Below are 144,179 nucleotides of genomic sequence, written 5' to 3'. Positions count from 1 at the left end.
AAAGTGATTTCTAGAACACCGAATTATTTTAAATCACAGTTAGCACCTTATAGCTACCCTGGCCACTAGTCAAGATTGATTATTCCTCAAAATGAGTCATTGATAGATAAGACATATCATGAAATTCAATTAATGTAGGCTATCAAAGGTATTGTTTCAACAAGAATAGCCCGCGACTTGGCAATGTACTGTGGAAGTTTCACTGCGATTTCATATTTTGGTTGTTACAACCGAAGCTAAAATGGAACTTCACAAACCGTAGCTAGGCAGACATGTTGATTTCTAAGTTGACCTCATTTGAACTGACCAAACTCATGAACTTATATCACCTTGAGGTGACCTGGGTTCAATAAATATCATCTTCTCTGTGAGAAAAACTATAAAAAAGAGTGTCATGGCAACTCCTTCGTTTGTTTGAAGCTGTTGGCCTCGGTTTGGTTCCAGCAGATGTGCAAAAAATTGCGCCACTGTTGTGCAAACAAGTCATCGTGAATATGAACGTTGGCTTCCTTGCCTTCCCGTCCTCTTCATCCAAATCGTCAACCACAAAAACTGTTTTACATTTCCAGATCTGTCTGATAATTTTTTTTATGAAAATTTCTTTTCCTTATTGGTCATTTTGCATAATGTTAATTTTGTTTCTCTTGCAACTGAAAAAAGTAACTTAACTGAATTAATCTGATATATCGAGCTTTACATGCCAGAAAACGGCGGCATGGCCTTTATGACGTTATACAAGACGCAACAGAAAAAAGTTATTTCACAAATACTTTTAATGGCGTCATAATAACTTTCAATGTTGGTGTTATCGATTACTGAAATAAATTACTGAAATTTCCTTTTAAATTTTATAAATCTAAATTAGTATAAACTACATTTTCTGCCTATGTTTAACAAACTAAATTTGTGTCATGCTAAGGTGAAAATCTTATTTCAGCAAAGTAATAGATTTCATAGAATATTTTTATTGACAGCTTTAAAATTGGACTTGAAAGGTCGCCATAAATGCTTACTCGTTAGCCGAAGTTGAACGTCTGTGTTTTTAAGGTTGCTAGAAACAAACCGTGCAAAGTGGCAAGTTAAACCAACGAGGTTAAAGACACCGACGCAAGTTATAGCTAACGCAGTTTGCGTAAAAATCTTGTTCGTTTTTTTGCCTCTGAAAGTCCTACCCAGACAAATTTGATGGATCGAAATAGTTTGATGCATAATTCAAGTCAAATAGAGCGATAAACAAGTCAGCAGAACCGTATTCAGTTGCCACACCCAAAGACATACAATGTTGACCAAAGAGTAGCTAGGCAAATTCCCCTCTAAATACACCGTACGATGTTTCCCGTTTTGTGATCTACAGTATTATGTTGTTCGACTGAAATGAACCGTGCTGGATTGAAGGTCAAAACAAAAACACAAGTCGCACCCAACAACGAGACAAGTCCGCGAAACGTCGTTTACATTGTATTCCATGTCATTTGCGCATCATAGTATTTTTTTAATAAGAGTGCAGTTTAAAAGTACTTAAGACCAAACTTTCCAAATTAAGTTTCTAAATTTGAAACAAAACTTAGTTACTTTTAAAACGAAAAATTTTGCGTACGGTATCTTTAATTTGTGACATTCCCAAGTGGACTTCGACACTTTTGTCGTGCTGAAATTTGGCAACAACATTTAGGTGACTGCAAAAAACGCTTTTTCTAACGCTAACTCCATTTAGCAAAATGTGACTTAGGCACTTTTAAAAGCACATTCCTGATAATTTCCAACAAAGATTAATTACGAGTTATTTCACTTACAACACAGCTGCTGTCATGTATTACATGCAAATTTCTTGCTCTTCTATTCGTTTGTACTTTTAAATCTTGAAGGTTATTTCAAAAGTACATAACGTAATTTAAGATGAAATCATTTGATAACTCAAATAAATTATTGCCAGCAATAGAATCAACTGATGAGTGCGGAAGTAGACCATGTACATCATGCAGTGGCGTAGCCAAAGGGGGGAGGGGGGGGGGGGTTTGGGGGTTACAACCCCCCCCTTTGGCACGCGTGTGACGTCACGATATTGAGAATGATGCTTTTAGTCAAAAAAAAATTGCCTAATTTTAAACAAAATTGCAAAAGAGCGAGTTTTGCCAATACCAAACATCCAAACATCTCAGCCAGGAATTAGCAACAAGAAAACATAGAGACTTAGCTTTATTTCCGAAAAATGCCGAAGAAAACATGATCTTATCCTTTTGCTATGCCACCGGACAGCACTATTTTACAAGAATATTCATAACCACATTTTTGTTGAAAATGCTCTCAGAATGCACCAAATTCAAAGTAATTTTTCAAAATTTTCTGGGGGAGGCCCCCCAGACCCCCCGCCGCTGGGTCGTCAAAACCCCCCCTTTCAAATTTCCTGGCTACGCTACTGACATCATGCTACTGCATATAATGAGTAACATTACACATAATGAAAATAGTGTAATTCATAAAAGTATTTATAATTGTACTGCACGTTAAGATGTCATATATGCTTTATAAAGCAGAATTATTGTTTAACGGTATTTTGTTTTACGTCTAAGGATTAAAGTTTCAATAGTATATTTTTAATACGAAAACTTAATCAACTAAATAGCCTAAAAGGATGTCACCAAAAATAAATAACACGATATAATAAGAAAAGACAGCAACTAAATATAGCTATTGTTTAATTTACGCATGAGTTTGCAAAATTATCACTCAAAAGATCAATATTTAGCCCATTCGGTTGGAAATTTAAAAGTTATTCTTAATAGTCTTCAGCAATTAAGTTAAGTTTGCCTTAGATTAGAAACAAAGGAACAAAAGTCTTGATTTTCAAAATAGTTTCTCTGCACAAGAAACACAAGGAGAACAGTACAATATTTGCCCAAGCAACTTGTCAAAAACTACAGGAGTGGTAGGCCTTATGCCAACCATGAAGTGGTAGATTATTTACCTACCAATTCTTGCAAATACTAGTCTAAGTGACAAGTCGTACAGAATTTGTAGGCTATAAATGTGTACGAACATAATAGTAATAACGTTCATGTTGTCCGCTCACTATCTCGTCTCATGACCACACTCCCGCATAATTATGACAGATTGCTACCACCTTTTGTGTTTGTTCGTCAGTTGTTGCTTGTACGCAGGTCAGTGCAGTTTTATTGAATTTCAGTCATTTATTATTAACATTTCACGAATAACTGTTTTGTTTAGATGAATTAAGATATTTTCCTGAAGAGGGCAGAAAGTTTTGCCGAAAACGTTCATGTTGTCCGCTCACTATCTCGTCTCATGACCACACTCCCGCATAATTATGACAGATTGCTACCACCTTTTGTGTTTGTTCGTCAGTTGTTGCTTGTACGCAGGTCAGTGCAGTTTTATTGAATTTCAGTCATTTATTATTAACATTTCACGAATAACTGTTTTGTTTAGATGAATTAAGATATTTTCCTGAAGAGGGCAGAAAGTTTTGCCGAAAACGTTCATGTTGTCCGCTCACTATCTCGTCTCATGACCACACTCCCGCATAATAGTAATCCCAATTTGAAAATACATCAATAAAGGAGCGAATAATTTCTTCCCCTATAAAGTTGCAAGAAGAAGATGTAAAATCAGTGTCTGTGAATATACAGTAGATACTAATAACAGCTCGGTTACTCTTGGTGTCGATTCGTATTGTCAAGCAGGTTAATGCAGACGCACCTCTATAATATGCAAGGTGCATGAAACATTTTGTGTTGCATAAAATAACACACCCCACGTCGTTTTTTGGTCATGAAAAATAATTGTTAAAATTTAGTACGTTCAATATCTATAGACACTCGGAGCAAAAACAGGTCACATGCAAAGGCAAATACTTTGTTTGTTCAAGAATGGGAGTGCCTTAACATTATTGTTATTTATTTTGTGGTGAAATATTTGCCTTCGCTTGGTCAATGCAAATGAAAAAACAAAACTGACCTAAACGAACAAGCTGACCGAAGCACAAAACAAAAACGAAATAATGTCAAGAGAAATCAATTCAAACTCAATGTTGTTTTGCCGTCAATGTTCAAACAATGACTTTGAATAATGTTTTAAATCGGTCGACAATTAATATGATGACGTGACATAAAACGTATATTCTATTTCCAACAATGGGTTTAAAATGAAGCATTATTTTGTAATTTAGAATTTGTCTGACGTCATTCCATACGTTTGAACAATGCAGACGACAAATGTAAAGCGTTTAAAATAGATTTTTACAATATTTCCGGATATACTTTCACAAATACGTTGAAAAGCCTTTTTTTTTTATAAAATATTACTTGTTATTGGCGAAGCTTGAAAAGCTTTTCACGGAAAAAACTTTTTCGATTTTCATAGCGTGTTACCGCAGTGCCGACTCTTGAATTGAATAAATCATGTCGATTTCGAGCACGCTAAAGTATTCGCGTTTTGTCGCTTCTACCCTATTTTAGATCTTTGTCATGTTATGGCAAGCATTGTTGTTCGGTTTGAAGGTAGGAATTAAAAATAATGCAATTGAAGCACTGTTTCTTTTAACGTTGTCCAATGACCACGTGATTTCAAACAGTTCATACTTCTGATTTATCTGTTATGTTTAAACCTAACCAACTTACTTAATCCATTTCGCATTGATTTTACATCTACAAGCGTTGATTGAATGAATGTAAGCTGACGGATTTTGCTAATGGGAAGCAAATCTTGCAAACGCAAATTGATTGCTGTTACTTTTAAAAAATGTAAAAAACGAACAATCTCAAGCAGCCCAAACAGATTTTGTTAATTTTCTACTTCTGGCCCTACCACTTTAAGTGACGTCCAAGTGTTTACAATAAATATTACCATAACGCGGCCGGGTGTGGTAGCCTAAACTAATATATTTCACAAAACACTCTACCCTTTATTTCAAGTGTTACACATCGAAAACTATTGTTTGTACAGTATTTGTTTTTATTGTTCATAATTTAATAACGTAGTACTCTACTCTATTGAATACACAAATGTGAAGGGCCGTTGAGAAGGTGTTTTGGGCCAGGGACCACTCCGATCTTCGGGCCTCTAATCAAGACACTTTTAACAAAGCGTTCTATATCCAAAGAATACAACGGGATTTCTTCAAGCTCTCGGACCTCTTGGAACGCTTTGGGCCCCAAAAATCATCTCGAGCCTGGGTCCAAAAGTACCCTTGGACTCCCCCTGTCAACGTTACTGCAGATGTGTATTGTTTTGTTCATTAATTTGGAAAAGGTTGAAAATTTGATGAACAGCATAAGCTTTCCAAACAGAAAATAACCGATGTACGTTATGGCTTCTGTTATTACAAATACTTTTATGAAGTAGGCTATGTTAACCTAGCGCAACGGTGGACAAACTGCGGCTAGCCGACATATTTTTGCCGACGTCTTCTGTAGAAATAGAACTGATTGAAATGCAAGAAGTTGATGTCTCTCTACAATTGAATTTTGTAGAAAAGTTCCAGAGGGTAAAAGACCAGTATACGTCATTTCTGTATTTAGCAGGACATATTGTTGTGAATCGTTATTTTCTTAATTTCAGTTACGACACATCGTTCTCATTGTCAGAAATCCGTAAACAAATAAAACCTAATATGCCTACTGTGTTTGTTGTTTCTGTTACGTTATTCCATGTAAAGCTTGCATTATTTACATATTTTACTGATACTGCACATTTTGCGGAACGCGGGTGTTTGTAGTTTTCGGCTAGTGACTCTTTTATTAAACAAGTTTGCCCACCCCTGAACTAGTATCACACACAACCGTATTTGTTGATCTTCAGAGACAAAATGCCAACAGGAGATTGATTCGTTTTTAAGGTTTGAGGTTTCTAAAAATGCAGCAGCAGCAGCAGCAGCAACAGCAGCAGCAGCAGCAGCAGCAGCAGCAGCAGCAGCAGCAGCAGCAGCAGCAGCAGCAGCAGCAGCAGCAGCAGCAGCAGCAGCAGCAGCAGCAGCAGCAGCAGCAGCAGCAGCAGCAGCAGCAAAACACAGTGCTCGTTGAGTTGAAGAAAGGCTTTTGTTTTGTGTGCTAGACATTACGTAATGCAAAATTCTAGCCAACGTTTTTCTGGCAAGACGTCAGAGATTTTCTGACAACGCCCACTCTATGGCCCAATCAAAAGAGGAAAATCGGTTATATTTTCATTAATTCAACGACTGCAGACGTAAAAAGAACCAATTTTGATAGCCGAGAGCGAGCAAACCTGTTGAAAAGAAAGAAACAATGAAACAAACAATGATCGTACATCACGTGGAGATTTTGACGCGTCGAGAAAATGGTCAAACTCCACAATGACGTCATATCAAAAATCGTTGGAAATTTAGTGAATTAAAAATTTTGCGTTTTTCTTTAGAAAGCGGCTGCAATGATTGACAATATCTGATTCGGAATTTATGCCAGGATAGAAAAAAACTCTCTAAATAAACATACAAGTTTAGTTTGAGTTGTTTTTCTTGCCGGAAATTTTGTTGGTTTTCCTTTGTACATCATACTCAACTTGGAAATTAAAAAAAGAAATTCTTTATCTGTCAGCAAGCACGATCTTGTCGCAGAAATATGAGAATATCTGTTTTTGTAACTGTGCCTGAGAAGCAATGGTAGGGTCATTTGCAAATGCCAACGGATCGAAAAACTAATTGCGGAACTTCTATGGTGACTACAGTGGTGATTTCCCTTGAAGTTTTGAAGGGAAAGTTAGCTTAAAACACTCGGAGGTGTGTGTGCTTGCTATTAGTTAAAGTGCCATCGGCCAATCAGTTATCAGTATGATGATTAACATGAAATAAAATCTATTTTTGTTTTGAAACAAAGAAAATAAAGCTTTGTAACAAACTACTAAAAACGTTTTCTGATTTTGTTTTCTTGTTTTGCACGGAAAGAAACTTCGATTATGGAGGGCTTTTTTTAAACAGAAGCAAGTCATTGGGCTTTTTCAGTGCCAATTTAAAACGTCAGTTCATTAAATACACCACCTCCATTCGCCACTCCTTCCGGTGCTGCGATGGAGAGACTTTTTCCGTTTGGAAAGACACACCAAAGCGTTATGGAGTACCAACACATCTAACGTACAAAATAGAAAAATCGACACCTTTGCAGATAACGTTTGATTCAACTAAGTAAATACTCACAATCTACAGTATGATGTTAGTAAAGACAAAAGGAAGATCAAAACGTAATTAACCCGGAAGAAAGTATGGATTTCTAAAGGCGATAAATAGGTTAATTAGTTGTTTAAAAGACATGGCGATGTTTTGATTTAAAATCGACGATAATACATTTTACTTTCATTGGAAAATATCAATGTATCTCATAAATTATAACAATTATGTAAAGTTTGTAAACTGGTGAGATGTCGAAACATCATGGTAAGCTTGATATGCCCAAATAACTAGACATTTTTGCCAATTTTTTTGCCGACGTTTTTCTTCAGTGGGGAGCGACCGCCCCCCTGCCCCCACATCTCCTACGGCTATATGTGTATGAAATTGCAATAAAGATGATACAGATAAAAACGTTTTTCTGCAACCATTCGGTTCGAAACAAAATGTTCAATAAAGAAATGGTGGAGTAAGAAGGGCAGACAAGTGTCCGCCCTGTTAGCTCGGTGGTTAAGCGCCCGACTCAAGACCAAACAGCGCATCTGTCAGGAATAACCTATCAAAAGCTTAGTCAGTCCGAGGATAAAGATTCAAAACCAAACTTAGTCAAATGTGCTTTTCTTGAAGTGAGGCGAGTTCATTTTTATAGGAAACACAATGTCATTGTGCGCAAACTCTCAAAATGTTACAACACATTATACACATGCAATCTCAACATAAGTTAATTTTACTATTGACATTCCTGTGCCTCAAATCAAAACACTTCCAAAAAAATGTACTATATCCAAAGAATATACGGTGTGAATCCTGCTATCGGTGGCTTCTTTATGTTCACGAGCCCCTTGGAAAGTTTACGGGTCCTTAAAATATCCTGCGTGCAAAAGTACCCTCTGGACCCCCTTGCCAACCTACTAACGTCTCTTAAGTGGTGGCTTGGCCTTTCTCAAATATTTGCCCACTTGAACTGTCCGTGGCGAGAACTAAGGAAAGTATGTTTCGCACAATAAAGGATTGATGGCCATTGGCCATGCGAGTGGTGGTAGGCCATACAAACAATGCAATAAAAGCTTGGAAGTTGAGTTGCTTTATTATCCATTCATGAACCAGCTCAGTGGCTAAGTAGTTTCGCCTTTGGCTCTGGTGCTGGTAGATTTGAGATCGATTCCAGCTCGGGTCAAACCAAAGACTTTAAAAACGGTACCGACTGTGTTCTTTCTTGCATAACGCAGTGGGAATAAGTCGAGTAATAATGTGATGAAATCGTAAACCTGACAGAGAAGTTAAAATGAGCCCTGTCGCTTAAAGACCCTAGCTAGCTGTTGTAGAGCGAAAATAAATAAAACCATAACATTATTATTATCCATTCACGCAATCCATAACCTACATCTTTTTAACCTCAACCTAGATCGCATATTGCAGGTAAAATTAATTTATCAGCTACACGTTAAAACTGACTGTAAAATCATTTAATATAAAAAAGTGTCATTTTCTGTTGTTGCGTGTTTATGTAAATATGCAAATTGAGGAACATAGCCCAGTTGGTTGAATTTAGCAAAAATGTCTGAAACGCCTGATGTTAAATTTCACATTTTAAAGAAAATATCGCGAATACTTTGAGGAATTATAAGCCGCCTAGGAGACTACTCAACATCGTGTTTGTTCATCCACTGGTGTTCAAGGAACCAAAAATGTGTTGAGCAACCATATGGGACTGTCCCGGCTAACTTCTATTGCAGCATATGTTTCAGATAGAAAAAGCTAACTCAAATACCTTTTGGGGTTTCCCCTATATATTTAGCTGTTGTTCCCTCAAAGTGTTTCCAAACAATTTTGGCATTTTTCTTGTATTTGTACCGGAAGTCATTTTCGCTCTCGACTGAAAGGAATTTAATGGGTTAAATTAAAAGTGATAAATTTCTGCTGTCATGCGGTAATGGATCTAGTCTAGAGTAGAGGTTTTGGAAAGCCATTAGAGTTTCGTCAAAACAAATCTATGGGATAGAGTGGCTACTGGCTAGCGAAAAAATCAAATGGACAAAGGCAAATAGCCTACAAGCGATTCTGGCCATTTGAGGGACTTTTCAGTAGACTGCGATTGACTGCTGGACCACTACTCTTACAGATGCAAAACTTCTTTTTTTTTTTTAACCGTAAAAACTACAGTCGTGGCAAGTTACTGGCTCGCCAAAAAGGCCACGTTGGCAAAACCGTATGCTGCAAATTGGTCTGTTCACTGCAAACCAATTTTAGAATCATAGTAGCAGAAAGTTAACGAATACTCATAGCTGACATAGGCCTACGTAAACATACAAATGGTGCAATTTTATTCTGTTGGTTTAAAATTGTGAGAGTGTCAACCTGACAAAAACGCCCCTGACTCAGCATCTTGAATGAGTAGCTTTTATCGAGTACGTCGACCTTCCGTCAATCCACATATCTAGGTTACACATATTGTTAGGTAGGCTGCCGTTATCGTTTGGTGTTTAGGAACCACAAATGGGAAAATGTCACATGGAGGTATACACCTTCATGGTCATTTCAGTGTACCTACTGCACTGAGGAGACCGGAAGTTCGAAACGGTGTACACTGTCTGCAGTTATCTCGGTTACATGATATTTTCATACTAGTGAATTGGTACACTCTTTTGATCACAAAGTCTCATTGAACTTTTGTAAGACTAATTGGAAATGTCGCAAAAGTAAATAACGCAAGCTGCTTTATCAGTTAATGAAAGAATAATGATAAGAAAACAAAAACGAAAGCTTAAGGTCAGGTGTTAAATTTTTCACATTATCCTGTTTAGCATACGACAACACAACCTTCGCATCATGCAACCATCTTTTGTCTTTCAAGTGCCAAACCTTTTAAATCCACATTGAAAAAGATGTCATTTAATTAATTACTTTGATGTTGGTTGGACTCGGAGATCGATTGATCCCGTGCGCTTCATGCATTGAGTCAACGGATGATTAACATGAGACAGGATTCAGAACGTCAACTTTCAGTTTGAACCGCTCCACACATAAATCCAGAAAAGTCTAGATTTGAAAGCGGAGATTTAATTAAATATAAAACGGAAATAAAAATATTGAGCTTGATGTGACTTTTATAAAACAAACAACTTATCCTTTTTTATTGTTTTTGAAAAACTATCTGCTTTGAAACGCATTTCGTTGGTAGCCACATAACAATAAAACACTGAATACAGTAGGCCTAATAGTTTTTTCTGTTTTTGAAAAAGTTCTACATTTCATTGGTTGCCCCTGAACGCAATGCATCACTCCTTGTCGTACTTTGTGATCAAAATTGCTCTGAACAATGAGCAATGTTTCTGGTGATATTAGAAACAAAAACTACGGTATGTAGAAACGTGGATGTGAATGCATTGCTAGACACATTGCTAGACACATTGCTAGACACAAAAACGCCCCTGACTCAGCATCTTGAATGAGTAGCTTTTATCGAGTACGTCGACCTTCCGTCAATCCACATATCTAGGTTACACATATTGTTAGGTAGGCTGCCGTTATCGTTTGGTGTTTAGGAACCACAAATGGGAAAATGTCACATGGAGGTATACACCTTCATGGTCATTCCAGTGTACCTACTGCACTGAGGAGACCGGAAGTTCGAAACGGTGTACACTGTCTGCAGTTATCTCGGTTACATGATATTTTCATACTAGTGAATTGGTACAATCTCTTGTGATCACTTATCAAAGTATATATCAAGTAAATTATCAAAGTATATACACGATCTTGTAACTTTGTCCACGAATGGACTTCGGCTTTGACAAAATTTTTATTAAACAATTTCGGTAAAAAACAAGATACTAGCCTATTTTCTTTCATACATAGACTATCCGCATACACCGTAGCCTACGTAGCTAGATACAAAGGGCTAAAGCAAACATCCTAAATGTGTAATTGTAACAACGTTGTCCATAAAATTACAATATAAATAAACACTTTTGAATCCACTAATGCAAGCCTATCAACATGTTCAACGATAAGCCAAAGAAGTCTCCCTTTGCATTTCTTACTCGATCCCATGGCTTGGTTTTTGCACTTTGTCTTGGTTTTACGTCTTGTCTCCTAGAACAGTGCTCCGCAACCTTTATTCACTCACGGCACACTTAAAAACTCTTTAAAACTCTGCGGCACAATTCGGCCGACACATTTTCAAAATGTAAAAAAAAATGTTTCAATGAGCACAGTCGCTGTAGGCTATGTTCGGCGCAATATTTGAAAGAATAACTCGAAGTTCACCATCAATTTCTTGCAGGATCTTTTATTGTTTTTGATCAATACCAAAGTAGAAAAACTTTGTTCACACAAATAAGTGGTGCAAAACTAGAGCAGAATTTTAATAGCAGCCTGCGAAATTTGCTTGTATTCTTCTTCAATAGAAATCCAAAACTCATCAAGTGGAACATCGCTGAATTTTAATATCAAAGTTCTGTCATTTCGTACTTCAAGAAAATTTTCTCTAACAGGCAAAGTCAAGTCTTGCGTTGGTATTTCAACATTAGCCGCAAAAGGATTTCGGATCCAATCGTATTGTTCCGTGTTAATTGTGAAAAAGTAATGGTCATATTTCTCATGTAACAAAGTTAAGTGCTCTTTGACCAAATCAAACATCAATTTTTTATCAATACTATTTAGGTTGCTTTTGGGAAACATTTTCAGTGATCCTCTTCACTCGTTTTTCCAGAAAACTATTTTCTCTTTAAATCTTATATTGTCAGAACATGTCAGTATGTTTCACCTTTGCCTTTCATTTTGATATTGAGTTCATTCGAGAGTTCATATATGTCGGTCATACATGCAAGTTTGGCAATTTAATGATTATCTGCAAGATGTTTATACAAATCATGGTTGTTCTGATTTAATAAGAATTCATTTATTACAGGCCTTAGCTCGAAAAGTCTTGCGAGGTCTTTTCCCCAAGAAAGCCAACGCACAGAAGTGTAAAATAGCTGTGATTGATGTTCTGATCCAATTTCTTCGCATAGCAATGAAAAAATGCTTGAATTCAAAGCTCTTGCTTTTATGAAGTTAACAATTTGGATACAGCAGTCGTTCATTGTTTCTGTCAGCTCCGTTGGCAAATTTTTGATCATCAAGGCTTCCCTGTGTAAGCAGCACTGCGTAAGTTGAATTGCTGGATTTTGACGTTTTACCCATGCAGCAAAACCTTTTCCTTCGCCCACAATTGCTGAAGCACCATCTGTGCAAACGTTGATCCAGTTATTCCAATGGATACCATGGGTTATGAAAAACTCGTTGGTCTCTCTAAAAATTTCCTGGCCAGTCGTTCGTTCTGAAAGTTCTTTGCAAAATAAATACTCGTTTGTTATGGAGTCGCCATTGACAAAACGTACTACACTTAACAGCTATGCTTTTAATATTATGAAAATTTTTATTAAACACTGCTGACTGACAATTCCAAATGACCTAGCCTGACTTCTAAAAATACACTAACCACGTTAACCTGCCTTTTTTTAAACTAGGGCAGCCCACCCACTGCGAAAACTTCAAATGTGAGGCAAAAACATCATAAATGCACTGTGGGAAGTCTAACTAGAGTTTGAGTTGTCTTGCAGTGGTAAAGCGCGAATTTTTAAAACATAAAAACTCCTTTCTTTTCAAAAAGTATTTTCTGATGATAGTTATCTCGCGGCACACCTAGCATCGCCTCGCGGCACAGTGGTGTGCCGCGGCACACCGGTTGCGGAGCACTGTCTAGAAAGGTAGACTGAGAGTTAGTGGTGAGCCTTTGGCAATCGCAATGATGCGTAAATAATGTATCTATGATGTTGAAATGCAAGTTAATGTATCTGGGGATGTTGGAAAGCAATTTGATTGTCCTTTTCAGTTTTGAAAAAGTTGCTATAATCTCAAAAGAAACTAAATATGTGTTCAGTTTCTTGGATTTTTGTTTTATTAAGATCCACTTGAGATAAAATTGACTAAACAAGTAAAGCTTTCTTGTTCTTGATCTTTCACAGTATTGGAGCTTTTCTGACATCCTCGACTGGATGTCACATAGGTTAAAATATGTAGCACAGTACCATTCTAATTCTTTTAGTTTATTTATTTATTTTAGTTGGCTACTTTAGCACATTGAATGGATTTGTAATACGATTTATGGTAGTAGCGTAATCTGTTAGGTAAGTAACCATATTTTTGGGCGTTCTCTTTTTTCAACAAGCTTCCACTGCATACTTTGTTTGCAAAATCTCATCATTTTATTTTAGTAGGATCGGAAAAGCCATTGCCCAAACGAATTGGGTGTTTGAAACTTGCTGAAAAAAGTGAATGCCCAAAACTCCACTGCTGATGAAAGATTATGTAGTCCGCTTCCAGCCTTGTACAGCAACAAGAAAATGGACGAATAAGGTTGAAACTCCCAAGGTCTTGTACAAAAGAAAAAGAAAAAAATGTTTCAAGGGATATGAGCAACTGTTAAATTTACAGTACATCTCATTGTCTGTGGGAACTCATAAATTGAAAAGAATAGCTGATAGTAGGCTATGCCGTAAAGTAAGCTGACGATGCGGCGTAATCGTGAAAGGAATGTTTACAATTTTCTAAAGCAAATCATAAATTAACGCCTGATTAACTCATCATGTGAGAATGACAGCATGTGATTAATTTGGAAAGCATCAAAATATTTGAACTTTCAGTTGGCACAGACAAACAATGGAAAAATATTGAAACTTGTGACAAGAATTCGTGGTGCTATGGAAACGTAAGCGATAGCGTGACTTGCAAAAGCACTCAACCCAAACAAACATTTGGAAAAAGTAGGCTACAATGCATTGCCGCGTGACATCACGCTTTTGTATCAAGGCCATTACAATGTTGCAGAACGCTTTGTTGAGTTATTGCTCAGTTCTCACACGAGGTCACATATCTTAACTTGCACAATTTGTGTGAAATGTGGTAGCTAGGGCATATCACCTATCGATGGGAAAATGGCGCCATTTTCCGTTCATTGAGACAAACGGTCAAACTGTTGCTGAAATTGCAATAGCCTATTGTCAATGAACAAACGATTTATTGACTGAATGTGGTTGTTTAGTCGGAGTCTCGAGCTGTGTAGTGTGGATCACAGGGTAGGCCCACTTGCAATTCATCAATTTCTTGCTACGTTGCGAAAAAGGACAAATGTCTTATAGATTAATTATGATGACGCGCAAACTCTGATCTGGGTAACAGTTAAATAGTTCTTTGTATAAGACATGCAACGGTAGGCCCATTTTATTGATAATAATATCCAAAAAACGCAGTTTTCACCGAGTTTTGAATCAAAATAGATATTAAAGCTTTCAATGCTAAAAATTTAATTTTAAACTTGCTACGAAGTTGTCAAATTTAATACGTAAACAATCGCGGACCTAAAAAGATTTGTAGGCATCATAGTTATTATTAAAAACAAACATTATACAGTAAAACAAAATAAAGCCATACAAAACGTGAGGTCAAAAGGCGTAATTCTGTAAGAGGTGTGTGGTTTGCTGCTAAAAAAAAAAATGTTCAAAAAGTTTGCTTTTTTTGCTTTGCCTTGTTGCAACATTGTTTGCAGCTGCTTGGTAATTTTTGTTATTCTGAGTGGTTACCAATGATCGAAAATCGGTTTCTACATCACACGTAGGTTATTTCTCTTCGGTACTATGTCCTAGTAACCTGCTTAAACAGCCCCGACTGTAAGGGTAGATTTTAGCTCTCGGAAATGAGAAGAGTTTCTCCCAAGGCTGCTACATTTGAGATCCATGCTTAAAACAAAAGTGACGTCACCAACTCCACGGAGTATCGAAAACTATTATTTTTTAACTCTAGAATTTTAAAAAACTATGAGCGATAATTTAATCAAAACATGAATTAAGGAATTTCTATAGGTTAATTAAACAACAAGTAACAAGTTCATTTGAAAACAAAATCTTCCTGCTTTCAATGTCTCACTTATCGTATGGCTTTAGCACGTGTTTCTTCGTGTAAGATCTAAGATATTTGCGTAAGAAATAAAACAGAAAAAATAAACTTTTCATGCCATAAAATATGGAAGACTTCCGTTCTATTCCACAGCATGTGCTCTGTGACTTATTTCCTTGCATATATGCCATCAATTATACACCGCAAAAAAAAAACTTATCTGTAAACAACGGGCACGTGTAAAAACAAAAAGAAATCAGAAGCTTGAAGCATTATTTAATTTAAGGTGCTTTGACAAGAAAAAGTATGCCAAGAAAACTTTCTCATAACTTTCAAAAATTTGAATGTAAAAAGTAACAACAGTTGCACGACCTTGCATTAGAAACTCTTTTTCGCCACCTTGAGGTACAACGTATATTGAAAAAAGACCGCACGGCTCAAGACTATGACTGTGTCAACTTCGAAAAATGGACAACAAAATAAAAATAATATTACACGTGTTAATGCGTTTTTCTGATGATGTTATTACAATGCTGTGTTATTGTAGGCGACTACGCATCTTGTTTTGGTCTTAACCACGTTTTGACCTTCGCTTTTCGTTGCTTCTGCTATTTTTTGACTATTGCTATGTCATGGCAAGTAGCCTACTGTTTACGTTTTAGTGGCTAAAAACAAAATCAAACTGAATTATTTGATTGCCACGGTTGAGTGAAGATCACTTTTCGTATTACCTCTAAATACGAAGCCTTGACGCCTCCCAAGCAGAAAACATAATTATTAATATGTTTGACGAGATCAACTGGCATAAGCTAAGTGACATTTTTCAGCAACTAAAAAATGAAACAACGATTTAACACGATTTCGATTAAGTTCAATACTATGAAATAATTTTTCCTTTTACAAACTGCATCTTGCTTTTTAACGAATGCAGCATACCGCTGCTCTGATTGCTTGTCATTTGAAATTGAGAAACCTTCGTTTCGTTTGCGTCATACAACTTTCCGTCAAAATATCCGACAGGATAAAAGGTGGTACGAAGTTTGGCCTCTTTGTTCTTTCTTTTTTCCCACTTTCTCATATCAACTGTGAAAGCAAAACTGATCTATAGCCTACTGTATATAGTAGTAGTTTTGGCACTTGACTATTAAATTTCAAAGTTTATTTCTGATCATAGAAAGTAAGATTATGAAGTCGAAAGCTCAAACCCTCTCAGTTTACAAATTACTGACCACTCCTCTACTCAGTGCCGGTCTTTGGGGTGTGCAAACCGTGCGATTGCACAGGGCCCGCAATTTACTTAGAAAATGCAGTAATTTTGTCATTTCCAATGAAAAAATTCAACAAGTGAATTCAACAAAGGAATTAGCAAAAAGAAAACAGAGACTCAACGGGTGCAACTGATTTCATCCCCTGAACATTTCGTACCCTGAAAAGATCTAGAAAAAAAAACAACAGAGCCGAAGTCGCTGATTGGAGTTGCTGCAAACATTTCAAAATTTCTCTCGATCTTTTCAGGGGACGAAATAGGTCGAAATTTGATTTTGTTACTTCGATTTCAGGGTACGAAATCAGGATACGAAATAGGTTGCATCCAGACTCAACATAGAGACATGGCTTTATTTCCGAAAAATGCCAAAGAAAGCATGATCTTATCCTTTTGCTATGCTAGCGGACAGCACCATTTTACAGTAATATTCATACCCAAATTTTGTTGAACATGCTCTCAGAATGCCCCAAATTCAAAGTAATTTTTCAAATTGTTTTGGGGGAGGCCCCCCCAGACCCCTCGCCGCTGGGTGTCGCCTTCGGCGATCACACTGTTAAGCTTGGCTCACCGACCGTCAAACCACCCACCTCCCCTTTCAAAATACCTAGTTACGCTACTGAATTGGATCATTGTCATTGGGGCCCGCAAAGCATATTTCGCATAGGGCCCGAAATACCCTAAGACCGGCACTGCTCTACTGCACTGTCAACACAGCTCTACGGGGGAATTTTATTGGACATAGAAATAAACCAAAAAGTTTTTTTAATGCGGTTTTAATATGCCATTGAATTGAAGAAAAAGGCACTGACATTGAAAACCTCATGACGTAATGCTACTCCAAACCTTATCACGGAGGAAGAAAAATTCAAAATGAAGGCCATTTTATAAATCTTATTGAAACCTTCGAGATTGTATAGTACTGAGTGAAAAAAGAAATTCCCTTGCGCCAACCTGTTTTACATTGCAGGAAGTCAATCACTTTTTCCCGATAAACTTCTAAGGCAATAATACAACAAAAAGTAAAAATGAATAACAACTGGTGAAATCAAGCTAAATACAAAAATCGTATTACAAAAAACAACTTATGAATAAACTACAAAAACAAAAGTATAGGCTTGGGTAAAGCACCTTTAAATGCAAGTATGTCGACCAAACAAACCGTTTTGGCCCTTTAGCTTAAAAAAGTTATTCAGCAAAACAAAATACAGTACGATGAGCTTATGGGCATTCGGCCATGAATGATAACGATGTAAAAAGAAGGCATAATACAATTCGCATAATTTCACATCATTATGCTGTTTGGCAAACATTACAGTAACACCCTTTCATTTCACATTCATCAGATGAACGGTGCAACTACTGCTAGAAAAGATACTGAATCCTGATCAACTTTTCAGTATTCATTAATACAGATACAGTACAAATACAAATAAAAACGTTGAACCCTTTTATCGTACAACCTGAAAACACTCTTGTCAGCTGCAGAAAAATATCTTAAATTTGTTATTTGGAAAAAGGGATCGCATGTCAATATTAAAAGCAACAGGTCAGCAGTTGGCATACCTACGCCAAGATTTGACAAATCTTGAAATGGAGAGTACTTGTAAGTTTTGTTTTTGAAAACAAAGAGGGTAGTTTTTATTCGGTTAACCATAAAAAAGTCTCCAAGTGAAAGTACTCTTTTAATAAATAGAGTATGTTTAAATAGAAATAAGTGTGGTTCTGATTATTTTAAAATTATGAATAAAACGTGGCACTGCTTGCGCAATAATTTTAAAATTGGGGGAAAATATCATCATCGAAAGAAAGCCGAATGAGGGCTCTAGTAAGTCAAAGTCTGGTACATATTAAAAGGGGCAATGAAGCACAACATATGAAATTTGCGTATGACTTAAACATGGAGTGTGTGTGTGTGCTTGTTGACGGCCAGATAAAAAACAAAAAACTGCCCTTTTAAATGCGTTTTAAACTGCGAAAATGTAGGCTCACACTTGTATTTTTCGCTATGATATTGACTTTCATCAGACGACCGTAAAATTATCTTAAAACAAATTGACGTTGCCAAGCCTTTAAATGTTGATAGAAAATTGACGCAATTTCGATGTTTGAAGTCACAGCGTTTTGTGCTTCTAGTTTCGCGCAAACAAATCCTAGTTTCGTAGCAGATGGTGAATTTGACTGTTCATTAGCTACCATGCAAACAGTTCAATGACATAACCTAATAAACATATTATACCTCTTTACAATGGAACAGTAAGGTTCTATAGACCTAAGCTAATTCAAATCACATATGATTGGCGGTAAATATCAAACGGCAGGTGATTGAGAGCGGCAGTGTACGAGAATGCATCTATCGGGAAAAGTAATGGTGGGCAGTGGTAAGTGGAAAACAGAAAGTTCACAGTTTTCGCTTCTGTTTGGTACAACGTTACATCAAGCAACGCTTTACTTCAAAACGTTTTACGTCAACGTCAGGCCACGTCGCATTCATGTAAAAGACAAACGTGTTTTGGCAGTAACTTGAAATAGCACAAACAAAAATATAAAAAACGAAAAACACAGCCATAAAACTAGACTCAAAATCACAGAAAAAGTATGAAAATGACGATTGGCTCTTAGCGGATGATTGCTATTCAGACTGATTGGTTAAACCCAACAAAAAAGTGGTAACATGTGGGCCAGGGTGGTAAATGGACATCACGTTCGTTGGCCAACAAACATCAAGTCAGCAAAAGACGATATCACATCGTTTCAACATCTAACGTTGAACGAAGTGAAAAAGTAAACTTCTACTGTCCGGGCAGTTGCGTTCCAAGTTGACCATCATAACGTATCAGTTATTGAAACTAAAACATACAGTATTGACATCAGAATCCTCTCTTTTCCGTAAGCTCTAGTAACAACACAATCCTTTTTTTATACAGAAATTTGACTCACATTTGTGTGCTTATAGAGCTTCAGAAAAGTTTAAAAGGTTAAACGTTCACATTATCTTTGAGTCTTTGCAAAAACATTACTAACACAGCATAAAAGTTCTAAAAAAATGAAATGCAAGCTAAAGATATAAACAAGAGTCGTAATAACTACATCTTTGACCTCCAAATCACATGGCATTATCGCATTGTCATATAGCTTTGAATGCATGTCAATTTGTCAAGCAATGTGATTTGGGGGGTCCTGAACAAAATCTCTGGCCATTATAACTCGTCTCTGGGCAAGTGGGCGGACCACTGAACAACGCCAAAAAACGACACGTCGCTAATCATGTCCGTTTTTGTCTTTGGATACGTTGTGGATATGTACACGTTGTCCAGAGCTTCTAATTTGTGGACACCTGCAAATAAAAACGAGTTCGATACAGAATATCAGAAAAAGAAACAAAAGGATTTGCCGCTGGTTACTATAGAGCAGTAGTCCACAAACCACAAACCGACCACGATTTTAAAATAAATGGAGAAATAGCAAAAAATTCAACGAAAAAAATAAGCTGTATCTTGCGCCGTGGCATACGAATACGAGAATTTGAGTAGGCCATGTTTGCACTAAGCTCGTGAAAAAAATATCTCTGAAGTGTGTCTATCATGTTATTTACATAAATGCCTGGTGAACAGCCTTATTCAATTTTCTGAATTCTGTCTATATTGTTGAAATTGTAGTGTGGTTTTGCTTTGGCATAAGTGCATTTCATATGTCAAATCATATCACTTTCAAAACTTTGATTGCGAGTGCAATTGCTTTGCAGCCATTGTACCCGCTACAAAATGCCGTGTAGTAGCAATAGCATATAAAGCTTTTTAAAGGCAATATGGTACGCAAGGCAAGCGAAGTTGCTGTTTTCAAATTGCTTCAAGCCTGTCTACATTGAAACGATGCAAAAACAGGTAACTTTTGCTAAAGGTGTACTGCCTTTCTAGTTTGAAAACGTCAGTCGATATGAATGTTTTATCGCATTTGTGGAATACACAAAGAGTAGCATTATCTCAAGTTTCATCTTTAAATAAGCAAAAAGCATGCAATTTTGTTTAATTTCTTTACGTTCCTAAATATTATTCATGGTATTGTTTACTAATTTGCAGTTGTATTTTTAAGACGTTTTTGTGTTTGGAAGTTACACGAAAATGCTCAGAGGGAGGCTACTCTTTTAAAGATCAGTTCAGGAGGAAAAGTTGTAATAGTCAAAACCACAAGCTACACTGCTATCACAAGCTTATTTTCAAGTTTGTGATAGCCTAGCTTTGGCCTCAGCAGAAAAAGCAAAGAATGTTACAAACATTCAGTAAATGAATATCAAATTGATCATAATAAATAATCATTTATCAATGAACACAAGCCATTAGTTATATCAATGATCAAGAAAAATGAACACTTTAAAGTGTAATAAAAGCTATACTAAAAGATCTAATCCTTATGGTAGCGTTATTGATATAAATTGTTTGGCCCAAAAAGCAGAGGATGATATTGCAATGATATTAATAGTACAGTACCAACCTGAAGTGAAGCATGTGCTTCTTGTGGAGACGCGTTTACACCGAAGAAAAGTGTTGCCATTTATTTTCACCTCGTGGCTTAGAACTGCTGGGTTAGAATCCACGGTGAGCAACTGAAAAATAATATTGTAAATCAGAGATATAATGTTCATCGACATATTTTGCTTTTCTGTAATAAAACAGCTGAAAGTTTTTGTGACAATTAATAAAGCACATTTTTAATAGAAGTAGGCAAATATTAAACATTTTGCTGTGAAATGTTTCTTTTGTCGAAGAGTGGTTTCCTTTTGTCGTAGCTTATTTTCAGTGATTGAAGATGTGAAAAACATGTGAAAATAAATGTATACTAAAGCTGTTCTTCTACGTTTTATCGAAAAATGGTTAAAACATGATTTTTGTGTGTTTAGTGCCTGATAACAAAAGAAATTCATCATGATCATTTTAAATGCTACGGTATTATCATCATGATTATCACCTACTTGAGAATATATGTAATACACTCCGCTGGATTGCACCTGGACTGTTCCATTATGACGAAAATATCGGAAGTTTTGTGTTGAGCTCCAAGATGCTTTTATCCAATGCACCAGCACACCATCTGGAAATGAATATTATTACAAGGTCTTCTGATGTACTGTAATTATCACGGACAGAATGAAGCAAATAGATCATCCTTGTTCGGGCAAACTCAGCCTTGTGCTGAAAACTATTGTGTCATTAAAATGGGTTCTTTTGCATTACTTCTATGTCTAAAAGCAACTTTATTCACGGTGTATTTGCAACGTCCGATTAATGTAGAAATTGTAGAGCTACACACGTGTCTTGTTAAAATTGCCTTCCTAAGACCACTTTCTGGTTATGGCCCTTCCCCTTGACAAAGTCAGTCGTGCTGACTGACAAAACGTCGGAAATAAAGCTGGTTATTATTTCCAACATCTTGTGGTTGCCTATAGTCTGCAGTCATCGGAAGAACGCAAGAAATATTTTGTAATCTCATCATGGTAGATTGCTTTAAAACAATACAATATAAAGTGACCAATGAGAAAAGAATGTTATATTTGAGTTGCTTTCTAGCGCGCCTTGAAGTCGAAATGTGAATTAATAGAAAATTTTGCTACTCCATAAAGATCTTCAAGTGTCATTGACTTCATATATTTATTGCCATATCTTGAGATTATGTCTTCATTTTTTGGCAAAGTCGCTAAGCCTAAACAAATCCAGAGGGCAAGTGTTTTTTTAATATCAATTTAATGTCACTAAACCTCAAAGCGATGCCAAAAGAGTGTGGTCGCTTGGTGTACAGGCTCTTGTGATCATTGGACTGAAACCACCTAAGTGTGGCTGTTGAAACTTGGAGTAAAAGTCATTCATCCAATAAAAACATGGCCTAATTTTCTAAGGTTGCTTCGGATGCATAGAAACGTGCACGTGACATTCAGATAAATTACATTGAACTGACGTACAAAAATGTTTAATCACCTTTCAAGCAATCAACACCAATTTCAAGACGAAGGCTATTCTGATAAATTTAATTGAAAGGGACTTCTGCTTTATCACACAGATAAAACATGAAAACAATTTTGAATGCGTTTAGATAAGTGCGGACAAAAGAGTATATACTGATAAAAATGCTGGTATGCTTTCAGAATATGCTGTAAATTATACATCCCGGGCTGAGACATTGACCCAAAACAATTACAAGTTTTACCAAAACACACTGACATCAAGGACTTGCAATTGTAATAAAAAGGTAAAGGTGAGTCCCATACTTGACCCAAGCATTGGGAGAGGAGAAGATAAGGTTATCATTAGGCCTATACTAAGACTTCGGCACTAACGAGAGTAGGGTGGCCAGTTCCTTTCACTCGGCCACATGGCTCGGCCTTTCTCTAATCAAAAACGATAACAAAAATGACTCCGTCAAATTTAAACGTTTAATTAACTTGATTCTTGCAAGTTAAATCGCATCATCATCATTGTTATCGTCATCACCATGTGCCGTTTTCGAGCCAAAGGTTGTCTGTAATTGTTTCCACAAGTCGTTAACTTCTGCTGTTCTTGTTTTTCTGATACTCTCCAAGTTCGTTTCCTTCTTCTCCTGCAACTCTTCATCCTCTTAAAATAAGTCCGCAAATTTCATCTTTCGTTTGCTAAATCATTTGCCAGTTTCTCTTGCACTCCAATTTTTTGTCCAATTTGTTTAGTCGTAGTGTAGTTTTTGCATGACATTGTTAGTATTGGTTTTGTATTCTCGCTTTCCCTAATTTGTCAGAAGTTCTGCTGGCATTTCATCTTCTCCACTTGATTTTTATCAGAGAGGCTTGCGATTACATCTCTAATTTTATCTTCCATAAATTTTGTGGTTTCACTTCTTTGCTTGGAATATTTCCATACATTCGTAGTCATATGATTTCTACACATATTCTTGCCATCTGTTGTTGACTTATGTTAATTTTTATTAGGTCAACAGCTAAAGATTTAGCGATTTAATAAGTTAAGCTTTGGAATGCTTTCTGGTGATAAATGAAGAAAAGTAATTGATTTTCCAGACAGCTGAAGATCCAAAATTAATCGTTTTAACCAAGCCAGAAAAAAATACTTCAAATTTATGAGCAGATTAAGAGCCTGTGCTAATTTTAGTCAGCTTTGGTATCAGATGACACCAATATCAAATTTAACTCCAAAATCGACAGCTAACACATCGATTTACACATCCGCAAATGTCAAAGCATTGTCGAAATGATGAATTTCTGCAAGATTGGAAACCTCAACCCAACCGTCTGCAGACCTTTAGTCGTTTGTCTGTAGACGTTAAATCAATGTAAAAAAGGATGATTTACAAGCACGGGTTGAGCTGTTCTGCAAATAAAGCGGCAATTTACAAAACAGCGATTTGGCACAAAAAAAACTCAGGAAACCCATTCAGCTAAGAAACAAGGCGCAGCAGGCCTTTGTCTACAAAAACAACACCACATACGACAATGAAGTTATCGCTAATCGTTCAATACAATTCAGTAAGGATTGTTGTGATATCGTTTCATATGTGATTAACGTTTTCTAAAAAGTGATTTTGCTATTGTGCTTCAATTGACTTGTGAGGAGAAGTTGTTTAACTCAGGAGCAAAATGGTTGGAACGTCTGGTTAATCTAATCAAAAAATGGAAAGCTCAAATGTGGATACTAAACTCATGTTCAGCAAGCGTTTCAAAAACAAAAACTGTCTTCATCTAAACTAATATAACCATTTAACATGATATGCAAAAATAAACTAAAAATTGCAAACGTTTTCGGCTATAGAACATGCTATTCAAGCATCTGAATAACTAATATACACAGTATAAAACAAAAAATACACAAAGAATGAACTAAATATCGCAACGGCAAAAAGGCAATCACATAAATGTTTTAATTACACGAAGAAAAACACATCACTTAAATTTGTTGAGCAGATATGAGGCAGCTCGGCAAACAACATTGTACCGAGGAAATCAATCAATCGATGAAATTACTGTGGGCTTTTGTCATTATTAAATCAATTTTTCTTTATTAATGCTTACCAAAATACCCAAATAATTTTAGAATCATTGTTGTTATCACTTCTTTTATGATGAAGATCAGTGCAAGTTTGTTGTCACAAGAGATTTTCAATGTTTACACTTTATTGTTTTTATATTCTTAGTTCATCCATAAAATTTGACAACAGTGTTCAAAACATTGTACCTTTCCAACCTTAATTTGATATATTTGACTACTTAAAACTTTCAAGGTAAAGAATGACCACTCTACTTGTGAAAAGGCTTTAAAGTGTGTTATTCTGATGAATTCGGTTTAAAACACATTTAAGTTAATCAGTTTGCCCCTAGGCTGTGAAAACTGAACCACTAATAGCAATGCTCCCCACTCCCCAGATCATTAAAATATGTCACATTTTAAAATTATTACTACGTTAATTATAATTCAATTAAATGTAAACTTTGTCCGTTTAAAGTTCTTGTCAACGAGACAAGTGAGCAAATAAATGGACAGATAACAATGTTTACAGAACAACATAAGATTGATTCAAAACATGGAACTGTCTTCTGCCTTGTCCAAGTAGACTTGAGCACAATAGGAGATTGTGATACTTTCTATTGGATATCTAGTAAGATGTTCCGACTAATAGCGTTTTTCTTCCAAGCAAATCAATCTTTCTCTACATTGATTCAACACACGTAGACCCTAAACTAAATCATTGCAAAAAGGATTGATTTGCTTGGTTGATTGAAGCGGTGATGGGAGAAAATCTGACAGCACATGCTTGTATGCCATCAATACAAAAGATTAGTGAACTGTAAAACGTAAAAACCACATAAAGAATGTAGCTTTCAGCAGACCTCGAAGAGTTACGTAGAGTAGACATTCGGACAACGACCAACAAGAAGACCGATCGTCGCCAATGGCGCTGCCGCTGCCGCATTCTGCCGCTGCGCCAGGCATTGACAAAGAGGATCGTTGTAGACCAAAATAGTCATTGGCAAAAACGGTGGTTTTATGGTGAACGTGCTTTGCATTGCCAGACAGCAAAATCCATCATTTTTACATTGATTCAACGTCTGCAGACAGATTCTTCGGCAACAAAATTGTCTTACATTTTTTCAACCAATACCACAGTGCAGTATAGCCTATAGGCTACACTGTAATTGTAGTGTTTTTTAACAGCTATTGCTTAGCGTCGCTTCTTCTCTGTACAATAAGGTGTTACAATGTGACAATATGCAACTCAAAGGATACTAAGCATTACTAAAGTTTATTGTGCGTGTGATGACAAATCTGATATTGTGGACTGCAAGTCCGCATACACTGGCCTTTAGGCTACAGGAAAATGCTTGTTTGTACGTGTGATGTAGAAATCTGTTGGTTTGACATAGAAAAACCTCGAAGTCACCTTGGTGCCCTATTGGCGAGGACCCGTGATGTTTACTTTGTCTCCCCGTAGGTCTTTCAAATCAGCATAATACCTTGCCCAGTGTGACTTCAAAAATAGATAACACAAGAAACAATTTTCGGCAGCACGTATCGCCAACAAGATGCTTTGAGAAAAACATTAAACTACCTTACCTTTTGGCAAAGAAATACGAATGCTATTTTTTCCACCCAAGTACAGTAATCCTACCCAAGTACAGTAATCCTGACCAAAATCCTGACTTAGAAAGGTACGCAGTAGCTAACAGTAACATTGTTACATAACTTTAAGTTACTGCCACGGTTGTTTCTGCTAATTGAGGTTGAACTTTTTATGGTTGACCAGTGGGGATTTTCTTTTTCAATTGAACTTGTTAAAGAAAGGTTTGTTTTTGACAAACACAGCAATAAACTGGTTGATGTTTTTAAAAGATAAGTTATTACAGATTAAAGCGTAGCATTTTTCACTTTTGCCTAATGGTTGATCTATAAATGGTAGCATCCATGTCTAGCTACAGACGTTGAATCAATGCAAAAAGAGCTGATATTTTGCTGGGTGTTTCACCTTGCTTGTTGAAGTTGCGTTTTGTGTCAAAGCACACAAACGTAACATTGAATTTCAACAAAAGAATCATAAAACACCTGAAATGTTACCTTTGTTAGAAGATACATCTGACGATCCATCACCATGTAAATGAATAACTGAGGAAGTAAACTGAAACATAAAGCAAACAGGTTGAACGCTTATTTTAAACGTTATTTAAACGTCCTGTTGAACTTTATCAACGGAAAAATGAAAAAAAATACTTTTGAAGCAAAACGGCCGTTAAAGATTCTATTTGCTTAATTTGATTTTACGGGATCAGTTTTATGATCCAAGGCTCAAGAAGGCAAGCAAAGGCTTACGTCCTTGGATGGTTTCAACGTCGCTGAACGTAAAGACGTAATATGAAAAAAACATTTATTGGAAAGTTTAAGGAGTCTTCAAGGCACTCGTAAAATAGAATCAAGACTGCTCAAGACAAAGCAAAAAAATTCCCAGTTGATGGCGAGGTGTTATAGCATATTTAATGCTTTTCACCTGGCCTGCAAACAAACTCCCCTTATGCAAAGGTTTTTTAACGATTTTCAATCAGAGATTAACGTTTTATCGGGTTAAAAAAAGGCATAGTCAAGAACCCAATAGCCAGAATCTTTTTTTACGACAGTTGGTATAAAAATACAGGATCCTGGTGATAAAGGTCATTTTGACACCAACCCTTCGTCGCTAGTATTTAAAAACATTCCATTTAGCAAAAGCGATGTCGCTAGACATGAAGACGATGTAAATAAAGTAACTTTCGCCAACTAGTTTGGCTTGGTTAATAAAGCTGGGTGATTGTAAAACATGATCTGTCCTTTTGCCGGCATATGATATAGTTAACTATCAAACAAAGGATTTTCGAAAGGTTCTTCCAAAGACGAAACGCAAATTGATTTACTTCATGATCAATATTGAAAAGATATGCTGTACAAATAAAAAAGATGACGTCAATTATTCACATATGTTGTTTTTCAACTGTGTACAATTTTGTAACAAAGCATTAAAAGTATGAAAAATAAAAGCACTTCCATTGATTAACGCACCCCAGACAGCCAAATCCGTCTGCAGACGTTGAATCAATGTAAAAATGACAGATTTTTCTGTCTGGAACTCTACTAAATTTTCCATATTCTTTCACTTACCCCTGCTCCTGGAGGCCCAGCAGTGCCTTGTAACCCTTCCGGGCCAGGAGGTCCTTGTTGCCCCATCGGCCCTGTAGGACCAGTGATCGTCAATCCAGGAGGTCCTATGGGACCAGGTGGTCCAGGTGGCCCAACCGGCCCAGATGTCCCATCTCTCCCATCCCTTCCATCTCGTCCATGAGACAGAGGTAAGTCTAAAATAAACGAATTATTGCAATGTAAGTATACAACAGGACCCGGTGATGAAAATAGAAATGTGAGTCGGTCACCAGTGAGCTTTACAGTACATAAAAATATTGGTTACGTGAACTGATTTTATGGTTGGACTACAACTTTACAAAGATACATCAAATTTTTTACCTCCAGCACCAGTTTCGGAAGTAATTTACTTCGCCATGAGAATGGGACGATCAAGCAAGTCTTTTCAAAAGTTGTTTAACTTTTGCAACTGAAATCTTCAAGTATTTCATGTACAACAATGATAATCTTTGTCATAATTCATTATTTTGTTTGTGGTCTATTCACTGGTTGCATGAATGGAACGACCGCCTCAGAGTGGATAAAAGGGGTTTTAAACCCCCAATTCAAAGCGACATCAAACACAAACTCTGCCGACCTACTTTCACATGTCTGACTTAACTTCTCTAGCAACAAATTTTAAAGATTAAATTATTATGCTTTTTCCTAAAATCAAATCATTTACGGACTCTTGTAAAACTTCCAGACGACCTCTTGGGAGATTGTGGCCACCAAGTTAAAAATTACTGCATCAAGTGATACACTACATCTGAGAACTGTACAAGAGCGTAGATCTCAGAGAAGATACATTAAAAAACTATACTCACATGCACCAAACTGAGACCCATCTTGAGTTCTTTCAGGAGTTTCAAGATTCCTCCCTTGGCTTGGGGTCCTGTATGGTCCTTTAGAATTGGAAATAGATTGTTTCGTTCTAGAAGATTCTGGTCTGGAGTTTGTCTGAAAGACAGTGTCGTTTGTTTAGTGTAAGTGGAAAAGTTAGATCATGAGTTGGGTCCTAGTTCATGCCACGTTAAAGCTTATAAACAGAAGATTTTTGCACAGTGAAAAAAAGATGACAAAAGAAGCAAGCAGCAATGTGGAAAATCATTACTGGTTAAGAATACTGTATGTAATCAAACGGCATTTGATAGGATTTTGGAAACTTTTTTCCAATGACTGACAAAACTTCTTTGGAATCATAATCCTGGTAGTTTCGCATACTTGTAGAGGCTTTGAACTGCTCACGCAGACTAGATCACGCAAGCCATGTCCGCTTGTAGCTAAAGTGTTGTTGTTTGTAACTAACCACGTGAGTTGAACCATCTTTCCGCTTTTTGTTCACAATCTGCATTTTATCGGATGAGATTCCAGGGCTATTGCGTTAAGCTGTTTAAGTTTCACCAACAATAAGTACAACTGAATGATGGCATTTCTTTGAAAAATATTTACAAAATAAAAAAAATTCTCTTGTTTCAAATTAAAATCTGCGTTTTTAAACTGGCACAGGAAATCAACAAGACTAGGTATTTTTGTCTGTGGCCAATTTTAGAACAAAACGTTAAGCACAGTGGCAGTAATTTATTGAAAAGAAGAACGCCATTCATTTTGTAGAAAATAGGTTTCTGAGAAAAGGAATTACCGAGCGCTTTGACAACGATGTAAAACTAAATCATGTTAGTTTGTTGACTTAGTGGTTTAGAAGCAAAACAAGTTTTACAACCTGTCAGGTTAATATGCCTGCTGACCAAATGATTACAATATCCATATCGTTTCAACGTTTTAACCTAAAAACAATGCAAACAGATAGAAAATCAATCATTTTTTACATTGATTCAACGTCTACATTGATTCAAAATCTGCAGACATTCAATGTAAAAAGCGGTTGATTTGCTGTCTGGAGAGATTTGGGAGAATGCAGAGAAAGCATATAACGTTCATCTTTTTTACATTATCTTAACATCCACCAGCGTTAAATCGATGTACACATGATAGATTTTTTTTCAGCAATGAAGGTAGAAATTCAATGAATTCAAAAAACGCAAGCCAGGTTTAGCATTCCACAAGTATTTATAACTTTATTCTTTCCTTTGTTATCTGCTCAATTAAAAACTGGCATAAAAACGTTGTAAATATCTAGGATAAAGTTTTTTCTATTGTACTTTGATTTAACGTTAAAGTACGTTATTGCCAGCCAACGTTTATTTTCTCACTACTGGCAAAGCAGAAACACAGGGAAATTCTTTCATTGGGTAAACATCACTGATCTTGTGTCTGATCTAGGCTATGTCGAAAGGTTTTGGGTTTTAAACTCACCGAATCACGTTATTGCGTATTGATGACATGTTAACATGATCAAAGATAGACATGACTATTGGCTTTCTGCCCGCTTGTCTTAGAAAATTAGAACTAGGCCATCACAACCAGACTTCAAGCAACACATATTCAAAACCTTGAAGAAATATGTTATGAATATGCGCATTCTTTTCATGCAAGGACTTACTTTTTTCTAAACTTTAGTTGTGTAAAATTCGCCTATAGTGACACCTGAAGGGACCTTACTGTAACTGGATTCTACATGAATTTACAGGTTGCTTCAAGTCATCATTCAAACTCACCTGCGAGTAGCGATGTTTCATGGGTTGAATCAGATCTGAGTATGAAGTCGTTAATTGCCCTGACCGATGTGTATTATTCATTTCGTTTTGCAATAACTGAAACATGTGACGAAAATACACAATATTAAGGTTAATATTCACACGAAGATTAAATTGAAATTTAATTCGATAGGAAACGTTGTGCAAGAAAAGGTTTACAGAAAAAACAACCAAAAATGGGAAAAAAAATACTTACCAAAACATTCTGCTTTAGTTCACACATTTCTGAGGTCAATTTTACAAAATTTATTATTCCCGCAATTGTTACCAATAGTAACAACACAGTGGTGGCAATTGCCCAAACGTAAATGAAGGAAGATTGGTGAAAAAACTTTCTTCTTTTGGAACCACAATGTCTTAAACTTTTTCCTTTGCACTGACAAGCAACATTGTTTCTTGAATAATTGTGTCCATCTTGTTTTTCAACTTGTGTAACTACTGAGTGCACATCTACACAGTTGCCATTATCAGCGTAGTTCACGCTAATCGTCTCACAATCCAGGTTAGAGGTAGCCATTCTTCATAAAAATTTCTCCTAAATCAAATATCTTCAGAGCAATTTCAAATTATGAACTCCTCCCCTAAGTTTCTTTGATTCTTCACAACAAAAATGCATCATACGTCCAATAAAAACAAAAAACAACGTCAATAACACAACATCAAAACTGCCGATTATAAAATTTTCCTTGCCTTCTTCTGGTGACTGCCTGCTGGGCTACTACAAAATGTTGAAAATGACACTCTTGTGGAGCATAGGCTTGAATCATCAGAAAAAATGCAAGAAAAATTTTATTAGGCAGACTGGTTCTGTGTTCAATCCTGTGTCAAACCTTTCGATATCTTCTGTATATTTTTCGAAATTGATCCAACGTCTACAAATGTTGGGTCAACGTAAGAATGACGGATTTTGCTGTGTGAGAATGTACACAAAAAGTTGCTCAATTTTGCTTGCATATAACTCAACGGTTAAAAGACCAAAAAACGAATATTTTTCTAAAAGCGATATATAATTTTTTTATAAATTTCGACAGTCCATTACTGAGTGCAGCCAAATCGAAAAACAATCATGCGAATTAGCCGAAAAGAAAATTGCTGTTAACTACCGCCTTGTAGCAACATCTCTTTCAGACACGCGAGTGGCTAGTAGTCAGGCACCTGAATTATCAACTTAGCGACATGTCAGTCAAATCGAAATCTTTATCTTGGTTTGTGAATTGAGCTTTGCTGCTATGCGAACACATTATTTCAACATATGATCCCGGATTTAAAGATCGCGTTACCTGTTTTTGTCTGCACTTTTAAATCTTGTTTCAACTTCAAGAAACGTTTGTTTGTGGCAAAGGTTTGCCGAAATTTTGACGGCAGTTTACAGAAAGTAAGTAATTGCTTGAATCGTTTCTAGCACTGCTTGAAATGAGGCAAAACAAAAAGATGCAAGCGTGACGCCTTTTAGAAAATTGAGATAATATCGAAGTTGTTGCAGCCCAGCAAGCTATAACTTTCCATTGCCGTACGTTATCTGAGCATTTCCATTTTGGACCTGAAATTTTTTTTTACATCTTTGCTACGAAGTGAGCTATAGTTCATGCTCTGCAAAATCATTTTCTTTGACTAAGATTTTATCATGAAAACGTTGGGACAAAATAAACATCTCGACAACCATTCGCTCTAACCATCATCACGAGTTTTGCTTTTGAAGAACAAATCGTTCTTTTCTTGAAACGTTGTTGATAATTTGCTGCAGCCACGCTATAAGTTCTTGAGCGTATGTTTATCAATTAAAGTTAACATCGTGAGCTTTCAACGCGTTATTTCTATCATTATTTTTTAACAACTCAATTAAATTATCTATTGAACGATCTATGAAGCTCTATTTTCCCTTATTATTTAGGTGACTGAGAGATGTCGGTAAGGTTTAGCTATTGCTCGCTAGTCACTAACAGACTGCAATATTCAACCAGTAAACCAGTACTTTTTTTATATTGGTTCAACGTCTGCAGACGTTAAATCAATGAAAGAACTGGGCTGATTTCTTATCAGAATGCAACCATCCTCTGGGTCTGAACATGCTTAGTAAACGTTGCGTTTTTGTTGATCGTATAAATAATAACCAATAAAAAGAAGATTAACAACCTTAACCTGCTATTAAGATAACCCATCTAGCAATGACTCACGTCTTCTGAGTTTGCCTCAGGCTTAGCTGGAATATCGTCTAACTTTTCGCGCGACATGTTTACTTCGAGGTCACGTGACATCAACTGGCGCGTTTTTCCTCAATTGCCCTCTCGCTGGATAAGAACCTCTATTCTCCTTAATCTCGATTTCTTAATTGAAAGCAGGCCTTCTAAGATCTATTTTGTCCTGTAGTAGCTTAAGCTGCTGGAAAATCAAAAGTATGACCCATCAACACGCTTTTTTATTGTAGCATGTGTTTCTTCTTCTTTTCACAATATGTGAGAATTTGGCTCGGCCGTTGTTTACCAAAGCTTATGCACAGCAATACGGAAATATCAAGCAAAGGTCTATACATTTTGCTGACAAGTCAGATTTCAAGAGCATGTTTGCTCAAACTGTTTTCAAAAATATCAAAACAAAACTTACGATAAGTCGGGCTGTCAATAGAAATGTAGATTTAAAATGGAACAAAACTTTAAGAATTTTTGAAACTGATTGTAACACTTTGGTCTTTCAGCCATGCATACGGGCTACCAGCTACCTAATAAAAAGATGTGTTTGTGCGCAGGTTAAAGCCTATGTTTCCAGCTAGATTTTTATCGAAACTTTTTTCTTAAATAGTAGGCTAACAAATTTAAACCTGCTATACCTGTCAAATCACTCACTCAGTAGAAGAAAAACGCGTAGGCTATGGAGTTTTACATTGTCCTGTATATTATCTTTATCTGGTCTTGTTGTTTTTAAATAGTAGTACGGTATCGATATAAATTTCTCAACTCCACAGCTACTGATTTTCATGTTGCCGTACTTTGGTAGACATTTTTTTTCGAATTGATTACAATTCATATTCTAATAAGCAATAAAACTTTTTTGTTAAAGTCTCTTTTACCAACTTCGCTTCTTTTTTCCTCAAATTTGTGGTGAAATTGTCCAGTAGAGATACATAAATCCGATTCGCCACTTGCCTTTATTATTTAATTCTGAGATTATAGAATATACGTGAAAATTTGAATCTACGTGGCATAGACATGGTCTAAAAAGCGCCTTCACTTGAGTGTCTAACTTCTATTCCGTTGTCTTCACGAATTCATGAACAACTGAACCAATTGCAGAGTGGTTTTGCAAAATGCCTGCAGCAATCAGTGGATACCACCTTTCTTCTGAGAAATGACTTCGGAAAGTTGTCATCTGGAAATTGTTTTTGTTCGACCCACGACTTGGAAAAGCAACAAATCACGTCAAAAAAACAATATGAGACGTTAAAACGATGCAAAAAATGAAACGGTGTGTAAGGAACAGTAAAATGAAACATCTGCGGTTTGACCTGTATCCAGAGGCGGAGGCAGCCTAAGTGCGTTGCTTCAACGTAGCCTGATGTTACAACGTATAGTAAAACTGTAACTTCTGCCTGCTGGGTCACACCATACCACGACCACAATGGCTGGAGCTCCCCAGCCAGCTGAGTTATCTTTTTACAGCGTTAGCCCTTGAAACGACGTAAAAACGGAAACTTTTGCTGCTGGCTTTGCACAGCGGTGACAAACGTCAGCAAAAAGCCCATTCGTAACATTTGTCATGCAAGTGTCGGATTTTTGGGATTCGGGAGATCGCCTTCTCGGTTTTAGAGTCAGAACAATAAAGTAAAAAATGTATTAAAGGGTCCAGTTGTTTCCTGTTCCATTAGATGAGGAAAACACAACACAGAATCACACTTAGTAAACAATGCAAACTGCATTGCCGAAGACTAATCCTTTTCTTTGCTTTTACACAGCGCTTAATGAGTTCTGTTCGAGCATGTGGAAGCGAAAATGTATGGATTTCGCAATGGAACTCTTCAAAAAGACAGTTAATCCTACACAAAAACAGAGAATATGGGTGGAAAGAAATATATCTGTTTCGAAGAGATTTGATTTTGAACAAATTTTCTATGAGCAACGTTGAATCGCTGTAAAAAGGACTGATTTTGTTCAGATGAGGTTGTAACATCTTGAACGGAAACAAGATACATTTCCCCAAAAGACAAGAAACTGTTCAGATATCGCGTGACGCCCTCGGGGAAAGAGCGTTGTCAAAGCCGATACGAGCCTGCTACACCATGGCCACCTATATAGCCTACACAGACCTTGCCCAAAGTGAAAAACTGTAACTTAATAATGGCTGGAGGACCAATAAAGTTTTAATTTTAAACTTTAGGCTAAATGTACTTTATATTTCTTTGAAATGATATTTTTGATAAAAATTGTCGAAGTGTGATTACTGAAAAACTCCTTCTGATTTCACTTTTAAAAAATAACAATATTTTCCGTTACCAGAAGCTTTTCGGATATCCAACACCAGTGCCAAAATCTAGTACAACATTTTTATGATGAACAATAAACATAGCACAAACATCTCACGAAATATACACAAAGGCCACATTTATCAAAGTCTGCGGAACTGTACTACTCAGACCGCTATCAAGCTTAACAGATCGGCCTCCAGCCAAATTTAAAGCTAAAACTTTGGCATGAACTGTGTGTAGACCGATATGCCTAAAGTTGTTGCGATCGTGCCTATATATTTTTACTTGTTGTCCAAGGCTCCAAGCACAATATGAAGTTCGCGTTTAGTCGCTTCTAGCTTTTTCAAGACTTTTGTTAAGTTTGGCATATATTGATTTTCATTGCGGTGGTTAGCAATAAAAACAAACTGGACTGGCCTCTACATTGACCACAAAAGTTGTATTTGGATTCACATGACGAGTCAAGACGGCGTCTCTAATAGACGACTGGTTTATGACAGCGCATCCAACGAAAGACTAAAATGATGCCGTTTGTGCTTTTTTGTGTGTAAACTGTAGAGCAATGAGGATTAGTAAAAGGTAATTGCGCCGTCATGTAGTTAATCGGGTACAAAATTGAAAGACTCAATCATTTGAGGATATTATAAAGCAGAGATTCTTAACCAGGGGTGATCGCACCATTATGAGATGCGAGATCTCTTCCCAGGAAGAACTTGGATTATCAAGATTTGTTCTAAAAAGAAGTAACATGCTGTAACTTTGTGTGGGGTTTGAATCCACATTCTGAATTGTAGGCGATGGTTACTTTTCATTCATTTTAGAGGAGATGCTAGAACAACGGGTTGGTGACTTTGAGGTAGTGCCAAACAAAAAAAGTTTGAATCACTGTTGTATCGATAAATTGTCATTAACTCTTCTCAATTGAAGCTTCCCCTATGAGTTTATGACATAAATGTGGCTACCAAGCTTTTTTATTTGGCACAGGTTCTTTTTGTAACAAAATGTACACCAAACAAGCATAAAAAAATTTCCAGTGTGACAAGCAACGTACGGTGTGCATTAATGAGAACATCCAAATAAACGTTACGACAATTAAAAGCCGAACTGGATTAAAAAGAAAGACAAAGGGCATGGACCGATCACACCGGGCATATTTAGATATTGCTTTTCAGGCCAAGGGGGTAACGATCCGCAATTAGGCAAAAGCTATCCTTCGGGTGTTGGATTATGAGCAAGAGAGTATTTAGATCCCTAATGATAAAACTTAAGATTTTCAAACCACGACTGTTAACATTTCAACTACAAAGATTTGAAACAAATTTTCAGCAACATGTTTAGGCTATTCTGGTGCATCATTTACTTTTCACAAAATCACAAGAATATAAAGAATATAAAGTTTTGTCACCTCTGATATTTGCTATTGTGGTTGACGTTGTAACTGAAGGAGTGAGGGAGGGCTTATTGAGTGAAATTTTGTATGCAGACGACCTGGTCTTGACAAGTAATAGTATGGAGGGACTGGAGAGAAAGTTTGAGAAATGGAAAGAAGCATTTGAAACCAAGGGTATGAAGGTGAATCTTGAAAAAACAAAAGTGATGGTGAGTGGAGCAGAAGGAACAGTTGTTGAGAACAAAGTAGATCCCTGTGGAATATGTGGCAAGAGAGTGATGAGAAATTCAATGCAATGCAAGGAATGTGGAAAGTGGGTACATGCAAGATGTGCTAATGTCAAGAGAGCTGCAACAAGATTGGCGAAGTGTTTTGTTTGTGGGAAATGCAGTAAAGGAAGGAATGAAGTGGAAGGCCATGATGATGAGTTCTGCCATGGCATCGAAACAGTGACAGACTTCTGTTATCTGGGTGATCGGATAAATGGAAGTGGTGGATGTGAAGCAGCGGTGACAACAAGGGCAAGATTGGGCTGGGCAAAGTTCAGGGAATGTGGGGAAATGTTGCATGGTAGAAAATTTTCACTAAGGATGAAAGGAAAAGTATATCGGAGCTGTGTGCGGCCTGCAATGCTATATGGTAGCGAGACATGGGTATTGAGAGAGAGTGAACTGGCAATCCTGAGAAGAACGGAAAGGTCAATGGTGAGAGCAATGTGTGGGGTGACAACGAGAAGGGAAAAAAGGACTGAAGAATTGTTGGATATGCTAGAGATGAGAGAGACCATAGACCAACTGGCAAGGGCAAATGGAGTAAGATGGTATGGACATGTGATAAGGAGGGAGGAAGGAAGTTTTCTTAGAAAGGCACTAGATCTAAAGGTGGATGGGAAGAGGAAACGCGGTCGTCCAAGGAGAACGTGGAAACAACAAGTGAAGGATGAATTTAAAAAAGTTGGACTGAAGGAGGAAGATGCAAGGGACAGGGTGAAATGGAGAAAAGGGGTTAAAACAATTGCTGCGCGGAAACAATCGGCCACCCCCACTAGTGGGGAACAAACCGACGATGGATTATGATGATGATAAAACAATCAACATACAAAAAAAGCATTCTAACGCCTGCTTTTGAAGATATTGTCTCAGGACATATTTAAAAACACTCTATTCGCCATGCTGTCAGAAATTACGAGACCGCTTGAATTTTTTTAGTTTATTCGACATTCATAATTTTTTTTTTGTATTTGGTATGTTGCAAATCCCAGTGTAGTGTATTTCACAGTTTGCTCATTTGTTTTGGAAAGCACCAAATAAAAAAACTACTGTGAAAGTAAAATACAGTAGAAAAAGCAAGTGGTCTCATAATTTCTTACATTGTACTTGCTGACGAATTATTTGAACAAGAAACCATTACAAATCTAACAAGTGTCATTTGTATAAGACTGTCTGTTTACTTTTACTTTGTACGTCCAGATTCTCTTGTGCATGGTGCACACTGTGCAATGCACAAGAAAATATGTTAACTAATACCAGCTACCTTTCCTACCTACATTAAACGCAAGAATCCAGATCCTGCAACAAGACTGCATAATATCAGGGCTGTGGAGAAGGAGGGATTTTAGCGTGTCCGGAGTCGTTAAAAAGTTTCGACTGCGACTTGATACAAAACGTAAAAACAATAATTTTTTTGTTTCCAATCATTTTTCAAAGTATTATTTCTTGTTCGCTATGTTGCGCTCTAAAATTTTGCCAGAAAATAGAAGTGTTTGTTCTTGCCAGCTTTTGTGAGTCACCGTTTCAATTCCGATCACAACTAAAGTGAAACTAAATTTTAAAAATACGAAAAAAGACAAGACAACACTGAAGCCGGAGTGGTATATATTTCGCCCGACTCTACAGCTTTGCATGATACTCACAGCCTAGGAAGAGATAGTGGTGATGCTGCCGGGGCTGTGGAGTCTGGAAAAAAATATACGACTCCGACTCAGGACACGCCAAAACCCCTCCGACTCCACAGCCCTGAATTCTTCTATACAACTCACAAGCAATTCCAATGTCCAGGGATTTACCAGAAAGATATCTAGAATATGCGAGTCTTGCGTAAAGCTTGGCATCTTCCTAGTTTAAACACAGGATCACCGGTGAATCTATGAGCTTTAATTTATAAAAAATATGTCTTCTAATAACTGAGAATCTTCTGGATCAAAGGTAGTGGTGATATCGTTATCCGTATCTTTTGATCTGCCAAAAGGAGACAAAGAATTCTGTTCCGGATGTAAGGGATACATTGTCTCAGAGCAAGAAGAGGAGGACACTAGATCGCTGAGAATAGTGATGTTGTTCATTTTATGATGCGTGGGTGGACGGGAATTTGTGAAGGTGGATGACAATAATTCCTCTTCCACCAGAGTGTTGTTTTTCGTCTTTCTGCTCCCGAGAATTACGTAACTACCGGCGGATGAATCTTCTTCGCGGTGTCTTGGGCTCTCTTTTACCGGGGGTTGCCGAAATGAATTCCAGTCTGACACATCAAGATTGTGAATACTCTGTTCGTAACAAACATCACAAACACGTGGTCGTCTTCGATTTGTATTTGACGGGACATCAAAGCTTGGATTCTCGGGAAAGTAGCTCGATGAGCCCCTTCTTTGTGAAAGCGGCGACGCCATGACAGCATCAGGTTCCTTTGTGTTGAAAGTATTTGGACTGCGACCAACAAGGCTTTGAAAACTGGAATCATTTGGTCTCTTCTGATTGTTTTCAACCGCAAAGGATTCTTGCACCCTTTAATAAACAAGGTCAAATGACGACGAGTTGTGACTAGCAGAAAACAGTTTTAAAGCAAGAACACATTCGTGTTTGTTGTGATGGCTCAATTGATTGAGCGAATTTTTGAACGAAGGATTGCCAAATCAAGTAGCGCTGGTTCGACTCTCGGGGTGTGCGCTTGAGCATCCTATTTCGAAAACAAACCTCCATTCAGCGGCACTTGGTAGATGAAATCACCCACAGACAACCACAAGCGGAAACTTTACCTTGTCAATCTGTGACCGGGCATGCGCTAGTGGTTCAAATCCTCTACGAGTATGCGAAACTGCCAGAATTAAGCTTTCAAATAAGCTTTTCGAAGTCCGAGAATAAAGAATCTCACAATCCACCAATGATCAAAAAACGAATTTCACATCCAATAGGTTTATTCCAAATATCGTCTTTGAACGTAGATTTAACTGGTGACTTCAAGGTGGTGTGGCAATAATAACGTTTATTTTTCTACCGTTGTCACAAATAATAGTAAACTACCTACCCCTCCAATTGTGTAAAGTCTTCCGGCCAAGTTGGGGCGCAATCGAATCGTGATTGATCAGGCAGGAAAGACTTTGATGGCATAAAAAGGTCTTTTCGGGGACCATTGGGGATGGCACTCACGTCTGTAAATCGTTTAGATGAAGTACACCGATTTCGAGATTTTTCGTAACTTAATAGTGAAGAAGTTATTTTGATGAAAAAAATGATAATATTCCCAGGCAGCGAATCAGGCGTTTTTTACATTGATTCAACGTCCACAGACGTTACATCAAAGCACAAAACGACTGATTTGCTGCCTAGAATTGTTGACAACACAGGTTTACTTTCATCTCCATGCGATTACGCACGCCACCTGTTGACCAAGTCATTTCATAAACATTACCAGCGGATGAAGATAACGCAGCGCTCATTTAAAAAAAAGCATCCTAGAAAAAATGGACGGGGTCTGACCAAAAAGCACAGTCCCTCAGTCTTGTGGGCATTTATAGTTAAAAACCCACAACAAACAGCCAAATCTAATACATACCAGGGGAATAGGCGCTTGGGTAGCGAGGATCGTTGGATCGACCCGGGGAACTCCCCAATTGCGATACGTATCTTGAACCGTCGGTAGTTGCAGATGGGAAGTTGTTGCTGCGTTCCAAATCACGTTTTCTCATATTGTATTCATCATGTCTTCTCTATGGAATGATATAAAATTCAAGTTAAACTTTCACACGCGTCAATGTGCATCCGAATCGGTAGAAGGGAGTTCGATGTCAGGTCGGGTTATGCCAAAAACTTTTTAAAAATGATATTGAATGTCATTCCTGCTTGACAGTTGGCGATAGAACAGATTCAAAGTAATATTTTACTCGGCTGCGTCTCTGCACGGTTGAGCCTGCGCTGTCTGCATTGTAATGCTTTGAAAGAAAGCATGTGTGCGATGGAAATAGCGCTATACCAAAAGACATGATTATAATTCATATTAAAAAAGCGGCAATGGGGCGTAGGAATAGCAAGGGGTGAAAACTGCAAGTAATGCTACAACGTGAAATCTATCACACTGTAGCGTGAGGTCATTATCTAATCCTTATGACTTAAATAGTAAAAGGAAACATACGACTATAACCTAACCCGAACTGTAACGTCATCACTAACTCAAACCCTCCATTTTCTTCCTTTTTATATGACAAGGACGCGTATGGACGTAAATTTCACGCCATAACACATATAGACAAATTGAAATGCCAACTTCACTAATCGACTGGAAAGAATGAAGCTACAGAGGAAATGTATTGCGCAAATATGTCTCGCCCTTACTAATTACCATCAGTGATTTAAAACATCAGTCAATGCTGTGTAATAACTAATATTCTACTAAGCAAATCAATAAAGTATCTTTTCTACTGTGCAGTTAGAACTTTTTCGGGCGTAATTTCCAAAACCAAGTTACAATTGAAAAGCTTTAATGATTTTCTTTCGCATTTGTATGAAAAACAAACACATACTTTTAGTTCTTTTTGGCGAAATTTTAGTATGTTTTCTTGCTCCACAAGAAGCTTTTGTAGTTGGGCTTGCTGACATTCAAGTTCCTTCTTCTGCTTAAGCAGCATCTCTCGTCGTCCCAAGGGACTTAAGCTTCTCCGTCGTTGCTTGACTGCTGCAGCAGTTTTGCCTGGAATTTGGTCATAAAATCACGTGAAAACAGTTTCAGATAGAAATGTTGTTCTTTGCAGCAATAAACTAAAACAAAGTAAATTTCGATAAAAACTTCAAAAGATATATGCATTATGCAAATCTAGCAACCAAAATATTCCTACTTGTTTGTTGTTGCTAAACCTTAAACTAATTTGCTTTGGTTCATATACAGTGCTACAGCAATTGAAGATCTAACTTTGAAAATTACAATATTGAGGTAGTTAAAACATGTACAGTATTTTAATGGTCAAAACAGTTTTCATATAAAATATATTTCAACAATAACCCTTTTCGGTATTGTTCAATGCGTTGCCTGCAACAACTTTGCAAAACGTTAATTTTCTTTTTCTCAAAGCACTTTCCTTTGCGATTGAAGTAGTTTTAAAACTCAATACTTTAAACCAAAAACATAATTACTGCACCTTTCTCCTTCTGGCCTCTTATGTACTCCTCGGATGTTGAATCGGAGGTGCTGAATCTTCGTATGTCTTCGTCATCACAAGTGGCATCTGCGGTGTCCGATGATGCACCAAGAGGATCAATGTGTCTGAATTTTGGAGGATCGTTCGAAAAGTAGGCCTTTTTTCGGGGAGTCTTTTCCCGTCCGACAACAACAAAATGAGGGGGGAGGTTGCTCTGTTGGGGGCTTTGCAAAAGTTTCCGATTCTCCTGAATAGGCCAAAGATTTTTGTTTTGGAGCTAGAATGCTCCACATAAAACCAAGTCCCGGTGAAGCACATTCTTATCGCACTATGCATGCATCATTGCACTTGCTATTCAAGAATTGAGCAGACGTTTAGCATTCGTCTCATAAATCTAAGTAAAGTTAAACCATAATCGCAAAACATGAAATTAATTCAGGCATCCAATGGATAGACGCATGTAAGGTATCGTTATGGTACATAATTTAGCTCCAGAAAATAGAGTGCCACGACATGCTAAGAACTGATCAAGGCCGTAAACGTAGACCACGTTTGGCCATTCTGTTTTTGTACGAACTAAACTAAGCTGGTTTTAGGGGTCGCAAAATATGACTCCGGGGCAAAATTTAAGCAAACCAGTGGCAATGCAAGACAAGTTTATGCAATAAACTTACCTTAACACGCCTGAAGCTCTGACCTAAAGATACATTATTCTTGGCATTTGGTGGAGAGTTTCCGTTACTCCTATGAGATTGCATTCCTTCTTCAATTTCACGCACAGTTATATTGTCATCTAAGGTGGCGGATGCTGGATATCGTGGGCTCGATTTCATTCGCACTCCGCTGAACAATGTTAGCACAACGTGAACTGTGACAATCTGTTACTATTGCCACCCAGTCGTAATTTACCCAAGCAATTGTTGCCACAAGCGGCGCTAATACCACATTTATGCACGACATGAAAGCCGCATTGAAAAACGTAACGTTCTACTGTAGAATATTCAGTGCTACTATGTCATGTATGTCAAGATCTGGAGTGTTACAACTTGTAATCTATATTTCAGTTGCGGCCCTAACCCTGCAGATCGTGTAGGACCCGTAGGCTATTTCACGAGCACTGAATGTTGCGCATAGTACCTGCCACCTAAACACCGCGCAAACTGGGATACTTCACTTACACAGAATTCGGCCTGCTGAGGGGAGATTCCAAAAGTAGTCGGGATATATCCCGTGCCACCTCCTTCTGTTCGTCTGCTATTTTCTTCTGGTAGAAAACCAAGAGCTTCTGGCATTCATTGAACTGGGAAAGGATGTTTTTTTGCTCCGCTTCTATTCGGTTTTTGTCCGTCTTCAACTCATGCAACTGAAAGAGAGTTAGAAGTTTTGAAAATTTTATTTCAAGATAACCAGATAGAGAACAGAATAAAGTTATAGCTATGCATTCTAATTTCTTTCAAACTGCTCGATATTTTATGCTGTGGTGTCAGCTGTCAGGTTATGAAGTAGCCAAGGCAATACTATATCTATTGTTGAATATGCGGCAAGTAACCACATAGTGGATTTTGGGCAAGTGTTATTGCGCTTGAAAATCGCTACATCTGAAAGAGTGTCTTTCCTGTCTTTCTGTATCACGCGTTGCATAGCGCACTACCAGTCTACCAACCTAAACCAAAGTAAACTTGGCAAATGTGGCATGTGATCAATTTGTTAATGGCAAACAAACTCTTTCGAAAACCCATCTACTGTATGTGTATTGTGTAAAACCTAAAGTTTGGCATAGAGTGTACGGTAGTGTTGTTTACACTACAACAAAAGGTAGTAATTACGTCTGAATTGCCTCATTGTCTTGCAGTCATATTTATCGGCTGTGTGGCCAAGTGGTGAGAACGTACGTCGGTTCAACACCGCTCCAGAGCACACGGCTGTGTCTCGACAAGACAATGACATGCCAAAACAATGGGAGCAGCTGACTCGGATTGTGTGTCCCCAGTCCCATCGCTGCTTCCAGTTGAAGGTTTTCTTGCATTGCATCTGTGATCGCAGTACTATACTGTACATTGTCGCATACGACACAAAACAAATCATGATTTTTATTACTGTGTGTGGAACTGGTCTCCATAAATTTGTTCTAAACACATTTTATAAACAGTTAGTAAGTAACTACGTCATCTTACTTGTGAATCAAATCGCTTTCTTTCATTGTTAAGCAAGTTTTCGATTGCTTCTTTGTCTTGACCGGTCTTTGCAAGCTCGCGTACCAAGTTGGCTACTCTTGTTTTGTCTTCCGGACACAGATCTTTCAGGGATGCTCGATGGGTCTTGGACGATGTGGACACATCTGAAGTTACAAACAAAAAAGTGGGAACATTTATTCAATCTGAATAGTAGCTTAAATTACACAGGTTAAAAATCAAAAATTAAACTTAAAGTTTTTTACAATATAACTGTGCGTGAAATTGAAGAAGGAATGCAATCTCATAGGAGTAACGGAAACTCTCCACCAAATGAACAGGTTGTGTTAACCTGTTTTAGCCACCTTGATAAAGTCAGTCGTGCTGACTGACGAAACGTCGGAAATACAAAAGCTAGTTATCATCTTTAACATCAGGAGGTAACCTAGTAAATAGTCACCAGAAGAACGCAAATTACTTTTATTATCTTAAAGTTTTTGTTGGTTTTTTTATTTTGAGCTCTGAATTTTTACTCGGATTGAAATAAACCTATTTTTAAACAAACCATACAAAATGCAAAAACTGACCTCATAGTTGAGTGGACATTTTAAAAGCTAGCGGTACATATACTATGCTCATCTTCAGTACTAAGCTACAATTCAATTTAAAATAGGTACTAGGTAGGCTAAGTAATGTAATGTTTAACAACAGACTGCTGCACTAAACTAAGATGCATCTAGCAGATACTGGTAACCTCTTACTTTTAGAAGAGTCAGCAGCGTCCTTTGATTTGGATGTTGAAACTTTATCTTCTGGTCTTTGGACATCCTTAGGAAGATAATGAGTTGTAAAAAGATAATTAAAAATTAGGAATTAATAAACAATATTAATTAATAATAAGGAAGATAATTAAAAAGAATGAGTTTGTAAACTACTTTATCATTTCTTGCAACCACAGGTGTATTCTTTCGGGACTATTCTCATAACTTTCCCAAGGGAAATATTCAGATTTTGTATAATTTTCAAGTAATTTTGTGGTCAAGGTGGTGAACTACATGTTGAGTAAAAATAAATAGCAAATTGTTTTCCACTGCACCCATACGGTCCCATAGTGTATTGTTCAATGTTCATTGCATTGCTACTATTTTAGGACTTTGGTGATATGCTACAAAGTATAAAATAAGTTTGTGTAATGTTTAATTGTGTAAATTTTACTTGTTATAGTTTTATTTTGTATTAAAGTTTAAGTTGTATTTGTATTAAAGCCACCTTTTGGGCCCAGCATTGAGCAGCTCCTGTTGGTAGAGCTTGACCGATACCACCTTTTCAGGCCGATGCCGACATTTATGAAATTTTTAGGCTGATACTGATATATTTCAACCGATATATAATATATCTCAACTACGAAAAATTTGTTACCAACAAAGTTATTAAGCAACAAACCAGTCCAAGAAAGTTTACGGACTGGTTACTGTAATGGAAAAATCATTCTCAACAGTACACTAATCACAAAAAAACACCAAATAAAAAAGATTCAACCAAACGCAATACTGTTTTGAGTTCAACTCAATAATCAAAGTTCCAGTTTCAAATTGTAGTTCAAAAAACATAGTTTCTCACCATTTATGCCAAGAAGAGAACATCTTTTGTAATCGTAAATCAATCCAACACGGCAGAAGTTTCTGCTAGGATTCGCACAAAGACTGGAGTCACCGCCACTAGCCCGATAAACAGAAGCACAACCAGACAGCACCAATTAAATAGGCAGCTAGAAGAGCGCCCTTCCTTCCACGTGCACAAAACAAGACATTCAAAAGCATACCCACGTGCTGCATGCAAAAATCGATTGTGTGCAGCCGCTTGCACTTGCACGTAATTAAAACCGAGAGAGTTCAAATGCGTGTTTGAGCAATTTGTGTTTCTTCTAATCTAAAGGCATGTATGACTGGTTTTGAGTGTGCTTTTGCTGGCCGATAGATCGAAAAATAGCCGATACAATATATCGGCTACTTCTGATATCGGCCAAGCTCCACCTGTTGGTAATCTCACTTCTAGAGAGTTTGATACATCAAAAACTTTTTTAAATGAAAGAAAAACTCTTAAGTTGAACAAAAAGGTTTTTACAATTTGGGTACTCCTACAATGTCATAAATATGTTTATACGGCTATACGCAGTACAGTTTGGCCGGAAAAATTAGCTTTTGTGATGTGATAGATTATGGTCACATCAGACTGCTTACATAAAAGGCATGTATTTTTCACTTATTACTGAGTAGCCTAGCACGTAGTCACTAATGAGCATTGAATTTCCTAACTGGCCCTAGTTTTAAAAGCGTTGCCCAGTGCCTACCTACCCCTGTGCTAAATCATCTGTCAGTCTTTCAAAGATTTTTGCCAACAGTCTCAAAAGTATAACTTTTAGACAATTATGTAAGTGACTGGATGGTATGATATTTGATATTCCATTAAACTACGTTAACCATCTCTCAAAGTTTATTTACATGTTAGAAGAGACAATTAACGACAATGTTAATTTTCCAACAATGACCATCAAAATAACATTCATACTTCAAAACATTGATAATAAATCAATGATAAAGTAGCAAAATTTTGCAGCCTCTGGTTTAGCCTTAAGCACATTACCCAGACAGCAAGATCCATCATGTTTACATTGATTTAACACCTGCAGACATTGAATCAATGTAAATATGACAGATTTTGCTGACTGGGTAGTGATAAAGACATTCAAAAGATGATCAAAAATTAGTTTATTTGTTCCTATTGCAATCATGTTACTGTGCTAGTGTGCCTTGGCAGGACACTTAAAAGAATGCCAGAAATGCAAATCTTTTAAAATCAGTGGAAAAACAATAAAGCAATGATGTTTAGCTATGTAAAATATAACAATAATACTTTTTACCAAATCATATAGCCTAGGCCTACCTCTTTTAAAGACATCTTTCGTCTGCTATTCTTGACTATTTTCAAGCCTGAATTAATATTCTTCTTTTGCAAATCAACACCAGGGACATATGACATAAACTCACTGTGTTCACCTTCTGACCAGTAAATCCCATGTGAGACCGACATTGAGTTGACAACAAAGTCTTGTTTCAATAATTAATTACACATGTTTATTAGATCAGTTTACAAATTTATACAACAAAATTTGCAGACTGTGCATATTTGTACATTTCTGTTAAATATAAGAATATCTAATGACAGCAAGTGTTCAAATATTACATGGTACAAAACAGAGGTTTTTAAATTAAGGACACCCCCTTGGCTGATGTGAAAGGTTTACAGGAAAACGGGGCAACAAAAATGAAAACACTTTTTGGTTGATGAATGGAATTTTACTCATATCACATTTGCAGATTGCTAATTTGGATTATTGCCTTTACCAGTTAAATGCACTACCGTACTTGACTGCATGGCAAGGGAGAATGTCTGCATGAAATTTGGAAGGCCATGAGTTTAATATTGCTTTAGAGGATATACGGTTGTGTTTCTGTAAAGACATGTAATGACATGCCAAAATAATGGGGAGCAGCTGACTCGAAAACTAAAATGTCCCTTTGCTGCTTCCAGTTGTCTGTTGTGCTGCATCGTTGTTGCAATGGAAGCAAAATAAAACATGACTTTTATAAAATAGGCTATGTGATGAAATAGTTTTTCTGTATAAAAAGTTTTGCTAGCCACAAATCAAACTAATTAAAGGCAGTCTGAAAGTATAATTGGACCAATTATGAAAGCACAAGAGAAAAAAAAACTTTTTGCGTCAATAGTACCGTACAATAGTAGGTTACGTACATGCAATTAAAAATAGCACTTCAACAAATCAGAAACTTCATTCTTCCAATCTAAGCGGCACTGCGTCAAGAGCCTCTACAAGTATGCGAAACTACTAGAAATACGGTAGCCTATGAAAACATACGAATAAAATAACACCATAAGAAACTAGATTCCACAACACACAGGAAGCAGTGAAAGACTAGCCTATAACAGTCATTGAATTTGAATAACAATAAAGAAACTTTGAAATATTTCGTTAATATTCTTTTGTGTTTTGTCTCTTGCTGCTGAAAAGGTAGTGTTTACCTGTTTCAAACTCCTTGATAAAGTTGACACTCATGCTGAAGGACTTAAACTGTCGGAAATAAAAGTTAGGTATCATTCTTAATATCAGGTGGTAGCCTAGTAAAGTCACCAAAAGAAGGCAAGTTATTTTATAATAAAGCAACTTGTTGTTAGGCTACGTATTGCTTAAAAATGCTATCTGGCAGATTCTAACCTCTCTTCAGAATCAAATTATTATAGTAGGCTACTAGATTTATTAAGAATTAGATTAGAGCAGTAGGCTAAATAATTAAAATAATCTCACAAAGCTATTTTTTTTAAATTTGATGTACCGTACCATTAAGGTTTTCATATAAATTTTAATAATGCAGTGAATGCATAGCCATAGAGCACAACATCGATAGCCTACAGACATGCCCAATGAGATACGGTATTGTAATGCTTGTTAAAGTTCTGTTGCTACAATTCTTCTAGACTGCTTTATGCAAAAGGTCACAGGAAATTGCAAATTTCTCATGAATTTGAAATTAAACCCTGGCCTACATGGGTAGAAGTAGATTAGTGTAGTTACCCTACCTACTGTAAAGTAAGGATGAGTAGCTACATCAGCTGATGCAAAATCGTTTTCAGTCTGTGTAGAATTTAGCTTATTCTTTCCATGAATCTGGATCAATTTCTAGTTTTAGTATGGTATGCGTCTGAAGTTTTGTACTTCACATTCACCAAACGAAATAATCTTCTCACAAATAGCATCAGACTTGAACCTGGGTCCAAAATCGAAAAGTTCAAAATACCCGCGCAACGGACCGCAGATGGATGAATTTTGTATGAATCTAAAACGATGGATGACCTTGTATGAATTTAAAAAAGCACAACCTTTTTTCCGTTGATCACCTTGAGTGGCAATTGCTATTTTTTTTTCTTTTATATTCAACACCAGAAAAACGAGTATTTTTCACAACTTTTAGCATATAATCCAATAAAATAGAATTATCATTAAATATATTTTTTGAAAAAAACAACTTCTTATGGAAGCCTTATCGTCACGCATGATGCACCCAGCGTGCATAGTGACATTCAGTGGACGCATTCAACCATTAGTTCAAAAAGATTCTTACCAAAGCTGCCAGAGTTGAGCTAAAGTTGCTAAACCAATCAGAAAATAGATTTTTATTTTTAAAAGCTTGAACATTAATGTTGTCAAGACTTTAACTAAAATAGAAATAGATAATTAAAGTGCATTACATTTTAAAATCAAACGCAAAAGAAAAACCACATGTTTGAGACTTATTTTGGTTACTGGTTCAAAAGTCAAACATGAGTGTAAAGTTATGCCGTGTGGCAACAGTTGTTCTGAAGCTGCAATTCCTCCAAAAAAAAGTCCATAGTATTAATAATAATAATAACATGTGAGATGTCGCAAAGCAGAGTCCATATTCATCTTTCAATTATATACCGTACAGTAAACAAACTAATGAAGACGATAACTATATTGAAGTTAACAGTTGGTATCAATAGTGATTGTTTTTTTACAAACTGACAAAACCAAATTTATGCAAGAGGCAGTCAGTGCTTGAAATCAAGTTGTTTCAGTAGCCTAATACTATGCTGTGTCATCATTTTATTTTTCGTCATTAATGCGTCCGGAATGAAAAACACTACTAACTACAATAGTGGATATGGGCCTACCAGCACGTCAATGAACGGAAAAGGTGGCAAAACCCTGTCAAAGAAACATGTGCTTTCTTGATAAGACATTGGCAGTAATAATAACAACTTAGCATAATTGTGTGCTTACATAATGTAGTAGATTATGCAGGATATTAGAAGTCATAATAAGCCATTTTGATAGGACTGATACAGGAAAGGGGATACTTACTAGATGCAACAATTGCAAGGCATATTTCCAGTTGCTATTGAGAGTAGACGTAATGTTAGATCTAATCACAAATTTTATCATACCGTACATCTATAGATTGTCATGGCATCTTTGTAGGCTATCATCTTAACTTGTACTTAGGCATACCCTGCAACTAAGTCATACTAGTGTGGTGTCTTCTCTGGAAAAATAAATTTTTTGATTAATTAAATCTTTATTAGACTGAGAAAGCTTCTTTGAGGGCTTAGTGCTGGCGATTTTGCATACTTGTAGAGGCTTTCAGCTATTGACACAGGCTCGATTATCTAGATTAACAGAGTAAAGTATCCAATGATTGAATAATTGTTGTTTTTGAATTATTTCAGCTAAATAAAGAACATGCATTGAAATGCATTGCTCAAGCACACACCCCGAGAGTTGAACCTGCGCGCTTCATAGTTAGGATGAGTCAAAAGTCTGAGTGTCTAATTGTATTAAAAGAATTAAAAGATACGCATTGACTACAATCCTAAAAATTCTGCGAAAAAGTTCATGGTGTGTGCAGTAAGCAACAGATCTTAGCCTAAGTTGTTGAATGTTGAAAGCAAAAAGTTTACTGTTAATTTTTTTAATTTGCATCAGGTGAAAAATAACAATAAACTTAACAATTTTTTAGGCATCAATTGTAAGATATTAGGTTTGTTTACACAACATTATCTATATATATAATATGCTTAAGCATGAGCTTTTGCTTACATTATGGATCAGTATGGTATCTTGTGGTGAGGGAAAGATTTTTAGTATGTTGATTTTGATAACAGTTGTGTTATCAATGTGCTGTTACTTAAATAAACACAATATGCAATGTCAAAAAGCTGCTGTTACATTACTTGTACCATACGGTAGTACTTGATGTGTACTTTTCATCACTCATTTGCTTGTATTTTTGTCATCCAATTGTATTTTTTACTTAGAAGACAATGCTGTAAACTTATTTGATCAAAGTATCTGTGTCATGAGAGTGTTATATTTTAAACTATTTTGTTACAGGCCAACAAAAAACACTGAAAATCAGAAAAATACAGCACAATGAAGAAGAATTTTTCAGCACAGCAGAATGCAGTCAATACGTGTATCATGTTAAATCAGTTAATTCACCTGCTTATGTAAGTTGAAGTTTAACTAGATTTATAATTACTAGCATAACTCCTAGTTTATTTTTTTCTAAGAAAATATTTGTGTTATAGCTCATAATATATTCATGTATATGAGAGTTGTTTTGATTTTTTAAAATATGTGCATGTGCTGTAAAGATAGATTGCATGTATTTTTAATGAATGTAACATATTTGTGTTTAACTGTGTGTTGTAATGACATTTCGCAACAGGTTTTTGGTTCAACTTGCGTACATGTCTACCTTTCCTCTGGTGAGTTTGACATAAAATTTCAAAAAGACTTGGAAAGCTTTGGTGATGATGCACCTTCATGGTACCAAGTCTTGTCTGTGAGTTGGGGTTTTTCATGATTTTTGTTGTTCAAAATTTGAAGCATTTTTTCCAACTTTAACTTTGCATAGTTATTAGTTAGTAGTATATGACATTTTTACACCAGCACTTTATGACAAGATGCAGTTCAAATAGAGCTATTCTAATCTAAAACTGGTAACAATTTTATGCAAGGTATGTATATATATAAATTTGTTTGATTAGGTATTCTATTTGAATAAGAACCTTTTGATGATCTCAGACAAGGTGAAACCACCTTTAGAGTGCATTTGATGTATTTAAAAACAGTGGTTCTTAACCCTTTGCCTCGTTGGCACTGGGCTAAAATGACCAACCAGTTTCTGCATCCCGCCAGAATAGTTATAACAATCCAAAATGTACATATCAAGTCAAAGTTATTGCTTCTCAGTTCTCACCTCATTAATGAACTAATCCTGATGATTGAGCATCCTAGTACAACCTTGAAACACCCCTTGCATCCCTGGTTAAGATTTCTTAATTAAGAAAGTGGTGGACTAAGTAATGCTTAGAAATTTTCACAACACCTACAGTTGCATGCTAAATGACATTAAAATCTACTAATATTATTGTTTGTCACAAATATTACTAATAATTAATAAGTTTTCCAAAACAACTGTAAGGTTTACTTTTAGTTTGTTACTTTTTCAGAGTTTCAGTCGATGGCTGTCAAGGAAATCAAATAATGCATCAGGGTACAGTCAAACATATTGTTTCTCTCCTTACAACGAGATGTATTTCATTGTGAGGCCACATAGCAATCAGGGTGGCCGCTTGCGAATCACTGCAACTCATATGGGTTTGTGTTAAATAGAGTTTGTTTGATCAATGGATTTCCATTTTAATGAGGTAGCAATGTGGCATATAGATTCCATTACTATAGTATTCAGTAGCTAAAAGGAAATTATTTTTTTGTGCTAGTGTGACACGTTTGATAATTCTTAATTGACATTGTTTTTACGGAACTACACATTGCGGGATGTCTTGCTGATACACCGAAAATGTTATGATTTCATTTGAGGTTTTCTACAACAGTTTTGCATAATAATGATTTAAACAATAAATGCTAATACCACTAAAACTGTTAATGCCTTGAGCAAGAAAGCCAAGCAGAGCGATTTTCATTAAATTCAGTTACTATGCACTAACGGAATGGCCCGTTTTGGCTAGTCCGATTCGGCTACAGTTTTGAATTGTATTTTATTCCACAATATCGTTTCTTTTGCATTCCGACAAAGAAAAATAAATTGAAATGAAATTTAGTGCAAAATGTTTGAACTATTAAATTGAAATGTTTGCTCACATAAAATCGACATGTATCCTACGTCACTGTCTGTATGCAAACTTACAATATATTAGAATCCTCAACTATTACAAAATTCTAACTCCAACGACGCCTTCTGTTTATTTTGAGAATGTTGTATTTTATTCCACTATATCGTTTCTTTTATAGTTAAAATTATCGAAGCTTTAGATGAGTGGGGTTTAGACCTAACCACTGAGATCTTAAATCAGATTTATGACACCGGAAACATCCCTAGTGATATGGTACGTTCCATATTCATAACTTTACCAAAAAAAAAAAACTGGAGCAACAGAATGCTCACTCCACAGAACAATTAGCCTTGTGAATCATATAACAAAGATCTTACTCCGAATCATGATGATGAGATTGAGACCAAAACTAAAACCGGAAATTTCAACAGCACAGTTTGGATTTGTTCCAGACAAAGGGACCACAAAAGGATTTTTTACATTAAAAATGATAACAGAGAGATGTATGTCTGATTCTTTGTTTATTTGGAGAATTTTGTATTTTATTCCACAATATCGTTTTTTCTTTGCATTCTTGTATTTTATCCAGTGTTTACCTTTGAGTGCCTTCCCAGACGGCAAAATCCGTCATTTTTACATTGATTCAACGTCTGCAGACTATTTGGGAACTGTCTTTTTTTCGTTGACACGTTTTCGCTTAGACTTTATCTCATTAACTTCTATTGCAGGGGTCACCAACTGGCGGCCCGCGGGACGCATGCGGCCCACCACGCTGTAATGTGCGGCCCGCGGAAGGTATCAGCATACAAGTAGGCTATAACCAAAAAAACTTTTCTTGAGGAATTAAAGAGCATGAAGGCAAAAAATACTTTCCCGGAAGCATATTTTTGCTTGCATACGATTCCGCCGACCGACCAATCCATAGCATCTTTTCACATATAAACTAGGTGGGCAATTGCCCACCTAGTCCGTTTGCTTGCCCCCCTAGCCCTTTCTTTGCCCCTCTAGTTTTAAAATAGGTGGGCAATTTTTAAGACTTAATTTTTGTTTAAGTTAGATTCAAGTTAAAGAATGAACAGCGAAATGGAAAGCTTCAGCATACATTTAGGCTAGAACTCATGAGCCTACCTTTGACCTTACTTATAATATCCTTATAATGTTCCATTCAAGCAGATTAATTATCAATTTGTGTTGTGAATAGGCTACCTCAAATTTTATGTGAGATTCTAAATGTCTGAATTACCGAAGTTTTTTTCCTGATTTTCATCAAAATAAAATACCAGCTTTTTAGAATTATCTAATTCTGCAAAGATTCAACTCATTATATTCTTAGCAGTTGTGTTTCATATACCGTAAGCTATTATCATAGTTGTTTCTTTTTACTTTAGTACAAGAGACCTCTGCAACTAAAGGTTGCTAGATTAAATTTTATTACATTATTGTTTATAAAATATTGTGGGGGGGATGAATATAGGTATCAATTATGGGTCTCAGAAGTTTAGTCAAGGTATAATATGCCTTTTTACTCACAATTTGCCTGAGAAATCTACATTTTTAGGCATATATACATTTTTTACGCTCGGGAAAAAAAATGCATTTTTCCCATCATTTATGCGCGAAAAGTGCCCTTTTCAACATAACTCTCACGCTAAAAGTGCCTTTTTTTGAAAATTTGCCCACCTAGTCCCAATTTGTGAAAAGATGCTATGGACCAATCAGATTGTAGTTCTAGGTGGGGATCGCTTAAAGTTATTCCAATGCGATGTCCACTGTCCAGCCACACTGTCCTAGTGGTTGATTAAAACGTATATTTTCGAATTTGTCTATGAGCATAGGGTTGCTTATTTTAAGTAATTTGTAAATGTCATGTAAACATAGTGTGCGTTTCACCGTTAATATTGTGTTTCATGAGTATTGAGCAAATCCCTTTATGCAAGTTTTTGTTGGCAAAATAGGTCGGTGTGCCAACTGAATTTATAATAAATTGGCAAAATATTATATATAAACTTAAAGACTTTTTTTGGTTGTAATACGAAAATATTTAGCTTTGTAGGATTGCAAAATGTTGTTAATCAACAATTCTTGCCATGCTGATAAGCACCGCAAGTGACAGTTGTCTAATAAGGACGGTTTTAGAGAGAACACTGTTCATGAGTTACCGAAAGAAACGTTTTTTTCGGTGATTATCACAAGCATTTGTTTCATGGTGCCTGGTTTCTTTCTCCCTGTTATTGGAGCCTACTTTTCGCTGATATGCTTGCAGGTCACTATTGTTGGCTGTATTGCGATGTGTCAAACATTTCCTTGTTTACTGAACCTGTTAATTGCAAGATATCTTTTGTGAAGCGAAGTGACAACACCACTCTTGCTTGGCGATAAATATTCTGATGAAACTGCTATAGCCTCGTTACAATTGCGCAAAACAAGTGGCCTCGTTTATTAGATATTGTTAAAGAAAGTCAAGAGTGTTGTTAAAGGAGCTTGGTCTGGCAGTAGCGTTGTTCGACTAATTTTGTTGCTGCGGTAATCTAAGATAAATATTAACAACATGTCACGCTGGATACTGGGTACGAAATGCGTTCTTTCTAGCATAAGAGTCAACCTACCTAAAATTTTATTAGTGCGGCCCGCCACAGCTCTCTTTAGTGCTAAAGTGGCCCGCATGTAAAAAAGGTTGGTGACCCCTGCTCTATTGTTAATCATGAAAAATGTTGTTTTGATGTAAAACACATATTTTGAACGAACCCAGACAACAAAATTCGTCTGCAGACGTTGAATCAATGTAAACATGACGGATTTTGCCGTCTGGGAAGACACTCAAAAGGTAAACACTGGATAAAATGCAAGAATGCAAAAGAAACGATATTGTGGAATAAAATACAAAATTCTCTAAATAAACATACAAATCTCTGCTTTCATTTTTAGTGTAAAAATTCCTTTTGGGGTCCCTTTGTCTGGAACAAATCCAAACTGTGCTGTTGAAATTTCCGATTTTAGTTTTGGTCTCAATCTCATCATCATGATTCGGAGTAAGATCTTTGTTATATGATTCACAAGGCTAATTGTTCTGTGGAGTGAGCATTCTGTTGCTCCAGTTTTCTTTGGTAAAGCTATGAATATGGAACGTACCATATCACTAGGGATGTTTCCGGTGTCATAAATCTGATTTAAGATCTCAGTGGTTAGGTCTAAACCCCACTCATCTAAAGCTTCGATAATTTCAACTATAAAAGAAACGATATAGTGGAATAAAATACAACATTCTCAAAATAAACAGAAGGCGTCGTTGGAGTTAGAATTTTGTAATAGTTGAGGATTCTAACATATTCTAAGTTTGCATACAGACGGTGACGTAGGATACATGTCGATTTTATGTGAGCAAACATTTCAATTTAATAGTTCAAACATTTTGCGCTAAATTTCATTTCAATTTATTTTTCTTTGTCGGAATGCAAAAGAAACGATATTGTGGAATAAAATACAAAATTTTCAAAACTGTAGCCGAATAGAGAACTAGCCGAATCGGACTACCCAAATACTAGCAGACACCCATTCACTAAAAACCTTAACAGCCTGTTTCACTTTATTAGGATCATCAGAAGAAACTTATTCAAATAGAGTCTATTAAATGAATACATTTAAATACGATTCTATATGAATAAGTTCCCTCTGATGATCCTAATAATGCGAAACAAGATGTTAATGTTTTTAGAGAGTAGTATCTGAATTTGATGGATAGTAATAATAATTTAATTTTTTTTGTATGGTCCAAAACGTCATCTTCATTTTCAGTACTGGATTTAACCTGTTGCATCCGCCTTATATCTGGATTGCTGCTTTTCTACAAAGCTCCCCAACTTTCAAAGTCTATGGCTTTCTACTACACAAGTGGGACAGGTTTAGGAATTATTGCATCAGCTCTCATTCTTGTGTTCGTACTGAGTCGTTTCTTGCCAAAAGTAAGTCGAAAGCAATCGTGTGAAAGGACTTTTCTTTCATTTAATTGTTTGCATGAAGAAACATGATTTCAAGCTGAAAAGTTGTCTTGGTTATTTCACCCCAAACGAAACCGAACAAAACCTTTTTTAAACAAAGCAACCGAAAAGAGCATGGGATGTTGTGCGATGTCTGTTTTTGACCCATCAAAGAGTCAGTATCTGACCCATCAGAGATGTCATCAGACACATCCTACTCGTAAAATCCGGTAATTTTGTCGATTTTAACGTGAATGATGTCAGGGCTGTGGAGTCGGAGAGATTTTGACATAATCCGGAAACTGAGTCGGCCAGTTATAAACTGAAGACTCCGAGTCGTACATTTTTCGCCTCACTCCATAGCGCTAAATAATATCACAACGACATAAACGAAGATTTTGCTACCTATATGCCGTGAAAGTATGTACCATCATATAGTCTTTAGCCTTTTACTTTGGCGCCAGAACAGTCGTCCACTACTCAGCTAAAAAAATCAATCATTCATCTCTTTTATTGAGCAGATATATTAACTATTACGTTACTTTTCAATATTTACTAAAGTCTAATGTTACCACAGAAAGGTGCCGCTTACACTGTCCTTCTTGGGGGGTGGTCGCTATGTGGATTTGTCCTCTCAAAGTTGTGGAGTAATGTCACAGAGGTAATGATCAACTACTACCAGTATGTGATTGGATACGCTGTTATTTCAGGTTAGTAGCGTATTTATAAAAATAACTCTTCAATATGTTTAGCATCAAAAAAGTGTCATATTATTACAACTCGGTTTGCAGTAGCTTATTAGTCGAATTGTTTCTTTTCTGCGAAATGAATTCAGGGCTGCAGAGCCTGAGAGATTTTGGCTTATCCGGAATCGGAGTCGTCAAAAAAAAAGGCCAATTTCGGCTAGATACAAAATGTGGAGCATTCAAATTTTTGTTTGCAATCATTTTTTAAATATTTTTTCTTATTCTTCATATTACGCTGTAAAACTTTACCTGAAAATGGAAGTGTTTGTTCTTGTCAGTTTTTGTGAAAGTCGCCATTTCAATTTCGATCACAATTTATGCAAAATTAAAAAAAAAAATCGGCACCACTGAAGTCGGACATGGCCAATTATAAATCGAAGAGTCGGAGTCATTATTCACCCGACTCCACACAGCCCTAAATAAATTGTAGAACTATGACCGAAAGGGCGTTGCTTCGTCACCTATCGAAAGCATCCTGCACGCAGCTTCGAAGGTGGGAAGGAAGATTTTCTTTGCTTTTCCGTCCACTTAATCTCTATCTTAAACCACCATGTATACGAGGATGAAACTAGATGCGACTATGATGTCCATGCCGGAGAAAAAAAATGAATCTCACAGCTTCACCTATTCAGACAGCAAAATTCGTCATTTTTCCATTGATTCGTCTGCAGACAAATCAATATAGAAATGACGGATTTGCTGTTTGTCTTTTTTCTCTGTTGTTATTGCTTATTCTGTTATTTATTTTTATTTGTATGAGGGTGGCACTGGCAGCTGACTTCATTGATCTTATGGTCATTTCCTGTCCTTTTAGTACCAGCACTACATTCAATGTATTTATTTTAATTGAAGTACGTGCTGTAGTACTAAACCTAATAAAAAGAATCTGGGTGATGCTTGAGTTACTTTTTCAGGCTTTATAAGCTTTGGAATATGCTACCGTTACGGGACAATTACCGACCCAAGATCTCACAGTGTCATCCAATGGGCGATTCAATTGCTATCACTGTTGCTTATTTACAGTGGAACACAACTGACAAAGGTGACATCATTACTTGCTGTTGGTGGTTAATTAGCTACTTACTATCTTTTTCCAGCCAGCAACGTCTGCAGACGTTAAATCAATGCAAAAAAGAAGATAAGTTTAATAATGTTCTTTGGTTGAACACTTTTTCACACTGAACTCCGTGCTTTTGTTTGGAGAAGATTAGTTTTAAAACTGAACCCGATGTTCGTTCTGTTGGAAATTATCACAGCATTGAATGTATTGAAGGCTGTAAAACTTACAGAGCGTTCATGTTGAACTTCACACCGTTTAGATTCAGTATCTTGTAAACATCATATCGCTCAACTTTGAATTATGTTTTGTCCTCATGATATCAAACTTGCCTGTCCATCTTCGTTGCTCAGCCCAGGCAGCAAAAGCCATCATTACTTAATCCAGGGGTGTCCAAAGTCTGGCCCGCTAGACGTTTTTGTATGGCCCGCGCCCGTTGTTGCACAGTGTGTTATTTTTGGGCAGCAGACACACAGAAATTACACAAATTCAACCTGCATGTCTTAGAAACCTAGTCAATACAGTACTTTCTCATATACAAAAGCCAAACGAGAAGAATTAAAATCATTGTTGTGTCAGAATTGCGAAATCAACTATTATTGCCTGAAGAGAATAATAATAATGTATTATACAGTCGAGCATTCATTCATTTTCTTGCCAGCAAATTCAACGATCGCCTTCAAGATTTCGTCGCAAATAAAAAGGACTTTTTGCTATTCACTTCTTTTTCTTGAACCCTGAACAATGAACCTAGAACAATTCCCTCCCCACCTCCTCAAAATATTTAAATAAAACTTTCACACTCTGTTGCAGCATCATTTGACAAAGTTTTGCTATTGATTTAAGCTGAAAGTACTCTTAGAATGCACAATTTTAAGATACTTTTTTCCAAATTTCCTGGGGGTGCCCTTCCACACCTCTTGTGGGTACTGCGTCTTCGGTGACTCGTTGCCGGGCTTACTCACATGTCCAAAAATACTTCTTTGTTCCCCCTCCCCCGAAATTTTGTTCTGGCTACGCCCTTGGTCAGTTTCATCTTTCGCATTAACAGAGCTGTGTTTTACAAAGCTCTTGGATGTTTCAAGTTCTGAGTAAAAAGCAGATAACATATACGTACAGTACAGCCTAACTTATCATATCCCATGATATGTATATAACAAAATACTTAAACCTGCATATTGCTTTGTTGTATGTAAATGACATTAAATAATACAATATTGCTATACAGTATATGCATCTTTACGCAAAACAAGATTGTGTTGGCCCACGAACACTTCCGCATTATTAAATCTGGCCCGCCTGGGAAAAACATTTGAACATCCCTGACTTAATCCAAATCTTGAACCACCGGGCGTAAGCCTGGAGTGGATACGACAAAAAGTCGTTTTTTTTATAATTACAACTAATTTTCGTTCAATGTAGGTTTCCCTTACAATAGTAATGATGCTGGTAGTTCATTGGTCAGTGACAAGCAGTGTGAAGTTTAAATGGAGCTGGGACTTCGATATTTTTAAGTTGAAGAGTATCAATTGGTTGTAAGTAGATATAACTAACAGTTTTAATATTTTTAACGAAGTTCGACTTCGGCAAAGAAAATTTTATTTTGTTGATTAATTTTTAGCCACATAATTAGTTTATCGTATTGCTCATTGCACTTGTGACAAAACCAATAAACCATTCTTCATATTCCATGGGTATTGGGTATATTAAAACGTGTGCAAGCAAATCACCAAAATGTACTGAAAATTTCCAACCTTCTTACTCTTGTTCATACCATGTCGTTCAAAAAACAAGTTTACTTCTCATCAGATTTGCTGAATCGACCATGTCTGTACTCTTCTTTTTAATTTATCTCCTTAATAGACAAAATTTACCTCTAAGAAGTAAATTTACTCTCGATTGATTTCCCTTGGTATACACAATGTGCATAGTTTACGAACAAGTTTCTTTCTTTACAAAGGCACTTGTTTCCGTCCTCAAGTTTAGCCTCTTTCTACTCCCATGATTTGAGCACGTACGTACGCACGTACTCTTGTGCGCCTGTACGACGTTCGAAATGTCATCGGTTCGACACTCAACGGGTTGTGTTTGCAACAAGACACTTAATAACATACTTGAAGGTGGACACAAAGATTGTCTTTCTCGCTCATCAAAAATTTCAACCACTAAGTGAAAACTAGGATGCGACACAAAATTGTATATTGAATTTCCGTGCTGTCGCGATATTTCACGTTTCTATTCAAGTTTTTTTGTATTTCTCCTTGTCTTGTACGATTGTGTATACTGTGATGCATTGTTGCAGTAAGTGGCCATTCCGACGCTCACAGCCACCAAGATTCTTGACTGAAGAAGAATACCAGCTTGAAGGAAAGGTTGAGACGGAAAAAGCTCTAGAAGAATTACGGAAATTTTGCCACAGCCCTGAGTGTTCTCCTTGGAAAACGCTCTCTAGAATAGAGTCACCAAAAAGGTAATTTTCGGGTCTACATTTCAGATAATAGTTTGATTTATAGTCGCTATGCTAAGGTCTATTAGCGACAGGACTGATTTTTAATTTTTGTTTCAGATTTACGATGTCACCACATTATTACCCGACTTATCCTCACTGCGTTATGCAAGAAAACACACAATCGTTACCGTTTTTAAAGTCTTTGGCATGACCCGACTTGGAATCGATCTCAGATCTACCAGCACTAGAGCCGAGGGCGAAACCCTCGGCCACTGAGGTGGTCTGCATTTCGGAGGAAGTTCTCAAGTTTGACGTCATTAATTTTGATGACGAGGTGTTTCATTACAGAATATCACACTTGATCACATGACTTGTGTCATACAATGATTTGAAGAATCTCAGCCCATTTGCCTTGCTCAAGGACATATTAGCCAAGTTAATTGTTCGGTTTTCTTGCATTAACGTAAAAACATTTACAAGTTAATGTCATTTCGATGCGATAACAATCCCAGTAAATCCAAAGCAAACTTGAGGCTTGGTACTGAGTTCAATCCAGTTGAATTGTTGATATTTACTCAGCACCGATAAAGTTCCATTAAGCGGCACATAGTGAAATTCACACACAAAACTTCTCCAATCGGACACTTTACTCTGTCAATCTCAGTGACCAGCTCTGCCTTAGTGGTTCAAAGCCTCTACTCAGGTTCAAGCATGCGGAAGCTACCAGGATTAGGTCATTTATCAGTCAACCAAAAAGAAACATGTAACAATATTGTAACATAAATAACTTTCTGTAGCGATTCTTTAAACTAAAGCGATATCTATGAATCCAAAAGTGACCGGCTTACTGCACGTTGCTAAGTTACATCGACTCTACACCGGTGCTGCTATTAAACTAACACTTCTTCAGTTTTATGCAAGGAAATATCACCATTTCTTGTTAATTGACCGACAAAGGCCAAAATAACAATTGTCAATGTTCATAGATTCGCGCAGTTTGTCGATGGTGACAGTCACTTACTGGACGGTGAGATTACTCTGCACGAAGAAACCATGGACAGTTTGTCCGACACAGAAGACGATCAGTTGTTTGTTGGAGATTATTCTTTGATGTCAGAAGATGATGACAGTTTGGAGCTTTGATTTTTTGTGTGCTGGTCTCATAGCGACCTATTTTCAGGGCTGTGGAGTCTCGCAAAAAATACATAACTGTTCAGTTTATAACTGACCGACTCTGGACACGCCAAAATCCCTCCCACTTCACAGCCCTGCTTATATACACAGGCCATGCCAACGTGTGAACCTAGCATGGTGATTGGAGGCCGATGTAATTTTGAACTCTAGGCAATGTACTTTATATCTTTTTGAAAAGATAGTTTTTAGAATCCAAATTTCCAAAGTGTGATCACTGAATTTGAAATCACTGCAAAACTCCTATTTTCACGCTAAAAAAATCACAAATTTACCCTGTTACTAGTGTTGTGAGATGCTTTTCGAATTTCCAGCACAAATACTAAAATTTGATCTATTATTATTTGTATGGTAATAATAGTACAAAAGTAGCCTAATATGTACAGGAAGACTATATATCAACTACTACTCCAACCATCGACTTTATCAAGCGCAGCAAATCGGCCACCAATCAAATTTGGAGCTTGTGCTTTGGCATGGCTTGTATAAGTAGGTCTCCATGGCTGGTCTTTAGGTACGTCTACCTACCATATTTCAGGTAGATATTTACTGGTGAAGGATAAAGTGATCCGTAATGTCAGAATGCATTTTTAGAACATTTATACTGTTTTCGAACATAACTGACAAAACATACGTGCTCCTATGTTTTTTTCCATGACGTTATTTTATTCTAATATCGACTGAAATTGTTGGTACTAAATATTGACACGAATTTATGCTATCGCTTTAAACACTTGCCAGTTGATAAGCTACGGTGCCAGAAATTATATTTGTCACAGCTGCTGTCAATTCTTTTGGTCAACCATGATTTCACATTAACATGCATAATCCCGTGGATTGCAGCCAGGAAAATTTCCAGTATATTGTTGCTTTAACGTAAGCCAACGCTGAAGCAACATCCAGATAGATCTTCCCCTTTTTTAATTTTCAAGGTACGCGTGGAATTATTTGCATTGCCGGTTTGTTTTAGTACGAAGTTTTTTTCACACAACACACGTTGTTTTAGTCTTGTTCTTCGTCGTCACTACCCCGTTGCTTGGATGATGCGAAAATTGCTCTAGTCGCTTCTAGCCTAAAGATCATCTCGTAATTTTTGATCTTTTTTATCACTCTACCTAGAAAAGCTGTTTTGAGTGTTTTAACTCACTTGAAAACATAAGTTTAACATCAAAATTTGAGCAAAGTGGTGGAACTACATCTTGCGTTATCTCTTCGTTGTTTGAATAGATCTTGCGTAGCATACACTTTTTTTTTTCACCTGTATAAAAAACTTCTTTCTTTCAATGTTTCTTTTGTTGACACCAGAAAATGTAAACAGGGCTGATTTTGCTAGCTGGGAAGTACCTTCAATTTTCTTGGATTGTCAACCTCACTGCCACGTGTAATGCTGATTCAGCAAAATTCCACTGTGAAACTAGACGAACCTGTCAGCAGAGAAAAATTGTTTCTGTGTTTCACGACAGATTGGCGTGAAAATGCCACTTTATGGTCCTGAGAAAAATGTGTGTGTAACGGTACGTAAAGCACACAGTCGTTGAAATTTTTACCACACCATGTGTGAGCAATTTTTAATAAACGCTTTATAATAATAATGATGTGCATTTCTATTCAGCGCTGTCACTGCAAGTATATGATGCTCTCAGTGCTTTAAAGGCAGACAGTTCCAGGTTAGAAGAGTTTCCCTTTTGCTTCATAGAAGCTTGGTTTTCATCCGGAAAACAGCACTGAGAGAAAATGTTGGATGGTTTCAAAAACTTTTTTTTACTTCTACATACAAATCGATTTCATTATTCTACTATCTTATCATACACCTTGAGATAATGCGCTTCGTGAGCGAAAAGACTTAAAGATCAAGCAGCGCTGGTTCGGATACCGGTAACCAGTTTGTTTAGCAGTCTGCAACTAAAAACTCATTATTTTGTCTGAAACTCTATCACGCAAACTCTTTCAGAAATAACTGCTTTCAGAAAGTTTCGATAAAAAATATGGACGGAAAATTGCAAATTAGCCTGAATATTTAAACACTTCACACATTATTCTGTTGATAGATCACAATCCGACCGGCGGGTGCATAAGGCGTGGGTCGGATCATTCCGCGGATTGGTGACCCCTGTTCTACAGTAGTCTCAGCCTTTGCTATGTTGACACATTCATTTCGCTGTGGTGGTCAGAAACAAAAAAATAAACTGTAGAGCTGACATTGATCATGCCTGACATTAGCCACGATGACGTCCTTTACATGGCAAAAAATGGTACACTGGCGCTGTCATAGAGAATGTCGTCTACAATCCTTCTCAACGTCACATAAACGTGAAGTTTGTCAGGTCCCGATTTACGTCGGTTGCGAGGCCGAGTGGTGAGAACGTCTTCGCGACTCCAGAAAGGACGTCGGTTCGACACCGCTCCAGAGCACACGCCTTGTATTGGCAAGACACATAATTGCATGTCAAAACAATGGCAGAAGCAAATGACTACATGTCCCTTCGCTGCTTCCAGTTGTTTGCCATGTTGCATTTGCAGTGTAACTGTTGTCGCGATATGTGTGAAGTACAGAAAGAGACCGGGCAAAGACAATCACATCCATGCAGATGAATCTCGATTCCGATAAAGCCTCCTAAAGATAACCGGTGCCGAAAGAACAAAAAGAACTACATTTAATCTTCACTTTATTAGTTTGTCAGCGAAGGTAGGCATATAAACATAAAAAAAATTGTAGCCTAATACACATGAATCATTGGACCAATCAGAAGTTACAGGAACAGCCTTTCAACTAACCAGAAGTTGCAAGGAAAACACTTCTGATATGAAGTAAGTTAAGTCAACGATTCGTTGCACACAGCTTGGCGTAGAAGGTTAAGGCAATAGTAGTCATTTCGATGACGTGTGTTCGATTCCCACCCAAAATATAACTCTCTTTTCTTCTGCAATTACCAAACAAAGTTCAGTCATGTTTAAGTGGCAACCGTCAGCGAAAGGCACAAGTGGTAGTTTTGGCTTTAACCGACTGGATTTGCGCATTTGGAAGAGTATGAACTTTGGAACACGCGATTTAATTCCAGTACTCGAGAAACAAAGGACAAGGCAATTTCTTCATGACGAAAATCAACAAATTTAATTCTTCGATTTATAAAATAAATAACGTTCGGTTTTGATTGTTCCAAATATGAAGCTAACATTTAAAGTCTACAACATCTTACAAATAAAACTTAATATCATACACCGTGCCATATGTCGACTCAAAAAAAAAAAAACTTGGCAGTAGAACTGAGTAGACGCGCCGGGTATAAAAGATTGCAACCATTGACATGCAATTACTGGATACACTAATTGCATAGCAAACTTGATATACGAAACAGACACACAGGAAAAAAACATCCACGTAGCAGTTGTTTGATCAAAAGTCACATTTTAGCGAGAATGATGACAAAACTGTTCAGCAAAATATTGCATTACCTTCCAATAAAAGTCCTGAGGATACTCAAAAATGACACGGCAGTTAATTATCGCAAAAAATACATATTGATCATTTTTCAATGATTAACGAAATTTTGTTAAAACGAAATATAGTTGAAATGTAGTTGCCTGTAATGTTTTCCATCCACTAAATGCCCTGTAAGCTGTACTTGAGGGGTGACGCTCAAGCGCATATGCCGAGAATTGAACCAGGGTAATTGGATCTCAACGTTTTTGTTCGGAAAGGCAGATGTTTATCCACTGAGCGCGACGCGACGTTTATTCTTACGCATGTCGGCCTACTGTGGCTTGCAATAATGAGTAAAAATCTATAACAGGCTTGAACTCTGACAAAGCCAACACAAGTAAAGTATTAGATTTAACATCAACAGTGGAACACTATTGTGAAAAAAGATGTTGAAAGTAAAGACTTAATAAAGGTCTAAATATATTATAACTTGTACGAAAAAACAATGATAAACTTGAAATCGTGAACAAACATAATCTATAAAATTAAGAACTACGTTAGGTAGCCTATTATGTTGAGTAAATCGTCTCGAAAAATTGATTAGGCCTAAGTTCTGAAGGCACTAAAGAATAGTGCTTGACACGCAACGAGTGCCTTGCCTCATTAAAAAAGAGCACAACAACCGATAATTTACAGAGTTGTGCTCATTAAACAATTGTTTGGATTTGGGAAGATTTTCATAAAACAGTGCTGCAAAAGAATTCTTTTGGCGAAGCTGATGGGCGGGCACTATCGCACGCCAGTAGAAAATTCGAGTTGGTAGTGATTAATTATTTGCTGGGTCGGTCAGCTAAACAAATATAACAGATTTAAACTGTAGCCATTCTTACCTTCATTCACGTGTAATATAAAGTCAATGAATTGTGATAGAGGATTCACAATGTACCTCAAAAAGGATCTGGCATAATCTGTCTTTTTTACATTGATTCAACTTCCAGAGACGTTGCATCAATGTAAAAAGGACAGATTTTGCTGTCTGCGATGTGAACTCCGCGACGAACTGTGAGAAGAATGAAAACAAATCAACTGTTCTATGTCCTACCCGGTCATGTAAAGTAAAGTCAGCCACAATGGCAGACTGAATAAAGAAAGCGATAAACGTGTTTCAGGCCAGTGGCCAACTCAGCAAAATAAGCAGCATGCGAACTTGACAGAAGGCTTATAAACCGGCTTTAATGAAAGCACTGGCCAGCTTTTAAACACTACGTTAATTCAAACCAAGAAATACCGAGGTAATATGACAACATACCCTCCCGGCAACATTATCCAGTAATCGCATGTTGCAAACAGATAAGCTGAATGCGATATGTTTTTAAAAATATAGTTAGATTTATTTAAAACATTTTACAAATTGAAGTTAAAGGACTGACAAGACAAATGTTAAATAAAAATTATAAACGACTGTTTAAAGCGCTGTTTGCAATAGTAACCAAAAAAAACAGTTCAACCTCTTCTCAGCTTGCAAAGTTGGTACTTTTTACATGTTGAATCAATGTAAAACTTAGCAGTTTAGCTAGCTGGGTTTCAGAATCAGAATTGAATGTTGAAAATTTGGTATTATTTAAACAGGAGTAGCCTCCGGTTTTATACATGTGATGATGTCCTGCCAGGTCAGAAAATCAGTTCGTTTTTACGTAGCATCAGAGTTTACAGACGTTCAATTAACGTAAAAAACAATTTCTGATTATTGAGTGGTTTCATGCTCAACAAGCGAAAAAAAAATGATGCTTTTTCCGCTTTCACTTCCGTCGTTAGGCAAACATAAACGCAAACCTAGTTAATGATGCCTTCTTCACCAAATCCTCTCCCATCCATAACTACGAAAACCTGAGTTGGTCCACTAAGTTTGTTAGGCCTTCATAAGCCTTGGATTTCTATTGAGTGATGTTTGACAAACGCTATGGCAGAGAGCTCCTTGCAGAATTCTTCCAATACAATGGCTCCTTCTAAAAATGTTTTATGATCATCGACCTCGCCTCCGGCTATCAAGCCTTGGCCGCTGCCGAGATGTGGGGATAAACCTGAAAGTATACAAAACTGTCAGGATTTTTTCACATTGAACCAAAGTTTAAAGACGTTGTACCAATTGCAAAAAAGACAGATTTTGCTAGCTGGGGAATCAACAAAGTGACGACGGGAAACATTTAATAAAAAATACACCCAACAACGAAATCCTCGTTACAAGAACGTACACGGTTTGAAATCTTACTAGTGTTGCCCCATCCAAACTGAGGTTGAGTTACTGTGATGGTATACCGGTGAATTCCAAAGTGTTGAACAGAATGAGCACTTCTATTTGTTTACAATTAAAAAAAAACTAAAAAATTACAGCAGAAACAAGTGTTTGTGACGCTAAGTAAATTTTGGCTAACGTGGCGAATCTTGCCAGGAGATATTATGTTCATCTGTGGTGAATAAAGCTGTTGGAAAAAACATCTGAGTTTTCAGAGTCCTTGTCTTTTTGTTTATAATAAGTTTTTTCAGTGAATAATTTTGTTTTGTTTCGTTGTCAGGTCGCAAAGAAAAAAATGAACGTACGGATGCAGAAAATACCCACAGATTTAAAGTGCGTCGCATGGAGCCACGTTCTTTGATGTTCCATACTATTTGGGTGGACAAGTTTTCAAAACAACAATATTTCGTACGAACGCCAAACTCCTTTGATTTGGTGCCGAATTTTTAATCCTTTCATGAAGAATTTTATTGGGGACACTTTTCAATGAAACTGCGTTTTATTTTAACCAAAAATAAATATGCTTCGAACAGCCGTTGTTGTAAACTGCCCAAGCTAGTGGAGCAATCCCTAGCAAAGCATACACCATCTGCAATAAGAGTGGATTATCACAATATCAAGTAAACACCCACCTCTTTGATGAAATGCTGTACCGCGATCCTCAGGAAGGGAACCACCAGAGGATAGCTTCTTTCTGGCGTGGAGGAGTCTGCTCTTGAAGTTGCTCACATGAGCCATCCGGAGTGTTAATTGCTTCACGAGCACCTACGTACGAAAATCGTTTAACAATCACAATTGATTTTTATCTAAATTGTCTTCTTGTATAATTAGTGTTAACGCTTTGGTAGAGAGTTTGCTTTGTTGAACCATAGATAAATAAAACATAGTAACTTTAGCGGGTTTAGCATACTTTATTTCACACAAAATATAACATAATTAAAATAAAATAAACTCAAACGTTTTCGACACGTACGACGTACGTGTGTCCTCATCAGGAATTAAATCTGCAATACATAAAATGAAAAATCGTAAGATAAATTTGACTATGCACTGTAACTGTAACGACACTCTGGACTGAAAGCACAAACTGAACAAATGATACGAGAATGATTGCGAGTAAATTATGCGGTGGGAAACAGATTTCATGAGGTGTAGACTGCAAGCATTGGACAAAACAATTAGAACACACACAAAAGGAACGATGAGCCACAGGCGAATAACTGCCGGTTGAGAGATGGATTGTTACGTTTGATTCTTAAGGCTTCCATGATCTTAGTCTGAAAATCAGATCTGCCTCGAGAGATGATTTTAAATTGGTCGATCGAGACATTGTCAGTGCACGTTTCACAAGAGGCGATGTGCTCTTTTTGTGAAACGTGCGCTGACAATGTCTCAATCGACCAATTTAAAATCATCTCTCGAGGCAGATCTGATTTTCAGACTAAGATCATGGAAGTCTTAAGAATCAAACGTAACAATCCATCTCTCAACCGGCAGTTATTCGCCTGTGGCTCATCGTTCCTTTTGCGTGTGTTCTAATTGTTTTGTCCAATGCCTGTAGTCTACACCTCATGTGATCTGTTTCCCACCGCATAATTTACTCGCAATCATTCTCGTATCATTTGTTCAGTTTGTGCTTTCAGTCCAGAGTGTCGTTACAGTTACAGTGCATAGTCAAATTTATCTTACGATTTTTCATTTTATGTATTGCAGATTTAATTCCTGATGAGGATACACGTACGTCGTACGTGTCGAAAACGTTTGAGTTTATTGTATTTTAATTGTGTTATATTTTGTGTGAAATAAAGTATGCTAAACCCGCTAGAGTTACCATGTTTTATTTATCTATAATTAGTGTGTTTTATGAACTTTTCATGTTTGTCTTGTTCTTTGGGGTAAGAAAAAGCATCCGAAATAAATCTCTAAGAAAGCATTGAGATAAAAAAGGTTTTCTTTCACATTAACAAAATGTTGAAAGTGAATCATTTTACCTGAATGACAGAAAATACACTTCTTGCTCTAGGCCGAAGAGGAGTCAAAGGATCAATCAGGAGTTCGTGAAGATGAGGATGCGGCATCAGACACAACCGGGAGAGGATGGAGGTGATAATGAGGTTCACACCGTAAGGTTGGGATAGTAGCCGACTCAATTTATCCAAAAGCATCGTCAAAAACGGACCTGAAATGCCAGACATGATTAATTGTTGATTACGCTGATAAAAGCTCCTCCAGAAGCATCTCCCAATTAACTCAACCGAAAAGTAAGACTTTTGAAACGGTGTTAAATCACTTTCTGAGAGGAAAATAAATCACCAGACTATCGAGAAATGAACCTGATGAATTGAATTAATAAAATGCAGCACACGGCAAATAACACAAAAGAAAAGAAGGTGGGAGGCATGGATGGAGCCAGGGTAAACACGGCTGGGATGGAAAAGACACGTTTCAAGAAAAGAGAAAGATTGCATTGGCAGTGAAGAAAAGGTCAAAAAATGGAAAAACTGTATGAGAGAAGATATGGAAGCTGCGGCGTTGATAGAAGACAGCCACAAAATTTTTGGAAATCAAAGCCGCACCGGCGGCCCCATATCGTATAATGAAAGCCAGTAGCCATGACAACGTTGCACATTCTGGCATCAAACCATCAACTTTCTGAAAATAGCAGTAACAAAAAGTATGGCAACCTGAAGTGATTTGTTAACATAAACCAGTCTCGAACCGATGTAATTGAGAATGTGAGAATTTTACTCCCCTTGTCAGGGACGCTGAAAGTGATGCATCACAAAAGTGAAGTAGCCTATTGACATATTTGTTTGCAAGTTTAATCCGGAATATGTTGCTCTATTTGCGTCTTTAATAAAGAAAATATAACAAATGAAAGAATAAAAAACCTCCTTTGCAGTCGACTATAACTCATAAACTCTACTCAAAACAACCCTATTATAAAAAAAATAATTAAGATTAAAATTGCATTTTTTACGTTTATTGAACACGGTTATGCAATGCAATGATTTACACATCTTTGATGATACCCCGACAATGAATACCTTCATTATAGTCAGCAACAGGTGGACACCTGGCTGGATCGGCAGGTTTGCTTGTTTGCTTTGGCCATTCAAAGCCGTCACAAGCCGCACACACATCCTTGTAGAGCCGATGTGCCTCGCGCAAGTATCCGTCATATCTAAAACAAAATTTATAGACAATGTGAGCAATTCAGTGTGGAAAAAATACTGAGAACGCAAACAAATCTGCAGAACTTAATTATTTGTGTCACATCTGGACTTTTTTTTGAAAAGCTGAAGATGCAATTACAGTATTACATAGCAAAATCGATTCTTTAATATGGTATAACTATTAGGGTGTTTTATTTTTTCACCATTTTTGAAATTCAAAATGCCTGGGGTCCCATCTGGTGGTATTTGGGGAAAAAAGTTCACACCCCAAATTTTTTTCAATTATGACGTCATATTGAGGTGGTCCACGAGGTTTGAAATTTTTGGGCCTCAAAATCTCGAAATTTGGCCGTATCTCCGGAACCGCTCATCATAGATCGACAAAATTAGTATCAAAATGCGCAGAAGGGTCGGTTTCCTATACCTGGTGTAGAGAATATTAAGGTCTATGTGCTTCAGAAAAAAGGTATTTCAAAAAATCTGATTTTTGGTCTATTTTCTCCTGATGAACAGTGATCAAGATAAAAGTTTTTCTGTATTTTTCCACTCTTGGAAGCTGTTATTGCGTAATAATAGTTGGTGTTAAGGTTTCAGTACTGGGCTTGTCGAGTCTTGCTATTTGGTTAAGCAAAACCCCATCTTGCATTGCTCCGGGACCCTTCTTGGCGCCGTCCACAAAAGAAATGACATGGGAAAGATCTATTTCGTTTATGTGGAACATGCATTTAAGGGTATGAATAGACCAAACTTCATCATTAAAATAATTGACCAGTCGAGTACTGACTCCGGACTTTTTTCCTGTGTTGAGAGCAGTCGTATCAGCCATGACTGAATGTACTTGAAATAGGTAAACTTTGCGAGCCTCCTGGATGGTGGTGCCAAAACTCAGTTCTGCAGTGACCGACACACTTTTGGGAAGAGATTTAGGCTAACAGCAAGCACACCTTCGTGCTTCATGCCATTATCATCAACAAGTTGGCCCAAGAAAACGTATCGATCTATATTATCGACAACGCGCCCATCATAACATAACTGCATGGCAGAAGCTGAATTGGGAAGGTTCTCACTTTCCATCAGAGATTTTTCTCTTGTTTTTTGTCGTTGGCGGTATGCTGTCGAAGGTGATGCAGCATTGGAGCTACTTGAATCTTTTCCAAGAACCGACCACATAAGATCTGACTGCTGGCGTACCGAAGTCATCCTACGATCAGCAAGTACATAACTTCTATCATTTATGGAAAAAGAATGTACTTTCTTGTACACTTTTCCCCAAACAGCTGGTTTCAGAGGCTCGTATTCCAATTCATATTACCATCAGAGTCGCTTTCGCTACTGTGTAGACATCTAACTACTTTATTTATTTTTCTCTGTTTCAAACATAGTAGTGCCGATGCTTTGGCAGATTGTATGCCAGAAGTGCTAGGTTTCTCTGCTTGCTAAGCACGGGAAAACCAGCTTTGTTCCACATGCCAACTACATCTTTCAGCAGTTCATCTTTGAAATGGGGTATTTTCTTTAAAAACTTAGGATTAGTTTCGGCTACTTTCTTCCTCAAGTAAAAATAGTGACTGACTATATCTGAATTAAGGGGAAGTACATTTCTCTCCAATTCCTTGAAGTGTTGCATCGACTTACTAATACCTGACCTTAATGCCATAATGACACTTAATCTAAAGCAGGTGAGCAGCATACCTCTTCCTCAACGGTTGCATTAATATTACAATAGTAATACCTTTAAATTACCATTTCATCTCTTGCAAAACGAACAAGGAGTATTATTACGCAATAACAGCTTCCAAGAGTGGAAAAATACAGAAAAACTTATTATCTTGATCACCCGATCTCTGCTCATCAGGAGAAAATAGACCAAAAATCAGATTTTTTGAAATAACTTTTTTTCTGAAACACATAAGTTAGACCAAAATAATTTCTACATCAGGTATAGGAAACCGACCCTTCTGCGCATTTTGATACTAATTTTGTCGATCTATGATGAGCGGTTCCGGAGATACGGCCAAATTTCGAGATTTTGAGGCCCAAAAATTTCAAACCTCGTGGACCACCTCAATATGACGTCATAATTGAAAAAAATTTGGGGTGTAAACTTTTTACCCCAAATACCACCAGATGGGACCCCAGGCATTTTGAATTTCAAAAATGGTGAAAAAATGAAACACCCTAATAACTATAAGAGATTAGGTTGTTATGCAAATGCCAGCATTCGATGAATGTAAATTGGCATTGCGCACGTCAAATCGAGTCACAACTTCCAGCGAGCAAATAAGGTCTTTTTAATGACGATTCAACGTCTGCCAACATTTAATCAATGTAAAAATGGACTAATTTGCTGGCTGTGAGTCGGTGGCCTTGGGTTCTTTGTCAGACGTTGAAAACGCGGTTTTCGTTCTTAATGTTATTTTCGTTTGGTGATTATGGCTTAATTTCTTTAGAACGTTGGAATACACTAAATCTAAATCTAATACACTAATGGTGTGAGGTTAGGGCACTAACCCGGAGTCGTCATCGTTGACCTGCGTTGACTTGGCAGAGTCAGGCAAGGCGGAAAGGAAGCAATTGACAGACCGCTGTGTTTGCATCTTAGGTGACAGGATGGCAACACTTTCACCTGCGCGAAGTTAAAGGGATTATAGCACCTACCCAGAAATCAAATGAGTCAATTTTTACATTGATTCAACGTCTGAAAAAACAACTGATTTACTGTCTGAGTAAGCTTTAACACGACTGTAAGGTTCTAAGATAAAAGTGTAGTTGGCTGCGCTATAACAATCTGACTTGTACAGCATTGCGAGCAACGCTATGGGATGTGAAATGTGAAATACTGTATTCGTATGTGAAAACACACAATATCAACACTAGCAATAAAAGAATCCGCGCTAAGTTGTGTCAATGAAAGTAGTTTGGATGCAGTAATTAATTTCACAACAACTCACCATCACCTGGTAATGAAGGCTTGTTCACACGACTCGGTTGGGCGAAATGAGACCCCATGTCGGGCTCCAAGTCCCACTCCAAATCGTCAGGTCCAGTTTCAACGATAACATTGCCTAAAACAAAAATTGTACAAAAACTTTTTTTCGACTGGTGATATGATGACCACGCCAATCCTTGTGCCTGCTTCGCTTCAGGATTCTACATATGAGCAAATAGAATGATTCTAACTGATCAGAATGGAATATAAACAAACTTACATCAGTTGAAAAGCAGAAAAATATTCAATTCGTGTTTACTAAACTTTTTGTCTATTGTCTCATACAATTACAAGAAATACTGTTATCTCTAATGTTAAGATGCCATCACATCAGGGATTGAAAGGAAAGCAGAGAAAATCGAAGTGTAACATGAAATAAATCAGTGCGCATGAAAAGCTTATCTCACATCATACTTTGGTCGTCCCATAAATGCCCAAACGAGCAAATCCGAGTCTAAAAACTAATGGAATACAGCGCTAAGTGCGGATCTTTTTCGGTCACTAATTAACGCTAAGATATTAAAGCAGTATTTGAGTGAAACTATGCATGGTGAATAACTAGTCACGTCAAAAAAAATAGTTCTTTAAAACCTTGTATCTAATTGAACTACCATTATCAACAATGATGAACAAAGCTCTGAACTGCAATCCCTGATGGAGACACTGATTCCAAAGACGTAGCGTACATTGCACATGAGTATTTTATTCAGCCTACCTGGGTTTTTTGCATGATAGCCTCTGTGCTGCAAGTACTTGAGAACTAATCTGTCCACTGCTGCCGAGTCAGATTTCCCAACCAAAGTTTCGAAGAAGCGAAGACCTACGACTGAGATCTCATCCGAAAAGTGATCGCATTGTTCTAGGAGCCGCGTTAGAAGGTTCGGATGTTGTTCTTCCTGTTCGCACATATATAGTTCATTTGCATTAACATATATGTTAGCACAGCACATCATTGCGTAGTTTTTGTACCTACAGATGTGGATCGTACAGATCGAACACTGAGACAGTGCACTGGTTGCAGCAGTTGGGGAGGGGTGTTGCCTGAATTGCTGCCTCATAAGCAGGAAGATATGTTAAGGCATAAGTAACAATGACGTACAATGTTCATTTTAAAATAGACTTGATAAAAAATAGCGCAAGTAGAAAGTTGCTTGAGAATTACCAGAAAGAGAAAAGCAATGCAAACACAGCATTTGGTGTGTACCGTACGCTAATTGATAGTCTTTACAATAATTGTAAGTTGTTGTCTATGAAATGATCAATTGAAATAAAACAATTTCAGTATCCAATCCATCCACATTGGGATTACTTTAAAAAGTAAATTAAAGTATTTACAATGTATGTTATGTTCCGCAGTATTTGTAATATCATGCACGTGGCAACCGCGAAAGATAGAAATGACATGTGTCTTTTAATATTCTTCCGTATCGACTGTAAAGCTCACACTGTTAACGGCATACAGCGTGTAAATTTAGGCTAGATCAGTGGTTTAAGCCAGGCCCAACCTGGGTCCGTGAAAAGCATTAAGGAGGTTTCTGAATACGATTGCTAACATTTAGGCGTTAAACGTCATATATTGAAGAGAAAGTTTTCAAATAGTTTACTCAGGATCATTCGTACAAGTCTATAGGTTACAACAATAATTACAACAAGGTTAGCAACCACTAACCCAAGGTCTTAGACTTTTCAATACATTTCTCAAATAAATAATTATATAATTCCAAAAAAATGTAAAATAAATAGTTGTCATGACTACCGTGTCAGTTTTCTTTTCGGGAACAACAAAGTCAATCATTTCGCGCATGAGTGCCTTCGAGCGGACCATATCAAACATTTTCGTGAGCACAGTGGTTGAAGTCAAAGCTGCCCTCTCATCAGCTTGCATAAGGGGTGTGAGTGCAGTTTTTCTCAGAAATTCGCTGACAATAGACTTGGCTATGTGTGAGCTGCAATCCTGAAACATGATTTCAACGATCAGGTTGCAATTTCAACGTCTTTATGTCAAATTAATAAGGACGACGTTTTTTGTAACATGGGTCTCTATCAATTTTGAACATAAAACAAACCAGGTTTACCTTCAAAAGTAGAAGAAAAATATGGAAAAGTAAGAATAAGGTAACAATACAAATTTTGGTAACCAATGAAATTTTTTTGGATGTGTATCGAAGCAAAAATAAAACGTTTGCAGTTTGGTTTAATGAGATGGAAAACAATTAGGCTAAGGTTTGAGCGCTTTTATAGACGGATTTTCGAAGACAGAAAAACGTATTTAAAAAGGGAAAACCGCAATCGGAAAATACTCGGTTTTAAAACTACCATAGTTGTCAGTGTACTGTCTTATCAATACCATGTTTTTAAAACAGTGAGAAGCAACTGCGAAAGCAAATGCAATCTAAACATATCCTACCTACCTGGTAAGCTTCAATCACCAACTGGTCGCAATAATCGAACCAGGATAAAAAAGACACTAAAGCTCGTTTACTGGGAAAATTAGAAGCATCGTTGATTGTGGAATGGAGTTCCTCAAGGTTCCATTTTGCTGTCACACTTTCAACACTGGATGGGTCCAAAGAGGCAGGAAGTAAAGAGAATAAAGAAGATAATCTGCAAGCATCAGGTTGAATTGAACATATCGTTACAGTTGACACTGGTTCAAACTCTCTCCGAAATTTGGGATATTTTTGGGGTAGCAGGCCCAAAAAGAAGTCTTGAAATTTTTCAAATAAACTTTTGATATCTCAACAAAGGGAATGGCTTCATACATCAGAAAAATTGATGTGCCGGGACCGTAATAATCAAACCTGGCCTCATATATACTTTGCAATGATCTACATCAGACCCAAAACCCGAAATGTAGTGAAACAGTCCATACCTGATATTTAGCAGGGAACACAAGGCTGTGTCATGGACTGTTGCTCTTGCAGCAGCTTCATGAGGCATGGACACAAGTAGAAGCAGACCTTCACATGCTTTCATTGTTACTCTATAATCTTTTGAATGCGACAGATTCATTAAAGCATCTACGAGATCGTAACTGTCAGTTTTAGATGCTGACGTGGTTTGGTTTGCTGGTTTGGTGCTACTATGACCATTCTGAAAAAAGAAAACGTTTATGATAAATTAGATGGATCAGACGATTTCATTATAATGTGGCCAGATTAAAGACGTGAGTTGTTATTTTTTTGTAATTGTTTATTTTATTTTTTTAAAAACATGTTTTTCCTATATATAAAAAAAAAACGAAATAGAAAAACAGTTAATTTTTTGTACCAATAATCGGTCTAAAAGTAAAATTGAAACAAAATTTGTATTTTGCTACTCTGAAATAATTAAGACATCGTTAAGTTATCAAAATACAACTTTGTCAATAAAATCTTCTTTTAACTTCACCGATAATCCAAAAGGATGCATAATGTGATAAAATAACCGAAAAAGCAGAGATCACACTAAAATTGGAACTCAAGTTTATTACATTTAAATTGAAAGAACTTGAATCTGTCAATTTAGTGTGGTATAACTGTCTACTTTTTTATCGATAAGTTAACCTGTATCAGTCGACTAGACTGTATACATTCACTAATTAGATTTTACAAAACATCATAATACTCCATACAATACTCATTATAAATATAATATAATAGGCTATGTGAACAATGCAATCAAAGAAATGACAGGAATGAAAGAAATAAACAAACAATAAAAAAAATTAAGACTTAAGCAACAAAGAAGGTTGACTGTTAAAATGGTCACCACTGGGACCAAACAGTCCTCATCATAGGTAGGTACGGAATGGCCCGTTTCGGCTAGTCCGATTGGGCTATTACCCTATTCGGCTACAGCCCGATTCGGCTAGTCCGATTGAGCTAGTTCCCTATTTGGCTGCAGTCTTTATCAGTTAGTTCCCTATTCGGCAATTTTTTGAAAATCCAACGATAATCCTTCTGTAATCCAACAAAATCCTTCTGTAAATCCAACCACGCCTTCTGTTTATTTAGAGAATTTTGTATTTTATTCCACAATAGGCTATCGTTTCTTTTGCGTTCTTGCATTTTATCCAGTGTTTACCTTTGAGTGCCTTCCCAGACGGCAAAATCCGTCATTTTTGTTGTCTGGGTTCGTTCAAAATATGTGTTTTAAATCAAAACAACATGTTTCATGATTAACAATACAGGTTAATGAGATAAACAGAAGTGTTTTGTTAGTTGTTCGAGTGTGTTAATGTTCAAAATCATAGGCGCCTAACTATTTTTTTGGCCGTGGGGGCGAAAGCGTGTTTCATCAGCAGCAACGTAAATTCAGCAAATGTCACGCAGATGGATGACGTAATTATGCCGTCACACTAGGATTGCTTTTATTGCCACACTCGGAGTTATCGCTACGTTCGACCTACCTTTAATTATTATAAACAAAACTCGACCACTTCGGTTAAGCAAACACATGACATGCGTCTGCGTTAGCTAGCGGTTAATGGACTGCGACTCTTTAAGCTAAGCACAACATAAAGTTTAGCAACGAACTAGATTTATTAGCATGAAACAAGAGACGAAAAGGTTTACTAAAAGATATACTGTAAATGGAATGACAATGTTTTGAAAATGGAATGCAAATACTAACTTGATCATACGCTTGAAAATATATGATACCTGTGGAAAGTAAAATCATTCATGTTTACATCAATTCAGCAGCATGTCTTGAATAAATTTAAAAGTTGCTGACATCCGTAAGCAGCCCTTGAAAAATAGTTACGGAGAGACGTTTGATTAAGTTTTTGACTTGACATTGCTCCCTTTTCACTACAATATCGCAACTTATGATTGACCGCTGTAAAACGCCCGTTTTCGCGTTGCAGATGAAACAAAAGATGCGCATATTCCGCCTTTGATCGGGTTTCTATGGCAACGGTCGTGTGTGCGCCATTCAGTTTGCGTGAGTCCGTTACTGCGTTGATTATGCGGCGTGTGCGCAATGCGGTTTGTACGTCTGCAGACATTAAATCAATGTAAAAATGACAGATTTTGTTGTCTGGTGTAGGATTGTAGCATCGCTACTCGTTCAAGTGATTATTTATTGCGAAGCTGTTGCGGTTAGCATTCAAAAAATGTTTTCCTGCTGCCGATCGCTAGTTCATCTATTGTTTTATGTATCAATACAGCATAAAAAGTTGCCCCCACGCAGAAATATGCGTGGGGGCCAGGCCCCCACGGCTTAGGCGCCTATGTTCAAAATACATGTAAAAACTTACATACGAAAATTGAATGAGGCTGTTCACCAGGCATTAAATTAAATGATATGAGATGTTCTACTGGTGCAAATTAAGCTAAACTATCACAAGATGTATACAGTGACAATCTGCTTTTTATTCCGACGTTTCGTCAATCAGACACGACTGACTTCTTCAGGGGGCTAGTGATAGTTTAGATAGTTTAGCTTAATTTGCACCAGTAGAACATCTCATATCATTTAACTTACATACGAGTTATTAATTCAGGAGATAGCATAAATTTGACGCTCTAAAACAGTGTATCTCAACCTTTTTTTGCCCAACGCCCCCTTCATGAACTGGCAAAATGTTACCGCCCCCAACAAAAACGATTAACTACGAAAAGCGAATATAAAACAATAAATACTATTAATACTACAAAAAGTGCTCAATGCCAAGCAAAAAGCCAAACAGAGCGAATTCCATCAAATATAGGCTAGTTACCAGTCTCTAAAACCTTTACAGCCTGTTTCGCCCTAAAAGGGGGATTATCAGAAGGTCTTTATTCAAATAGAATTCTATTTCTATTAGAATAAGGACCTTTTGATGATCCCCCTTTTAGGGTGAAACAGGCTGTAAGGGTTTTAGAGACTAGTAATTACATTTGATGAAAAGCAAATATATATTTGCGAGCATGAAAACAGTATACGCCTACTGGTAGTCAGTGTGAACCTTGAGCTTGGTGAGAAAGTGCCAGTTTCTTCACATCCGGTGTAAAGCCAGTGAGAAACATTCGAGGAACCCCTCTTATGGATAATTGGATATGTCAAGTGGGTTTCGCTGTTTGGTATGAACTAGAACAACACAGCTGAATCCCTTTTCCACCAGGTATGAGGTAGGAAATGCTATCACGAAGATACGAGCTCTTTCACGAAATCGTTACGTTGGGCGGAAGATGGGTTAAACTGGAATGTCCCTTAATAATCAAAATGCCTCCCTTAAGTCGAGTTAATCGTACCGTCCCCCCCTGAAAAATCAAAACGTCCCCCATTGAGAACCACTGCTCTAAAACAAAGTTATATATTATCATATATAGTCAAAGTGGCAAGTGCGCGGACGGACATTTTTTACGTTAATGCACGGTCCATCAATTTAGTTAACTGGCGGTAAGTATTAACCGGCGATTCAATTCGATAACATCAAACCTCCATCTTTACACTCTGACTACAAAAAAAATTAGGCCTATATCACGTGAAAGTTACAAGTAATTAAGCATTGATTTCAACGACCTAATTTTTGGGCAAAATAAACTTTACGACCGGTTTTGCGAACTTTGATCTTCCGCTTTGCAAGGCAACTTGATAGTTACTTTGAACTTTAGTCCAACGTAGAGTGGTTTCACTTTAACCTGAATAAAAAAATGTCTCCTTCTGGCTTTCTTTCCCAATTAAAATCATTAATCAACGCATTCGAAAAGGTTTTCCAGAATTTCGTTATTGCTTTGTGACAAGCATTTCTATGTTTAACAACTTTACCTCACTTCCCACTTTTTTCTCCGCTATTCTCTTTTAAATACCGGCGCGCGTAGTCTTGCTCCTCCGTCAAGGGGTGGTAATTGCGCAATTCATTATGACGCAACCGAAGGCTTTAATTTATCACACCGCTCACCCAGACAGTAAAATCCGCCATTTGTACATTGATTTAACGTCTGCAGACGTTAAATCAATGTAAAAATGACTGATTTTGCCGTCTGGGAAGGCACTCAAAGGTAAACACTGGATAAAATGTAAGAATACAAAAGAAACGATAGCTTATTGTGGAATAAAATACAAAATTCTCTAAATAAACAGAAGGCGTGGTTGGATTTACAGAAGGATTTTGTTGGATTACAGAAGGATTATCCTTGGATTTTCAAAAAATTGCCGAATTGGGAACTAACTGATAAAGACTGTAGCCAAATAGGGAACTAGCCGAATCGGACTAGCCAAATCGGACTAGCCGAATCGGACTAGCCGAATCGGGCTGTAGCCGAATAGGGTAATAGCCGATTCGAACTAGCCGAATCGGACTAGCCCAATCGGACTAGCCAAATAGTAGCAGACCCTCATAGGTAACACTTCAAGTTGGGTGGTTCATTAGTACCATTTGCTGAGCATGCGACCACACGTTTGACTTACACTGTTACAAGACTTAGTCAAAACTGCAGGAAACTAATTCATAATAAGTTATTCAGCTGCTATAATTCAACACTTTTTTTTGCAGTTCTTTCTTGTGATAAATGAAGACAATTATTACTTGAAAAAATGTATGAAACGATTGGAAATAGTAAGAAAACAAATAAAACGGATAAAAAAAAACAAAAAAAACGTACAAAAACGACGACTAAAACTAAACGTTTTTAACCATCCATAGGCCAGTGTAATTTATCTTGGATTTTATTTTATGTTTGATAAAGTTATACTTAAATGACAAAAAATAAAACAATTTACTTACATTTGTTGTTTCAGCAGTTTGGGGAGTGTTAGTTTTCAAAAATAAATGCACAAGGTGGGGTTCCTGCTTTAACCGCAAGCAAACTGTATGTAGAAAAGATACCTCCGCTGTTTCTGTAGGAGCGGCTTGAACTTCTCCGCACACATTAACTAATCTCAGCACAGGCCTATAAAAATAATTTGTAAGCAATTGCATTATTCAATTTATGAGAGAACCAATCCTTTAACTCTTTTCACATAAGGTTCCTGTGGCACTCTTTGACGTAAAATTAAGATCTATTGCATGCAAGATACACAGCAAATTGTTCATCATTCTGGTAGACTATATCTCTGACCTTTTAATAGTTTATTACAATTCACTAAGGTTTTTAAGACGAACTTAATACCTGTGTACATTGACATGAGGCAGTAATGGTTGCTTGATTTTTCTCAAAAGATGTTTAAAAAATAGAAAAATTTGTTGCTTCATGCCAGAAGGACTGTCCGCTCTTCCAAGGGTATGCAAAGTTTCCAATATCTTATGCTGGACATAAAGTGGAACAGCAATTAAATTTAAAGAACTTCATTGAACCAATGTCAAAACAATATCAGTTACAACATGCAGTGTTGCCAGACATTTGTTGTAATAAGCAGAAGCACCATCAACCTGCAGAAGCAGAGGACATAATCATATCAAAAGTAACATGGTCAAATACAATTTGACTATCTTTTTATTTAGTGAAAAGCGCTGTCACAACCATCTGATTTTTTCATAAGAACAGACATTGAAAAAAAATATTTTCTATAACTTCTGCTTTATATGATATAGTCGTAATAATCTTGGAAAGGCTTTAAAACAAATAATTAGAGTCTGTCACACCTGCAAAAGATATTCCATACAAGGCCCAGTATCGCCTGAAAGTCGTTCATTTTCCTCTTTTACTAAAATATGCAACATTTGTTTGAGATGCCAAGGTATCTCGGTATTCGTCACCTACAAAATATAAAATGGGATAACTGCAACAATACCACTCATCAAAACTTTGACATTTGTTCAAACTGAAAAGCTTTTTTGTGCCACAATCATAGACTTGTCGAGATGTAAAGTTAATTGAGAAGGAAATCAACTTACCAATATAATACAAAAAGAAAACTATTCGTCAATTACACCAACAACTGGCGAGAAATGAAAATTAGAAGAAATGTGGAGCCTATATAAAAGCTCAGGTAGTTAAAGTTGGATAAACACCAATTCTTGGAAATGCTGAATTTTACATATCTTTCAAATTTTCTTTTTTGCATGTGCTAGCTGGAGATGCTACTACTATAGCAAAATCGATTTTTAATAAATTATATACACTAAGAGGTTAGATTGTTGTGCAAATGCCAGCAATTAATGAATGCAAAATAGCAACACCAATACACCATGTTGTTAAAGTATCAACGAATTCTAAAGTATCACTTTACCATTGAAAACAGTAGGCTATCTCACCGGAATTCTTTCATCTGTAATTTCTATATAAAAAGTTGTTAAAGACTTCCAATGATGCACAAATGCTTCATGTAATGAAATTTCAGGGCCTGAGTTTCCAACAGCATGTTGTATGATATTTGTTAATTTATTAAACATGTTAAAATATACATTATACTAACGACACAAAACACATAAAAATGTTAAAAAACTTTTCAACATAATCCAAACATTTCTAACTGTCAATTTCTTGAATAAAAATATCATAGCTAGCTTACATAAAATGGGCTACTTTACAAAAAAAGAATATATACCCCAACAATGTAACAGAAACCCCTGCTCTAAAACACAAAAAGCACAGTCCCAATTAACATATGTAAATGTGGGGATAATGAAATTTCACTTTATGACACATTTTTATATGATTTTTACAACGAAAGAGAGCAGTAATTGGCATAAAAGTCAATTTTTCTCACTGCTTGGTCCCAATATGAAAACAGTCATTTTGTGTCCACTCAACCAAAAAAACACAGTTTGTGTTAATATTGACCAATACGAGTACAACAAGGGAAGCTTGTTCCTTCTATTATAAAATAGTGGTTGTTTGATATAGTACAGAATTCATAAATTCACCCTTTGCTTGCCATAAATTTATTTTTTTCTATCAGTTCACCAATAAAATCTGAATGATAAAATTGAATGTATATTTTATAACATTGAAAAACTGTACTTTGACCCACACAAGCAAAATAACATGTAAGTATTCCTCCTGGAAAAAGTCTAGCATTTTATTCAAACATTTGTTTTAATTGCTTAGATTCTCACACTTAGTCTCAAGTGTAAACCTACATTTGTAGCCTTATGAGTGCTTTTTCATTAGAACCAGGTACAAGTGGCTCAAGACCATTTTTCAAGTGATAATGCCACTTCAAATACGACAAAGTAACATCTGTTAACGTTAAAACTTGAGCTGTGCTATATGCTAATGTAGCAGCAAAAAAGAAGTTAGCATTTGCTGATCTAGCATATATCCACATGTGCCACATAACAGGACATAAAATGGATGTTGTGATTAACATGACAGAGGACACCACATGAATGCGTAAATAGCGGAACGTGTGAGCCCACAACGGCAACATTGAAAGCCACAAACCAGTGTCACCAAACGATGGGTAAGATTTTAAGATACAGATTGTTCCAATCATTATAAATGCCAAATGAATCGGGTGCGAACGCAGTTTTATAGACAACGGAATTGCAAAAACAAACACATTCAGTTGGAACACAAACAAAAAAAATGAATGAAAGTGATTAAAAATCTCTGTGAAGAAATACCAGAAAAGTCCCACATTAGGGGTTTGGTCAGGAACAGTCAACAAAAACTTAAAATGTTGAAACAATGATTGAAAAGAATTTTCTTGCAAATATGCAACAAAAAATAATATGAATAGCCAGAACAAGCTGCAGAACATTGTTAAGAGAGCACATGTAGAGAGTGACATATCTGATTTTTGATATCTGTGAAGACAAAACACAGCAGGAATAATGAGCATAACGGGGTAGAAAGATTCATAAGTAGACACTGCTAAAAACAATGACATTGTTAAAACATTACCATTGACAGCTTCATGAAAAAACAATGATATAAACATGTTGGTAAATGTTAATGTTGATTTAGAAATACATGTGGATATTGTAAATGGATTAATTAAGTACAAACCAAATATCACCATAGGAAGTTTATCAACTTGTTTCTTGTTTAATAAAATAGACTTAATGTCACCGGCAAATGTTGTTAAATTGTTGAGCTGGTCTTTCAATTCTTCTTCTAAAAATTTTTTTGAAAACTGATACAAAGCAATACCAGATATAACATCACAAAGAATGAAAATAGCATTTTCAACTACTTTTGAACAACTTTGCAGATAGTTTGCAAACAAAAGCGTCATAACACTGCCATGATATGAATCTCCGTCATGTATTGATTTTCCACTTTTCATTAAAGATAAACCCTCAATCACTCTATTCCATGATGTTACTGGTGTAGACACTTCTGGTAATGATGAAATAAATAATTTGATTTGAGGGACAAAAATCAACCATCCTCTTAAAACTACACCAAGGAGCAAAGAAAACAAAATGTTCAGACTCATTGTTCCATGTAGTTGATCCACACTATCCACTTGTTTGCTCTTCATACTTTTTTCCATTTGAATGGCAAATGCAAGCAATGTCAATATAACTTTTTAACAATAAGCCTGTAATACGTGTTACCACTGAGGTTAGTCAGCTGATAGCAACTTGATGCTTACAAAACTGCAAGGTATGTTTTACCTTCTCTCTATCTTATTATAACCACCTGAACCTATCATAAGTAAGTACCGTACCATAGTCAATGATGCATACAAGCACAGATACAAGCATCTATGATACCAGTACAACAAAAGAAAACTTTTAAAAACTGCAGAAAATATGTGGAGTAGGGTGTTGCAGGCGCCCCGACCCTCTCGGATTTTGCTTACCTTTTTTGTGGTACTGTGTTTAGCTCAGTAGATCACAAATATGAAGTTTCATAAATTTTCATCGACGTTTACCTCTACCGCCGAGGCCATTTTGAGGCCCACTTTTTGAAATTTTTCATGTATTTTGCCACTAGAGGGCAGTGTATAAGTTTTGCAATATTGGGGGTGCATTTAAAAGATGCTCTATGATGTTCTGAATTGTTTAAAAAAAAAATTGGAGAAATGGGATAAGTATATCCTAAAATATTCAAGTTTTGTCACTCATTTTTTGCACAATACTGCCCCTAGTGGTAAAAAGAAAAGTTAAAATATCTTGAAAACTACTCATCATATTGTTATGGAACTTGCATGCACCCCCCCATTTTAATGGGTAAGGAATTTGATTTTAGCAATATTTTTGCAAAATATTACCACTAGAGGGCGGTAGTTCTAATTTTGAACTATTTTCCTGTGAAAAGGCAATATTGTTGCATTTCTTGAGCTGTGCTTCTGAAGAATACAATTTCATGGTTTATGCACAACAAAATTTATTCAATTATAAAGAAACTGCATGCATGCATGTACTATATCAATAAATCCAAACAGGCAATGTGAGTCTTAGTAAACACAATTTCCGCAAAGGCAGTTGTGCATCTTCATTGTGTTGATAAACGACGTTTTCTAAGATTTGGTATCTTTCTTCAATTCTCCTCCACCACTTGAATATAGTTTTGCAGATTTTTTTCTCGTTTTGCTACATGAAGAAAGTCGGATACCACTTTTACCCCTCTCTCTGCTGAATCATTACAGACTCTGAGTGCACTTATGATACCATTAGCAGAAGCATAGCCATCATCTATTTCCCACTTTTTTGGGTGTTTGACAAGAAAAGTTGTTGAAATGTGCAAAAGTTCAAATAACATTTTGCTGCTGGCATTTGCATAGGAGCACAATGACAATGAGTTACCAACCATTAACAATGTCTGGCAGCTCTGGCTTATCGTATCCATTACCAAACCTGTTTGTAACCTGGCCATGGAAACTTGCATTTAAACGCAGCAGAGTTCCAGCCAAAGCTTTTTTTTCATCAATAGTGACTTGTTTGTCTCATAGAACTAAGGGGATCAGCTCCCCAGTTACATACCATGTGTGCCTACCTAAAGCTTTTAAAGCAGCAAGACTGATAATTTTGTCTACTGCAGCATAGCTTTTGATGTCACTTACCAGTTGCAAATCTTCTCGGGGTGCTGATGCAGCAATTGGACAGTTGAACCACCATCCATTAAATTAATACAAAACTGCAAAGGTCAACAAATCACTCTATGTTTTGTATTTGTGACTTGGAAATGATTCCTTGCGGTAGAAAGTCTTGCAGCATTACTATCTCATAGCAATAGAGCTGCTTTCCCATCCACCTTGCTCGATGGACAGCAGAGAGAAATGCATGCAGCAGAGAAATGGCCTTAAAAAAAAAGAAAAATTTAAAACAACAACACCCAAAAACTTTTTTCAAGCCATCTCTCTGCTGCATGCATTTTTTTTCAAATAAAGCTAGACAAACCACTTCTCTGCCTAGCATGCAGAAAACATATTGGAGAAGTTATACTTTCTCATGTGTGGGAAGCCCTGTAAGTCGAAACGTCAAGATCTCCAGGCATTGAACTATTCGAAAGATTCCGGAACAAAGGATTCAATGCAACCCCACATGCTGCAGCTGTACTGCACACCAAAAATCCTCAAAAGAGTTGGGAGAATTTGTAACAACTCAAAGCAGAAAAGTGGGTGCTCTTGCACAAGACGCCCTAATGGTCAACCGGAAAAAATGATGACGTCACACATATTGGAATAGACTATTATGAAAGAGGAAGAGCGGGGTGGAAATGCACTGAAACACACCGGAAAGAAATTGTCTCCCATTTATTGATTTGTTGTTCAATTTCAACAAATTTGCTATCGTAGGAAAGCACAAGCATAGATCTAACCAACTAAGTTAATACCAAGTCCCAAAATACTACTAGCTCCATCTAGTGGTCACCTAAACTTGACCATCAAAACTTCAACCAAAACTTCACCAAAACTTCATTTTAAATCATAAACAATCTAAATCAAATCCAATTAAAAGAACATGTTACTGTTTATTGAAGGGCTAACTTTCATTTTTATATCTTATTCAATATGCGAGCAATCGTTGTTCGAAGACAGCCCCCCAACGAAGCTTTTGCCCAATGCATTTCAATGGCGAATCGATCGTCTTTCAGTTCACGCCCTGCGTGTTCACGATAACTAATTGTCTCCCATTTATTCATTTCTTGCTCAATTGCAACAGATTTGCTATCGTTGAAAAGCACAGGCATAGATCTAACCAACTAAGTTAATATCAAGTCCCAAAATACTACTAGCTCCATCTAGTGGCCACCTAAACTTGACCAAATGCAAACCATCACCAAAACTTCATTTTAAATGATAAACAATCTAAATCAAATCCAATTAAAAGAACATGTCACTGTTTATTGAAGGGCTAACCTTCATTTTTATATCTTATTTAATATAGGAGCAATCGTTGTTCGAAGACAGCCCCCCAACGAAGCTTTTTCCCAATGCATTTCAATGGCGAATCGATCGTCTTTCAGTTCACGCCCTGCTTGTTCACGATAATTAATTGTCTCCCATTTGTTCATTTCTTGCTCAATTTCAACAGATTTGCTATCGTTGAAAAGCACAAGCATATATCTAACTAACTAAGTTAATATCAAGTCCCAAAATACTACTAGCTCCATCTAGTGGCCACCTAAACTTGACCAAATTCAAACCATTATCAAAAGTTTATTTGCAATGATAAAAACATTTAACGACAACCAATTAAAAGAACATATTACTGTTTATTGAAGTGTTAACTTTCATTTTTATATCTTATTTAATATGCGAGCAATCGTTGTTCGAAGACAGCCCCCCAACGAAGCTTTTGCCCAATGCATTTCAATGGCGAATCGATCGTCTTTCAGTTCACGCCCTGCGTGTTCACGATAATTAATTGTCTCCCATTTATTCATTTCTTGCTCAATTTCAACAGATTTGCTATCGTTGAAAAGCACAAGCATAGATCTAACCAACTAAGTTAATATCAAGTCCCAAAAAACTACTAGCTCTATCTAGTGGCCACCTAAACTTGACCAAATTCAAACCATCACCAAAACTTCATTTTAAATGATAAACAATCTAAATCAAATCCAATTGAAAGAACATGTCACTGTTTATTGAAGGGCTAACCTTCATTTTTATATCTTATTTAATATATGAGCAATCGTTGTTCGAAGACAGCCCCCCAACGAAGCTTTTTCCCAATGCATTTCAATGGCGAATCGATCGTCTTTCAGTTCACGCCCTGCTTGTTCACGATAATTAATTGTCTCCCATTTATTCATTTCTTGCTCAATTTCAACAGATTTGCTATCGTTGAAAAGCACAAGCATATATCTAACCAACTAAGTTAATATCAAGTCCCAAAAAACTACTAGCTCTATCTAGTGGCCACCTAAACTTGACCAAATTCAAACCATCACCAAAACTTCATTTTAAATGATAAACAATCTAAATCAAATCCAATTAAAAGAACATGTCACTGTTTATTGAAGGGCTAACCTTCATTTTTATATCTTATTTAATATATGAGCAATCGTTGTTCGAAGACATCCCCCCAACGAAGCTTTTTCCCAATGCATTTCAATGGCGAATCGATCGTCTTTCAGTTCACGCCCTGCTTATTCACGATAATTAATTGTCTCCCATTTATTCATTTCTTGCTCAATTTCAACAGATTTGCTACCGTTGAAAAGCACAAGCATAGATCTAACCAACTAAGTTAATATCAAGTCCCAAAATACTACTAACTCTATCTGGTGGCCACCTAAACTTGACCAAATTCAAACCATTATCAGAAATTTATTTGCAATGATAAAAACATTAAACGACAACCATTTAAAAGAATATGTTACTGTTTATTGAAGCGCTAAATTTTATTTTTATACCTCATTGAATATATGAGCAATCGTTGTTCGAAGACAGCCTCCCAACGAAGCTTTTGCACAATGCATTTCAATGACGAATCGATCGTCTTTTTGGATTCGCATTGCGTGTTCACGATAATTAATTGTCTCCCATTTATATTGAAAAAATGCTAAAGTCATAGAAAGGATTAGGATCAGGCACACAAATAGCCTAATTGGTGGTGTAATGGCTTGTCCGAATCAAGTAATGTAACAAACACTGATAAATAGGAAAGCGATGTGTGCTCTAGAGCGGTGTAGAATATTGATCTTTTGTGAGGTCGTGGAAGAATTCTTGTCACTCGGCCCGCAGTCGACATCAACTGGAAAAGTTCGGTTGAGGAAGCAAGTGATGTCAGCTCCAAGTGCAGGAACCAGAAAATTGTTCCTATTTGGATGGAGAAACTTCTGCAAATATTAAAAAGAAACAACAACCAGCGATACAGTGGGTGCGGATACTTATGTTTTGTTCAATGCTTAGCCAAATAATTTTTTCACAACACATAGGCTAAGCCGAATAAACCTAGGCTTAAATATGGATCAAAGGTAAGTAACGAAACCGTAATGAAATGACTTGGGCTTGCATTCTCGTGTTCTTTCATAACCACATGAAGTCATTTTCCCAAAGGCATCCGTGTGTGTAAACAAAATGATTCATAGGTCCAAACCTTAAACGTTGACACACAAAAATCATGTTACAAACGTAACTTTTATTAAGTTAAAAAAATAATTTTGTTTCATGCGACATTGCACTTTTGTTAGCCTAGTTTGTTTGTAATAGAATAAACATCACAAAGTATGTGGGCAGCAACTCTTTTTTATCATTCGGTAGCCCTGAAAAGGGCTGTTTTTTGGCAAATGGACGATGTGGCGGCTACAGTAATGGGTAGGACTCCCTTATGGCGCGGAGAACTTCCGGAAAATGTCGTCCCCGTGGAAACTGATGTCGCCACATAAATTCATCAAGATACCCAGGTATCATGTGTCTTGTGGTGCCACCCATTCTTTTAAATTTCCGTTTACAATTCAACCACAGGTTTTCAATGTGGTTCGTATGAACCCCTGTGGCCGAAACATAATGATGGTGATGGTTGACCGTTTGGTGGCGATATCCAAGATCTAAAAACATACGAAAGCAACTTTAAATAAATTTCAGCGTAAAATGCTTGCTGCAATGGTTTCCAAATAGAAATAACATAAACATGTTAAATTGGTAAATTTATTTTTAATGGATGCATAATTCTTTTGACATGAGCCATCGTGCTTTTTGAAAAGGAGCTGTGCAATTAAGTGGCGAGGTCAGTTGATTGTTTTTTCTGCTCCCAAAGTAACTTTAAATCAGTGTTTCTCAACCTTTTTTGGCCCAAAGCCCCCTTTATGAACTGGCAAAATTTTACCGCCCCCAACAAAAACGATTAATTATGAAAAGCGAATATAAAACAATAGGCTAAATATTATTTATTCTACAAAAAGTGCTCAATGCCAAGCAAAAAGACAAGCAGAGCGATATAATTATCTCAAATATAGTTACCAGTCTCTAAAACCCTTACAGCCTGTTTTACCCTAAAAAGGGGATCATCAGAAGGTCCTTATTCAAATAGAATTATATTTCTATTAGAATAAGGACCTTTTGATGATCCCCTTTTAGGGTGAAACAGGCTGTAAGGGTTTTAGAGACTAGTAACTATATTTGATGAAAAGCAATATATGTTTGCGAGCATGAAAATAGTATAGGCCTACTGGTAGTCAGTGTGAACCTTGGGCTTGGTGAGAAAGTGTCAGTTTCTTTACATCCGGTGTAAAGCCAGTGAGAAACATTCGAAGATCACCCATATGGATATGTCAAGTGGGATTCGCTGTTTGGTATGTAGCAGAACAACATGAATTCCTTTTCCACCAGGTATGAGGTAGGAAATGCTACCACGTAGATACGTGTTCTTTGACAAAATCGTTACGCTGGGCGGTAGATGGGTTAAACCAAAATGCACCCTAGTAATCAAAACGCCCCCTTAATCCGAAGTGATCATACCGCCCCCCTGCAAAATCAAAAACGCCCCCTGGGGGGCGGTACCGCCCACGTTGAGAACCACTGCTTTAAATGGTTAACTGTTGTTAACAGTTTCTACACTATGAATAAGTTGTATCAAGTGGGACTTGGCATGACAGTTTAAGCCATATGGTTGGGTCTGATGCTATCACAACAGAAAAGTACACATTGTACTGTGATATGTCTTCAGACAAGCTAAACACAAACTGGTGGTTGAATGACCAATGGGACTGTGCAAGCAATCAATTTTGGGACATATTCTTAGGTTATTTTAAGGCTGAAAGGAATTTTTTTCACTTAAAAAGTATTTTTCGCTAGGGATGTAGATAAGAGCTACTGCTTTATTTTTGTACAATCTTGAAAAGCCTTATTACACTAGACTTTGCTATAGATCATGGCAAAAGTATATACCTTTTTAGATTTCAATTCATTGAACCTTTAAAGTGTCTTATTTTATCATGTCTGAAAAGAAAAGCGGGTCTATTTATTGATGAAAACCAAGAAAACAAGTTCTGCTTCTTCTCTTGAGTCTCTTTCATTCCATCATACCCTTGACAATCAATTGATGTATTTAGCAAAGTGTCCCCTGGCACATAGACTCTTGTCCCATTGATCATGTATGTAAGCAACCTATGGGACAGTTGTCTGACACTTTTTAATGATGAAAAAAAACGATAAAGAATATTAGCCTACAGTCATCACTGTTTTGATTTCATGTTATGAAACAATGACTAAACTTTGCAATAAAATTGCTTTAGTTCATTTTGGGACTAGATATTAACTTAGTTGGTTAGATCTATACTTGTGCTTTTCAACGATAGCAAATCTGTTGAAATTGAGCAAGAAATGAATAAATGGGAGACAATTAATTATCGTGAACAAGCAGGGCGTGAACTGAAAGACGATCGATTCGCCATTGAAATGCATTGGGCAAAAGCTTCGTTGGGGGGCTGTCTTCGAACAACGATTGCTCATATAATAAATAAGATATAAAAATGAAGGTTAGCCCTTCAATAAACAGTGACATGTTCTTTTAATGGGATTTGATTTAGATTGTTTATCATTTAAAATGAAGTTTTGGTGATGGTTTGAATTTGGTCAAGTTTAGGTGGCCACTAGATGGAGCTAGTAGTATTTTGGGACTTGATATTAACTTAGTTGGTTAGATCTATGCCTGTACTTTTCAACGATAGTAAATCTGTTGAAATTGAGCAAGAAATGAATAAATGGGAGACAATTAATTATCGTGAACACGCAGGGCGTGAACTGAAAGACGATCGATTCGCCATTGAAATGCATTGGGCAAAAGCTTCGTTGGGGGGCTGTCTTCGAACAACGATTGCTCGCATATTAAATAAGATATAAAAATGAAAGTTAACACTTCAATAAACAGTAATATGTTCTTTTAATTGGTTGTCGTTAAATGTTTTTATCATTGCAAATAAACTTTTGATAATGGTTTGAATTTGGTCAAGTTTAGGTGGCCACTAGATAGAGCTAGTAATATTTTGGGATTTGATATTAACTTAGTTGGTTAGATCTATACTTGTGCTTTTCAACGATAGCAAATCTGTTGAAATTGAGCAAGAAATGAACAAATGGGAGACAATTAATTATCGTGAACACGCAGGGCGTGAACTGAAAGACGATCGATTCGCCATTGAAATGCATTGGGAAAAAGCTTCGTTGGGGGGCTGTCTTCGAACAACGATTGCTCCTATATTAAATAAGATATAAAAATGAAGGTTAGCCCTTCAATAAACAGTGACATGTTCTTTTAATGGGATTTGATTTAGATTGTTTACCATTTAAAATGAAGTTTTGGTGATGGTTTGCATTTGGTCAAGTTTAGGTGGCCACTAGATGGAGCTAGTAGTATTTTGGTACTTGATATTAACTTAGTTGGTTAGATCTATGCCTGTGCTTTTCAACGATAGCAAATCTGTTGCAATTGAGCAAGAAATGAATAAATGGGAGACAATTAATTATCGTGAACACGCAGGGCGTGAACTGAAAGACGATCGATTCGCCATTGAAATGCATTGGGCAAAAGCTTCGTTGGGGGGCTGTCTTCGAACAACGATTGCTCGCATATTGAATAAGATATAAAAATGAAAGTTAGCCCTTCAATAAACAGTAATATGTTCTTTTAATTGGTTGTCGTTAAAATGTTTTTATCATTGCAAATAAACTTTTGATAATGGTTTGAATTTGGTCAAGTTTAGGTGGCCACTAGATGAAGCTAGAAGTATTTTGGGACTTGATATTAACTTAGTTGGTTAGATCTATGCTTCTGCTTTTCAACGATAGCAAATCTGTTGAAATTGAGCAAGAAATGAATAAATGGGAGACAATTAATTATCGTGATCACATAGGGCGTGAACTGAAAGACGATCGATTCGTCATTGAAATGCATTGGGCAAAAGCTTCGTTGATGGGGGGCTGTCTTCGAACAACGATTGCTCGCATATTGAATAAGATATAAAAATGAAAGTTAACACTTCAATACACAGTAACATGTTCTTTTAATTGGATTTGATTTAGATTGTTTATGATTTAAAATGAAGTTTTGGTGAAGTTTTGGTTGAAGTTTTGATGGTCAAGTTTAGGTGACCACTAGATAGAGCTAGTAGTATTTTGGTACTTGGTATTAACTTAGTTAGATCTATGCTTGTGCTTTCCTACGATAGCAAATTTGTTGAAATTGAACAACAAATCAATAAATGGGAGACAATTTCTTTCCGGTGTGTTTCAGTGCATTTCCACCCCGCTCTTCCTCTTTCATAATAGTCTATTCGAATATGTGTGACGTCATCATTTTTTCCACTTGACCAACAGGCAAGGATGCCAGACCTTGTAGTCCGGCAGCCCGTGACGTTTTTGTAACATCATAAGGTACAAAAGGTTTGAGTGTTTTATCAACCTTGCCCCACTGTAGGATGTTCAGAAACCCACATCCGAGGTTTCACTGCTGGGGCGTTTGGGGGCTACGGCCCGGTGAAAAACCCATTTTGGGGGTCAAAAAAACATCATAAGGTACAAGAACAAAACCTACGCCAGAGTTTATGCCTTCACTTGTAGACTTTGGAACAAGTCGATCTGGGTGCCCCAGGTGGGGCATTCCCGAATAAGGGGCCCCCAAACTTGGGGCAAAATACGTAAAAATAACATCATAAGGTACAAAGATGGAACTTCTTTCATCAGTTGGGGCATGTTCCACTGAGTACGAAACAACTTTTCTTATGGCCCCAAGGTGGGGCTTAACCTCATTTTAGGGGTATTACCCCTAAATTTCACAAAATTAACATCATAAGATACATGGATGAAACCAAGTGTAGGTGATAGTACCTCACTTACGGATTTCAGAACATTCAAATTTGGTCGCCCCAGGTGGGGCATTCCCGAATAAGGGGGCCTCAAAGTTGGGGCAAAATACGTAAAAATAACATCATAAGGTACAAAGATGGAACTTGTATCATCAGTTAGGGCATGTTCCACTGAGTTTGAAACAAGTTTTCTTATGGCCCCAAGGTGGGGCTCAACCCTATTTTGGAGGTAAAACCCCTAAAATTCACAAAATTAACATCATAAGGTACATCGATGAAACCAAGTGTAGGTGATAGTACCTCACTTACGGATTTCAGAACATTCAAATTTGGTCGCCCCAGGTGGGGCATTCCCGAATAAAGAGCCCCAAAGCTGGAACAAAATACGTAAAAATAACATCAAGGTAGGCTACAAAGATGGAACTTTTATCATCAGTTGGGACGCGTTCCATCGAGTTTGAAACAACTTTTCTTGTGGCTCCAAGGTGGGGCTTAACCTCATTTTAGGATATACAACCCCAAATTCAAGGTTGTATCCTATTTAGATGGAAACAAGTGTTTGCAAAACGTCAACATTTTTTTGCTTCACCTGAGGATTTTTCCTAGCACAAAGACTGATACCGGGTGCGAAAGTCATAATTCCCTAATAAGCAACTATAATTTAATATTTCACCGATTGAAGACTGTAGTGTACAGTAGCATACGTACATATGGTAGCAAGAGTACCTGTGTGTTACATACGAGCTGGCCATTGCAAAACATGCCGTCACCATTCAAGAGCAAGAAAGTCCAAAATGTGACCGCTTGTTCATATTACTGGGTGGTTTCCACATTTGCATGGCGTTCTTTAAAGCTATGGGTAAGTACTTGGATGGTTCAGGTGGTCCATACATCCTAACAGAAGCTGGTATTCTTGCCGAAGGATCCCTTAACGAATTTCTGCGTGGTACTCATTACAATAGGTGCAAACGAATAGAACAGCATTAGAAATCTTGCATTTTAATCAATTCTTGTTACAATGCCCTGCTCCTGAAAATCTAGACGAAGAACTGCGTCGTTTATGTATTCGTCCATCCCAGTCAACGATTGGCTTTATGGATGACGATGTTAAAGACTTTTTGAGTTCCTACCAAGAATTTTCAAGAAAAACCGAAACAGAAGAAAATGGCAAGACTGCCCAGTAGGCCTGCTGGTATGGATACTTAAAACTTGTCAAGACGTACCTCTTCTTTGCTCGGAGTGTTCATTCTGCAAATCATCAGTTGTTTGTGCACTGCATAGGAGAGATGTCAAGCGTGTTCTTCATTTTCAACCAACCAAATTATGCAAGATGGATTTTGCGACTGCAGGATAACATGCTAAAAATGGAAGCAATTCGCCCTGGAATAAGTGATCTGTTTGAACAAAGCATCTTGTCCGTAAAAAGAACTCAAATAAACTTCTGTGGATGTGCTGTTGATCAAACTTTGGAGCAAACAATCAATGCAGAATCCGCCAATCGACTCACTGGGATTTCGTTTTTCACTAATTCAATTGGTGCCAGACGGAGATGGGCACTTACCCACTTTATGCGCCGATCGATCCTTCACAACTTCTATGAAGATCTGGGGATGACATCAGCAGAGAAAGCATCATTTGACCTTCGTCCTTCAAGCATCGATAGAGACCGCAGACATTTGGATAAACTAATGCGAAAAAATAAGCAGTACAGTTAATCCATTTAGTGCAAGCTTCGATGTATCCTTTCTATTCAATATTAGCACAGGAAAAGCAGTCGCTCCTGTCACTTCAAATTTTCTTTTGAATGTTTTTCAAAAAGGAACTGAGGATAGAAAGAAATTTACAAATCAATGCCACTAGGACGCTAGCACCTTCAACAAGCCAACACGTAGAAACAAAATCTGCAACTTTGCTTCTGAAGCTGCCGTTGTGAAAAGCATAACCCGCGAAGGCAAATTTTATCAGTTGAGAATGGAACGCAATTTGATGGGAAGGCTTCTATGTTTAGCAGTAGATCACAAGGTAGACGTGGAATTGATGCTGTCTTACCCCCTCACACCAGTACCACTGTCTTTGTGCCATATGGATGCAACGATGAAATCAAGCCAAAATTCAATGCTTTTGAAGGCTCTCGAAATCGATGGTATGTTTCTTCTTCACACTCTTGGAGATTTGCCAATGACGTTCGGAGGTGTTGCAAAGACGACTTTGAAGAAATTGTGCAGACACAGTGGGAAAACAATACACGTTGTTTTCGATAGAACTGTATCGCCGTCCATGAAAGATGCCAAGCGAGATCGCCGAGCAATTCATGGCTTCGGCGATCAGCAATAGCCTACGTCATCGAAGGAGAGGCCATAAAACGACCTGTTAATTTTGCAGCCGCAATGAGGAATGACAACTTCAAGCAAGCATTGGTGCATTTTCTTGTTAATTCTTGAAAATCAAATGAGTATTCCAGCTTCCTCGACTTAAGGTTCTTTTATGCAACACTTGATGAAAAATGTTATGTTTATCGAAAAGATGGCGAAAAAATGTTGTGTGGTGAAGAGGAGTCCTTGTTATGCTACCACGAAGAAGCAGATACGCGCCTAATGTGCCACATCGTCACCGCATGCCACGATGTGAAAAATGTGGTAGTCCGCTCTAATGACACGAATGTTCTGATTATATTGTTGGGAAATTTGTCGTTTGTACAAAAAGACGTAACATATGGATGGAAGTTGGTGTAAAGGCAAACAACACTCTGAGATATATTGATGTATCAAAGCTTGGCAGTACTTTATCTCCAGACATGCTTCGGTCGCTTCCCGGTTTTCATTGCTTTACAGGCTGTGATCAAACAGCTGCTTTTTCGGGTAAAGGGAAGGCTCGACCCCTTAATATATTGGAGAAAAATGTGCATGCTCAACATACCTTTGCTGCTTTGGGATAGCCTATTCGAAAAATCTTGATGAAAACATTGAAAAAGGCATTGAAAAATTTGTGTGCCAGATGTATGGATGTAAAAGTGGTCATTGCGTTAATGAATTACGATTTAAAAAATTCATTGAGACATACAAATCGAAAGGTTCCAATCCATTGCGACGACTGAAAGGTTCAGATGGAAGCAACTTTCCCCCGTGCAAAACTGTGCTCTATCAGAAAATACTCAGAGCGAATTACATTTGTGGCATTTGGAATCATGCTGCTGAAAAAGGAAGCTTTTTCCAGAAACCAGTTGAAAGCGGCTGGCGTTTGGAAGATGGCGAATTCACTGGTTTGGTTTCAAAGAGGTCCAGTTCCGTCCACGCTGGACAACGTTCTGCAAAGTGAGAAGGGTTTGGACCAAGACGGAACAGAATCAGATGATGAAACAACAGAAACGGATGAATGCGACTTTTCTGACGACGAACCTGCAGACCCTTAATGAATAGATGTTTTGCCTTTCTCCACCTCAAGCATAAATAAACTGTAGGCTATAGCCTACATAAGCAACTTTTTACCTTTATTCTTGTAAACATGGGGATAGAGTATGATTTGAACTTGTATTAATTTTACGGTTTCCACCAGAACTCACGAAACCACATAGAAAAAAGTGTTAAAATTGATCTTTTCACATGGCTGCAAACCGGGGCCAATGGTGCATAGCCTACCCGAGAGAGATTATGCAGGAGGCATGCTTTTTCAAGAAGCCCTTTGATTTGATGAACAGGGCATACGTTTTTAAATAGTTTAATGTGCATCTTTTCGTTCTACTAGTGTATAAATATGTAACGTTTATTTCGCACGCCGTTCCAGGTTTCGTTATTTTGTAGCGAGCAATTTTTCCATTTTCTTTCAGCACAAGTCACATGTTATTCGAGAAGTCCTCTCAGTTGTTTAAGTGAGACCACATAGTGTGATTTGTTTCTGTTCAGTGTTTAGTCTGAGAGAAACTTAAATGTAGGTAGGCCTACGTACAATCAGGGGCGGATTAGCAAATTGAATTAGCCCGGGAATTTAAAAATAATAACGGTCCACTTCTATCAAAATAGATTTAGCATAAAAATGCTCGTTTCACAAACAATTTATTTCATTTTAGATAAAGTCTTTCACCGGTAATATGACGTAGGCTATAAAGTTAGACATTGTGCGTATTTGTATAGCAAGCTTCGATTTGTAACTTCAATCATTGTCAGTGTTATTCAAACAAAGAATAAGGATATAGCGCTACGACTATTATATTTCAAATAAAAAAAATTTTTGTACATAAAACAGAACAGTGACCCTCTGACCGGCCAACCGCGAACGTTCTCGAATTCCCAGTAGGCTAATGATTAGCCGCCAATCCACCCCTGCGTACAATATGTATTTTCATAGTGATAAATTTTAGCCTAATAAGCAAATGTTATGCTGTGTAGATATTATATCTTACATGCTTCGTTGATTTTCCAAAATATTTGCAGACGTTTTGAAATATACACGAGAGACACTTGGTTTTATGCCTTATGATGTCAATTTTGTGAATTTTAGGGGTTATACCCCAAAATGAGGTTAAGCCCCACCTTGGAGTCATAAGAAAAGTTGTTTCAAACTCAGTGGAACATGCCCCAACTGATGAAAGAAGTTCCATCTTTGCACCTTATCATGTTATTTTTACCGGTAGGCTACGTATTTTGATCCAACTTTGAGGAACTCCTTATTGGGGAATGCCCCACCTGGGGCGACCAAATTTGAATGTTCTGAAATCCGTAAGTGAGGTACTATCACCTACACTTGGTTTCATCCATGTATCTTATGATGTTAATTTTGTGAATTTTAGGGGTTATACCCCCAAAATAAGGTTAAGCCCCACCTTGGGGCCATAAGAAAACTTGTTTCGAACTCAGTGGAACATGCCCTAACTGATGATACAAGTTCCATCTTTGTACCTTATGATGTTATTTTTACGTATTTTGCCCCCACTTTGGGGGCCCCTTATTCGGGAATGCCCCACCTGGGGCGACCAAATTTGAATGTTCTGAAATCCGTACGTGAGGTACTATCACCTACACTTGGTTTCATCCATGTATCTTATGATGTTAATTTTGTGAATTTTAGGGGTAATACCCCTAAAATAAGGTTAAGCCCCACCTTGGGGCCATAAGAAAAGTTGTTTCGTACTCAGTGGAACATGCCCCAACTGATGAAAGAAGTTCCATCTTTGTACCTTATGATGTTATTTTTACGTATTTTGCCCCAACTTTGAGGGCCCCTTATTCGGGAATGCCCCACCTGGGGCACCCAGATCGACTTGTTCCAAAGTCTACAAGTGAAGGCATAAACTCTGGCGTAGGTTTTGTTCTTGTACCTTATGATGTTTTTTGACCCCCAAAATGGGTTTTTCACCGGGCCGTAGCCCCCAAACGCCCCAGCAGTGAAACCTCGGATGTGGGTTTCTGAACATCCCACAGTGGGGCAAGGTTGATAAAACACTCAAACCTTTTGTACCTTATGATGTTACAAAAACGTCACGGGCTGCCGGACTATTGGTTTTTCCACCTAGATCTGGGTTTTTTTGACCACATCTGGGTTTTAAGTTTTTTTATTTCAAATTTAGGTAAATCTAGGTTTTTTTGGTTTTTAACTTTGTACAGAGCTTGCACGGTATTAAGGCACTGGGATCTTCGATAAATGGTCCACACTGCAACACAAAAATGATAAGGTAGCCTACTGGTAATGTTTTTTTGCATCAGCTACTGCAGTCAGTGAGGTAGCCTACAGGATGCTAAAGAAATGATCCAACTTTATGAAAATGTGGATGACTAAAAATTGGAGTAGGACAACTATTTGTGTTACTGAACATTTACTTGTGAATTTGAGTTATTCTTTTCAACATTATGTTCAAATGAAAAAGGCTAAGCAGGGTTTATTGCTAAGTACCAAGTTATCGTAGTTGTACACCAAGCAGTAAGCAGGCATGATGATTCTCCTCAGCCGCAGTCTACAACTCACACAGCAAAAAGTTTAGTTCAAAAGTCAAAACTAACCTTATTGGTTTTGTCTAGTCAGTTTTAGAAATTTTGGTTAAACACGCACTGAACCTTGCTAGCTAGACGCTTTACCATAAAGGTAATTTTGAACCAAAATCTTTGCTGTGAGCCCATATAGGCCTACCAAGCTCTTGTTTTTGTATATAGTTATATTACATATATATTAACTACCATACCAACATAAGCATGTATATTGTATAATTAAATCAAATATAGTTATTAATTACTATATTTGATTTAATTTGCTCTGCTTTGCTTTTTTGCTTAGCATTGAGCACTTTTTTGTAGTATTGATAGTTTTCATTGTTTTTTTTATTGTATAATTATATATATATAGGCTACGTGTTACTATTTGTAGCTTTCTGAGGCTTCTGTGTAATGATTTAAAAATGGTGCTGAAAGCGCACGCAGGTTTTTTTAACCGCTTTACTACATATTTTCTGGACCTGGGTTTTTTTTGCCTCATCTGGGTTTTTTTTAGCACACAATCTAAGTTTATTGGAAATTTGTCGCTGGCATCCTTGCCAACAGGGCGTCTTGTGCAAGAGCACCAATGTTGTCTACTAAACTAAATGGCATTGAAAGTTTGCTTGCTTTGCATTAACAGGATAGAGCTTTGTTGGATAATGTCAATTTGACTAGGTGTAATTTGTCATCATGGAGGTTGCAATAAAGGTTAAACGTGAAAATCAAGTTGAAGTTTCAATTTACAAAGGAATTTACATCGCTTTCTTTGCTATGTTGATGTTTTTTACTTTGCACAAGGTCAATGAAGGTAAAATCTTTATTTATGTATGTATTTGTTTAATGTTTATCTATCATGGTAGTTCTAAACCTTTTTTGCCTCAACCAAAGTGATTTTTTTTTGCGTTTGAAGCCACCGCAGGTTATGTTGTCATATCTAGGTTAGAAATAGACATTTTTGAGTTGTTGTGAATTGATTGATTGAATCTTTATCCTCGGACTGGGAAATCCTTTTTGAGAGCTTAATCCTGGCAGTTTCGCATAGGCTACTTTTAAAGGCTTTGTTTGTTGTATCCAGGCTTACCCCTGGTGGTTGAAGATTTAGTTTAAGTGGACGGGAAGGCAAGGAAGCCAATTTTCATGTCCACCTTCAGGCATGCCTTTGAGTGTCCTGCCAAAGACACAGCCGCATGCTCTTGAGCGGTGTCGAACTGCCGCCCTTTCGATTGCCGTTCCAGGGCTCTCACCACTCGGCTATGCAGCCGACAAGCGGCTTTGATTCACTGACTTGGGCTCGTTCATCGAGATTGACAGAGTGAAGTTTCCGATTGTTGAAATCTTGTTGCCAAGGAATTGTTCCATCTATTAGATGTGACTAAATGGAGAGCAGTCCTTATCATGTGTTGCTTAAGTACCCACCCTGACAGTCAAACCAGCGCCACTTGATTTTAAAGCTTCTCCGGTTCACGAAGTCATACGTCAACCAACTGAGCTAGCGATTCGAATCTTTTTTATATAATAATAGGTGATAAATATAGGTATAGTTTTAAATCTATGGCACTTTTATTGTTCATGTGTATGTATATTCCGGAATGGCCCGTTTCGGTGAGTCCGATTCGGTGATTCCGATTTGGTGAGTCCGATCCCTTAACGGGGGATTTTTTCAATTTTTTTTTAAAATTATTGGGTACCGTAGCCTAATTATCATTGCCGTTTTAGAGTTAGGGGTTTGGGGTTAGGGTTAGGGGTTAGAAGTTAGGAACTCACCGAATCAGACTCACCGAATCGGACTCACCGAATCAGACTCACCGAATAGTAGCAGACCCGTATATCCATGTTCACAATTGCAGTATTATAACTGCTTTATGGTGTTTCTCGTTGAAAACTAAAAGAGGAAAAGTTTGTGGAGAGCTGTCATGCAGGTTATGCAAATTTTAGTTAGTTTCATCCCTGAATCAATGTATCATCGCATCGTTAATTTTAGGAATACAATTTTGGTAAAGAGGTCACTTTCTTCAACCACAGACATATACAACCAAGCAACCACACAGCATTTAACACAATCCATTAAAATTAAACATAGACAAACGTTTTCGGCCATTCACACGTTAGCCCTTATCAAGTAACAAAAAAATAACTGCTTATCATATCTACAATGAAAATGAATAACTGATCTAAGTTTAGAATAACTGATCTAAGTTTAGATCAGTTATTCATTTTCATTGTAGATATGATAAGCAGTTATTTTTTTGTTACTTGATAAGGGCTAACGTGTGTATGGCCGAAAACGTTTGTAGCTTACAGGCCTCGAAATTCGTTTTTGTTGACGGCGGACAAACGTGTCCGGTCTGAGCAGCTATCTCGGCAGACAAATTAAGTCTCACGGCGGACACACCAGTTTTTGCGTCGATTCTTCTTTGTCGTATGAGCTGTTCTTCTGGACTATATGTTTGGGCATGATGTCATCAGCCACTCGACAGTCTCGTCATCCAGGGCCTTCAGTCCAGGCGCTCCATGTGGTGGTTGATGGATTGGGCAGTCATGGACGACATGATCTACTGTCTGGTCTGTGGCGCCACACTCGCATCCCGGTGAGGAAGCCAGGCCCCATTTGCACATGTCTGAACGAAAGCGACCGACGCCGGTTCGTAGGCGGTTAAGCCGGACCCACGCAAGTCTTGCGAGGGACATTCCCGGAGGGTGGGGATCGACGTCGGGTAGGAAATCACGGAGTCGGGAGGTGTTGTTTTGCCACTCCATGTGTAGTTCGTCCAGTGTGCCGCACTTATTCCAAGATCTTCAACGTTGTTCAGAAGCTGTCGTGCGGCGGGCACAAATGGGCATCTTGATTTCAGTCGCTGCTGTCCTCCAGGTAGGCGCTGAAATGTACTGTGGAGGAGGTGGCCGGGGTCCAGCGCGCGACGAGCAAGGAAAATCATGGCTCCTTTACGGCGAAGCTCAGCAGGTTGGATGCCTGCAAGGATGGAAAGGCAGTCCGTTGGAGTGGGACGCAGGCATCCAGTCACAGTGCGTAGTGCGTCATTGATGGCGGTGTCAATGTGGTGGGTGTGAGAGCTGCGGCACCACACTGGTGCGCAGTACTCAGCAGTAGAATGGACAAGGGCCAAGGCAGCTGTGCGAAGGGTTTTCGCATCAGCTCCCCAACCGGAACCCGCCAGCCGCCTCAAAAGTGCAACGCGCGCAGATAGTTTTTTGCGCAGTGACTCCAGGTGTCATCGGTACGTGAGTGACCTGTCCAGGGTTACGCCGAGGTAGGTGGGTTCGGCGCAGTAGGGGAGGTGTTCGTCATCGGCGGCAATGCGTCGATTGTCATGCTTAATCACTATATCTTGAAAATTCTTTGCCATTTGAGAACTATAGCTACGGTTTAGAATGCATTTTAAAATTTCATCGAAGTCATTCTGAAAGACGTGCGCTTGAAGAGTCAAAGCGCCGTGTACCTGCTCAAAACGCCGCACTACTGAACGAGGTCGTGTGGCTTCTTGCGTCACAATGCTCTCGGCACGAGTCAGAAAAACTTCTACACTAACGCTACTATTTTCTGCTGTGCAACGTTTCACAGGCTTTTTTTTTAAGTTTATTTTTGCGTGTCATGTGAGCGAAAGTGATTTTTCCCTGGGTCTTTTCTTTTTGTAATACCAAAACTTAACAAATTTTGCTGTAATAACCTACCGAACTCGTATAATTTTGTATCCAACCTTGTGCCTTATCAATATTACTCGGAAATCAAAGCCAGGCATTGTGACGTACAACTTGAACAAAGTTGCGCTGCTTAGTGTGGAAGTACCGGTACTCCCATCGATTGTTAGCGAAGAATTCACTTTTGTTACGATGATTCAATGTCATCAATCGTTGAAGCAACGTATAAATCGAAAGTTTTCCTGCTTGAATGGAAGCTATCCAGTCAACAAAATTTATCCTTTTTACATTGCTTCAACGTCTGCGTCTACATTGAATTAATATAAGAATGATAGATTTTGTTGTTTGGGTGAGAGATACAGTACAGTATTCACATTTTCTAGATGCGCGCTAGAATGCGCGGGAAATTATATTCTCGCAACAATTGTTAGTACTATGCAATGACGATTTGTATCGCTAGTTCCCGTGTTATTTCTCGGCGGACAAATATAACCGATCTAGATGGTACTTCCCGCGGACAGCCGGACATCACATGCTGTGACGGCGGACATGACCGCCGTGTCCGCCGTGAATTTCGAGGCCTGAGCTTATAGTTTATGTTCAATTATAATGGATTATGTTAAATGCCGTGTGGTTGCTTGGTTGTATAATGTCTGTAATTTTAGGAAATCGGCAAATATTGATTTGAATATGTTGTGATAATAATAACAGTGTTTTATTTTAGATAACATACAGGGTTACGAACTGATTCATTCCTTCAACAATTTGTCTCCCAAATTTGTTTCTTAAAAATTGATCAAGATAAAAAATAGAGTAGCGCCTGAGTTCTGCTAAAATTTTTCAACTTTTCCCAAAAGCGTAGGGCAGTATCAAAGTCGCTAATTAAATTAGAGTTTCGGCAAAATTTCTGGAAAAAGTTGAAAATCTTTTATTTGTCGAAAAAGGGTTTGTTGGAGTTAGGTTAAGGATAAGAATTTTGATTTGTGATGGCTCATAACAATTCAATGATTAATTTCCAACAAATTTCAACTCCAATCAGCGGCTTCAATGACTGCCTAACTCTTCTAGGACTTCAAAATGTTTCAAATCACAATTTCTTGTCTCAAAATATGACAGATTTCCCTATATGACAAACACTTTAAACCTTTTTTTGATGTTGATTTCAAAACAGAACACTAAGGTCATTGTCTTTCCGTTCGTACACATCAAACTACATGTGCAGTAAAATCACCTTAGATAAAAAAAATTGCATTAAATGAACTTACGACGATATGTACAGCACAGTGGATAGAGGCTAGTTCATCCTAAATTATTGTTAACATTAATTCATGACTATGTGTATTCAAAATGGATTTTCTCTTAGCTTCAGTTTGTGATGGATTTTCAAAATGTTTGTTTGTTTTTGGTCAGTGATTTTATTACGTTTGATGTCATATTTAGTTTGAAAGTGGCTGAATTATATATCATACATGGGTTTCTTTAATTGTGGCAAACCCTGTATATATTATACAGTTGAATTGATGGCTACGAGGTTTTCCTCAGCCTACATAGAATAGATAAGCTACCTCGGCTGTATTGGTGATTGTAAAGACTCCTATTGTGGCAGATAGAGCTTGTGCAGTTGGTATCTAGGCTATGACTTTGAGAAAGGTTTGTGCAATTGATAGCATTGACGTTTTCTCAGTCTGCATAGAATAAATACTAAATATAGGCTAGGCTGCAGTTATGATTATAAAAGGCTTCTATGGCAGGCCTCGAAATTCACGGCGGTCATGTCCGCCGTCACAACATGTGATGTCCGCAGGAAGTACCATCTAGATCGGTCATATTTGTCCGCCGAGAAATAGCGATACAAATCGTCATTGCATAGCACGAACAATTTGTTGCGAATATATAATTTCCGCGCATCTAGAAAATGTGAATACTGTATCCCTTAGCTTCCATTCAAGCAGGAAAACTTTCGATTTTTTTGTTACTTCAACCATTGATGACATTAACTTTGCACAACAGAAAATAGTAGCGTTAGTGTAGAAGTTTTCCGACTTGTGCCCAGAGCATTGTGACGCAAGAAGCCACACGACTTCATTCGGTGGAAGTTAATCAATTATGCGGCATATTAAGCAGTTACACGGCGCTTTGACTCTTCAAGCGCACGTCGTTGTTCTGATGAAAGCTTTTCAGAGTCAGTGACTTTGCTGAAATTTTAAAAAGCCTTCTAAACTGTAGCTATAGTTCTCAAATGGTGAAGAATTATCAAGATAAAGTAATTAAGCATGACGATCGACGCTAAAACTGGTGTGTCCGCGGTGAGACTTAATTTGTCCGCCGAGATAGCTGCTCAGACCGGACACGTTTGTCCGTCGTCAACAAAAACGAATTTCGAGGCCTGTATGGGACAGATAGATTTTTTATAGATTGAAAAGTAATGAAGCTAAAGTTATGCTTGAGACCTTAGCTTTAAAATATATGTATACTCATAGCTATCTATTCAACTTTACAAGGTTTGCAACATTTAAAGATGCTCAATTACATTGGACAATAATATTCCACAAACTTCTGGATTACTTTTTTGTTCAAATGTAGTCAGACTAAAAAGGAATTTCTGAGAACATCAGACCACAACTATGAACTAAAGTTACTATGGGTGTTCTTAATAAAGATCAGATCAAATGATGGTGAAGTGATATCATCATTAATTCTGTTATTAATCTCTTTATTAAATTTCAGGTCACATTGCTGTGTACTATCGGGTGAGCTTTATGTGTGAAAACATATGTGTGATTTGTCTATAGTTGAAGTTATATGAAATCTAATAAAAGTTTTTTATATCATAACTAATGTTGAAAAGTGCAGTAAATTTAATAAAAATCATAGTCATTTTTAGTTTACATCCACTACAAAAATATACAGCTCAGTTGCATGTAAAGAACAGTTTAATCGCATCATAGAAGATGCTCCATGCAACATGTCGGCTGCATAGCCGAGTGGTGAGAGCTCTGGACCGGCAATCGAAACGGCGCCATATCGACGCCGCTCAAGAGCATGCGGCTGTGTCTCTGGCAGGACACTTAAAGGCATGCCTGAAGGTGGACACGAAGATTGGCTTCCTTGCCTTCCCGTCCACTTAAACTAAATCTTCAACCACTGGGTGCAAGCCTGGATACGACAAACAAACAATAGAAGATGCAATACACAGCTAAAGCAATTTTGGTAGAGAGATGACTTTCTTCAACCATAGACAGATAAAGCCAAGCAACCACACGGCATTTAACATCATACATTAGAGTGAACATAAACTATATATATATACCGTACTTCTTTTCTTTCCACAATGATAAGAGTTAAACTGACTGGTAAAGCGGCGGTCGATTACCCAAGTGGCAAGAATACGGTGCGATACTGATGAACCCAGCCTCATGGGCGAAACACGTGTCTATCGATACTTGAGAAGAGCTAACTTGAGTATGGTCGAAAACGTTCGTAGTTTATTATATATATATATAGTTTATGTTCACTCAAATGTATGATGTTAAATGTCGTGTGGTTGCATGGTTTTGTCTGTCTACAGTTAAAGTAGTAAAACAATCCATTGTGAGTGAGCCAGCTGTTCCCAATTTAGCATTAAGTGTCTTGTCAAGGCACAGTGACATTATGTATGAGGTATGTAGCATATATATATTTTTCTTCTGTCGATTGAAGATAACTGCCATGATACTCACATGTGTAAAGATTTTCTGATCACTCTGTATCAGCAGCCTCACCTGAGCAATCTGATGTAATGGACATATTTAATAGCAAGTTCAGTTTTTGATTGTTTTCAAATCACAAAGATACGAATTTAATTGGATTCTTGTATAAGTGGGAGTCACGAATTTTGTCTCAAAATTGGTACATATGAGGCTTACCGAATAGCCAAAGCATGTATCTGTCGCAATTCTGGGTCCACGTCTATTAGGCGCAGACAGTTAGGCGCCGGTCAACTAGGCGCGCACACTGTGGCGTCTGGATATTTAGGTGCGGAGCACTGTGGCGCCCGTTCATTTAGGTGCTAATGCTATTCCTAGTAAAGTCTGCAGATTGTATCAGCTCAGCTTTGGCAAAACCTAGTCGGGGTTTTGACGGAAAACTAAGTTACTCTTCACTCTGAAAGCAAAACTAAGTTACTCTTCACTCAAGCCTACAACCCACTTGAATATAGGCTACGGCATATTTTTTACTGATGTTTAGTGTAGTTATTATTTGACTTATATAACTAAAAGTGAACTCAGTCATGTTTGGAAACTTGAATAATTTATTGATAAAGCTTTCGCCAACGCAAACCTGGACTAACAACAAATAAATGCCGAACACGCCCATTAAAAAAACAATATATTTTTCTGTTCAATATAAGATTTTGTGTGAAAAGCATTGCCGGTTTAAGCAGCTTCACTCACTGAAGCCATGACATTTTGTTTGAAAAGCATTGCCAGATAAAGCAGCTTCACTCACTGAAGCCATGACTAACAACAAATAAATGCACGCGCATTAACAAAACAACATATTTTTCTGTTCAATATAACATTTTGTGTGAACAGCATTGCCTTACCTGCCAAGCTGATACAATCTGCAAACTTTTCTACGAATAGCACCTAAATGAACGGCGCCACAGTGCTCCGCACCTAAATATCCAGACGCCACAGTGTGCGCACCTATTTGACCGGTGCCTAACTGTCTGCGCCTAAAAGACTTGCTCCCGCAATTCTTGGTGCGTTATACACTCCACTCGATTGCCAAACACAAAATAATGTTTTTTATTAGGGAGGTGCATTGCTTCAGACCACTGCTAACCCTGGATACAATGTGATGTTCCCTTTCATTACCACCTACAGACTTGTACAAACAACGATGCAAACACATTCTGTTAGAAATGTTCCATGTCAGACCAGGTATCGCTAAACAATTAATTTGAATTGTTATGGCTACAAACGAATGCACTTTTGCTCCTACCACTGAAATTGTCATATTTTCTCATTGAAAAATAAAATCATGTTAAAATATTCAGTGAAAATTTCTTTCACTTTTATTTGGTAACCTTTTTTAAAACTACCTGTACACTCAACACAGTAGACATTTACACAACTTCTGCAGAATTAATATTCAAAGTAACATTGTGATGCACTGTTTTTTCCATTTTTAGGGGCGGAGTTTCTATATATTTTGACATTGAAATAGTTACTACTGTAATGCCTCAAGCAGTGTATGACCTTGTCCGCAAGTACACTGCTGATTACGAACATGATCTTGTCAATACCCCTGTCCTGCATGTGATAAACAAGTTTTGTTCACAGCATACAATGCAAGAGGTGTACTTTGCGAAGTATGGTATGTTGTTGTTTTTTCACTAAAGTTCTAGTTTTATAAAATTAGTTTTGTATATAATTACAAACTTGTACTGTGAAAAACTGGTTGATTTATTTTCTTGTGTTGTTTTTTCAGTAATAATTGCAAGAGAAGCTATTTATAAATAGCTACTTCTTGTTACAAATGAAATTTACTGGATCTAGCAACTTAGCATTGATTTTTCAACTTATACAGCGACTTGCTTATAGTAGCTACTGAACGTGTTCGTATGTATACAGTGACTGTAGCTCTTCAACCTTTTTGTTATCACAAAACCCCTGATTTACTTTCGAGTTTGTCATGGGACCCTCACTAACAAAAATATAGATTAAAAGACAATAACGTTTTTGTTAATAGCATAACAATGAACAAGTGACGCAACAACTACTATCAATGGCTATTTCGGCTATTGACGACAATCGGTTTCTTGTTTAACTAAATGTCCTTCTTGGAATCTTGGAGTGTGAATGCGGCACGATGATCTAAAAATTCAGAATAAATTCTTCTAACAAACAACGAACTCCACTACATGTTCTGCAGAACTCTAGAGTTCTGCGGAACCCATGTTGAAGACCGGAGCACGTCTTATAGGTGCATACAGTTAGGTGCCTGCCAAATAGTTGTGCACACTGTGGCGTCAGGATATATATGTGTGACGTATTGTGGCGCCTGGTCATTTAGGTGCTATTTCTAGTAAAATGTATTTCATTAGGTGCTTGATGGTACTATTGCAGACGGGTCTGCTACTATTCGGTGAGTCCGATTCGGTGAGTTCCTAACCTCTAACCCCTAACCACAAACCCCTAACCCTAAAACGGCAATAATAATTAGGCTACGGTAGCCGATAATTAAAAAAAAAATTGAAAAAATCCCCCGTTAAGGGATCGGACTCACCGAAACGGGCCATTCTGATTGCAGACGGTGGTGTATGCAGGATTTACTCAAGGGTCGCGGGGAGGCATTCGAATTTTTTTTCGAATTGAATCATCATCATAATCCATCGTCGGTTTGTTCCCCACTAGTGGGGGATGAAATAAAAACAAATTAAAAAAACGCCTATTTGCTAGTTATAACCAGCAAGTTATGTTGTATAAGATTAGCCTACCACACTCAGCCTGCATTGACGATATTCTGTTAGTTTGTAACAGCTAGGTTACTCATTTGGATAGATGTTGTATTTAAAACAAACAATATGATATACAACACTCTTGAATTCTTGAATATAATGTGTTACGTAGACGGCATAATTGGCTTATAAGTTGCAGTACGGAATGGCCCGTTTCGGTGAGTCCGATCCCTATTCGGTGATATTTTCACTTTTTTTTTAAATTATCGGGTACCGTAACCTAATTATCATTGCCGTTTTAGGGTTAGAGGTTAGGAACTCACCGAAACGGACTCACCGAATAGTAGCAGACCCGTTGCAGTACCGTAGCCACACATTCTATGTGATCGTTTGTATCATTTCACTTTGCTTAATTAATGTGTATATTAATGTATTTATACTCGCTACAAAATAAACGCCAATCAATCGATCTGACTATTTAACTCAGTGAATCACGCGTAAGCCCAGGGAACCACGCGAGGATACGTTCAGTGGCATACGCAGGATTTTGACACAGGGGAAGGGGGTATTCGATATAATTTGACATTGCATCAAAATGACCAGGCGCCACAACCGACAATGCACTGTACCTAAATATCCTGACGCCACAGTGCGCACACCTATTTGGCAGGCGGCACCTAATTGTATGCACGTAAAAGACGTGGACCCTTGAAGAGCACTGCTGTAGCTGATTATAACAAAAGTTATCGTACCAGACGTTTCATGGTACAAGGGTTAGAAGTTTAGTAGAATCTGATACAATTTCTAAATGTTTCTCCACTGACTAAAGTTAATTGATAACCTTCATTAGTGCGGCTTTGTTCAGTAAACATGACGAAGCTTTATTCGTCTGCATTCATTTTAGTATTCATTTTTTAACTTGTGAAAGCATCCATCACAGTTTTCATTGCACCATATAGGCCTAGTCGTTAGTCAGTTATGTGTATTTGTGTGTTAAGACTTGGCGCTGAATTGTTTCATTGTTGTGTCAGAACAAATGGATGATATTACGAAAAAGGCTCTGGAAGGCAAACTTAAGAAAATGTCTCCTGGTTTGTATGTTCAAGTAGTTCGTGTCACCAAGCCCAAAATTCCTGAAGATATTCAAAGAAATTTTGAACTCATGTGAGTTGCGATTTGCACGAGCGTACAAAACGTATCCTTATCTTTTCACAAAACACTTTAAGTCCCTGGTTGTACATTGACACAACTGGGCTCTATTGGAGTAACGTAATACTATTGGTAGCTTCAGCATTACACAAGCAAATGGTGCTTTTGTGTGAATACATAGTGTGCTATATGCACAGGCCTTGCCAACATGCAAACTGGAGGCCGATGTTATTTCGATTTTGAATTCAAAGCTAAATTTGCTTTATATCCCTTTGAAAATAATAGTTTTGAGAATCTAAATATAGCCAAAGTGTGATCACTGAATCTCAGATCACTGTAAAACTCCTAATATTACATTAAAAATGACAAATCTTTCCCTATTGCCAGTGTTGCCAAACGCTATCATGGATTTCCAGCACAAGTGTTAAAATCTGATCCATTATTTGTATGGTCACAATACTACTAATGTAGCTCAAAATCACGCAAAATATGTAGAAAGGCTATTACTACTCCAACTATCAAAACTTATACAAGCGATTTGGCATACTAACAGATCGACGTCCAGTTAAATTTCAAGCTGAACAATGGCATGGCCTGTGTTGTGTATAAAGGTTTCCGTGGAATCAGCATAGAATTAGATTGAACAAAGATGAAGACAGAAAACATATTTGAGTATGTGATGAAGTGCCTTGCCAATACACAACTAGATGTTTTTCATAGGTGGAGCCTAGTGTTTCTCTTAGATTTGCGTTATTTGTTCAGATATATATAATGTAGTATAATGCTGTGTTATGTAAGTTAACTGTTTCTCATCGGCTTACCTGAGAGTGGCTGCTTGACTCGAAAACCATCATGGTCATTTCGCAACTTCCCGTTGTCATTTACTTCTAAGATGTACGGTAGTGCACTTTATCTGCTTTTGCTACAACATTTTCTTGCATCGTTCTTTTGTGTGCTGTGCCATCTGTTTCAACTAGAACTGGTACTCTGGACACTACTACTCAGTTAATGCTTGTTTAGGCAAGTTCTTGGCATTTTTTTTAATTTGCAGAGAAAAAGAGAAAGCTGAATTGTTGGTTGCGAATGAAAGACAGAAGCGTGTAGAAAAAGAAGCAGAAATTTCGAGAAGAAAAGCTGTTTTAGGTATATATAACCTACTGGTTGTGCACTTTTTCTTGGTTTATTAAATTGTAACTTTATTAAACTGGGAGAACTTTTGTGATACAGAATTTGAATGTGGCGAGTAGCAGGTTTGTTTGTCATTGCTCGAAGCTTCAGTACTCTCCGCCTGACTGTCTTCAGGAGCTTGTCCCCAGAATAAAGTTGACCTAAATATGGGGAAGTATTGAGGTATTTCTTGATAGAATTAAAGAAGAAAAAATAATATAAACTTTGAATAATCAACGTGGAGCAATTTCAGGCTAACGAAAGAGTTTTAAAGCATGGACGAATTCCTTTTGGCGGCATAGGTCTGGATCAAGAGTTTTGATGAATATTTGCTTTGCCGCACAAGAGTCAGACGAAAAGTACTGCAGCGTCGACCAATGAAAAACTTTCTTTATTAAAATCTAAAAAAAAATTAATCTAGGAAAAATCGTAGTATCACATTTAAACTCACTGCTTCTAACTGTTTTGACGTGTACTGTGTAGTTGGATATTTTATGAGAAAATTTTACCATGAATAACGACCTCGTGATTTTTGTCTTGACCAACAGAAGCCGAAAAAGCGGCCGAGGTTGCCAGGATTGAACACAACCAGAGGATCATGGAGACAGAATTGCAAAAGAAAATTGCTGAGATTGAAAGTAAAAAAATGACTTTTACTGTTTAAAAGTATTCACATTTCAGTTTTCGGTGTGAAATTATGAAATCTGTGCACGTGTGACTATGTTTAGTTTTTGTAATCTTTTTTTTGACTGGACCAAAAAGTGGTTTAAAAAAAAATTAAATACTTGTATTTTTACAGAATTGTATTAACGAAAACACAGAATAAGTCAAAGAGAAAATATTGTAACCGTTTGTATATACTGCAAAAAGAACGCAAAAATGAAACTGAGGTGAAGGGTACAAATCGCTGATTTGTGTGGAAAGCCGCGCCAGTAATCAAGTTAACCGTTTGTACCCTGTAGATGAAAATGTTACATTAACTAACTGGACTTACCATGAAAGTGGACAGTACATTGTCATAACTAAACGTTAACCCTATTAAAAAGAGTCCACTTTAATGCAGGTTTTTTCTTAGTCGTAAATGTGTTTGTCCAGCAATGCAATAGCTTGCAAGGTTACGCTAGATTTTGCACGGGGCATTGCTAGAGGCAGATCATTTATGCTTTCTATTTTAGTCTCACGGTAAATGCAACTTCAACACATGTTGTTTATTTTTTTTTAGATGCTGCAAAACTGGACCAAATGAAGGCTCAGGCAGAAGCAGAGAGTTTCAAGGCTGCTGAAGAAGCGAAAATCAAAGCGGTAAATTTTTCCGGATTGAACATAACCTCACACTTAACTGGGACTGGTGATAGGGATCTAGCTGAGGCGTTGCTAGCCAGAGGTCGAATCTTTCCCTCTTGACCAAATGTGCAGATTTTGGGCTACCTTTATCAGTTCATTTTGCGTCAAAAATATGAGGTTTAAATCGAAAGAAGTGCTGCCAAGTGGTCATTCCACTACGCTTGGTGCCACACGGTGAAACCCTGAAGTTACTTGACGTTGAAAAGTTGATTGGTTAATAAGCTTTAGCTTCTTCTCGAAATGGTGATGTGAAATTGTAGTCGTGATCATTAAAAGTGAAGCCAAACAAACACATCACATATGGAGCCTCAGCAACTTGTTCAACATTCACTTAGATGATGCTTGTGTACTACAGTAACTATAACGAGTTTAAAGATGCCATTCGAATTGTTTGCAGGCTTTCTGCTGCTCATCTCGCTCGATGTTTGATATGTTTGCACAAGGGCGAAGTAAAATGTAATCGTATGAGAACTAATCCAATGTTTTATCAGGCGAAAGAACTGGCTGAAAGGGAAGCTTTGGTGGCGTACTATTTACCTTGTAAGTGTATTTATTATAAAACAAAAACAAGTAATACTGTAATTACAATAACCCGGTTAACAGATAATGCTGCTGCAGAGAATTGTCAACGAGTAAACTGCAAATGGCGGTATTGAAATACGACGATTTGATAAAAGCGTCAGAATTACTGAGAACATTCATGTAACAATTTTTGAAGATTGACTTCTACATAAAACTTTGCAAAGAGATGTGCGAAGTACTGCATCAAAGGTCAAGATATTTTGTTCAATTTAGCTAGTGCGGGCACTAACATAGCGAGGTAAGCCATGCAACATACGAAAGGCATCGTTGTAAGCAACACGTGAATCATTGATGGATGCACGAGAAAATCTTTTCAGTTTTGTGGTATGCGGAAGTAACCGAATTGTTATCGTATGCCATGACCACATAAATTAGGATGTTGAGTTTCAATTGCTTTGGACTATCGCCAACTAGTGCAATTTACAAACATTCAAAAAAATTCAGCTTTTGGAAGTCTCATTGCACAGTGCTCACCAGAGCGTAATTTCCTGTCAAAGGTGTTACCTTCTCGGTCAGCTAATTTGCAACCGGATCAGGCATTCTTTTTTAAATCACTATATATGAGCATATTCCAAAGTTATGTTTTTCAAAGAAGTAGCATTTTCAAAAGGACTGTTTATTAAGTTAGTACAAAACAGAGAGCATTATCTTTAGCATATTCTGCTTTGTGTTCTGAAGCCCTAATCAGGAAATCTAGACATGGCTACAATAAAGTGACAGAAATTTTGTTTTACGAGAAGTGCAAGCAATGCTGCTGAGACTAATCGCCACTTTATCGCATGTTTAAATTTGCAGACGAGAGTTCATGAGAAGCCGAAAACGTTCGATTTATTCCTTAGTTTTGTTGCCTTACATTAATAAATAAATTAACTGCAGACAGTGCACACCGTTTCAGCCTTCCGGCCTCCTCAGTGCAGTAGGTACACTGATAAATTATGCGTTAACCTGATGTTTTACTTAGGTGTAGTTTATATGACCGTAGGGACATATTTCCAATGTCTCTTGACGTGCTTTCATAAACATTTCTAGTTGTTGCGTTGGGGATGTTTGTGTCCATCTGGATCGTTTGTCTGTTCAGATGTTGTCGGAGGAAAATCGCGCAACCTGTAGCAATACAGACAACTCTGCCAACGCCACCTGATTCTGACGATAGCTCATCATCAGAAGATGAGGTAAGCTTTTATGTTCATTGATCGTGGTATGTTAGTAATGATAGCAGGTGGCGAATGGTGCGCATTTACAGCGTTTTTTGTTGTAAAAATGACGAAATATTTGTGGCATAGTTTGAATCAGTTTTCGTTAACTCATTTTTACATTTGAACTTTTATAACTTACAGCTTCTTGCCATATGCAATCAAGTAATTTTTACCAGCGGCACTAATCCGACAGCTCAACAGCTTACTGTAATTATATTAAGTCTAATATTAAAATCTTTTTGTCTTGAAGTGCTGTGCTCAAATTCGTTAAACTTTCTTTGTTGTGTATTTTTGAGATTTTCTGGTTGTAGCGTAGGCGGTACGCGAACACTGTATGAATATAATGATAACTGAAACTGCTAACTGTATGAAACTGCTAAATGGTACGTGAATAGAAAAAGTTTGGTAATCACTGTACTATACACTTGAAGAGCCCAGTTCCAAAACCGCTTAGGCGCCACTTTTACCAAAATTGAGTTTAGAGTGTCATTAGGTAGAGTATTACCATAGGTACCTACTATCCATTCCTTTTTTTCCAAAACCTTCTCTTTCTGCTTCAAATTCGACACTAAAAATTGTGTTTTCTTCCAAAACCGCTTACGCGCCATCACACTTTGTTTCCAAAACCACTTGTATCCACAATTAACCAATCATATTACGCCATTGTATGACGTGACATATCGCTGATTGTTAAACCGTTTTCGTCATCGTTTCGTAATAAGCAGCAGTGTTACCATTTGGCAAATTTCACTACCAAATTCGAGATTTGGCAGAATTTTACGTTGTTTGGCAGTAAATTTTGAGTTGGCAGAACTTTGGCAAACATTTTTGGTGAGTTGACAGTCAGTCTCTGCTCAGTTTGGCAAAATTTGAAATGTGTTTGGTAGTTTGAAGCATCTACTATCTGGCAACACTGATAAGCACTGTTATAAGCTTGCAGCCTATTGTTGCAGCTACCAACGGTGTTCAGACTGCTTAGTAGCCTACTTGAGCTTTATAACTGTGTTTTTTTGCTTTGTTTAAAGTGAATTTGGATTGTGGTGATGAATTAGTGGTGGTCAGCTTGGAAAAATGGTTTCAAAAATTGGTTTCTGTCATTCTGGCAATTTTTATTCTCCAGTTTATTTCCAAAACCGCTTATATCCACATTTCTAATTTTATAAAAAGGCGATTCTAAGCCTTCTAATATTCCTTAGATCTGGACAAACGTCATGGCTCAATTCAGTAGGTAATTAAACATCGTTAGAAATCAAAAGCGCATTACATTTACCAAGCGAAACTGTCATAAACGTTTTTCGTGGTTTTCTCGAAATCACCGAAAGTGGATGTAAGCGGTTTTGGAAACAAGCTCTTCACTTCATGAAATCCAACTGTTTTTAGGACGTTCCAACTACTTCTGCTTACCCGTCAATTCCTGGATTTTCTCGACCTTCATCAATTCCAAATCCTCCTTCATCAGGACAAACTTCTCCTTCTTCAGAACCAGCTCCTCCATCAAGAAAAACTTCTCTTCCATCAAGATCAGGTCCTCCTCTAACAAAATCAACTCCTCCTATATCAGGGCAAACTCTTCCTCCTTCATCAGCTCCTTCTCTATCAAGACCAGCTCCTCTTCCATCAAGAAAAGTTCCTCTTTCATCCACACAAGCTCTTCCTCCATCCACAGTACATCCTCCTCCCTACGAACTTATCGACAGTAAATACCACCCTGGCACCACGCCAAAGCAAACGCTTTAAATACAAATTGTTTAGTGTCGTCTTAAGTTTCTGATTTTGTGTGGAAATCAATTGTATGCTTCCTTTGCTAGCATCTCTGGTATTTAGCAAGCGATGTTATCGCTCTAAGGCCTATTTTGTCATGAGGCAGGTCGGTGAAATTTTAATGTCTAATTCGTCTTGACTGAACCACATAGTTTTGATTGATCATTGATTAACCAACTTCAGCGGCTCAAACGATGAAAAAGCGCATGAACTTTATGGGTAGCAGTGAAAATATTTTGAAGTCTGACCCATAAAATCTGTTTTTGATGCATTTATAGTTTGCTTTTTCAATCCTTTCTACTTTTTCTTCAATCGCTAAGCGTGATTTTTTAAATGATTCTAATTTTCTGTGTATTTTTGCAACAAAATGTTATTTTTGCTGTGTCACTTTTTGTCTTCCTTTGCGTTGTCAGCTGAGAATTTCAATGTTACCATGTCTTACAATCAAAAAGGATCTAAATGTTAAAATACCACCTGCATTTCTGTTGCTTAATGGTATTTCTGAATAAATAAACATTATACACCGTACTGTATCTTAGCGACCTATATACACAAGTCTTGCCAACGTGCGAACCTACAATATCGACCGCAGGCCGATATATTTTTAATTTCAAAACCTCAGCTACATGTTTTTTATATCTGTTTGTAATGATAGCTTTGAGAATCTCTATTGCCAGGTGCTTTTCGGATTTCCCGCACAAGTGCCAAAATCTAATCCAATATTTGTGTGGTAGCAACAGCATAAAAGTAGTCTAAAACCACACAAAGACCATATTCATTAACTGCGACTCAAAGTGTCAACTTATGCTAGTTGGTTGCATTGCCAGGTGATGGAAGCCCTGAAACGACACTCAACAGGGCGCCGGTTCGACACCGTTCAAGAGCATGCGGCTGTGTCTTTGGCAGGACACTTTAAGGCATGCCTGAAGGTGGTCACGAAGATTGGCTTCCTTGCCTTCCCGTCCACTTAAAATAAATCTTTAATCACCAGGCGTAAGCCTGGATACGACAAACAAAACAAACTACTTTTGCTAGCGATTCTGACTGCTATCAAGCATAGCAGATCTGCCTCCAATAAAATCTGAAGCTTGCACTTTGGCGTATGTCCTGTGTACAATGGTCGCTATAACCTTAAATCATATGTGGTTCACTTTGTCCCCTGTTAATACTACAATTATAGCCTTTGGCACGTCGATTGCGTTTTTGTGATTTTGCTGAGTACTTTCTGATGGACGTGTTTCCTTTTTAAGTTCTTATTCAAAACAAGTATTCGATTTATATTTTGGAGTAGTACTTTTAATCTTGTTTAAAAATCAAATTTTTGCAATAATTCAGTACAATGACAAATCGTTGTTATTCAAACATTTCTTTGTCTTTCCTATTTAACTTAAGTCTAGAAAATTTTCGAAATATCGTTCAGTATTGGCGAAGTAGCAATATTAATATTTTACTAGTGATTTTCACATAAAGTGAATAAGTGAGTGGATAACCGATCCACTCACTTATTGAAATCAATGACTTTGAAACAGAGTCTGGACGTCATAGTTTGAAAGATTTATAAAATATGCATATTTTGTAAATTTTATAAAACTTTATTAAATATATTGTGAATAAACCATTTTTTTTTGCAAATAAAAACAAAGATTTTTTTAACAAAAACATTCCCATCCTTCACAAATCATGTAACTTGTATTTTAACTCACTGATCCTATTTCCTGTTGATTGTTTTTTCTACGTTCACATTTCTCATTGCACAATATTTTCTATAGCGCCGTGTGTGCTAAAACAAATGCAATGGTTATGATTACCATAATATGTGGTAGACAGAGTATTTGAGGCTGTGGTTCCTTCATCACTCAAGCGTAGCTTTTTCTTTTTTTCTTTGCCCATTCTTTCAACAATGAAGAAAAGCTGGTTTGACTACCAGGCTGTTTTGGTGTAGTTAGTTACTTGCCCAGTTTGGGGAAGTGACTGGTCGAAAGTTACTTCACTGTGACGCCACGACTGTTAACGAATAGGCATCAATGTAGTTTCTTATACTTTATGTTTTGCCGTTTTTCCCCTTTATTAGTGCCACATTCGAATGTTAGCTGTTTATGGTGCATGCTGAAACTTACGTTTTGCAACAGTCAATATACGATTGAGCGCGTGACGTCAATTTCGAGTGATGTAAGGTAACCATAACCTCGGATGCTACGTTTACCACATGTATGGTAAGTATGCCTTATGTCTAAAACAACACAAAAAAACATTTAGCCACAAGATGCTGCGCGTTTTTCACTCTACACGCACGCACTGCTGTTCCGTTTTGCTTCTTGCTGAGGCATGGGGCTATTACAGACTTAGTGCACTTGGTGACTACATTGCGCCGCGAGACATCAATTCGCTTTGGAGAATATAGAAGCTGTGCACTATAGTTGAAATATTTGCATTTACAAATGTCATGTTTTTCAAATTTGAAAATGCTTTTATAAAGTTTGACTCGTCTCGTTGGCTGGCTATGTTTATGTACTTCTTGATTTAATTGCTCGCTTTTATGTTTGCTAAGAAAAGCGTTTCAATACGACGAACCACAGTATTTTATTTAGAATCTTGTATTCGGCTATAGTTTAATTGTTCACCGTATATCTTCAAGGTTCGTTTATGCATTTCGACATAGGTTAATTATTGTTTGAATAGCTTAACGTTGTAGGCTTTAAGTTAACCTTTGCTCTTTTGAAGAGTATGGTTGCGGTATTTTGTTTTTTGAAGGGAACGATCCTACTTCGCATCCTGCTTAAAGTAGACATATTATTTGTAAGTAAGTGCTTTTTGCGACACTGTTCAGTGTTCACTTTAAAACTGTTTTGTTCACATCATGGTTTATTCACTTCCTAAAAGCTAAAACTTTCAACGCTCATCCAGCAAATCCATTCCTTTTTCGCAATCATTTATCGTCTGTAAAGCGTTGAATCAATGTAAAAAGGAAGGGCTTGCTAGCTGGGTGACAGCGTTGTCAACTTTACAACACTTTGTATCGATATTGGAAAGTCAACGTGTTATTTTTCCGTCTTATTTCCACTGCTTCCACGTCATTATTTCCACTGGAAAACCTGTGCAACCTGATACCAAGTGTAGCTTGAAAAATCACCCTTTAATTTATCACTGGCGCATTGAGGTTTTTTTCTTCGACCGCTTCAATAAAGGTATTATAAGTGAATTGTTTCAACGCAAATTTTTTTTGGGTTTTGATTTTTTTCAAACTTATAGATTTCCTAACAAAGAAGTTCGGTTTCGACCTATTAATAATTAATTGTTTTATTTGGTTGGTTTTGAATTTTTATCCGCGGACCGACAAAGCCTCTGAGGTTATTCTTGAAGTTTCGCATACTTGTAGGTTAGAGGCTTTTGACGCAGGTCCTGTTACCGAGATTGGCAGAGTGAAGTTTCCGATAGTTGTTGAATTGTTGTTGCCGGGGAATTAATCTATCCACTTAGTGCCGCTGAATAGAGAGCAGTCCTGAAATGCGTTGCTCAAGCGCACACCCCGAGAGCCGAACCAGCGCCGCTTGATCTTGAGTCGGGCACGTAATCGCAGAGTCAACGGGATGGATTAGTCCTACACTTTAATCTTGATGACACTTTAGCACATGTTGTTTCAAGAAGACGCCAATAAGCGGTTTGTCACTGCTCAATTTGGTTTGTAATCTCAGATCTTTTCAGTTGCTCAAGCCTTTCCTTGAGGCAAGTTCAACGGATCATCATTAGACCGCACAATAGCGCCCTTGTGCTTTAGGGCAGAGATTTTCACTAAAGTTTTTGTGCAAACTCACCCTAATGCACACAGTAGACTGCAGAAAGGAGGTTTGAACTGAAAATTGAATTTTATTATGCAGTTAAGCCCATGTTTGTAAAGACACATTAGCACAATAGAGTAGGCTTATTTTAAATGTTAGGCTTAGGCTACTACCTTTTATCACAATCTTCTGTGATTTGAGTTTCTTTTAGCTCAGATAAAGTTTATTTAACACTCCAATGGATTCTCGTTTCATATGTAGATATTTAGTGCAAAAAAATACTATTTTTGTGGAAAATGCAGCAATTGTGTCCATTTGCCCGCTGCAGATCAAACGTTTTTCATCTTTTCGAGCGGACTGCGACGTCTTTCGAGCAGCAGATGTGAAATTCGCTGTAGCGAAGTGATGATTTGTCGCTTCTGTAGTCTACTTCTTTGTTTGTTTGTCATGTCTTTATCCTGCATTGCGGAAAAGCGGACTTGAGCGCTATGCATCGGTGTACGCCTTCCGACGTACACCTGACCCACGCTGCAGCCGACGGCAATGTCTATTTCCGGTTGTCTACTCTACTTATGACTTAAATTTGGTACTACCCATTACTCGAAATAGATTGCTGGGTAGAGGCAATTATCGTAAAGTTTCTTGCCCAGAGAAACAACAGCAAGTGCGGGTGGCTGGAGTCGAACATGCAGGCTCTCGACTGCGAGCCCAACGCGCTAACCACTCGGCCACTGCTGCCTTTGTCATATCAAGGCCTCAGTAGAAGTGACTAATTCCATGGCATTTATAACGAGGTGAGTGTTTCATGGAGGCAAACAAACGTAAATTTTCCACTGGACGTCTCAAGTCTCAATCGTGGATGAATGTTTATTTGATAATTTCTCGTTGGATGCAATTCCCCGATTGGTGTTGCAGAAACAGCGTTTCATGATTTGAAATGAAAATCAGTGTAACAGAAAAAATCGATATAAAAACAATTAATTCAAATTTCCTTCTTCTTGCTAATAATAAGGCAGTAATTCGGGTAAGTAGCTTACTGTGCTGTTTGAGGTTTGCCACAGGCTCAGGTTCATGGGTCACACAAATCCCAATGAAGCATGTTGTGTTTGAAGCGACAAGCACAAGTAAGAAACCAATTTAAAGTCACATTTCTTCTTGGCCGGTTTAAGCCAGGTGGTGTTTGAATGTCTGGTGTAACTTAAGCTGATTGAATCGGAAGGGGGGTTCTTGCAGTCTCTTCATAATTGTGTAAGGTCAGTGGTTCTCACAAAGCACCACAGTATGTCGGTAGAAAGGGCGCATGGATGGCTAACATAGCCGTATATGAGAAGTTGTGCGTCAAGGACTATGTTGTGGAGAAGATGGCCACCATTGACGTCTGTCTTTTGTGAGAGTCCTTTGGCAGAGTTCTTTCTGTCGAGCTGTGATGAGGCAATACTTAACAGCACTGGTGGTAAGCCTTTGGAGGTTAGACACAGGCATCCAGTGATTATGCCCGTGTTGTTGTTAAGAGCAATGTTCACCTTTTTTTTCAAACTTTGGAATACGCGCTTAGACCTCAATAGTTAGAAAAGTAATGAGTCTAATGACAGATATTTCTGGTAGATAAATTTGAGTAGATTCTTTCCATAAGATATTGCTGATACTACAGTAGAAGGAAGTGCTTTTAAAAAAACTTATAAAGTAAAGTAGGGTGTAAAACGTTAATAAAAAATGCAATGAAAAAGTATAAATAAAAAACGTAGCCTAAATTTAACTTTCCAAAATAAGCAAACTTCTTTTCACTTTTACTTGGATTGTGACTTTAACTCGGATAATTTTGTTTCCATTTATTTCTAAAGTGCTGTAGGATGCAAAAAGCCTGTCATTATGTTTTACAACGTTTCATTAAAATTAAGTTGCATCAAATTAACATACTGCCATTCTACTGTATGTCTGTTGCTTTTTTGGATAACAAGAAAATATGTAGCCTACAAGATTGATAAATACGATAAGCTATGTTGCAATAAATTTGTAAAATCAAAGCCATTTAGGTTACTAATAAAGTTTTTTGCTTATCATTTCATTAGCTCCAGGTCTAATACGAAGAAATAAACACAATTAGGAAATACAGTTTCTATTTTCAAGATTTTTTAATGGTGCCTAAAAATTGTGAAAAGTAGCCTAGGCCTACTATATGTTTTATTTTCTAAAATCATTAGGTTTGTTTTTTCTACGAAATGGAGTTTTTTATTTAATTTATTTGACGTAATCTACTGTATGATAAGGTTTAATGTAAACTTGCTTGTATAGATCATCAGAGAACAACATTTAAAAGGATACAGACTTGCTACTTTGTTTCGTACTTTAATTGCACTGGAAGATATGTTTTTTAAGTACTTTACGCAAGAATTTTGCAAATAAGTAGGCTATCTCCTTGTCATGTTTGATTGAGAGCTTATTGTATTTTGTTTGCAAAATGTTTTTGTTTACATATTTTGTTTTGTTTTTATTTTAATTTAGTCATAACTCATAACAAACCAAAAAGTGTAAATGTAAATTGAATGTTACGACAATGGCAACTTTACTTGGATAACAAATACACCAAGGATGGTTACAAACTGCCATTGTAGGTTCTTATAAGAGGTAAGAACAAGCAAAACTCAAATTCTTTGCTGTGAGTTGAATGATATACCACATTGTCCTACAAGTTTCATTGAATGCTACCGCTCCATCAGTGCATAAACTATGCTAAAACGAAAATGTAGTATTTATCAAAAAAAGGTAGCTTCATGATTCTGAAGCTGCAGCTTACACGTAAAAAGGCAAATGAAAACATGCTGAATTTGAAAATGCAACCTGGTCAAAGCGCTTTGGTATGATAGGCTGTACAAGAAAACGTAACTTTGATACCAGTTTATAAAACGCATTTGCGATAAAATGCACAAAAATGAATTTACAAATGTAGGTAGCCTTTCGGCCTAAATATATGCTACTCCACAGGCTACTTTTTTCTCAGGCAATAGTTTGAGTAAACGTCATCAAGCATGTTGAAGTTGTCTTGGTGTAGCTGTCGTTTGCTTTGAGATTCTGAAAGAAAAATAAAAAGCCAGAAAATCAATAAATCAATTGCTTGCCGTTAACTTTTCCTTCAAAAACTTTTTTTTGTTACGAAATAAATCACATTAACATTAACAACACTAAACAAAAACGGAGTAAAATTCAATTGTCAAATAGTAAGCAACATACGATACAAAGAAAACACTGTCATTCTCGCCGACACAGAAGAAAAACTGCAAGAAAGCATGGACAAAATCAATGAAAATATGGTAGACCTAAACTAGCTATCAGTTCAAGTGACAGGCCATCTGAAAGTCAGTGAGTAGGTATTTTAAAACTGCAAAGAAACTTTAAGTAACTTTACTGCAGACTGCGTTACAACACTACAAGCAAAAAATAAAAAGTTTACTTTTACCCCCCCAAAACAGTCTTTACTTTCTGGAAAGTTGCATGATCAATCTATTTCGACTAAAATCTTTGCTGGTATACTCGGTAACTATGCAAGCATAGATGGCGCGACAGAGCATCGATATATTTACTTTCGGAGAGGAGCTATTAGCAGTGTTTAAACTTGCCCCTGTTCAAACTAGCCCCACTCTCCCCTAATAATTGAAGCCTTTTCTCATATTATTTGAATTTGAATGATAGCAGTGTTTTTAGTTGCTATTTTGAGGTATATTTCAGGAAAACAAACATGAGACTTTGAGAAGGGCTAAATTTTAAGACTAAGCATTTGTGATTCATCACTCGCTCGGGGTGTGCGCTTAAGTAATTCGCTTCAAGGACAGCTATTAGTAATTTGCCTTCCCTTCGTAGATGGAATAATTTGCAAATTTTAAACTCTTTAACAACAAACGAAAACCTTACTCTGTCAATCTTGGTTGTTGTTCCTGCGTCAGTATTTTTGTTCAAAAAAAAGTTGCCAAGAGATTTGTTTTTGTTTTGTTTGATTATCTTTATCCTGCATTGCGGGAAAGCGGACTTGAGCGCTATGCATCGGTGTACGCCTTCCGACGTACACCTGACCCACGCTGCAGCCGACTGCAATGTCTGTTTCTGGTTGTCTACTCTACTTATGACTTAAATTTGGTACTACCCATTACTCGAAATCGATCACTGGGTAGAGGCAATTATCGTAAAGTTTCTTGCCCAGAGAAACAACAGCAAGTGCGGGTGGCTGGAGTCGAACGTGCAGGCTCTCGACTGCGAGCCCAACGAGCTAACCACTCGGCCACGGCTGCATCAAAGCATCATTCTCAGTTCGAGCCTTCGAGGATTAAATTTCCGCAATAAAACACACCATCACCATTCACCACCAATACAATTGCTCGTCTTAGCAAACAAAATCATGTTGAGTACCTAATAAAACAAAGTTACCAACTGTGGCAACCACAGCAGTTAAATGTTTAATTCACGCACAAGTGTAACTATCAAGAACTCGGAGCTCGCGTTAAATGCTGGTAGCAGAAGCGTAGCCACGGGAGGTTTTGGAAGAGCAATCATCCTCCAAACGTTTATCTTGCTCCCCCCCCCCCCCCAAAAAAAAAGAAAAAAAAAAAGAAACAGGTTTTAATAGTATTACAGCTTAATGACATTGCATTACTTATTTTAGAGCATTTGTTTAAGTGTAATCCTGAAATTCCACAACGAAAACACTGAAAAAATTTTATCATAAAATCATCTGTTGAAAAAAAGCTTTGAAAAAAGGTCGGCTTGTTATAATTGAGGTATAATATCCTGGGATGCTATACGTTTCAGCAGTCATCAGAAAAAACATATAAGTTATAATAGAATCTAGCTGATACAGACTGAAGCTCGTCTATCGTGAGTGAATGGAGAGATCGACGATAGTTTATCCTGACATGTCATGTTTGTTAAATATTTACTTTTTTTTTATTGGTTGAATAGCTGTTCAAAAAAGGTAAATCAGAATGTTTTTCTTTGTAAATAAGCTTTGATTGTTTGGGTCAGTTTAACATTAGCAAATGATGGTAGGCTACATTTCAACAGCTGCAACGTTAAATAACAATTCAATAACTAGGCTCTTGCCAGACTAATACCTGTCCTGTATAAGAGCGCTTTTTAAAAGCCTTAAAGATGAAAGTGAAATCTAATATTTTTACGAGGAATTTTAATATTTTTTAACAGTGCTTATGTGACGAAAATCGACTACGTTAATTAAATTTGTTGCCCAGTGATAATTCAATAAGCCCACAAACAGGCAAAGAGACCATGCTTCCGAGACCATGCTTCCGACATAACCAAGTAACGTATTAAAACAAGGAAAAAATTAAAAAACTACAGTGTTGTTATAAATAGGGACTATAGGCTACAGTACATTTTTCCTTTAAAAAAAAAACTCACTATAGCCTTTTGTTGAAATCTTCCTCATTTCGAATGGAATCAAACAAACAATGGCTGGCGCAATAGTCACATAGATGGGATGAGATGACTCACCAGTTCAAGCAATAGACATTCTAACCAGGGCTATAACCTAAACTAAAGAATTTTTTGTTTAGGCGCACAAGCTGAACAGATGGATGGATGGTCATTTAGTTTTGTTTGGATGCGAAACAAAAGCGTACAGTGTGCATCCAATAAAAGAGTGCGAAAGACCGTAGCATTAAAAAGACGTTAAAACAACATATATTTGTCCGTGTCATTGACTCCAACTTAAAAGAGGTATTTCAAAACGCTTACTTCTTATACAGAAAAAAATTGAATATGTTTAGGATAAATATGATTAGCCTAGTAGCTATGTAAGCTACAATATATAGAACTTTATGTTCCTTAAATATAATAAAATATGAAATATTGGTTATTAAATAAAATAAAACACGATTTGTTTGCAACGTTATTTCATAAAATAGATAAAAATCTTATTGTATAATGTGATCAATTGCGCGTTGTTTGTGTCCCTTGAACGCCTACACGTTTTCAAAAAGTTGACGTTAAAATGTCGTCAAAGCGCTATCATCAATTAATTATTACTACCTATGTGTTGGTTGGTTGGTTTTGAATCTTTATCCTCTGACTGACAAAGCCTTGATTGGTTATTCCTGGTAGTTTCGCATACTTGTAGAGGCTCTTGACACAGGGTTACCGTGATTGGCAGAGTGAAGTTTTCCGATTGTTGAAATGTTGATGCCGGGAATTATTCCATTCACTAGGTGCCACTAAATGGAGAGCAGTCCTGAAAATGCGTTGCTCAAGCGCACACCCCGAGAGTCGAACCAGCGCCGCGTGATCTTGAGCCAGGCGCATAACCACTCAGCTAACGGGGCGGACGTGTTTTGTGTTTGTGTTTTGATAACTAATTCAGAAATAACCTATTAATAGGTAACTAAGTATAATATCAGGATGCTGTATTGCAGCTGATTGCATATGAAAGGATAGGAACTTCGGAATGAGAAGAGTTTATGAACTCATGTGCAGGTGATGTTATAATCTTACTTTTAGACAAAATTTATTTAACTTTGACAGCTTATTTGGAGCCCATGAAGTTAATTTTTGTAGATATTTTTCAAACAGTGTTTTCCTGTTCATCTTATTAAAGGTGTAGCTTAGCATTGAACTAAGCTATTGAATGTTTTAGTCGCTGCTGCGAACACAAGAGTTGTGGAAATCGAAACAAATCGTCCGCGAATCCAATGACATTGAACGAACAGTGAGTTGTCTTCAAGCTCGTTATCTATGCTAAAAACAAACAGGTAAACTAAGGCTACTTTTTGCTTCAAAATAAGTTTTGTAGGAAGAAATTTATGTAGTTTTTTTTCCAAACCCAAGCAATTTGTTTTGATATTCTTAGCAAAAACAAAGCAAGGGATATATTCACAACTCATGAATCGTCGTATTTAGTATTTGATGTAATATTGCAATGAAATCATGATCAATATTTTTTCAGTACCATCGTTACAATAATAACTGGACATTTTTGCTCAAATATGTTTACACATAACTGCATTAGTAGGATACGGAAAAAAAATCAACCAAACAGAAACCTGACAAGGTTGCCAGTGCCCAGCTGGCTTTCAAAATTGTGCTGATGAAGAAATGTAGGCTATAGTATTCTACTGAATATCTGAAATAAGCTTACATCTGCTTGCAACCTGCATTATTTTACATTTAATTTCTGTAGATACTGAGTCAAAGTTTAACATTCAGCCCAAATTACAATACCAAATACAAAACTTTCCAAAAACGATGATGTTACATTTTACGTTCTCTGAAAAGTATTCAATGCACGACGCTATACAAAGTTCCTAAACTGGTAAAATGTTGAAAACTTATGGTAAATATTGATCTGTCCAAATAACTAGGCATTTTTGCACAAATGATTTTATGATTTAACTGCGTTAGTAGGATATAGAGAAAAAAGCAAACAACTCTTAAGGTGACCAGTACCCAGCAGGCTTTTGAATCCTACCCGTGAAGAAATGTAGCCTACATGCTAATGAATAAGCTCATCTCTGCTCGCCAATTGTGCTCGTTTACATTTTTGCAAATGTTGCATTGAAACTCATCATTCTGCCCAAATTGCAATACCACATGCAATGGTTTCCAAAATCGATGATAATACATCTACATTCATTGAAAAATATCAATGTACCTTTTAATTCCCAGTAAACATTTTTCCTTGGCCCAACGTAGACTGACGGTTGTTCGGGTTGGCTGAGGGTAATGTAGTTTTGCCAACTTTTGAAATATTTTAATTGAAAATACCTTCGAAGAATTGTTTAAGTTTGCTTCATGGTATTCCTTTTATTATATACTTGGCGTCTTTTATTTATACTTGGCGTCTCATTGCCTCCAACCCTCGACGAGAGGAAGGAACTTAATGATGATGATTCCTTTTACAAATTGTAATATGGGACAATGAAAATGCAAAAAACTTAGAATTAGGAAGTCGTTCTTGCCAATGTTGGTGTGCAGTTGTACAGAACGTTGGGCCAACGTCATTATTTGCGGGCGAACTACGGTAACCGCTCAATTTTTTACGTTTCCCAAAGATTTTAAAATGAGTTGGCCCAACTGCAGCGAATGGTGCAAGATACTTTGGGTCAACAGTGGAGCACTATTTTACCAACTGTCACACTACGTTGGGCCGAGGTACAATGTTTGCTGGGTTTAAAACAATTACGTAAAGTTTGTAAACTGGTAAGATGTCGAAACATCATGGTAAGTTTGATTTGCCCAAATAACTGGACAATTTTTTCCAAATTTGCAACGTTTTTTTTTCAGAAGGGAGAGCGACCGCGACCCTCCCCACCCGCCCTTTTATCTCCTACGGCTATGCCGTTTGCTGCTCAACGTTAAAAGTAAAATTTTTGGTCCAAGACACAAGCAATCGGGTTGGAGTTCTTCACTTGCTTGTTTTTTTTTTCAGTTGAGTTACGGCATATTTCTTTTCTGACAGTTGCGCCTTCCATCCCTGAATAAAAAGATTTTTACATCAAAGCATAGCTTACAACAAGCTTACTAATCAAGTTGATAATTAAACCTATGCACATATTGCAAACGTTCTACAATTTTGGGCTTCTCTGTTTTCAAGATACGGGGTAATAGGTTTCCTTTTACGATAAACAAGATTACAGAAAACCTATACATTTTTAATGACGGCAAATTCCAGGGATTAATCAGAAAAGCAGAGCAGATGGAGAATGCCGGTGCTTGTACAAAACATTACGAATAAGCAATAAACTTTCACAATAAATTTATGTTGCGAGAAATTTTTAAAAGGCATACTGTCATGAGTGTCAGTTTGAGAATCATTTATATTTCTGCTTAAATGTTGAAGTAACTCTGCTATGGAATAGCCTTATATCATAAATTTTTGGGTATTTGTTTTGATGTAACAATAATAAAATACCTTCCAAGACTTCTAAAAAACCTTTAGTTAATTGTTTTTTTTTTGTCGTATCCATGCTTACATCCGGTGGTTGAAGATTTAGATTAAGTGGACGGGAAGGCATTGCAAGGAAGGCAATTTTCATGTCCACCTTCAGGCATGCGTTACGTGTCCTGCCAAAGACACAGCCACATGCTCTTGAGCGGTGTCGAACCAGCGCCCTTTAGTTAAAGAATCAGACTATATAAAGACATAGGCTACTTCTGTGGCTTTGGTTATCTTAAAAATATAGCCAAAGTCAACCATCTTGTGCTGAACGTACAGGCTGCAGGCCTATCCCATACATGCCTATAGGGAAACTGGTAGTAAATCAAAATGGCATATTCTACACCCAGTATGTATGTAGTTAGGCTAGGCTTATCATATTTTTGATGCATTGCAATGCCACAAATTGTCGTAATTCTGTAATTTATAAATTTTTGACACAAAGGCATTCGATTGGAATGGGTCCAATGACGTAAAAATTTAAAATATTGAGAAAAATATAGCCTATTCACAAAGTAAGTTCCATTTGCGCGTAGCTGTGCATATCAAAGCAAAAAGAGCCGGTTTGATTACTACAGTAGCATGATATGTCCCTTCAGGGACCCTATTCCCTTGTCATCAAAATGAGCTCTGTTCAATCAATCTTGCTTTGCCAATCGATATTTCTCTGACAGATTCTCTCATAACGTAATTTCGGTTTGATATCAACCGATCGATAGTTCCTAGCCAAAAAATCGAAGATTTGAAAGCTTCTTTTGCCATTTGCAGTAACATAATGCCTCGGCCGTATAGTCAGGCCATGCTTCAAGAGACAGTCCATTCTAAAATATTTTTCATGCTAAAAGTAATCTATCTCTAGAGGCCTTCAGCCATGAAAAAAAAATACTTCGGATATTCTTTGAGCATAACTTGTAACATCTTCAGCTTCGCAATAGATTAAGTTTCGCTTTGAGCAGCATGATCGTTGTTTACTTCACAAATGTAGATATAAACGACCTGTATTAGCCTGGTGCTGCTGATTTGCTGTGTTAGTATAGCGGTTTGTCATTAGCTTTCGGAACACATAGTTCCTCAGTCATCAGTCATGTGCAATGATGAATCTTGAGCTTTTTTATGCAATGACGAATCTTGAGCTTTTTTATGCAATGACGAACCTTGAGCTTTTCTATGCAGTAACGAATCTTTAGCTTTTTTAACAGTGCATTTCAGCTAAAAGCTAAATTTATCTTACGTTTCATGAAAGGAAGGCATTTTATCTTATGTAGTGTTAGCTCTTTCCAAGTCACATGGCTGGTTTGATGGAAAACAGATACTGTGATAGACTACGTAACGATGTTCAAAACTTATCTGCATTAATTGAAACAAATTTCTGCAAAAACTTTAATAGTTTATTAAAAGATCATTCAAAAAATTTGATAAATGTCATTTGAATATTGTTTCTAATATGCTCCAGGCGTGCCCCTACTTCACATCAAGGTCATGTTTGTGTGGTATAACCCTCCTCTGCGTCCAAGAATGGATGACTGTCTTTGTACATGTGGCCTATTTATAATTTGTAAACATTAAACCGTCTTCAGATTTCTAGGTTGTAAATAAATTTGATTCGTTTAGCCTTGTATTCCTCAAACGCGTATTTGATTTAACCTCTGCAGTGTAAAAATGGTGGATTTTGCTGTCTGAGATGTGACTCACAATGCCGACAGCTGTTGGAAGAAATTAATCTAATTTCGTTTCGGGTTAATGTGATAACCCTGGCTTGCCCGTTCTTATAAACTCGTCACGACCCTGGCCTATGACGCATTTCAATGCCCAACATACTTTTCATGCGTGACGTATTTTCTGACATGTATATGTGAAGTTGAATATGCTTCGCAATAGCATCAGTATTGGCGAACTCCTCGCTTTTATTACTTGCGATGTGAAGTCTGTTTAAAAGAAAAAATTATTTTCATCACAGCGAAAGCTAAAAAATATTGTAGCAAAGAATCACGCATTTCACGAAGTTTATGTCACAGATAAAAGTTCCATCTAAATGAGATGAGGACCACAGTCTAGAAGAGTGGTTAAAATCATTTTTTGGTGCTGCAGAAAGTAATCAAACCTAGAGCAGCATAAACTACCTTGTAACGAGCTTTGTGTAAGAAGTCGTAAAATCATAATTCTGGTTTAAGTCATGCAACCATGCCTTTTCGATTTTTGTTTTTTAAATCTAGAAGCTGAACCTTGATAATGTCGCAGATGCAGTTGTTTCAACAGTTCCTTTAGATATTTAAATTTAGAATGAAGCAGAAGGCAATGTGAGTTCCTATGTTTGTTTTTTTTTAAAGTAGGCTAAGTCATATTTTTACTTTTTTTTTTAAATCATTAAAACTTTTTGCACATTAGATCGATACAACAGTAAGCCTAATATGAAACGTCAGTATTTTTAACATAGTTAAGAATGTAGATTTTTTAAAAAAGGAATGATACCTTACGCTTTTAGCATTTTAAACTGTAAGCATCTTTTCTTACATTAATGATAAAGATTTTATGATGATTTTAGTTCTTAACCGACCACATTTTATCTCAAATGCAACCAAAATTGTTTGAACAATGCCGGAAATCCTAAAGAAACACGTCACTTTCAGATATAAAGAAATTCATGTTGCATCCAGTACAACGAATGGGATAAGTTACCCCTAAATAAAAAAAACTCTTAGAAATAGGCCACAAACTGTTCAACAAAACATGCAAAAACATTTTCTCAGTAACCAAGTTTTGCTGAAGCAACACCCACTGCCAGAATTTTGGTCTGCATTGTTTTCTTTTTCTCCTATTTTTTCTTTATTGTGTCATTTTACTATTTCAATAATGTAACATTTGTTTTCGTAGGCATCTGTTTAAATGAGAAAATGCAGTCGTATGCTCAAATCCGTGCACGGACATTTTGCCGAAAGACATTTTGCCGAAAGACATTTTGCCGAAACCCATTTTGCCGAAAGGACATTATGCCGAAGGACATTTTGCCGAATGGACAAATTGCCGAAAGGACTAATTGCCGAATGGACAAATTGCCGAAACAATTTGGAAAAAAATTACTTTGAAGTGACACAAAGTCTCGTTACTATGCAAGCAGTGCTTTTGAAATAGAATTACTTTGCTACTGTTGTTTGCTTAAAAATTACTTTGAAGCAACACCAAGTCTCGTTACTATGCAAGCAGTGCCTTTGAGCTGGTAATTATTTTGAAGTGACACCAAGTCGCAAGTCTCATTGCTATGCAAGCAGTGCCTTTAAACTGGTAATTATTTTGAAGTGACACCAAGTCTCGTTACCATGCAAGCAGTGGCTTTGAAGTAGTAATTACTTTGCTACTGTTGTTTGCCTAAAAATTGCTTTATATACAGTCTCCACAGTTTTGGAAATCAGTATTAGTTTAAGTGACACCAAGTCCCATCTATAAGTATATATGCAGTCTCCACTGGTTTTGGAGATCAGTATTAGACGTTTGCTTATATAACATTTCTGTCGGATACTTACGCGCTGTCGCACATAATTTGTGAGTGAAATCTGTTTGTGAATGACATTTATGTGTTATTAGGTTATGATAATACATTATAATGCATTTGTATAATTTCGGCAATTTGTCCTTTCGGCATTTAGTCCTTTCGGCAATTAGTCCTTTCGGCAAAATGAGTTTCGGCAAAATGTCCATTCGGCAAAATGTCTTTCGGCAAAATGGGTTTCGGCAAAATGGGTTTCGGCAAAATGTCTTTCGGCAAAATGTCCGGGTACCCTCAAATCAAGGTCACGAAAATGAACTATGTCTTCAAAAATGATGTTAGACCACTAATAAGAGTGTAGGTCTAGTTTGCTTCAGCAATTACGGTAAACCTTCAATTGAACTTGCATCAATTAATTTAGAATAATATTTTTTTTATTACTGATTACAAGTAGTTATGCTTCGTTAATTCCACATGTATGCATTCAGATGCATAGTTTTTTGTTGTAAATAAATGCACATCAATCAATTCAATCGGAAGGGTTGCCCTACAAGCTACAATAACGTGCACAAGCCTCCTTAACACTAAAAGATCTAGCCTACATTACTATGGAATGAAGGTGTGTTTCCATGTATTGTATTACGATGAATTTATTTTTGAGTTTTTGACAATTCAATTCATCTTCGACTTGTTTTTATTTGCTTCAGATGACTTTCAATTTTTTTTACTTGCTGCCATTGTACAATGTACAAGCAATAATCTACTTCGTAGTTTTTATGTTGTGTTAATCCTTATGGTATCTAATCGTTTATAGGTTTTCATCAAACCACGTTGAATTGCTGCTTTGAACGTTTAAAGAGAACTTTGCCAAAATACCCAAATGATCCTGACAATTTATCAGGTATCTGTTAAAACCTATCTCACATCTTACTGTATTTAAGCATCATTCAATGACTTCCTAATCACTTTAAAACAACATCAAAAAGGGTAAATAATTAAATCTGAATTAGCCTACGTTTGGTTCTTTTTTAATTATTTCAGCCTTTTCTAATTCATTTAATTTTCTAATTTCTAATTCATTTAATTTGTTTTAGCTTTTTGTAAACGTAAGTTTGTAACAAAACAACTCAGATTTCAATTAGGCCTATAAACAATTAAAGCTGACTATTTCAAGAAAGAGTAGAATTTCCATTATAGTTAGTTAAAGATGTCAAGATGGATGGATTCATGGTAATTTAATTTTGTTTGGATGCGAAACTAAACGGAGCCTACATAAAACAAAAGCGTACAGTGTGCATCCAAAGAAAGAGTGCGAAAGACCGTAGCCCTAAAAAGGCGTATAGAAGATTGTCGAGTCTGCACTCTCTCATTTTAACAGTTATTTATACGAAAGCAAGTATCTCGTTTTTAAATAGCAGACTGACACAATAAATATAATAATAGGAAATAATCCATCAATAATTACTGCAAACTATCGTTCAAACTTATGCTGTCTACCCACAAGTCATATGAAAAGTTTCCAAGCTCAGAGCAGTCAGAATATTTTTTCAGTGAAACCAGTTTTTACGTTTGCTGCACTGAATCCAATTTTCTTTAATGTTAATCCAATTTCCTTGGTAGAGATTTCCACAACGCCAGCAACACCCTATAGTAAGAGAACTACCAGCAACATCTGCGTTAGACTGCTTGGAAAATTTTTTCTTCCTCCAGAATTCCGTGACTCTTTTTTGAGTTGATTTGGCAAACGTTGTGAGTTTTGACCCTTTTGTGGGTTGATTTGGCAAGCGTTCCAACCTCGTCAAAGGGCCCAACGAGGATTTCAATAGCATACATAGGCCTATTTACATTGCTTTCTGCTAAGTTCACTTCCAGTTTAAAGAAGACTCGACAAGAGGAACTTCTAACGAGCATTCCAGTAAAAGTCTGCTGTTAAGAGACTAACAAAAAACTGACTTTTTAGTTCCATTTTTGTTTGGTCATTGAGGAGTCCGTTTGCCCCGCTCGGGGGTCCGTTTTACCCCAACACTATGCTTCACATAAAACACTTTTTACACACTTTTCAAAAAAATTGCTTAACTAAAAGACTATTTATGATTAATAAAGAAGTATTTCCCTAAAACTAATTTAGCAAACAAGCACTTTATCTTCACTTCAACTTCTGCAACCAACACTGACTTTCACTAGGCTTTTCTTCCATCTACATCCTCTAAAACACACTATCTTTTCTTATTCCTTTGTTCAAAATGTAATCCGTTTCGTGTTTTTACAGAAACATTTTCTTGGCGTCCATCACAATTTAGTAAAGAAAAGGTACTGCTAGCACTTTTTGTTTTCGAGAAACATGGGGGGTCCGTTTTCCCCCGCCTTCTCCTATATAAGCACGGTGCACTATATTTACTCATGTTTTATAACACTTTGAGATATCGCTATTTGAGCGAGAGAGTATTGAGTGCAGACACAACTTGCTTTTTTATATATAAACACTTTGATGTTTTGCTTCTTTTCATCACAATGAAAGTAGATGTCCGTTGTGACACAAAAATTTAACGGATCTGCTCATATTGTGACCAAATGAAGGCAATTATACCACCGATTTGGAGATTATTTGTACTATTTTTCAATCTTTTTCCTAATGGTTAGGACAGCCTGTTAGTTCGAGTTTGAATGCCCAAGCACAAAGTTTCAACACTTGCTTAAAACATTACAAACGTACAATTTAACTTGTAGCAGTTTTGCCAGACAGAAAACACAGACTCATATTCGTATGGTTTGGTTAGTTGTTTGATTTACATCAGGCTATGTCAGCGACAAGTTCGACAACGAGTTTCAACTAAAACCTGGTCTTTTAGATTTTTGAAATTTACAAGTAATTAGTTGATCATCATCCAATTTCAGTTTGTTTCCCGTTGAAAAGGGTTGCTTTTTAGACTTTAATCTCACTAAAATGCCCGGATGATCACTGACCAGCCTTATAACTTTAATTATTGTGTACAGATTTTTGATGAATAGATAGATGTTTGCAAATAGATAGGCCTAGATGCGATGTTCGTAAAATAAAGGTTTTATTAGAACGTCCGTATTTGACACTACTGTACTATCACCAAATATTTTATATTCGGTAGTTAATATAGCCCAGACTATATTCAGCGTTTCGCAGTGTTATGCTAAGAAGTGAATAAAGGTTTGGTTTTCAGTCTGGAAGCTGTTTATTTCTTTCAGGTGTTCTATCCGCCTCCAATGGTATAATATTCTGTAATGTTAGCACAACACCGGGTATCTTTGGCCTTGCTTTCTCCAACAAACACAATTTCTGCAGCAAACGAAGAACAAGAACGTTTGCCACTGTATCTCAGACTTCTCTTGCACCATCTAGCGAAAACGCTGAGAGTTTACGAATACCTGGTAGGTGGCGATAGAATATTGTACAAATTTCTGTCAGTGCAGCTGTCGTTGAATTAAATGCAAACATAACCGGTTGGCAAGAAATAGATTTCGGATTCAAACACCTGGCAATGTAAATCCTTTAATTTGTAGACGTGTGATTTTACAAATGTTATACAAGCAGTGTTTGCAGAGGAACGGAATGTTAATTTCTCTATCCACTCAAGGCACAGTAAAAGTGTGCATGCAATAACTTTTGGTTCTGTCTACAAGTTTTCATGGATGCAATTGAAGACTCTAAATAGGTTGGCACATGGCCACCTAAAGATACGGCCTGATTTGTCACATTTTGCAGAAATTTCCAGATTTCGCTAACTTTGAGCGAATGTTTAAACAAATTTTTTAAAAATTAGATTTTTACGCTTTCTTTATTCTTTTCCCCAGATGACACAATAGATTTTAACATTCTCACATGTCAAAAAAACAAAGAAAATTTGATTTCGAAGATTTTAGTCAGACTGTTAATTTTTCAATAACAGTCTGCTTAGCGTTTTTCAACTTACTTTTTCTCATTTGCTACTGCTTCCCCAAAGCAACAAAAAGCTTTTATATCATTAGGAGACAGCAAAAAGTAAAAAAATCTCAGAAAATGTCAATCAAACACTAGCAATAGCGGTAATTAAAATCTGCAAAATGTGACAAATCAGGCCGCATCTCCAGGTGGCCATGGTTGAAGACTCTAAATAAGTTGGCACAAGATCACCGTGAAAACAAATTGCATCAAACTACAGCTTCCATTTCATCACTAACTAAGTTAGATTGTACCGAGGGAACGAACTATCCCGTTAACAACAATTTGAAAAGTAGCCTCAGTGGCGTAGCCAGAAAAAAAATTTGGGGGGGGGCCAAATATTTGATGAATTGAAGAGAACGACAAAGTGTTTAATTTAAGACATCTGCAGTGGCGTTTCCTGGTGGGTTAAGAAAGAGAAGCAATAAAGCTGATGGGGGGTTAGAGCGTGCCGAAGGCACGCGTATACTAGGGGGGTCCGGGGGCATGCTCCCCCGGAAAATTTTTGGAAAATTACACTCAAATAATGGATTATAGCGCTTTCTGGAAACACTTTCAGGGAATATTTGTATGAAATTTATAGACAGATAAACAGCTATTAACTTATTAAAGGTAGCTGTTACACACAAACGGGCAAAAATTGCGGCTAAAATTAGAGAACACAAAAAAACTTAGCTACACAAAACTACAAAAAAAACCAACAGAGTAAGCGATCCTGAAGTTGCTTCCACAGATTAGTTAAAAGAAGCGTAAATCGCGTAAACTTTGCTCGATTTACGATTTGCAAAACTCATTGGTGTCTTTCTGTGTGTCTAAAACAAGTCCTGGAGGGTGTTAATAGCCAGATGTCTTGAAAAACAATATAAATTTATACAAATTATATTATATTTTCAACAAAGGGTTCAACTTCGGAATCCAAACTTTGAAAATTTGGGGGGGGGGGGCATGGCCCCTTTCGCCCCCCCTGGCTACGCCTATGCTTCCCCTATCACTTTTTCGCTTGCTCAAGCTATGGTTGATGGATAAGGTTAGTTTCCAAACTAATGCAAAGATTAATCTCGGAAAACTTTGTTGTTCAACCACTTGAAGCAACAAAGCAGGCACTTCTATGGTTTTCCGCGATCTGTATCTGAACCATCTATGTCTGAACCTGCGATCTACCCCTTCTATCAGTCATGCGTGACCAGACCACAGACGTTCCTCTGTGACGTTGTTACACAACTTCCCAGATGCGTGATCAAATTCTTCTCAACATATGACCTGATAACACCCACATCAACAATGCATTGTTAAAGTGAATTGGCGTTTTTATTTGATTGTGTAAACTGCGTTGTTACTTCTTTTTCAATAATAAAAAAACGCACCGTTCATAAATGTTTTCTTCTTTCGTATGCGACTGCTTTTTTAAAAGTTTAATGCTGGTAGTACAAAGCATCACATTTAATGAAAGTCAAAAACGTAAAAGAAAAGTTCATTTGCTGTTGTCGATTGTCGAATGCCACTCTACAATCGATAGATTTTTTATAACAATTAATGTTGCAAAAACTGCATGGATTATAAGATTGGCATTATATTACTTGATAATTCTTCATTTGTTTTCATAATTTTACTGTACTTACTGCATTCATGTTGTTTGCCGCACAGCAAAATCCGTCGCAAAAATAACGGATTTTGCTGTCTGGGTTATTACTGGCAACAATGTCTAGCTAGCACCAGCCTGTTTAAGAAACGAGGATCGAGAACTTTACTCAGTGCATCTAATGACTTTCATAAAAGCCAAGACTTCAAAAAATTAAATCGCATTAAATACGCAACACGTGTCAATTTGTTGAATTGTTTTCTTACCTTGCAAACGACGTGTTTTTACGTTAAAGTATCCAAAGTTATTGTTTTACCAAAGCGACAGGAAAAAACTTGCCAAACCGGATTTGAAAATCAAAAACATAAAAACTACTTCAGCGATTTCTGATCGTGACGTCATCTTTGGTCATTTATCATGTTTTTGGTGTTTATTTATGTTGATGAAACATCTTTTAACGACTCTACATCAAAACTAAGTTTACAACAAATGCAGGTTTTGAAGGATTTTTAAAGGAGTGAACACTCCCTATTCTATAAATTTATAAAAAACAGAGTGTTTAAAAATTAATTAGAATTCACTTTTCCAAGTAAAAGTGTTATTACTGTACGCTTAAGCAGATAAGCTCAAGTTTATGTGCGCTTAACCTTACAACGTAAAGATACTTTGTAAGCCTATTGGTATGAAAATTTTTATAATCCAGTACAAATTAAACTCGCTGATATATTTCAAGCGATAAAAAAACAACAATAATTTGAGCAGCAAAGTTATATTGTGTTGGCATCAAAGGCGTTTTTAGCATATTTTTCGGCTCGGTACCAAAAACAACGCAATCGTTGTTTTTACCGCCTGAAGGGAAATAACTTGACAAGCATAACCTAGCAACAAGATTTGTTTTTTCCCATCGTTAAGTAAAAACTAATTAATTGCATTTAATTAGAGAAGTGTTTACATAACTAATAATTTATTAGTTAGTAATAATAAAAAGTAAAAGCATACCAAAACGAAACTTCTGATGCCAGGTTTACCTAATCCTTTTTGTACATGTTTACTTTGGCCACTTGGTATTGTTTGCCTTTAGACATTTAAACTCGTACCGCTAAAATCAATGCACGGTTTTAATAACTTAATACGAATAACCTGTGCTTTTATATAGTAGGCCTCTGTGTGCTTCGTAAATACGCCTTGCTATCAATGCTTTAAATGCAAGGCGCAAGGCAAACAATTTTACCAGAACACTAAAGAGGCGCAGCAGAGTAGCCTACATTGTTGCAACCAGTAAAACCTTTATTTTTTTTCAATCGAGTGCATTCCGTACATCAAAAACTTTGGCTGCCAATGAATGTGAGTAAAACTGTTTCTGAAATGCGTTGCTCATTTACAAACTTTGACAACTGGACAACAAAATAGGTGGCTAACAATTGCAGCCATTTTTCTACAAGAGGGTGATACATTTTCAAGTTTGAGCAAAATAAAAGAGTATTATAAATCAAATATATTTCATGACTAACTCTGTATGATCATACCATTTTACTCATCCTATTACCATTATGAAGATTTTAAGCCTGAAGCCATGTTTACGTGGATATTAGTGCAGTCATTTCGCAAGTGTGCTTATAGAATAGAAAACAGAAAACCGATAGTTTAATCTTTTTACAGTCAATTTACATTTTGGAAATGATAAAATCTTCATTTTAGGTCTTTACGTGTTTTATTTTCAACGGCGTTTTCTTGGATCTGCAAAACTACAATACTGTTTGGATTGGTCCAACAAACCATCACATGACAAGTTTTCACTCTGCATTATTTCTGTGTTGCATTAGTCTACGCAAAAAAGCTTCATCACATACGTCTTCTAAACAGTTTCTGAAAATACGATACAGCCTGCAACATGGTTGTTCAAACTTTGTAGGATCATAATCGCTTTTAGACTTTTTGCACTGTTTGCCACCTCCTTTCTTGCTCTTTTTCATGATGTAAGTAGCCTACCAATCCAGCAGAATAATTATGTTGCTTTTACAGGGATTGTCGGCTGTATGGCCGAGTGGTGAGAGCGCTGAAACGGCAATCGAAAGGGCGCCGGTTCGACACCGCTCAAGAGCATGCGGCTGTGTCTTTGGCAGGACACTTAAAGGCATGCCTGAAGGTGGACATGAAGATTGGCTTCCTTACCTTTCTATCCACTTAATCTAAACCTTCAACCAAGTGCAAGCCTGGACACGACAAACAAACACTGATTCAACGTGTGAGAACATTGAATTTGAATCTACATAGCCAATTTCAAAATTTGTGACTAAATGATTGATGAAGTTATCTTCCACTTTCCTTCGAAAAGATTCCGTTTTCAGATGACAAAGTTAACCAGCAAAGCGATTGAGGCAAAGTTTTCTTAAATTTTGGAATTCTTTGCAGTTTTGGAGTCTCCTGTTGCTGTACGAATGCATTTTGCGTATCCCCTGAAAGCAGTATGGCGCCGCAAAAGCTCCGAAGATCTCAAGCTGACAAAAGCTGGCATGCATAATTTTGAACCATGGGAAAAGATATTGTTATCAAAATAACATCAGAATTTATTTTTATCAGAATAATTGAAACAAAAATATTTACAAATTCTTTGCATCATTTTGATGCCAAATTTTTTGTTTTGATTTTACTTCGTTTCGAATGAAGTATCTTTGAAAACAATTTTGTATAAATTGTGAGAAACACGAAATTTATTTTATGTCCTCAATTTATTTTTTTGTTACAAGTTGCAGCAAAAATTTAGCCAGCTTTGAGCTAATTTTGGGAATTTCCAGTGTCAAAGTTTCGATGCCATATTTGGTAGGTACAATCTCAAAAACTTAATTTATTATTAAACAACAAACGTACGTAGGTGTGGATTACCACATGGCACAGAGCAGTACTGATTACAAAATAACCATTTAGCCTACTCGCCTTCACAAAATAAATTGGTTCGAAAACAGACGAAATTTAATTTTGTAACGAGAACATTTAACTTTTTAAATAGTTTGTAAATAGAGTTAAAAGGATTTTTGTGCAACTTGAAATAAAGCAGTAGTGCCGTAACTTGCGGATCAACCGGGAACCTTTATCATCGGACTGACAAAGCCTCGATAGGGGATTCCTGGTAGTTTCACATTCTTGTAAAGGCTCTTGACGCAGGGCCGGTTGCCGAGATTGACAGAGTGAAGTTTTCCGATTGTTGAATTGTTGTTGCCAGGGAATTATTCCATTCACTAAGTGCCGCTGAATGGAGAGTAGTCCTGAAAATGCGTTGCTCAAGCGCACACCCCGAGAGTCGAACCAGCGCCGCTTGATCTTGATCCGGGCGCGTAACCACTGAGCTAACGGGGCGGACTGAGCTAACGTCGTCTAATCAAGGACGGGCTGCTAACCAATGTGGCGATTAGCCTACACTCTTTCCAATCTCAGAATTTTCGAGAAGTTACCGCCTTTTGTTTACTCGGAAGACAGTTTACACTGCAAAATTACCGGAGACGTAAATTGTAATACAGCACGAGTATTTGTTGTGGTCTAAAGCTTTCTTTTTTAGTATTTTGTTTGGCATAAGAAAAAAATCTGTAATGATAGATCTAAAAATTCTTTAGTCGCTATAGTTTCATTAGCACACGCAGAGCCGAGCATCGTGAAGAAATTTAACAAAGTTACGTTAATTTTAAACACTCACAAAAAAACCTTCCTTAGGCTACATCAAAACAAATTTGTGTCAAACGGTTTTGACACCACATGGTGTTCTCGTCAGGAATAACAATTATACAGCAATTTTTGTACAGCTTATGAACAAATACAGCGGTTAAAGATTAAAATTATCAAAAGGAAACAACATCACAATGATCAATACTTTTGACCAGTTCAACACTCAACATCACTCACAAGAATTCAAAGAAGGTAACTGCATCAAACGGCGATAAACAGATCGCATACCAAACTAAGATATTGGAAACTCTGCACATAAAACGCATCAATGCACCGTTGAACGGGATAATTATATGTTTGCGGCTTGTCGTTCTTGCTCTGCGTCTTTTAATTAATTAGTTTTTCGCATTTTTTCTTTCTGTATATAACTTTTTATATGGTTGTGAGACATAGACCTACACCGCAGAAACTAGACGTAACATTGAAGCAGCTGAAATGTGGTTTTACAGAAGAATGCTTTGAAATTCATATACTGATCATATCGCAAATTCAGAAGTTTTATACAATTTACATCAAGATAAGGGACTATAGAACAGCATAACTAAAAGGCAACACAAATTCCTTGGTCACATCATCAGGAAAGAAGAATTCAAACATGTATGTCTAAACCAAGGTTGCCGAAAGTTTATTTTAGCCACAGACCCAAACGCTGCATTTTGCTTTTCGCAAATTCTATTTTGTTTCAAGTTTGAATTTCATCTACAGATTATTTTATCAATTTCAACCTAGTGTTTTATAAAATTATAAATTTTCTTGACACCTTTTCCGTCTTCTCACTCTTTGTCACACTGGTAGAATTTT

The 144,179-nt window shown here is 37.0% G+C and overlaps 6 protein-coding genes across 7 annotated transcripts; 2 read left to right on the top strand and 4 right to left on the bottom strand.

Annotated features, from left to right (window-relative positions):
• Positions 1 to 17,057: 17,057 nt before the first annotated feature.
• On the bottom strand, positions 17,058 to 30,754 carry LOC145766433 (uncharacterized). Its single transcript, XM_082578142.1, has 8 exons — positions 30,365 to 30,754; positions 30,130 to 30,225; positions 28,339 to 28,471; positions 27,494 to 27,687; positions 26,423 to 26,483; positions 21,307 to 21,425; positions 20,829 to 20,940; positions 17,058 to 19,674 (listed from the first exon to the last, which is right to left on the bottom strand). The coding sequence occupies exons 1-8, from the start codon at positions 30,683 to 30,685 to the stop codon at positions 19,538 to 19,540; spliced, it is 1,173 nt and encodes a 390-aa protein (XP_082434268.1). The 5' UTR covers positions 30,686 to 30,754; the 3' UTR covers positions 17,058 to 19,537.
• A 3,940-nt stretch (positions 30,755 to 34,694) lies between these two features.
• On the bottom strand, positions 34,695 to 46,780 carry LOC145767195 (uncharacterized). The gene is made up of 10 exons (XM_082578970.1): positions 46,533 to 46,780; positions 44,351 to 44,417; positions 43,593 to 43,756; positions 42,597 to 42,781; positions 42,093 to 42,261; positions 41,419 to 41,665; positions 40,807 to 40,973; positions 39,843 to 39,996; positions 39,315 to 39,438; positions 34,695 to 38,794 (listed from the first exon to the last, which is right to left on the bottom strand). The coding sequence occupies exons 1-10, from the start codon at positions 46,677 to 46,679 to the stop codon at positions 38,167 to 38,169; spliced, it is 2,052 nt and encodes a 683-aa protein (XP_082435096.1). The 5' UTR covers positions 46,680 to 46,780; the 3' UTR covers positions 34,695 to 38,166.
• Positions 46,781 to 50,201: 3,421 nt separating this feature from the next.
• LOC145766983 (nuclear envelope integral membrane protein 1-like) lies at positions 50,202 to 63,325 on the top strand. The gene is made up of 10 exons (XM_082578707.1): positions 50,202 to 50,309; positions 50,578 to 50,693; positions 50,915 to 51,031; positions 51,702 to 51,849; positions 56,118 to 56,284; positions 56,877 to 57,009; positions 57,960 to 58,087; positions 59,525 to 59,637; positions 60,405 to 60,572; positions 61,538 to 63,325. The coding sequence occupies exons 1-10, from the start codon at positions 50,258 to 50,260 to the stop codon at positions 61,692 to 61,694; spliced, it is 1,299 nt and encodes a 432-aa protein (XP_082434833.1). The 5' UTR covers positions 50,202 to 50,257; the 3' UTR covers positions 61,695 to 63,325.
• A 1,072-nt stretch (positions 63,326 to 64,397) lies between these two features.
• On the bottom strand, positions 64,398 to 82,942 carry LOC145766376 (FHF complex subunit HOOK interacting protein 2A-like). The gene is made up of 14 exons (XM_082578076.1): positions 82,785 to 82,942; positions 82,173 to 82,286; positions 81,700 to 81,836; positions 81,315 to 81,480; positions 76,494 to 76,714; positions 76,033 to 76,225; positions 75,378 to 75,575; positions 74,337 to 74,517; positions 73,590 to 73,697; positions 73,144 to 73,258; positions 70,504 to 70,640; positions 69,448 to 69,635; positions 68,083 to 68,221; positions 64,398 to 67,244 (listed from the first exon to the last, which is right to left on the bottom strand). The coding sequence occupies exons 1-14, from the start codon at positions 82,920 to 82,922 to the stop codon at positions 67,081 to 67,083; spliced, it is 2,199 nt and encodes a 732-aa protein (XP_082434202.1). The 5' UTR covers positions 82,923 to 82,942; the 3' UTR covers positions 64,398 to 67,080.
• Positions 82,943 to 83,608: 666 nt separating this feature from the next.
• Positions 83,609 to 84,954, bottom strand: LOC145766377 (GPI-anchor transamidase component PIGU-like). Its single transcript, XM_082578077.1, has one exon. It carries the CDS (start codon positions 84,914 to 84,916, stop codon positions 83,609 to 83,611), a length of 1,308 nt encoding a protein of 435 aa, XP_082434203.1. The 5' UTR covers positions 84,917 to 84,954.
• Positions 84,955 to 101,342: 16,388 nt separating this feature from the next.
• LOC145766391 (erlin-1-like) lies at positions 101,343 to 121,140 on the top strand. 2 transcript variants are annotated; one of them, XM_082578099.1, is made up of 11 exons: positions 101,343 to 101,448; positions 107,025 to 107,047; positions 109,095 to 109,222; positions 109,474 to 109,658; positions 111,774 to 111,906; positions 112,943 to 113,034; positions 113,607 to 113,696; positions 114,281 to 114,360; positions 114,894 to 114,942; positions 116,014 to 116,156; positions 118,769 to 121,140. In XM_082578099.1, the coding sequence occupies exons 1-11, from the start codon at positions 101,412 to 101,414 to the stop codon at positions 118,910 to 118,912; spliced, it is 1,104 nt and encodes a 367-aa protein (XP_082434225.1). In that variant the 5' UTR covers positions 101,343 to 101,411; the 3' UTR covers positions 118,913 to 121,140. The 2 variants fall into 2 exon arrangements, with proteins under 2 accessions (XP_082434225.1, XP_082434224.1); XM_082578098.1 differs by having other exon boundaries at positions 117,561 to 118,896.
• Positions 121,141 to 144,179: the final 23,039 nt, after the last annotated feature.

This window comes from Aplidium turbinatum, chromosome 3, assembly GCF_918807975.1.
Source record: "Aplidium turbinatum chromosome 3, kaAplTurb1.1, whole genome shotgun sequence".
In the NCBI taxonomy this organism is placed as follows: Eukaryota; Metazoa; Chordata; class Ascidiacea; order Aplousobranchia; family Polyclinidae; genus Aplidium; species Aplidium turbinatum.
This window is presented reverse-complemented; position numbering and strand designations above follow the sequence as displayed.

Coding starts and splice junctions, on each gene's coding strand:
- LOC145766433 (XM_082578142.1), bottom strand. CDS start 30,685: ATGGCTACCTCTAACCTGGATTGTGAGACGATTAGCGTGAACTACGCT. Junction 20,941..21,306: donor TGTATTACATATATTCTCAA/GTAGGTGATAAT, acceptor ATTATTTTTCAG/TTGCTCACCGTGGATTCTAA. Junction 19,675..20,828: donor AAGCACATGCTTCACTTCAG/GTTGGTACTGTA, acceptor TTTTATTTGCAG/GTGTCCACAAATTAGAAGCT.
- LOC145767195 (XM_082578970.1), bottom strand. CDS start 46,679: ATGTCGGTCTCACATGGGATTTACTGGTCAGAAGGTGAACACAGTGAG. Junction 42,782..43,592: donor GAAAGCGATTTGATTCACAA/GTAAGATGACGT, acceptor ACTCTCTTTCAG/TTGCATGAGTTGAAGACGGA. Junction 39,439..39,842: donor CCCAAGCGCCTATTCCCCTG/GTATGTATTAGA, acceptor AACGATTTACAG/ACGTGAGTGCCATCCCCAAT.
- LOC145766983 (XM_082578707.1), top strand. CDS start 50,258: ATGCTTAAGCATGAGCTTTTGCTTACATTATGGATCAGTATGGTATCT. Junction 51,032..51,701: donor CATGGTACCAAGTCTTGTCT/GTGAGTTGGGGT, acceptor TTACTTTTTCAG/AGTTTCAGTCGATGGCTGTC. Junction 56,285..56,876: donor TGAGTCGTTTCTTGCCAAAA/GTAAGTCGAAAG, acceptor ATGTTACCACAG/AAAGGTGCCGCTTACACTGT.
- LOC145766376 (XM_082578076.1), bottom strand. CDS start 82,922: ATGTTTAATAAATTAACAAATATCATACAACATGCTGTTGGAAACTCA. Junction 82,287..82,784: donor TTACAGATGAAAGAATTCCG/GTGAGATAGCCT, acceptor TATATTTTGTAG/GTGACGAATACCGAGATACC. Junction 67,245..68,082: donor ATTTCATCAAAGAGGTGGGT/GTTTACTTGATA, acceptor GTATACTTTCAG/GTTTATCCCCACATCTCGGC.
- LOC145766377 (XM_082578077.1), bottom strand. CDS start 84,916: ATGAGTCTGAACATTTTGTTTTCTTTGCTCCTTGGTGTAGTTTTAAGA.
- LOC145766391 (XM_082578098.1), top strand. CDS start 101,412: ATGTTGATGTTTTTTACTTTGCACAAGGTCAATGAAG. Junction 101,449..107,024: donor TTTGCACAAGGTCAATGAAG/GTAAAATCTTTA, acceptor ATTAAATTTCAG/GTCACATTGCTGTGTACTAT. Junction 109,223..109,473: donor AATGTTCCATGTCAGACCAG/GTATCGCTAAAC, acceptor TTCCATTTTTAG/GGGCGGAGTTTCTATATATT.